Source organism: Adiantum capillus-veneris, chromosome 26, assembly GCF_014529385.1.
Source record: "Adiantum capillus-veneris isolate H3 chromosome 26, ASM1452938v2, whole genome shotgun sequence".
Lineage (NCBI taxonomy): Eukaryota > Viridiplantae > Streptophyta > Polypodiopsida > Polypodiales > Pteridaceae > Adiantum > Adiantum capillus-veneris.
The window spans coordinates 58,236,960-58,381,138 of record NC_140956.1 but is presented as its reverse complement, the minus strand read 5'-3'; the positions used below and the strand labels follow the sequence as shown (position 1 = coordinate 58,381,138).

Sequence of the window (144,179 nt, the reverse complement as noted above, 5' to 3'; positions counted from 1 at the left end):
AAAGTTTCTAAATAAAGATCTGGTGGGAACAACCAAATGAATTTTCCTGAACGAGGGTATGCAACAGTTTGCATGCTGCTTGTTGTCTGACAATGTCTGATAGACTGTCTTCCCTGATTTTGTAGTAGTTAAGTACTACCTCGGGAATGGAATTTCATGAAATGGCTTGGTGGGTGGGCGGATCCGGAGGGTCAGATGGCCGGATGTTGATTTAAAAATTTTATGTTAAACGCTAAGACTACGCGGGATAAAAATGGGTAACCGGGGACGAGCAGACTAGGTAGGATTGCAAGGTCCCTCTTCTTAGGAGAAAGTGATAACTGCCGTACCTGCTTGTCAAGAAAAAGGGGTTATCGCCATGAACCAAGGAGAACAAGAAAGCAAGAGCAGATCCTCAAGTTAAAGATCAAGAGAATCAAGACTAAGGACCACAATTCTGGGTGCGGAAAGCTGTCAAGGACAGATTGATTATGAGAACCGGATAGAATCAATGAATGAAGGGATGTACCCCCTTGGGTTGGCAATCAAGATAGGTCGGAGTTCTGTTTGAGTGTCGGTCCCAAGTGGGAGGGATACCTGCAGATAGATCTACGTCATTCCCTGGAACGGTCTGGAGGATTGAGGGAGCTGAGTAGGTTCGAGTCTGGGTACGGCCCTCACATTGGGTTGGCATTCGAGGTAGGCCGGAGTCCTGTCTGAGTGTCGGTCCCAAGTGGGAGGGATACGTGCAGATAGATCGACGTCATTCCCTGGAACGGTCTGGAGGACTGAGGGAGGTGAGTAGGGTCGAGTCTGGGTATGGTCCTCACATTTGCGAGGATTAGAGAGAGACCTCTTAAAGCCATAAATATTGTATTTGAACAATTTAGCTGCGTTTTATAATGTATATTGTATTCACGTGGCTTTTTGTTCATTTCTATTTATATGCGTCATTGCGTCATTGTATTTAATGGTCTTTACGTCCACTCCAGGTACGTATGCTCTAGGTATGTTCTCACAAGCAGGGACGACGAGCACTGCACTTTGAGTGGGATGGAGACTGAAGCTGCAATCGTGAAGTTGGTCTGCTCAATATAGATGCTGCTCGTCGCACCGCTAGATCTAGCTGATCGGGTGAAAGAGACACTAAGAAGCACTACTACTGCTTCTCAGCGTCTCTTTCACTTGATCAATTTGATTTAGTGGTGGGGCAAGCAACTTCTATGAGCAGACCTTCGCGATGCAGCTTCAGTCTCCATCACAGCCGGAGTGCAATGCTTTTACAAATTCACAAAAATTCAACGAAATCTCTCTACACAAGAATCCCTCCCCCTTTATGAGTCCCCTCTCTCTCTTTCTCTCTCTCTCTCTCTCTCTCTCTCTCTCTCTCTCTCTCTACTTGTCCATGTTTTCTTCTCCATTCATTCAATATTAAGTTTAAATGTTCGTGTGTTTAATGTAGGTATGGATGATGAGGAGTTTCTTTCTTCTTTGTCACCCCAGCAGAGATAGTGGTACGTGGAGCGTCATCGCTCTGGAGCACCATCACGTGTTCCTACTCCTGTAGCGTCTCCCTTTGTTTCGGAGCATTCAGCGTGCTTCGAAGCTTCAGTGTTGACGAGACGATCTTCACATTCATCTAGGCACCGGCGCTCTAGTGGTGGCGACGACGGTTGTTGTGGGGATGCCGCCGCCGATGCCTCGATACCGCCTCGTGTTCGACGAGGCTCTTTACCCTCCCCTTCTTTGCCCACCCCCACACCAGCCACGACATCGCCATCTACACGAGGTTTTGCACGGTTGATGGCCGTTCCTAGCGGCTACACACCAATAGCTACTCCTCTGCGAGTCACTCCAATCGACACTCCTCGCTTCAGGGCCCAGACTCCAGTGGAGACACCTGACGTCTGTACCCCCGTCGACACACCGCTAGAGACCCCTGCCGAGACACCCAGGTTTACGTGCCACCGGCGAGAGGGCTTGCCTTACTCCATCGACTTCAACGACAGCATCATCTTGGATGATGAAGGCAAGAAGGTGATCTCGCGCATGCGCGGTCTTTGCTCTCAGGTGTTTAGACACTACATACTAAACACCTGGAGTGAAGTACCAAGTGATTTAAAAGACAGAGTCATCTGCATGCTGCATGACGAGTTTCCCGTTTCAACACGGGATGACCGCCTCAATGAAGACCTGATGAAGGTTCGAATGCGTGAATACTGCAAGCACAAGCATTCCGAAGTGCAAAAAGCAATTAATCATGGGTGGAACATACCAAATTGGCTGGCCAAAGAAGATTGGAAGAATGCGAAGAAAGTAGCGCACGAGAATCCCGACAAGTGGAAGCAATAAAAGGAGGCAGCCAGAGCGCGAGTAGAGGCAGGGAGCTCGCACCACTTGGGGAGCGGCGGGTGGGCATCATTTGAGGCCGATTTTGTAAGTGTTTTTGCATTGCTCTTTAGGTTTGATAGTTTAGGGTTTAGGGGTTTTTAAATCCTAACATAATGGATTCTTTGTATGTTTTGACAGTGGTCGATGATGACAGGACGTGACCCCACACCGTACGAGCGCGAGTACGCAAACAGGAAGGGCTTAAACTCCCTGATGGACATTCTGAGTTCTCACGGCGGCATGGTTAGTATTAGGGTTTACTCTTTTCTATTTGTTGTATTGTTTTATAAATTATATGTGTATACTTAATACAGAAAGCGATCTTATTGTTTTTTTTTGCAGAATCCAACAGATATGCCGCTTGGACGCGATGAGACGTTTGATTAGACGACGTCAGTATAGCCGTAGCTTGATAGCATTAGTTTCCTTTTTCATTGCATATGTATCATGAGATGACGTTTATATGTCTTTTTGAAAACCATGTATATTTTTTCAATAATGACAATGGTGTTGTAATTATTACATTTGCAAAGTTTAACAATCAAGTGATTTTGCCTATGATGTGTACAATTGTCATTGATTTACTTTCATCAATTTACTTTTGTTAGTTTTGTATCTTTATTCTGCACACAATACTATGGATGATGGAGTTAATGGTTATATTGTCTTGTGGACTACTTTGGGTCTATATTTAAGCTTGCACTTTCTTACAAAGGTGAATCTGGGCTTATCTTGGATTCATTTAGGTTTACTCAATTATTGAAACATTCAATATGGTTGATGGGTGGCAAGGCATTCAATGCCCTGCCACCAAAAAAAAGTTCTCTCGGGTGTCGCTATGACCGTCGCTATATAAGACTCTGCAGTGTCGCTATAGGTAGCCTGTAAATGTCGCTATGATCGTTGCTATAGGTGTTACTATATAGCGACGCGTATAGCGACGTTCCCGTATCGACGCTGTTAGCGACGCCGGAGAGTATAAAAACTCAATGTATTTCCATCACTAAAACTGTGTCACAAGTGCACACAACCTCTTGTAGTGATCATCTTGACCTCCTCATCGTTGCTATCATGCCGTCGATATGAATGGGATGGCTGAGGTTGGTCCACAGTACTGCATTCAATGTTGTCGCCTTCTATGTTGGAATCCATGTCAAAGAACACGTCCAACATCTGCTCCATCTCTACTTCTTGAAATGCCGCTTCAAGTATTAGTTGGGAGGACTTAGTCGATGGCTGCTCGTTTGAAAATTGTCTTCTCTGGGATGAAGTTGGAGCAATATCTAATTGCGGACTTTGACCTTCAATCTCTAGACCATGAGATCGATAACGCAGGTCTTGTACTTGCTCTATCAAAAAGAGACCGTGATTATGTATGTGTTGGTCGCAGATTTTTCGTTTTTGAAAGATTTGATGCTTGCAATGCGCACAAGGACACACCATCCTATCGTCTATACTTTATCTATCAATGATGCAACAAATAATTAAAACACTCTAGTTGTTATAACTACATACTACTAAGTACATGACAAGCTTTAACAACCTCACATTCTCTAGCCAGGCTCGATCCCCGCACACCTCGGTCTAGAGGTGCACGGAGATTAGGACCACAGGGTAATAATCTCGTCTTTATTGGTCAGTGACTATATATTAAAGTTCTTGAAGTCTGTGTACACTTTTGAAGTCCGATTGCATTTTTTCAACTATTTTTTGCTAGCTCTAACAACCTCACATTCTCTAGCCAGGCCCGATCCCCGCACACCTCGGTCTACAGGTGCACGGAGATTAGGACCACAGGGTAATAATCTCGTCTTTATTGGTCAATGACTATATATTAAGGTTCTTAAAGTCTGTGCATGTGTACTTTTGAAGTCCGATTGTATTTTTTCTACTATTAATTTGACGTTAGCTCTAACTAACCTATAATCTAACCTAATTTAATGTAACCTAACTTAGCTATTAATTTAACTATTAATTTGACGTTAGCTCTAACTAACCTATAACCTAACCTATAACATAACTCTAATCTAATTTAATGTAACCTAACTTATAACCTAAACTTAACCTATAACCTAACCTAGTTTGCGTTTTTAGAAGTACATGAGTCATCTTCAAAGTTCGATTGCGTTTTTTCTACTATTAATTTGATGCTAGCTCTAACCTAACCTATAATCGTTATGCCTAACCTATAATCTAACCTAACGTAAAACCTATACCTAACCTAACTTAATGTAACGTAACTTATAACATCTACCTAACCTAACCGAAGTCCGTTTGCATTTTTAGAAGTACACGAGTCATCTTTGAAGTCCGATTGCGTTTTTTTAACTATTAATTTGACGCTAGCTCTAACCTAACCTATAATCGTTATGCCTAACCTATAATCTAACCTAACATAAAACCTATACTTAACTTAACTTAATGTAACCTAACTTGTAACATCTACCTAACCTATAACCTAACCTAACCTATAACATCTACCTAACCTAACTGAAGTCCATTTGCGTTTTTAGAAGTACACGAGTCATATTCGAAGTCCGTTTGTATTTTTTCGACTATATGCTTTCGATAGCTCTAACCTAACCTATAACCTAAACCTAACCTAATCTAACCTAACATAAAAACAACACAATGGTGAGGCGTTTAGCAAAATGACAAGCCATACAGCTTGTCCACAATGCATATGCGAATGTAGGAAATTGGCAAGCTCTATGGCTTGCCAATTTGGCAAACGACTCACCATTGTGTTGTTTTTAGAGTTGCGAAGCGATTTTATGGCCTAAAACCGCTTGCAAACATATAGACAACACAATGACGAGCCGTTGGCAATATGGCAAGCCATAGAGCTTTCCCACAATGCATATGCCTTGTGGGCAAGCTTTATGGCTTGCCGTATTGCCAAACGGATCGCCATTGTGTTGTTTTTAGGGGCACGAAGAAATTTTAGCTCTTGAAAATCGCTTGCAAACATATAGACAACACCATGGCGAGCCGTTTGGAAATATGGTAAGCCATAAAGCTTGCCCACAATGCATATGCTTTGTAAGCAAGATCTATGGCTTGCCGTATTGCCAAACGGCTCGCCATGGTGCTATTTTAGGACTTGAAAACCACTCGCAGACATATGAACAACACAATGGCGAGCCGTTGGCAATACGAAAAGCCATAGAGCTTGTCCACAAGACATATGTGTTGTAGGTAAGCTTTATGGCTTGCCGTATTGACAAACGGATAGCCATTGTGTTGTTTTTAAAATGCGCTGTGGGTAAGCTCTATGGCTTGCCGTATTGTCGAACGTAGCTTAACCTAACTTAACCTAATGTAGCTTTACCTAACCTAACCTAACGTAACTAAACCTAACATAGATTAACTTAACGTAACTTAACATATAAGATAACTTAACCTAACTTAACGTAGCTTGACCTAACCTAACCTAATATAACTTAACCTAACGTAGTTTAACTTAATTTAACCTAACGTATAAGATAACCTTACCTAACCTAATTTATAACCTAACATAACAACGTAGCTTAACTTAATGTAACCTAACCTAATCTAACTTAACTTATAACCTAAACTTGACCTAAAACATAAACCCCATCAACTACATAATTTGAAAAACGACATAATTCAATTAAAAATTTCTTCAAAACAAGATTTTTTCATAAACTTAAACAAAATTTTTTCATAATTTAAAATGAAATTTCACATAACAAATCCTAATTTTTTTTAAAGCATTCAAAGTTTAAAGCATGAAATTTTCTTTTCTTAATATACAAAGTAATTTAAATAAACTTAATATGTATTTAAAGGTTTGAGCATTCACATTCGTTCTATTTGAGCAATGAAAGTTGTTGTAAAAGTCTTAGAACCTGAAAAAACGCACACACAAGCACAAAGTTAAACCCTAAACCCTAAATCTACGAGTAAACATGAAAACAATCTTACCTTAGTGTTATGCGCTAACCCACAAGCAATATTAGCACCTCCGACGGCGTGTATCGCAGCAGATCTGTGAGAGATGGGGAAGAGGAGAGCTTGAGAAAACGCACAAGAACTAAGAGAAATGCGCAGAGAAAGCCCGCGGTTTCGATTTTTGCAAGTGCCGTCGGTACAACTATCGGTACAGCCATCGGAAGAGGCGTTGGTATGTGCATTCGCACTGTCGTCGGAATACATGCCAGAAGAGGCGTCGAAAATTTGAAAATCAATTTTTTTTAAAAACCTTAGCCCGCCAGTGACACCGGTAATGTGGCACCGGAATTCAAGTGACCTCTTGTAGTGTTTGATGCGTCGATGCCCTTGTTCAGCAATCCATACGTCCACCTTCTTCTAGAGTTCCACAAAAGTGGGCCTGACTCCGCCACTGGGTAGCGAGCTCTACATGGAAGGGTATGCATGCTCTCAACCAATCTAGCCAATTATGCTCTCTCTCTCTCTCCTCTCAGACTGAGCGTCCCCTCTATAAGTCACAACTCACTCACTCTCAACGGCCAAGTTTAGTGAATTTTGAGTGTCGTGTCTTGTTCACTCGCAAGGCCTCTCTCTGCCATGCACTCTCAATCTCAAAATCAAGTCCGATTCTCTCTCTCTCTCTCTCTCTCAAAAACTTTAGAAAGACATTTCCAAAACCCGCCCAAAAGACTCAAAAGTCACTCAACGTCCATCGAATTGATGGCTTCAATGATAGTGGCAATGCTCGTAGCATGCATCTTCTAAGAGTTCTATGATAGAAGTCAAAATTCATTAGTCTTCTTCCTCTCCTGGCTTATGCACTAATTAGACACCTCTCTACTTCCTAATAGCAAGAACATTGGTACACTGATTTTGGTTATGCATATCCTCCTTGAGTCTAAACCTCTATGGTGGATCCTAACTCTTCTTGCTATGAGGGATATCACATGGACAACTTGAGAGTGAATGGCGCATGAAACAGAGTACTGCATTTTGGCATAAAACTTGGGAAGTGTGTACCCACTATAAACGCAAGCATCCTGCACATCTCACACAAAAGCTTGTTCAATAATGTTCCTTACAAGAAACTGCTTGACAACCTTGTCCTTGGGCACACATTGCCCACAATTGGAGCACCTGATGGGGTTGGTGTGGCCTCTTCCGTGCTTGTTAAATCCACTGTTGCTGTGCTTACTGTCATGATTGATTATGCCACAACTACTTCTACTTCCTCTTCGTCGTGGAGATTTATTTATTTTATTTTTTCAAAAGGGAAAGTCGGCTACATTCAATCGTCGTTAGGACATCAAAACTCATCTCTGCAAGTCCTCATACAAAAATCCTTCACAACTAAATTGAGAAGCAAAAAAAAGCCTCATCATCGGCCTACGTTCATAGAAGGGAAGATCTGAGTGAGAAGGATGGCACCACCAACCTCTTTGATCTTCTTCTCCGAAAGCTTAGAGAAGAACTTGGCTTTAACGACCAGAGGAGTGGGGGGAAGCTAGCATCACCTTTACCTAGCACCTTGAAGTACCCAAACTGTGTGACATCCAGGAAGGGCCCTTTCCTTCCGGAGTAGACTTCGCAGAGTCGGGCAATCGCTAGAAGAGACAATCCACATTCACAATGGGACAATGGAACTTGTTCATTGTCTTGTGGAAGTAGCTCATTCCTACCTTCCCAGAGTACCCAAGGTGATATTTGTCGAAAAGAATGCGATGGTGATGCATACCTCCTACATTACCACGACCTTCGGGATGCTTTCTGTGCTTGCCAATTCTTCCGTGGCGTGCACTCACGTGACCTCTCTTCTTCATGTTCTTCGTCAACCTGGTCATCATGGTGGCCTCCCTACTCTCGAACCAGGAAGTCTCTCTCTCTCTCTCTCTCTCTCTCTCTCTCTCTCTCTCAAAGAGTTGAGTTGAGAGAGAGAGAGAGAGAGAGAGAGAGAGAGAGAATTGAGTTTTGAGAGCTCTCTCTTTCTCTCTCAAAGAGTTGAGTTGAGAGAGAGAGAGAGAGAGAGAGAGAGTTTGAGAGAGAGAGCTCTCTCTCTCTCTCTCTCTCTCTCAAAGAGTTGAGTTGAGAGAGAGAGAGAGTTTAGAGAGAGAGAGAGTTTGAGAGAGAGAGCTCTCTCAAACTCTCTCTCTCTCTCTCTCAACTCTCTCTCTTTCTTTGAGAGAGAGAGATCTCAAACTCTCTCTCTCTCTCTCTCTCAACTCTCCCTCTCTTTGAGAGAGAGAGATCTCAAACTCTCTCAAACTCTCTCTCTCTCTCTCTCTCTCTCTCTCTCTCTCTCTCAACTCTCTCTCTCTTTGAGAGAGAGAGATCTCAAACTCTCTCTCTCTCTCTCAACTCTCTCTCTCAACTCAACTCTTTGAGAGAGAGAGAGTTCTCTCTCTCAAACTCTCTCTCTCTCTCTCTCTCTCTCTCTCTCTCTCTCTCTCTCAACTCTCTCTCTCTCTCTCTCTCTCAAATCAACTCTTTGAGAGAGAGAGAGTTCTCTCTCTCAAACTCTCTCTCTCTCTCTCTCTCTCTCTCTCTCTCAACTCTCTCTCTCTCTCAACTCAACTCTTTGAGAGAGAGAGAGTTCTCTCTCTCTCTCTCTCTAAACTCAACTCTTTGAGAGAGAGAGAGAGAGAGAGAGAGAGAGAGAGAGAGAGAGAGCTCAAAACTCGACTCTCTCTCTCAACTCTCTCAACTCACCTCTTTGAGAGAGAGAGAGAGAGAGAGAGAGAGCTCTCAAAACTCAACTCTCTCAAAGCACATGCTCTTTGAGAGAGTTGAGTTTTGAGAGAGAGAGAGAGAGAGAGAGAGAGAGAGAGAGAGAGAGAGAGGGCAACACCGGTGCGCCACCTCCCCATATTCTTGCTGCCGTTGTCAAGGTACAAGCTTCTTCAGTTGTCATGTACCTTCCACAACAGTCATCGACCATCATATTATCCTTGCCTTCGACTCTTAATAGGACAGTGCCTCCAGCCTCTTGCAGCGCGCGCTCTTTGAGAGAGTTGAGTTTTGAGAGAGAGAGAGAGAGAGAGAGAGAGAGAGAGAGAGAGAGCGGGCAACGCCGGTGCACCACCTCCTCATATTCTTGCTGCCAATGTCAAGGTCACAAGCTTCTTCAGCTGTCGTGTACCTTCCACAATAGTTCATCGACTATTAATTATCCTTGCCTTCGACTCTTGATAGGTTAGTGCCTCCAGCCTCTTTCACAACTCGACAGGCAAGCCTCCGCAACAACTTGGGGCCGAGAGAGAGAGAGAGAGAGAGAGAGAGAGAGAGAGAGAGAGAGAGAGACCTTTGGCCTTTCCTTGATCTTCTCTCCTTGCAGTGTAAAGCCGATCAGTCTTCTTCTTGAGCCTACACCTAAGGCACGAGCAATATTATTGCGGGCCATGTCCACTTCTTCAGACTTCATGGGGGCTAGAGCTGCATCCACTAGCGGGGGTAATGGTGTCTTTCCACATCATGTGAAGCACAGGCTAGATGCGGAAGAAGGTGATGAGGAGAGGTGCATTATTAAAGGAAGCGGGACAGGTCGACGATGCAACAGCTTTCAAGAGAGGTCCCCGTTGTTTGAGAATTCGCTTCACTCCAACTACACTTATTGAATATGCTAAATTCTCCATGTTGACACGATCAAACCTCCATGGCACTTCCATGAGCTCCATTGCCAGCTCTATGCCTCCTTGGTTGTTGCCTTGGCTGCCCTCAACTTTCCGTCGTCACGCTCGTCGAATACCACAAAGCAACCTTGGCGTTTGCATCATTCACAAAACTGACTACCTCGTCCTTTTACTCTGCAGGCAGCTCGCACACTATTTCTATCAAATTGCCGCCATCTGTAAAGCAAACGCGTAGATGTTCAGGCAACACAGGATCAGTAGGTGATGATGAAGATCCCAACACACCATGTGCGGGCACGTTGCCCCACAATTGCTCGCAAAGAGGAGGTGTAACGTCCTCATGATCATCATCAAGGTCTTGATCTTCTCGATTCATCGGCTTCGACATAGACAAAAGGGGATAGTTTGTGCAGCTGGGCCGGAACCCACGATTCGCACATCAACTCAGAGTTGCAGAGTGTCTTGATCTTTCCAATGCTGCTTTCGGCACTCTTTGCTGCAGTAAGCGACCAGCATGCACTTCTTGCAGAACTTGCATGCAACGTTTGTGCATTGATTGCGGGCTAGCTCATGCCGCTAGTCGGCTATGGATATTGCTTTCACGGATGCTGGAGCCAAATAATTAGTGCCCCCATAGCTAGAGTTGGAGAAGAAGATGATAGAAAACGGGCGTCCATCCGGGACAGATCCCAGTTGTTCGCCGTTAGCACGATTGTACTGATTATGAAGCTTACGAGCGCTCGACATATTCTTAACAAGGATGTAAATTGGCACTTCTAATTTGCATTATTGGCTTCCCTAGTTTGTAAAGTAGAGTTTGTAATGGCTTGTACTTGCATCCCTAAATATTGTCCCTCTTTGGCTGGATTCAAGCGTGATTGCAATTGCTGATCCTCATCATTACGAATTATGGTTGATCCAGCCATGACAGCTGACATTACATAGGGTTATATGCCCATAGAGAGGATAAGAGCATGGTCGCATCTTCCTTCTTCACAGTTCAACCGGACCACCGGTTAAGGAGAAATCCAATGATTAGATAAAATAGCGGGTCAACTTCTGTGAAGGAGTGTTGCAAATAAGTGATAAAATCACGAGGCCTGCTTAAATAAAAGTGCATAACAAAGTAAGGCAACATGAGTCTTACAGAAGAAGGTAGGTCGTGTTCATATGTGCAGCTTCTAAGTACATGTATTGGTCAAATTATAAGACGTAGCATTTCAAACTGGAAGAGAAATAAACTAAGGACATGCAACCTTTGCAAACAAAAGAACATCTTGGAAAAGTAATGCCAAAAGTAGGGCAGGCCACCTTGTCCCATCATGCATTGGGGGTGCTTTATGAGGTACCTCAAACTGATTGAGGCCATTACAAAATGTGAATACACATCCATGTAGCGAGTTGTCATATACAATTTTAAAAAAAAGAGTCCTCAAGCATAAATTTGTTAACATCAAGAGAGCATTCAATAGCAAGAGAATTTATGACACCTCCATTGCTCTACAAGGCCATGAGATCGATGTACAAAAATTTTAGCATATGATGCCTACTAGTATTTTTTGGCAAAGTGAACAACAACTAAAATTGTAGCACATGGATCAAAACCCCATAGTACTACTATGATTGGGTTGCCATGAAGTGCTCACGTACCCTTGTTCATAGTGTAAATATCTTGGTGTATACTCTCATCATTACACTCTTAAGCTATTGCTGTATGAAAATCAAAGATTTTCAAAAGAAGAAATAAATTTATAATATTGGCATTCATTTAAATTTTTCAACAATATTCAATTCATTCTCTAGGATGCTTGAAACATATAATCTTGCTCTTCCATTTATTTTGGTTGAAAGACGCCAAAAATGAAGTAGCTACCCAAGGAGCCCTGATCTGAAGAAAGAACACATCAAAATTTTGAACATTTTCAACATCAATATTAGGTTCAAAATATGAAAGTTTCAATATTAGGTTCAAAGTTTGAAACAGCCTATTAATTACATACTAGAATAGCTTCGACATAGAACACAACATGTGATCAAAGCTAACACAACGAATCGGTCTTTTGCAGTGAAACACACATTATTTACAGGCAAGAGAGAGAGAGAGAGAGAGAGAGAGAGAGAGAGAGAGAGAGAGAGAGAGAGAGAGAGATAGATAGAGAGAGAGAGAGAGAGATCTAAGCATCTTTTCTCACTTATTAGCGCTTTTCCTACTGGACATACATGGTGGCTCTTGTTTTGGAAAATCTCTATCATCTGCAAAAAATGCAATGTCAATATGATGCAGCTAGCAAGATTTCCTTACCACCTTGTCTTGAGCAGACACAAGCTCAAAAGAGATTGAAATTTGGTGCAAACAAATTATGGCCTTCTAGACATCTGCTAGATTTTTCCAAACAATGATCCAAAATGGAAAGGAGTCGCATCTTCCATCTTTGTGAGCTAGGCTATTCAATTGATCTATATTTAAATTTCCAAAAAAACATATTTTCTCTAGCAATGGTGACATGTATGAGGATGACTACATTTGTATAATCATGATTGGGGAGCAATGGTGCTGACATTTAATGTTTGGGTTTAGAAAAAGCTCCCCCCCCCCCCCCCCCCCCCCCCCCCTCTCTCTCTCTCTCTCTCTCTCTATTTAGAAAAGAAGTATATATATATATATGTGAGAAACTCACTTGATAACTTTGCTCGGTTTTGAGCTTGCTCGGGTAAGTTCGCTCTATGTTTGGTAGAACTCCTATGGATGTGACCTTAAGTTGGAAATCTTTCAACGACATGATACTCAGATTGGAGGCCAACATGTAATGTGCAAAGTAATCCCTCGAACAAGGATCTGTTGTGAAGAGATGTTTAGATGCTGTGAATTGCTACAATTAGAGAAGAGGCAAAGGGGTTTTGTCCACTACATGCACTATCATGTAGACGTCGGTGTGTAGATTTCTCGTACCCACAAATATAGGCATTGACCAATAAAGAAGAGATTATAACCCGGTGGTTCTGATCTCCGTGCACCTCTAGACCGAGGTGTGCGGGAACAGACATGACTAGAGAATGTGAGGTAGTTTACAGTGTGAAAAAAGAGAGAGAGAGAGAGAGAGAGAGAGAGAGAGAGAGAGAGAGAGAGAGAGAGAGAGAGAGAGAGATAAAAGACGGAGGATGCCAATCGAAGATTAAATTTATGTCCAGGTTATAAGGTTTTTACATTCATTATGAGTAGTGACGAGGATGTGGAGCCATCCAACAGAAACACCTATCTCTCAACAAGGATCTTATGTCCTTGTAATCAATGCAAGCATGTTGTGTGCGATGGACAAGACGCGTTTCTTTGCAGCACCTTCGCGAATTTGGCGAGTTTTTTCATAATAATCAATATCTAATTCTCCTAAATGATTTTCTCATGTTAAACTGGTCATTTAATATGGGGAAGTGACATGGGAGAAAAAGCTAGAATATTGGTTAAGCTAGCAAACTGGCCACATTAGGGATCCAAAGGAGGGAAAATAGGGATCCAAAGGGGGGGCATCTGCAAAAGAGCAATGTGCAACAATGGGCTTAAAAGACCCTAAGGTTCAACCCATTAAGACTTCCAAAATGCTAAGGTTCCAAAATTCAAAGGTTGTGTCCAAAGGTCAAACAATAGGGGAATTGGATGCTTTGTGTGTGTCACAAAAAGTCTTCATAATCCCTACATAGGAGGGGGCGAGCCTTGCAAGTAGGGCATGAGAGAGAAACTCACACACACACTCACAAGCTTCATTTGTACACAAGGGGAAAGAGGGACACATGTCAGCTCCCTAGCCCAGATGCCCACAAGGTGTACTCAAATCCTATTGGATGGCCTTGGAGGTGGACCAATGAGAATTAGGCTAGAGTAAATCTAGTTTAATTAATTTAAAAACACTTAATAAAAGAACCAATAAGAATTAAGCTCTCTAGAAGACTATCGGACAGTCTCCCAAGAGGACGAATGAGCATTCAGCAGCCCAATGGCTTGCCTGATTCCTATTGGCCAGGAGACAAAGGGGTCCAATGAGAGTTTAGTTGCATTTATTAATTACCTAAAGCTCTCACAAAAGGGGAAAGGGGGACACATGTCAGAAGGCTATCACTTATGCTGCTTAATTTCCATTGGCTAAGCATGGGGAGGTTCAACAGGGCTGTAGCATGAGCAATTAGCAAGGGGGGTCGACCAAAAGAGAGAGGGAGGGCTGATTTTTGCAAGGCATTAACACACACACACACTCACACAATCTCATGTGTGAAGAAAATAAGACTCTCTCTCCTTCTCAAGCTTTAATGGAAAGCTTACCACCTACTCCAAACTGGTGAGTAGGGAGGCCTACATCAACAACTCTTGGCTTTGTGATGCAAACCAACCAAGAGCCAAGCTTCAATGCATGCTCATCTCCTCTACCATGCTAATTACTAAGCTAATATGAGTGATTATGTGAGGACATGTACATCTTTCTCGTAAGACTACTCCTTCTTCCTCTCAATCTACTCTCATACCCCACTAGCTCTCACCATCTTCAAAGGTGTGTGAGGTCTTGGGTTTGAGACCATGAGGGAATTGATGTTGTGTTTGATACGTATTTTGCCTAGTGCATGAAGTTTCCATCTTCATTGCACTAGCTAGTATTGAAGGAACACAAAGAATTGTATTGTAAAATGTCTCTCTTGATGGCAGAAACCATAATACAAAGCCTTTTGGAGGGGGGACCAGCTCCATGCAAATCTGGTCCTAACCGGTTGTCAATTGCTTAATTTCTCTCTCTTTTGAAGTATTGTTCATGCTATCTAGCTAGGTGTTATGCTTTTTGTTACTCACTCCACCCAAGCACTCTTGTTAATCTCATTAGGAATCTATTCTAATGAAATGCTCACTATGTTCATGCTATTTTCCGCTACACACAAGTTATTAGGCCATTAATGTTACATTGGTATCAGAGCACAAGTTTCTCTTTTCTTCCTCAAGAAGGGAGGTCCTCAAGCTAGCTATAAATGGTTGGTACTATTAATTGCATGTGAGTAAGTAGAATAGGGATTTTTCAGCCTTGAAGTGTGCCTGCCTTTGTGCAGTTAACGGGGCATCACCGTCGAGAGCTATGGTCTTAATAGTGGAGTCCTATGGGGCTTGCCTACGGCTTAGCCACTATTGAGCTATTAGAAGCTTGACAGGAGCCGGTGCTGTTTTGGTGTTGAACGACCCTCTCTTCTATTCCTTGCAAATAATGGTATTCGAGCCACAGGTACAATAGCTTGAGTGCTTTTTCTAAAGGGGTAAAGAGGAGTAGCAACTAGGGCTTGAAGTGCCGAAGTACACCTAAAAAGTTTACACCTAAAAGTTGTTAGAATGGCTGACTAATAGTAAAGAGAGTGAAATTAAGTTGATAACTTGATTTTGCTAATAACAAGCTACTAATGATGCCCCGATGCTTGTTAACTATCTTGTTTATAGGCTTCAACAAGCCATGGGCAATCCATTCCTCCAAAGTGAAGTGCAACGGCAGCTTCGTGCTCATGGGATTCTCCAAGCTCCCTACCATGACGAGAGAACACCTAGGAAGCCTCCTTGCGAGACTTCCAAAAGAGGTCTCTCTCTGATTCGGGAGGAAGAAGAGGATCCATATAAAGGGCTCAAAAATTTTATCCTTGATGACGCATCTCCTTCTCAAAGGAGAACTCAAGAGCCTCCACCAAAGGAACGAGAAAGAAGTGAGTCTTCCGCCACCTTGGCGGAGATGGCTCCACGAAGACGGCGGGCTAAACGCTCTCCATCACCTACAAAATGGAGAAGACCATCGCATACTTCTCCACACCATACTTCAAAGAGGGATGACAAAAAGCAAGAGAAGAAAAAGGCAAGAAAGAGGACACCCTCTTCTCCATCTTCTTCATCCTCTTCCTCTTATGAAAGTGATGGTGAAGACAATGAAGATCAAGGCAAGAAAAAGGTGAGAAAGAGGTCACCCTGTTCTCCATCTTCCTCAAATTCTTCATCTTCTGAAGAAAGTGATGGTGCAACCTTTGAACCATAAAAAAGAAGAGGCCATAGGAAATCCTATGCCGCATGGAAGAGGTCGTCCAAGCTCAAGAAGTTCAAATAGGGAGGGAAGAGCATCTCTTTCCTTACCTACGATGGCACCTTTGGTGCTACAGACAAAGTCTTGGCCTTTATCCAACAATTCGATGCGGCATTTGGAGATGAGGGCTTCACGAAGTCCTCTAAGCTACGCCATGTAGCTATGCACTTTCAAAAGTCTGCCAGACAATGGTGGTCTAGCCTACGAGCCAACGGCGAAGCTCCACGAACATGGAAAGCTTTAAGAGCTTCCATTATGAAGCAATTTTTGGCCACTGATGCCAAAGACAAAGTACTCACCGAATGGCGAAGCTTGAAGCTCTCTCTTACGAATCCATTCACAAATATGTAGACAATTTTTGGGATTTACAACTCAAAGCCATTGTCTTCAAGAAGTTGGATTTTGGAGAGAAAAAGCAACAATTTTGTGCAGGCTTAACTGAAGAATTGGTGGAGTATGTTAACTCCAAAAGGCCACGCACCATATCGGCGGTTATACACCATAATATGGTGGCCTCTCGAATCAATTTCCAAACCAGGGCTAAAAGAAATTCTAAGCCCACGGAAAACAAGGGTTCCAATGAGCCTAAGGGGAAGGACAATGTCCAAAAGTCTCCTAAGGGCAACTCCAACAAAGCTAGAGAGAAGGGAGTTTATAAAGGCAAAAATAAAGTCTCTCCTGAAGAGCTTGAGCGTTATCGCAAGGATCACCGTTGTTTCAAGTGCGGAGAGCAAGGGCATGCGTACCGCGCTTGTCCCCAAAAGAACACCCGCCATGAACCTCCTAGAGCTACCTTGGTCGAAATCCAAGAGGAGGAAATTCACCACAAAGGATCTCCTCTATGCCATGCTTGGGGAAAGGTAAGAGAACATGATGCTTTTATTCTCTTTGACCCTGGTTCTACTCACAATTTTATATCTATAGAGTTGGCCACCAAGCTAGGCATACAAGCCTACGAGATGAGATGTCCTACCCGCTGACGGTGCTTTCAAGGGGCAAGAAGCTTCAGTCACTCCCTTAATCGGGAAATTGAGGCTCCATGTCCAAAGCTATGTGGACAAAGAGGACTTCTTTATCTCTCCTCTCAAGCATGAGGATGTAATCCTAGGGGCACCATGGTTTGATCGCATGGCTGCCAATGTTAAATTCCCTGAAAGGAGAATCTCCTTTAAGTTCAGGGAAAAAGATATGTGTATAGATGCTAAGTGTTAGTGTCTGATGTGTCAGGGCATTCAGGGTATTCAGGATATTATATTTTGAATTGTAACTAAGACCTTTAACTTTTGAACCTTAGGGCTATGTGGACATTAGTACTTATATTTTTGGGTAGTTGTGAATGTGCCTTATGGTATCTATTGGCGTGAGGTAGTTTCAGGATAACTAACGAGGCAGTTCTCTTTCTCCTGATCTCGTACTGTTGTTTTTACTCTATAATTGGGTGATGATGATGAATATACTCTGATGGCAGTCTCTTTTCCTCTTCCTTATGGTGTTCTTTACTTATTTACTTTGCAGTATTGTGTGTGAATACTCAGTGTACTGTTCCTATTTCTTGAATAACTGCATGTTACTTGTATTGAATACATGTTAGGGCTGTGTGTCCCTAACATTTGGCGATCCTGCAGTGCGTGTCCTAATCGACATGGGAGCGAATTACAGTAATCTCAAAGCAAAACGATGAGTCGGTTATGATGCGAAGTTTCTTTCTCGTGCTCTAACCGCCACTTTCTCTCTAAAGCGGTTCTTGCAACTGGTTCAAATTCAGCCTGAAGCATATGGCCCTCAAGAATTCAAGAGGTTCTTGACATGTTAGTCGACCTCGACCACCTGCAGGAATTCTTGAATTGTGTAACCCCGCAGGAAGTGTCTGAGGAACATACATCAAAGTTATTGGAGGATTTCTTCCCAAATCTGCCAGGGGAAATCAAAATTACAATTGTTGACAAGTTGCAAGTGTTTATAGGGGTTCTTGACAGTTTCTGTGTAGTTTCTGTGTAGTTTCTGTGCAGGCAGTTTTTGTGCAGTTTGCAGTTTGCATTTTGCAGTTTGCAGTTCAACTGTTTACATATTGCAGATTATAGCATTCCAGTTTGCAGAATGCAGTTTCAATTTTTCAGCTTGCAGAATGCAGTTTCAGTCTTTCAGTTTACAGACTGCAGTTTCAGGTATTTCAGTTTGCAATGCAGTTTAAGCAGTTTCAGGGTTTAAAGAGGTACAAATGCTCTCTATTATTTTGATGGGTGATTAATGGCAAAGAAGAAGAAGAAGAAGTGTGCTATTTGTCAAAAAGATGGGCACTCTACAAAGCAATGTCCTTACATGTGCAAGCCATGTCAAAAGGAAGATGTATGTGTCAAATACTGTATGCATAAACTGTGCAAGAAGTTGTATCGAATTGTCAGATCTTTTCGAGATGCATCTTATCATGAGGAACTATGTGATGCACAAGAGGATTTGGATGATTTTTCTAACCTGCTTGACAAGGCGGAAGACTGGCATGAAGGTCGTGAAGGAAAAAGAAGAAATTCATGCTCTAGTATGCGCAGGATACAGGTGTTACAAGAAGCAATTGAAGGCTTGACAGAGAAGTATGAACATCAGTTTCAGGAGGAAGACGAAAGTGATGATGAGTGGGGAGTTACAACACCAATGTTTCCCTTGGTTGGGAAAAATCAGGTACAATCATGTTTAACTTCTCCAAATGCACTTGGTGTAAGTCCGAAATCAATGAAAGAAGCTCAAGCACAAGCCAACCTGAAGAAGTCAAGAAGGTGATGTTGGAAAGGGCAGAAGAAAAGGAGCATCCTGAGAGCCAAAGAAGCCAAAAGGAGCACTTAGTATCCCAAAACCACACTCCAAATAGATTCAAGGGTTTGCACAATGTTGAAGTACCAACAGTTTTTCAGGCACCTGCAGTTTCAAAAACTGAAGTTTCAAAGCCTGAATTTGAATTTTCAGCACATGAAGTTTTTCAACCTGATTTTGATGTTCTTGAATATGGGATCAAAGTTGTAGATACTCAGATTATTGAAGAGAAGATGTTGATTCAAGAAGGAGAGTTTGTTCAATGCAAGGGAGATATAGTCCAAAAGATGATGAAGGAAGAAGGAGGAAGCCAGGAGCAACTCATGAGCCAAAGGAGCCAAGAGGATTGCCAGCTATCCCCAAACCTCACATCGAAGAGACTCTCCTCTTTGGAGGAAGAGAAGGCGAGTTGCCCAAAAGAAGAATTACTGATTGAGAAGAAGGGAATACAAGTGGGAGTGAGCGAGAGAAGCCACAAATAACCCATACAAACCCATATACCAACATTTGACATCAATCTTGAAGATATTGAAATTCAGGGAGACATCAAATTTCAGTGTAATGCAGTGGAAGATCCGAAGACACATAAAGACATAATGTGTGCTACTGATGAGGATGATGTGATGAATCAGTTTTTCATGAATCTTGATGAGGAGTATTCGACAGGCCGGAAGGTGTTTGTGTTGATGGAGAAGAGTTTTTAGTGTTTTGAAGACCGAAAGCCAATTTCCAAGAGCGGATATGAATTATTCAGGTTGTGAAGACAAGGATCTTCGATTTCAGGTCCCTGAATTACAAGTTTTGATACCGAAGGTTCTCGATTTGCAGAGTTTCAGAATTCAGGCCCCTGATCCGCAAAAATTGATTTGCAAAGGAGTTCAGTACCTGAATTTACTGAATATCGAAGTCTTGCTATTTCTCAAGCGGAGATGATCAACAATCTCTCATTAGAGTTGGATAATGAGAGGCATTTAAGTATGGTTGCGGCAAATGAAGTGCTTTTCAAAATTAGTCAACTTCAAGAAGAGAAGGCATCATTGATGGTGGAGATTTCTCAGGTTCAAACTGAAGCCGACTTGCATATTTCTTACTGTTATGAAGTTCATGTTGCTCTTAAGAAAGTTGCTTTGGATAAGGATAATCAAATTGAGGATTTGAAGCTTCAACTTACTCAAATCAAGAATGTGGAGTCTTCTTCGAATCTTGATGTTACAAAAGGTTTTTTGAATGATGATGTTGTTATCAATGATCTCTATGATGTTGGTTCTTTTATAAATTCAGTCATGGATATTGGAAGTCCATTTTATATCAATGAAGTTCATTTTACTGATGATATTCTTGATGATTTATACCAAGTTTCTAATGTCAATGGTTTTGTCGATGCTGAGGAGATGGTTTTGACTAATGATTATGCAAGTATTTTGGAAGTTCCTGATGATGGTGAAGTTGGTTTTCCTGAAGATGGTTCTACATTTCTATGTGATGTTGTTGATGAAGGAGATGATGTTGATATTCTTATATCTCATTGGTTTTATGTCTTCATGCTTGATGACATAAGGGAAGTTTTTTAAGGAGCAGAAGTCAAAAGTTTTCAGTTTCAGGGAGATATCACTGATTGGACAATTCTGCAGCTACAAAGTGGATTTCTTACTATTTTCAAAGAGAAATGTGAACAAGCCATCTTGGTGGTGTTTTTTATGTGTAAAGGAGAGTTCAATCTGTTATTTTTAAGCCTTGAATCAAATCAGTTTGTTGAAGAAGTAGATCAGTTTGATGAAGAAGCAAACCAGTTTTGGTTTCTCCTGAATCATTATTTTCAGGGAAATCAATTGTTTTGGCATGCGGAGTCTAAATCAGGTCTTCAAGTGTTGCATCTACATGCAGAGATATTGGATGTGTTCAAGAGACAGTGTCTAATGGTTGCAAAGTTTACATCCTACCTTGAATATTTCTTCATTCTTCTTGAAGGGAAAGCTGAACATGAACCTGACCTTGAACGTAAACCTGCTATTGAATTTGGATATGTATTTGAATATGAAAATGGGCCTAAAGACCTGAAATCACTTGAAGAAGAGGAGATTTTTCTACTTTGTAGAAGGTATCTCAATTCAATAAATGTGGAGAAAATGAAGACTGAAGTGATGGAGTACATGAAGGGAGTTTGGGAGAAAATGAAAGTCATGGTGTATGATGTGGTGAGTAAACCATATCAGATGTTTGCAGTGGAGGAGATGAAGGAGGAAAACTTGTTTATGGAGAAGCAGAATGCTGAACTGAAGCAGCAGTATACTGACCTGAAAGAGCAGTCTGAGGACCTGAAGATGCAGTTGCAGCAACAAGGAAGCCAACAATCTGAGCAGGTGTTTGCTAATAAAAATTCTGAAGTGATTGCAGGAACTGGTGTGCCAGCAGGAGTTCAGGAGCATATTACTGAAGACACAAGGAAAGGTACAGCTGCTGCAGGACAAGCTAAAGATGTTGCAGAGGAGGACACAAAAGCTGCAGGAGGAATTCACAACTCAGATGATCCAGTGCAAATGATTGTGGATGAGAAACTCTGTTAGGAGACTGAAAGTACTAAGGAGGCAGTTACAGTTCAGGTGGATGCAGAGGTTGAAGAATTTGACAAGGAAACTCCAACTACAACAGCAGTTTCACAACAAACTGAATTCAAGGATCAGCTCGTGGATGAATTTTTATCAAGGGATATTGTGGGTTCTCACAATGTTTCAGAAACATTGCCCACCAGGTGTGCCAAGTGTTAGTGTCTGATCTGACAGGGCATTCAGGGTATTCAGGATATTATATTTTGAACTGTAACTAAGACCTTTAACTTTTGAACCTTAGGGCTATGTGGACATTAGTACTTATATTTTTGGGTAGTTGTGAATGTGCCTTATGGTATTTGATGGCGTGAGGCAGTTTCAGGATAACTAACGAGGCAGTTCTCTTTCTCATGATCTCGTACTGCTGTTTTTACTCTGTAATTGGGTGATGATGATGAATATACTCTGATGGCAGTCTCTTTTCCTCTTCCTTATGGTGTTCTTTACTTATTTACTTTGCAGTATTGTGTATAAATACTCAGTGTACTGTTCCTGTTTCTTGAATAACTGCATGTTACTTGCATTGAATACCTGTTAGGGCTATGTGTCCCTAACACTAAGGAAATGGGTAACACTATACCCATGGGTAACATTATACCCATTGTACATACACAAGCTTTCAACAAGTCAATAAAGAGCTCTATTTCCATGTACATGATTTTTGTTAAAGATTCTCAAAATGAACCTAATGTTTTAGAAAAAGAAAATATACACAATCAAAAGGAATTAGCGTTATCCAATTTTCTCAAGGGGTTTCAGGATGTCTTTATTGACGACATCCCTTGTGAGCTACCTCCTAAACGAGGTAATGATGACCATGCAATAGAACTTCTTCCAGGAAGTTCACCGCCTAACGAACCTCCTTATAGAGTTTCTCAAGCTCAACAAGAGGAGATTATGCGGCAAGTGCATGAGCTAGTCGAGAAGAGCATGGTTAGGCCTAGCTCGTCTCCATTTTGTTCTCCTATGCTACTAGTGCAAAAGAAAGACGGCACATATCGTATGTGTGTTGACTACAGAGCACTAAATAGGATCACTATCAAGAATAGGTTTCCCGTTCCATGGGTAGAAGACCTATTTGATAAGCTACAAGGGTCCACCTACTTCAGTAGGATTGACCTAAAAAGTGGCTATCATAAAATAAGGATAGTTAATCAAGACATTGTAAAGACCGCATTTCGTACTACATTTGGTCTTTACAAATACATTGTCATGCCTTTTGGCTTGACCAATGCACCAGCCACATTCAATCGCTTGATGGAGAAGCTATTCAGGCTTCACCAAACCTTTACTGGAGTGTTCTTTGATGATATCATCATCTACTCTAATTCATTAGACGAACACAAGCAACACCTCTAGGTAATATTTCAAGTTCTAAGAGAGAATAAACTTTATGTTAATCGGAAACAAAACTGAATTTTTCTTACAAGAGATTCAGTATTTAGGTCACATTATCTCTCAAGATGGCATCCAAATGGATCCATCAAAGTTAGAGGTAATAAAAGGATGGCCTAAACCAAGGAATCTTCATGAGCTAAGAAGATTTATAGGTATGTGTGCATACTATAGACGCTTCATAGAAAAGTTCTCACTAATAGCAGGACCCTTACATGACCTAACAAAGAAAAATGTTAGGTACACATGGTTTGCCAAGGAGAAAAATGCTTTCGAAAAGCTTAAAGAAAAGCGTATCTCTCAACATGTGGTTACACTCTCGGATCTCTCGAAGCCATTTGAGGTCCAATATGAATGCTTGTGGTGATTGCCTTGGAGCTCTTTTGCTTCAAGAAGGGCACGCCATAGGCTATGAAAGTCGAAGGCTTGACCTTGTTGAGCAAGATCTAGGCATATATAAAAAGGAACTCCTCGTAGTTCTACATGCCTTAGACTCATGGAAGCACTATTTATTGGGGACTCCTTTCATTCTACGAACGGATCACCAAAGTCATAACTACTTCATGACGCAGACCAAGCTCTTCGACAAACAAATGAGGTGGGCAAACTTTCTTTCGCAATTTCATTTTCATATTGCTCACATTACTGGAAATCATAATCAAGTAGCCGATGCACTCTCAAGACGGCTGAGAGTGAATGCGGTTTCCATAGAACCTCACAATGATCTATCTTCTATGATAGATGAGTATGCTATTGATCCCAATTTTAGAGATGTGATTTCAGCCCTTGCACTAGGGAAGAAAGAGGAACCATTTACTTTACAAGATGGTTATCTTCTCTATGGTGATAGACTATGCGTTACTAGCTCACAACGTGAGAAAGTAATGTATGAATCTCATGCTCCTCCTTATGCAGGGCATAGAGGGATCCAGTTTACTAAAAGGGGATTGAAACGTATTTTTATTGGCCTACCATGAAAGCAAACATACAAGAGTATGTTTCTAAATGTGTGGTATGCCAAAAGACGAAGTTTGATAGAGGGAAGAAACCTGAATTGCTTCAACCTTTGCCAATCCCTAATTCACCATGGGAGAGCATATCCATGGATTTTATCTTTGGATTGCCTAAGTCTATCCATGGGAATACGGGAATATGGACGATAGTAGACAGGTTTAGTAAACAAGCTCATTTTATACCTGTCAAAAAGACTATCAAAGCCCATCAAATGGCAACCCTCTTCATTTCACAAATCTTCAAGTACCATGGCTTGCCAATGTCCATAGTGTCGGATAGAGATCCTAGAATGACTAGTAATTTCTGGTAGGGTCTATTTGAGAATTTAGAAACAAGGCTAAACTTCTTTTTGGCCTATCACCCGCAAACGGATGGCCAAAGTGAAATAGCTAACCTAACAGTTCTCGATCTACTAAAAGCCTATGTAACGGAAGTAGATCAAAGATCCCAATGGGAGAAGTACTTACCCTTAGTGGAGTATGCCTACAATAACACTGTACATACTTCCAAGGGAAAAGCACCTTTTTGAGGTAATTGAGGGAAGATCAAAAAGTCCCTTGCTACTTAAGGTACATGGGAAGATCTTTGCTGTTGCAGATAAGTATAGCAGAGACCTACAAGAATCTTTCCAAAAGATTAAGGATGTTATCTCTATCTCACAGCAAAGGCAAAAGGATGCTACTGACAAGCACAAAAGAGCCCAAGCCTTTAATGAAAATGATTGGGTCTTACTCAAATTTCCCAGGTCTCGATTAAGGCACACGACGGGCAAGAATCCTACGGGACACCAAAAGTACTATGCTAAGTTAGCAAAAGGTACTATGGTCCCTTCCAGATTCTTAGGCCAATCAATGAGATGGCCTATCAACCCAAGCTGCCCAACCATTGGCTCATATACAATGCTTTCCATGTGAGCCTACCAAAGCCTGACAAAGGAGAGCCACCTCAAGAACCAACTATTGAAGACCCACTTGGAGATTGAGGACCAAGAAGAGGTGCTGCAGCCCGAGTCCGTCCGAGTCCATTCTCTAACATGAAGACAAGGTACTAAGAGGCGGTAAGACTATCCGACGATATCTTATTAAGTTTAAGAATTATCCTTTTGAAGATGCTAGATGGATGCAAGGCATACAATTAAAGGATAACCTAAACCTTGTCAATGCTTACAATGCTTCCCTAGAGTAAGCAAATGTACAAATGTTAAAAATGAACAAAGTTTTTGTCTTATAAGACTCTCTTTTTCTTTATTGTGCACAAAAATGAAGTAGTATGCATGCTTAGATCAAGTTTGCGGAGACGACGTCTCCCAAACTCCAAGTAGAGTTTGTCACTCTAGTATGGAAGATTGATAGGACTAATGTGCAGACATGCTTGCGGCAGCTTAGGCTCTCAAGCACCAAATGGACTAGTCATCCATTCTGGAACGATGTCGTAGGGTAACATAGGGATCCTCTACCCGCTAGGAAAAAGGACTAATGAATATTCTTTATCTTCTCTACCCCATAGTCGAGGACGACTATGATTTCAAGAGAGAGGTAATGTCATAATAATCAATATCTAATTCTCCTAAATGATTTTCTCATGTTAAACTGGTCATTTAATATGGGGAAGTGACATGGGAGAAAAAGCTAGAATATTGGTTAAGCTAGCAAACTGGCCACATTAGGGATCCAAAGGAGGGAAAATAGGGATCCAAAGGGGGGGCATCTGCAAAAGAGCAATGTGCAACAATGGGCTTAAAAGACCCTAAGGTTCAACCCATTAAGACTTCCAAAATGCTAAGGTTCCAAAATTCAAAGGTTGTGTCCAAAGGTCAAACAATAGGGGAATTGGATGCTTTGTGTGTGTCACAAAAAGTCTTCATAATCCCTACATAGGAGGGGGCGAGCCTTGCAAGTAGGGCATGAGAGAGAAACTCACACACACACTCACAAGCTTCATTTGTACACAAGGGGAAAGAGGGACACATGTCAGCTCCCTAGCCCAGATGCCCACAAGGTGTACTCAAATCCTATTGGATGGCCTTGGAGGTGGACCAATGAGAATTAGGCTAGAGTAAATCTAGTTTAATTAATTTAAAAACACTTAATAAAAGAACCAATAAGAATTAAGCTCTCTAGAAGACTATCGGACAGTCTCCCAAGAGGACGAATGAGCATTCAGCAGCCCAATGGCTTGCCTGATTCCTATTGGCCAGGAGACAAAGGGGTCCAATGAGAGTTTAGTTGCATTTATTAATTACCTAAAGCTCTCACAAAAGGGGAAAGGGGGACACATGTCAGAAGGCTATCACTTATGCTGCTTAATTTCCATTGGCTAAGCATGGGGAGGTTCAACAGGGCTGTAGCATGAGCAATTAGCAAGGGGGGTCGACCAAAAGAGAGAGGGAGGGCTGATTTTTGCAAGGCATTAACACACACACACACTCACACAATCTCATGTGTGAAGAAAATAAGACTCTCTCTCCTTCTCAAGCTTTAATGGAAAGCTTACCACCTACTCCAAACTGGTGAGTAGGGAGGCCTACATCAACAACTCTTGGCTTTGTGATGCAAACCAACCAAGAGCCAAGCTTCAATGCATGCTCATCTCCTCTACCATGCTAATTACTAAGCTAATATGAGTGATTATGTGAGGACATGTACATCTTTCTCGTAAGACTACTCCTTCTTCCTCTCAATCTACTCTCATACCCCACTAGCTCTCACCATCTTCAAAGGTGTGTGAGGTCTTGGGTTTGAGACCATGAGGGAATTGATGTTGTGTTTGATAAGTGTTTTTCTTAGTGCATGAAGTTTCCATCTTCATTGCACTAGCTAGTATTGAAGGAACACAAAGAATTGTATTGTAAAATGTCTCTCTTGATGGGAGAAACCATATTCCAAAGCCTTTTGGAGGGGGGACCGGCTCCATGCAAATCCGGTCCTCAACTGTTGTCAATTGCTTAATTTATCTCTCTTTTGAAGTATTATTCATGGTATCTAGCTAGGTGTTATGATTTTTGTTGCTCACTCCACCCAAGCACTCTTGTTAATCTCATTAGGAATCTATTCTAATGAGATGCTCACTATGTTCATGCTATTTTCCACTACACACAAGTTATTAGGCCGTTAAATGTTACAAGTTTGATCCATCTATTATAGATCGAGTTGTTGCCAATTATAACTCATCGGACTCTCACGCTAGCGAACATGCAGCAATCTTGCAACCCAATAGACGTGTTCGCAGGCGCTTTGGTCAAGCAACATACGTGAGGCCACAAGATGTAGCCTTTGACAGCTCGGAGGATGATGATGCAGACCACATTCCCAACGAGGAAATGTTTGAGCCCGAGATCGATGAAATGATCGAGACGATCATAGATTCAGAAAGGCTTATCTATGATGATATGAAAAGTGAAGAGGATACGCCATTGTATGATGGAGCACGTGTGTCTAGATTGAAGGCGCTCCTGATTCTTCTCAACATGCAGGCAAAGTTTGGATGGAGTGACACTAGTGTCATAGGGATTTTCAGGCGCTCTATTACAATGTGTTTACTTCAATAAAAAACTCTAGATGTATAATGATCTGATAGATTACTTACACAAGTGTACCGCATTTTTTTCGCTGTGTAGACTGCTCAAAGAGCACAAACTGCCAGTTGATAATGTGATGCCAGATTCTAGACAGGAAGCAAGAAAGATATTGCAAAACTTGGGGATGGACTACAATTTGATTCATGCTTGTCCTAATGACTTCATCCTTTTCAGTGGGGAATACATAGACATGGAGAAGTGTCCGAAATGTGATTCTGAGAGATATCGAGTAGATCTCCACGGAACAAAAATTCCACAAAAGTTTTAGTGACATTTTTCTCTGCTTCCTCACATCAAGCATATCTTCGAATGTAAGTCCATGGCCACCCTAGCATCATGGCACGAGGAGAATAGATCTTTGGATGGTGTGTTAGGGATTCCTGCAGATTGTGCAGCCTATAAACATATAGACGATACATGGCTGGATTTTGCTAGGGAAACTCAAAATTTATGCATAGGCCTGGCTATGGATGGCGTAAATCCGTTTGGTCAGAGATCAACATCTTACAGTGTATGGCCCGTTGTCATTGTCAACTACAACATTCCCCCGTGGTTGACTACCAAGAAGCGGCACCTATGGCTAAGCTTGATTGTGCCGGGTAGTATAAAGTGAAGAATATGGATGTGTATCTTCGTCCACTATTGGAAGAGCTACAACAATTTTGGATTGGCATCGAAGTGGTGGATATGAGCCGACACACAGGTCGATGGAATGCTTTGATCAGAGGCATTCTAATGTGGACCATGCATGACTATCCCGCACTAACAGAATGCATGGTTAACAAGTAGTCTGTAAATAGTGAACATCCAATTTTAGAAGTTATGTGCTTGGAAGCTCTCAAGTAAGTTATGTGGCTCTGACAGGTGATATTTTATCCTATACCATGTGCCAATCATAGCAGCATCAATGGAGGAGATCGAAGAAGATGCTCAGTCAGAAGCCGCCGAGGTGGTGCCAGACGAGCATCAAGCTGCTACTCTCTATGGGGTGCCTGCAGAGGATCTACAAAATGAAACGTCGGACATTTGCCTAAATGGAGAGCTCTATATAGACATAGGGAGTTATGTTGAGCTATGTGAGGATGAGAGAGAGACCTCTTAAAGCCATAAACATTGTATTTGAACAATTTTGCTCCATTCTATAATATATATTGTATTCACGTGGCTATTTGTCCATTCATGTCTATATACTATACTTGAGAAATTTAAATTGTGTTTAATTGTCATTGCTACCACTTCAGGTATGCTCCAGGTATGTTCTCACAAGAAGGGACACTCCTCGGTGCTGCCTTAATCAAAGAATCTAAACGTATGATGCCTAAATATGCAGATTTTCACCAGTACTTCTTAAACTAGTGAATTCACTATTTGTGGTTGTGCTACCTAAATCAATGAATCTGCACTAGTGTTGCCTAAATCGACCAACTTACACTAGGATGAATATTTTCACACTATGTAAATCAACGAATCTGTTGCATGTGACCAATGGAAAATGTATTGCATAAGCTAAACACATGTTCTATTATTTTAGATTCAAAATATAAGTGATTATCAAAATAAAACAACATACAACTTGAATATGCATTGCACCAAATGACCCTTACTTATCTTGATGACTTTATCTGCAGAGCTAAAATTGACCTCTAAAATGAGAAACATGAGTAGCAACTCATACTTTATTGGAAATTGTGAAAGTTAGGGTAGTATATATGAATGAAAATAGGCTATTGTATATGATTTGCGTGCAACAAAGAATGAGAGTTTGAAGGAAGTGAATTGAAATTATATGATCGGACGAAAATAATGGATAGAAATCTTGTAGTGTGGTAAGATTTATCATGAAATAATATAAAGATAGACGAAACTTACAATTTCTCTTTAGGTTGACTGATGGAAAACAATAGCCTACTAGAAAAAAGGCAGGTTACAAATGTTATTGAGCCAGATCATATTCAATTGTTAAAATTAATTTAGCAACAAAGATGGAAAGATATCAACATCACAATTTCTATAAACAATGGTCAAAATAGGTTAAAGATGTGTATATTAAAGATAAATTAGATGGGGGAGGGGTGTTGTTACCATATACATGTGGTAGTGATGTGTGTGAACACACTAGGACCGTTGGGGCATTTTTCCCCTCTTTAGGAGGTTTTTTCCCCCGTGCATTGTATATACACCCATCCCTCTAGGGCTATCTATCTTTCCATTGCACACTAAGTAACACACTCTCTATTGTGTGCCTTGAGCTTCCTTCATCTTCTCCAAGCTGTGTGCGTTTCTCTACAACCCTAATTCCAATAATTGGTATCAGAGCAGGTTACATCCTCCCCGGCTTAGTCGCCAGCTGCTCCAGCACACGCCTACTCACTTTCTCCGATTACAGTGAGGTTTGGCGAGCGTTCTGATTCGGGCTCATTTCGACCTCCGTTTCGTCATTTTGTGCAGAATTTTTGTCAGTGCCAATTTTTGCATAACAGGTGCCTTCTACGGTTTGTGCTATATAGCACGTGTTGTTCCCGCTCTGTTTCTCCTATTTTTAGGCAGTTTTCACATCAGTGCAGCATTTACCGTGGCTGACAACAACACAGACGTCTTCAAGATGTTTGCTGCTGAGGACAGGTTGGATGGGGATAATTACCCTATGTGGGCTTATACAATGCAACACGTTCTTGTGTCAAAGGGCGTCTGGAATATTGTGCAGGGCATTGATGTACATCCTAGTTCTGAGGATGTAGGCGATGCTGAGGATGTTGCAGGTCTTGCTGCAAGGATTGCTGCTATTAGAGTTGTTTTGCCTACGATAGAACAAGCTCGTTGGGATGTAAAGGATGCGTAGGCTCATGCATTGATTGTGTTGTCTGTGAAGCACACCATTGTTCCTCACATCCGTTCAGCAAAATCTGCAAAACGGCCTTGGGATATTTTGGCTGGTCTTTATGCAAGTCGCAATGAGGCAAAATTTCTTTGCTGCGTAAAGATCTGGAGTTGAAGATTATGCATGAGGAAGATGATATGGAAACTTTCCTTGCTAGTGTCAAGGATATCAATGATCAACTTATTTCTGCAGGTGAAGTCATTTCAGACAGTTCCCTTGTGCAGACTGTTCTTAATGCCTTACCAGATTCTTAGGAAACTTTTGCTAGTACTTGGAGACTTATGACCCAAGGAAATCTTGAAGTTGTCAAGTTTGATGCATTATGCACATTGCCCGTTGCAAGAGTCACTTTCTAGAAAAAACAGGACTAGGCAATGTGCAGTTGAACAGGTTTTTATTGCTTCTCAGAGAAAGGGTGGTAACAGCAATACAGCCACTTCATATGGTTCTGCTACTACGAGTGGAAAAAATTCTGCTCCTAATGCTTCTGTTGGCAGCAATTTGTCTGGAAATTCTAGTGATAAGGGCAAATAAAAAATGCGTTGCCATTATTTTAAAGCTAATGATCATGATCAAGTCGTGTCCTACGTTGAAGGCCAAAGAGGCTAAGAAGAAAGAGGGTGGTTCCATTGCAAATGCTGGTTCCACTACAAATGCAGCCATTGTTGAGTCTTCTATGAAAGGAGATTGTGTTGCTGATGTTGATGCAGAATGGGCTTTTAGTGCAGAGTGCACTTACAATCCTGCTATCCATGATGCATGCTTGTCAGTTGCTACAAAGCACATTACCTCACATCGTGAATTGTTCACCTCTCTCGAGTTTGTCCCTCATGGGAATTCAGTCACTTGTGCCAACGATGCCTCTTATCCGGTTCAGGGAGTTGGAAAGATTGTGCTTACTGCTGGAAATGGCAACTCCTTCACACTTGTTGATGCACTTTATGTACCTGGGATCAAGAAGAATCTCTTGTCAGGATCCGCACTTGCTAGACTTGGACTTGTATCAAATTTGTGGATGACAGATGTACAATTCATGATCTCAGTTTTGGTGATGAAATTGTTGCATCTGGCCTTTTGTGCCGTGGGATGGTTCAGTTCGGGCCACCTGCACAAACATGTTTGACAGGTGCTTCAAGAGGCGGCAAAGAAGCAACCATATCAGATGCAAAACTTTGGCATGCACCTTTTGGTTATCTGCATTTTGTCAGTTTGCTGCGTTTGCAGAAATCTGATATGGTTGCTTCTTTGCCGCCTCTTGAAGCACCTGTCAAACATGTTTGTGAAGGTTGTATTTTGGGTAAGATGCAGCATTCTAAGTTTCCAAAGGATGGTTCAGTTCGGGCCACCTACAGGTTGCAGCTTGTGCATAGTGATGTTTGTGGACCCATGCAAACTCCATCCTTGATCAATTACCTTTACTTCATGACTTTCATTGATGATTACTCCAGGCATGCATGGGTATTTCCGCTTAAAGCGAAGTCCAAAGTTTTTATGTGCTTCAAACAATTTCTGGCTATAGCTGAAAATGTCTCGAAATGTACTATGGGCACCCTCCGTTCCGATCGAGGGGGGTGTATATGTCTCATTGGCTATTTGTGGGATAAAACACCAATGTATAGTGCCTTATACACCTCAGCAAAATGGTGTTGCTGAAAGGAAAAACGGGTCACTTACGGAAATGGCGAGATGTATGGTCAAAAGTCAAGCTTTGCCGCATTCTTTTTGGCTTGAGGCCATCATGTGTGCCACTTATGTACTAAACAGGTGTCCTACAAAAGCTTTGTAGTCTATTACTCCATATGAAGCATGGCATGATAGAAAGCCTTCTATTGAGCACATGCGTGATTTTGGCTGTTTGGCATATGCTTTGGTGCCACAAACACATCGCAAAAAATTGTATGATAAGGCTGTCAAATGTATTTTTGTTGGTTATAGTGCTGAAAGCAAAGGTTACAGGTTGTATCATCCGCAAACAAAACGTATTCTGGTTTCATGGAATGTAGTGTTTGTGGAAAATTATGTTCAGCCCTTGCTGTCATGTACTAGAGACAATAATGTAAGCTCACATGACATTTATGACACTTTGTTGCCTCTTTTTGGTGGTGGAAATATGAATGGAAGATCCAATGAGGCAAATGTACAGCCTATGGGGGTTTCTGAAAATGTTATAGATCAACCTATTACTGATGCAGATGTACATGATGTACTTGATGAGGAAGGGCTAAAATGAGCAGGCTAGAGGTATGCCAAAATGGCTAGTGCACTCTTTGTGTGATAGTAAATTGGATGCACCTTTGTCTAGTCATACTCCTTCAGGCTCTCGCCATGCATCTTATCTATCAGATTGTTATGCTTTGGCTGTGTCTAGCTTACATGATGTTGAGGAACCTCGGTCTTTTGATGAAGCACATAATTCAAAAAATTGGATGGCTGCCATGCAATCATAATATGATGCACTTATAGAAAATAACACATGGACTTTATGTGATTTTCCTCCTAGCAAAAAGGCCATTGGTACGAAGTGGGTTTACAAGTTGAAACGCAAACTGGATGGTGAGATCGATCGCCATAAGGCTTGACTTGTTGCAAAGGGTTATGCACAACAAAAAGACATAGATTATGAAGAGACTTTTGCTCCCACTTGTCGTATGACTACTCTGCGTTTTCTATGTGCATTGGCAGCTCATTTTGGTTGGGATGTACATCAATCAGACATTGTTACTGCTTTCTTGAATGGTGACATATTTGAGGAAGTTTATGTAACGCAGCCTCGCGGTTTTGTCAAGAAAGGACAAGAGGACAAAGTGTGCAAATGTAACAAGGCTTTGTATGGGTTGAAGCAATCTCCTCGTGCTTGGTATGAGAAAGCTGACACTCTTTTGGTCAAACAAGGCTTTCGTAACAGTCCAACAGAAAGCACATTGTATGTAAAGCATGAGGGTGATGTACTTCTAATTGTGGTTCTTTATGTAGATGATTTGCTGATCACTGGACCAAATGAGAGACATATTGCTGAATTTAAGGCTGATTTGAATGCTACTTTAAAGATGAAATATTTGGGGTTGTTGCATCATTATTTGGGCATATAGTTTTGTGATGGTGGTATTGCCTTGTGTCAGAAAAGTTACATAGAGACATTGCTATGTAAGTTTGGACTTGAGGATTGCAAACCTATTGCCACTCCCATGGAAACAGGTTTGAAGTTGAGTCTACATGATGCTGGCGATCCTGCTGATGTCACTCTTTACCAAACTGCTGTTGGTTGCCTCATTTATGTATGCAGCACGAGGCCAGATATTCAGTTGGCTGTCTCACAGGTCAGTAGATTTATGCATAGCCCAGGGTCTAAGCATTGGCAGGCTGTCAAGATGATTTTTCGCTACCTTAGTGGCACTTTACATCTTGGCTTGTTTTATCCCAAGGGGGGATCATTGCCGCCAGATTTACATGCTTTTTCGGACTCAGATTGGGTTGGTTGTTTTGACACGCGAGTGTCCACAAGTGGTTTTTGTTATGCTTGGCAGTTCATGTATATCATGGTTGAGCAAGAAGCAACCTATTGTGGCCACTTTGAGTTGTGAGGTTGAGTACAGGGCAGTCTTCACAGCTACGGTTGAGTATAAAGTTTATTCTCTCTTAAAACTTGAAATATTACCTGGAGGTGTTGCTTGTGTTCGTCTAATGAATTAGAGTAGATGATAATATCATCAAAGAACACTCCAGTGAAGGTTCGATGAGGCCTGAACAGCTTCTCCATCAAACGGTTGAATGTGGCTGGTGCATTGGTCAAGCCAAAAGGCATGACAATGTATTCGTAAAGACCAAATGTGGTGCGAAATGCGGTCTTTATAATGTCTTGGTCAACTATTAGGCCTAACCATGCCCTTCTCAACTAACTCATGCACTTGCCACATAATCTCCTCTTGTTGAGCTTGAGAAACTCTATAAGGAGGTTTGTGCATGATGAGTTTCCCGTGTCAAGTCGGGATGAGCGCTTCAATGAAGACTTGATGAAGGTTCGAATGCGCGAGTACTACAAGCACAAGCGTTCTGAAGTACAAAAAGCAATAAAGCATGGGTGGAACAGACCAGATTGATTGGCCAAAGAAGATTGGAAAAATGTGAAGCGAGTAGCGTGCGAGAATCCTGACTATATAATCGTTATATATCCTGACAATATAATCTTGACTATTTACTCATGGGCGTCGCTATGAGCGTCGCTATAGGTAGTCTGCTACCGTCGCTATATGCGTCGCTATATAGCAATGATTATAGCAACGTATATAGCGATGGTAATAGCGACGTTCCCATAGCGATGTTATTAGTGACGGTCTTAGCGATGCCGGGGAGTATAAAAACCCAATGTATTTCCGTCGCTAAAAATGTCACAAGTGCATGCAACCTCTTGTAGTGAACCTGGTTCGTTCATTGCATACAGCCCAAGAGACTCACACGCTAATGTTTGCAACCACAAACAATGGCGACAAACCCTCCCAACCACTCACCATCAGGGTGCATGCAACCAATGCCATTCCAAGCTATGTAGAAGGTGCCACAAAACCACCCTCCCCATTATAGTCCTCAGGCAAAAAAGTCACCTTTTTCTCTCTCTTAGGAGGCTTGCAGTGGCAAGATTTTCTCTCTATGTCCATATCCGCACAACGGCTACTTTGTTGGTATGCATGCCTCTGCCCGCCCATGCCTCCGTTGGCTATGAACAACAGTGTTCGTTCATCCAAGCTGTATCTTCCTTCTCCTGCGGCCTGTGCAGTTGTTGGTGGTCCTGTACTTCCAATGTCTTTTAATTCACTTGGCACTTCACTCTAGGTGTTTAGTATCTAGTGTCTAAACACCTAAGAGCAAAGACCGTGCATGCGCGAGATCACCTTCTTCCCTTCATCATCCAAGATGATGCCGCCGCTGATGTCAACGGAGTACGATAAGCACTCTCGCCTGTGACACATGAACCTGGGTGTCTTGGTCGGGGTCTCTAGCGGCGTGTCGATGGGGGTACGAAGGTCAGGTGTCTCCACTGGAGTCTGGACCCTGAAGCGAGGAGTTTCAACTGGGTTGACTCCTGGAGGAGTAGATAGTGGTGTGTAGCCAAGAACGGCCGATAGCGGCGCAAAACCTAGCATAGATGGCGATGCCGTGGCAGGTGTGGGGGCGGGCAAAGAAGGGGAAGGTAAAGAGCCTCGTCGAACACGAGGCGGTGTCGAGGCATCAACGGCGGCATCCCCACAACAACCGCCGCCGCCACCACTAGAGCGTTGGTGCCTAGACGAGTGTGAAGATCGTCTCGTCAACATCGAAGCTTTGGAGCGCACTGAATGCTCCGAAACAGAGGGAGACACTAAAGGATTAGAACGACGTGATGGTGCTCTAGAGCGATGACAATCCTCGTACCACCTCCTCTGCTGGGGTGACAAAGAAGAAAGAAACTCATCATCATCCATACCTGCATTAAACACACGAACATTTAATCTTAATATTGAATGGAGACGTGCCTTCTGACACACATATCCCTTGAGTGTTTTCATAAAACGTTCTAAAATAACATCCATCTGGAATGTACTGTGCCAGCTATTTCCACCTCATCAACTATATGAACAAGAAGATGCACCTAAATGGTTAGTATGGTAGTAGGAAAGTGTTTCTCAAACATGCACACAACTCCGCAGCGTTTAGTTTGGCGAATGGTATGGAGTCTACATTGATCTCCTTTTGTGAGATCCATTGCACCAACTTTGCAAGTTTGTAGATTGTGTTACGGACGTCAGGAGACGAACATCCCTCAATGGTCACCGATAAAATAAACTGCAAAACACGTCTAACAATTATATTGAAGTCCACACACGAATTTGTTACACAATTCCCACTATGATATATTCCACTTCAAACATACTTGACACATTTTATGCCAGTCGTGTGACTTCAAACTGGTAAGCTTTCCTTCTTTAGTGAAACACGTTTGGAGCGAGTGCATTACGCTAGTGGGGGTCCGCACAAATCGAATGGTCTCTTTTACTTTGCGTTCTTGGGCTCCTGTCAACACCATGGCGCTTTAAGGAGTTTTATCGACCCATCGGATGCTGCCTGCGACCAATATTGCTCCATATGATCCACATTTCTAAGGTCAACCCTGGCTCCCAAAGTATCCTTCTTGTCGATCAAATGGTCCCACAGCAGATTACCCACATTCTTGAATATGTGCATTGGATTGAGCAAGTGATTGATCATGAGTCTGGGCCAATATGGTAACTCCTACCATAGATAGAGTCTCGTCATCCTTGGGGACAAACCGTCATCACACATCTCCTTGTGCTGTAACCATGCTTGTGCAGACATCCTCGGTGGCTCTCTTCCCAAAAAGCCATCGCGTAACACATGATTCTCTGGAAGATACGCTTGATGAGCTTCGTAGATTTGCTTCTTCAATGAGGACGCCCGATGTGCATTAAGTTTAGGTCCACATGTGACACATGCTCTATATCCGCTTGTTTGAAGCCTTGCATGTATACACATGACAATAGATAAGCTTGAGAAAAACCAAGATTTATAGTTTTTGAGTTTGAGTGTAAATCACCTTAGCATTCTGTTAGTCCGGGATAGTCATGCATGGTCCACATTAGAATGCCTCTGATCAAAGCGTTCCGTCGACCTGTGTGTCGGCTCATATCCACCACTTCTATGCCAATCCACAATTGTTGTAGCTCTTCCAATAGTGGATGAAGATACACATCCATATTCTTCACTTTATACCGCCTCGGCACAATCAAGCTTAGCCATAGGTGCCCCTTCTTTGTAGTCAACCACGGGGGAATGTTGTAGTTGACGATGACAGTGGGCCATACACTGTAAGATGTTGATCTGTGACCAAATGGATTTACGCCATCTATAGCCAGGCCTAGGCGCAAGTTTTGAGCTTCCCTTGCAAAATCCGGCCATGTTTCGTCTATATGTTTCTAGGCTGCGCAATCTGCAAGAATCCGTAGCACACCATCCAAAGATTTATTCTCCTCATGCCATGATGCTAGGGCAGCCATGGACTTACATTCGAAGAAATACTTGATGCGAGGAAGCAGAGGAAAATGTTGCAAGACCTTTTGTGGAATTTTTTTTACGTTGAGATCTACTCGATATCTCTTGGAATCACATTTCGGACACTTCTCCATGTCTATGGATTTCCCTCTGAAAAGAATGGAGTCGTTAGGACAAGCATGAATCAAATTGTAATCCATCCCCAAGTTTTGTAAGATCTTTCTTGATTCCTCTCTGGAATCTGGCATCACATTATCAGCTGGCAGTATGTGCTCTTTGAGCAATCTACACACCGAAAAAAATGCGGTACACTTGTGTAAGTAATCTATTAGATCATTATACATCTAGAGTTTTTTATTAAAGTAAACACATTGTAATAGATCACCTGAAAAGCGCTATGACGCTAGTGTCACTCCATTCAAACTTTGCTTGCATGTTGAGAAGAACCAGGAGCGCCTTCAATCTAGACACACGTGCTCCATCATACAATGGCGTATCGGCTTCACTTTTCATATCATCATAGATAAGCCTTTCTAAATCCATGATCGTCTCAATCATTTCATCGATCTCGGGCTCAAACATTGCCTCGTTGGGAATGTGGTCTGCATGATCATCCTCCGAGCTGTGAGAGGCTACATCTTGTGGCCTCATGTATGCCGCTTGACCAAAGCACCTGCGAACACGTCATTGGGTTGCAAGATTGTTGCCTGCTGGCCAGCGTCAAAGTCCGACGAGTTATGATTGGCAACAACTTGATCTATAATAGATGGATCAAACTTGCCAAATTCGTGAACGTGCTGCAAAGAAATGCGTCTTGTCCATCGTACAACATGCTTGCATTGATTACAAGTACATAAGATCCTTGTTGAGAGATAGGTGTTTCGGTTGGACGGCCCCACATCCTCGTCACTACTCATAATGAAGGTAAACACCTTATAACTTGGACATAAATTTAATCTTCTATTGGCATCCTCTGTCTTTTATCTCTCTCTCTCTCTCTCTCTCTCTCTCTCTCTCTCTCTCTCTCTCTCTCTCTCTCTCTCTCTCTCTCTCTCTCTGTTCACATTGTAAACTACCTCACATTCTCTAGTCATGTCCAATCCTCGCACACCTCGGTCTAGAGGTGCACGGAGATCAGAACCACCGGGTTATAATCTCGTCTTTATTGATCAATGCCTATATTTGTGGGTACGAGAAATCTACACACCCACGTCTACATGATAGTGCATATAGTGGACAAAACCTCTTTGCCTCTTCTCTAGCTGTAGCAATTCACAGCATCTTAATATCTCTTCACAACAGATCTTTGTTCGAGGGATTACTTAGCACATTACATGTTGGTCTCCAATCTGAGTATCATGCCGTTGAAAGCTTTCCAGCTTAAGGTTGCATCCGTAGAGAGGAAGAGAGGGATTACCATTCGCCTAACTCTAATTTTTTTACCATAATCTTGAAGGTAAACTTTAATATAAAAACTAAATCAAAAATCTAATCTTAAATCTAACCTAATTGAACATATGGTGATTTGCGGCTAATTGAATATGGTTAGGGTGTGAGTTAATAGGTGTCAGATTCTGGTGGGAATATACGTATTGTTGTGTAACTAGTGTTTGCTCTTTGGGCAAAGCCTTCACTGACATGGAGTAAAATCTAACCTAAATCTAATCTAACCTTAAATCGAACATAAATCTAGATCTAATATAGTCTTAAACTAAATCTAATCTAACCTTAAATCGAACATAAATCTAGATCTAATATAGTCTTAAACTCAAAATAAACCTAAATCTAATCTAAACCTAAATGTAATCTAACTTAAACCTAAATCTAATCCAGTTACTCTTAAATCTTGTCTTAATCTTAAATCTAAATATAATCTAATCTTAAACTCAACATAAACCTAAATCTAATCCAATTTTAAATCCTAAACCTAAATGTAATCTAACTTAAATCTAACCTAGCTAGCTATCTTGCCCTAATTTTAAATCTAACATAATCTTAATCTAACATAAATCTAAATCTAACCTAATCTTAAACTCAACATAAACATAAATCTAAATGTAATCTAACCTAATCTTAAATCTAATTTAAATCTTAACCAACAATCTTAAGTCTAACCTAATTTTAAATTTAGCATAAATTTTAATTATAAGTTAAATGTAATCTAACTTAATCTTAGATCTTAATCTAACCTAATTTTAATTAAATGTAATTTTAAATTTAACATAACACTAAGTCTTAATATAACATTTCATTTCAATTTTCTCTACTTTTTTTAATCTATCTCCCTTTCTCTCTCTCTCTCTCTCTCTCTCTCTCTCTCTCTCTCTCTCTTTGTTTTCTTCCCTTACCTCTCTCTTTGTGTGTGTGTGTGTGTGAGAGAGAGAGAGAGAGGGAGAGAGAGAGAAAGAGGGGAAGGGAACATGAGAGAGAGGAGAGGGAAGGAGCATACCTGGCTCTCCTTCCTCTCCTCGTGTGTGTGTGTGTGTGTGTGTGTGTGTGTGTGTGTGTGTGGAGAAGAAAGATAGATAGATAGATAGATAGATAGTTCTATTATCGTCCTGGAAGGTCAAATATGACCTATGGGACCAAATGAACATGTCACGTGGTGTGAGTGGAGTTCATAAGTGACTCTCGATGCTCAAAAATGGCTGAAATGAGCGTCGCAATAGAGAGTCCACATCGTGGTTGGGAGAGGAAGGTATGTAGGGAGAGCTCATGGCTGAAGAAAGAGAGAGAGGGAGAGGGAGAGCGCGGGTTACCTCTTTCGCTTGAGCGTCGAAAACTCAAATCTGAGATCTGAGTTTCTGGTGCTCTTGGTTTATTTTTTAACCCTATCGGCGTCACTATAGGCATCACTATGCAACAAAGAAAATAGCAACGCTCATAGCGACCCTTATAGCAAAACCGCGGATTTTCACTTTTGAACGTCGCACTGTTTGCGTCGCTAATGTGAAGTAACTCTTGTAGTGGTCCCTGTGCTAGCGAGAGTGCAAGGGTGTCTTCTATGACTACTTGGTGGAGCCTGCATTTTCCCATAGCATGCATCTTGCATGAGTGGTGCCACACCCAATTTCTCTACGCTTTTCGCATCATACACAAATCATGGCAAATGGGTTTAGTTGATTTGTATTTCTTCTTGGGTGATTAATTGAACTATATAAGTGTTTTAATTTACGAACCCCAAGCCGCGTTTTCATGATGATAAGACGTCAATCCTACCATGTTGTCGGGGGTTTAAGGGGTCGAAGATGAGCTGGGACAGCTGTGAGAAAAGTGAGGAGGGGAAGAAGCACCACACCTTGCAGTAGACCAATAGTTGCTTTGAAATAAGATTATGTATGAAAACAGAAGGATATGCTAACATGAACAAGAAAAGATGCACGTTGACCAAGCGACACCGTTATTAGCACCATAATGTAATAAAGGTGTATAATATGGAGTTTAAACTCCCTTACAACGGGTTAACCCGGTTGATTATAGATAAATAGAGAAATTAGCGGCCAAGGGAGATACATAAAGGAAGTGTAAGCCGATGCGGTCGATGTGATCTCGATGATGCCGCCGGTTCCACCTCCCAAAGACCTCCTCCTCTTTATCTTCTTTCCCTTAAAAAACTCTCTGGTCTCCTCTCTCCTTGATCTTGCTCTCCCCATGGAAAAAAAAACTCCCCGCTCAATAATCTTTCAACAACTTGAAAAATGGCTAAAATTTTTGTTTTATAGCCCATCAGCTCGTTTTTTAGTTTTTAGTAAGTTTTCTTTATTGCATGTCAAACTGCCCCTTTTATAGGGCAATGGACACTTGTCCTTGCATTGCATGTGGAACTGCCCCTTGGGGGGGCGGGGGGTTGACTTCTCCTCTCTCTCTCTCTCTCTCTCTCTCTCTCTCTTTTGTTTTATGCACCGCGGGGAGGGCCCCTTGCACTAGCGATATCGCTAGTGGGGCTCCTCCTTTCCCTTCAAAAAAGGTGGCGTGAGAACCCGCACAACCTCTACTGCCACATCATCATTTGTGTTGAAACACTGCCCATCGGGCACCACGTGCTGACTGCCATGCACCGCCTTCAATGGCCAAAACACCGCCTTGCGTCGCCCAGCTGTACGTGCACAGCGCCCTCAAGACGAGCGCCATAGCCACATGAGGAGGGATCTCACTCCCCCTCTCTTCCCTTGAGTACCTATTAGGGGGCTCACGCCCTAGCTTATGTACACCCTTTGCATAGCCCATATACCAACTGTGCTTTGCCACCTGCCATCTGCAATAAATAATTGTTAATCAAATTCCATTACGCCAATGTCTCCTTGACATTATTTTGCACATTGATCTATGAAAGTCTCCATAGTCTCTTTGAGTCCCCAGCCTTGGAAGTTTCCTCTACCACCCATATTCAGCCTTTGATTGTCCTACATCTGCTAATTGCAATGATTCTAGTTTCCATGACCACAACCACCTCCTTGACCTATACCACGTCCTCTACCTCTATCTTTGTTATTGTAGAGGACTTGTTCAGAAGTATCTGCGCCTTGAGAAGATGATTCTTAGCCAATATTCTTCTCTTTCATGATTAGCAAAGACTCAAGATCTGTAAAACTTGGAATATATTTTTCTCAAGTCTAAATAGAGGTCTTGAACTGCTTGTACACTAAACCTAAGTCATGCAACCATGCCTCCACCTTGTCAGCATCATCAACCGTGACACCAATGGATGCAAGATTTGTACCTGTATGTTGGACCTTTAACACATAGTCAATCATAGACATGCCCTTTGAAATAGTAGCACCATTAGAGATGCTTGAGACATCATAAAAAGATTTGCAGAGACCCGAACCTTTGTATTCTTTCTTACACACAAATGCACTCTATCTCAAAACGGAGGCAAAACGCCTAGAATTTGAAATCCGATTGCACCAAAAAAGTCCAAAGGGCAATATGGAATCTCGAGCCGCACAATTGTTCCTTTAAAATCTATTGATTTTCTTCAAAAGTGACTTTTAAAACCCCTTCTGATGATGTAAACTTGTACCTTTTTTGAAACTAAAAAACCCTCTCAATGAACTCACATGTTATAGTTAAATATTTTAAGGTGGACCCTCAGGAAACAATGAACTACAAGAGAGATACTCTTGCAAAGATTTCCAAGATAAAAGCAACCCCTACCAAGAATTCATCTTTCTTTTTGCAAGGCTTCATCCTAGACTATGGTCTTCTATTGAAAACATCTTTACCAAACCATTCTAGATTAACATTCTTTGGAACAATGGGTGTTTGAAAGCTTTTCAATGATGAGATTGACATAAAACCAAAGCTTCCTAGGTTAGTCTTTCATCATTGCTAACCTCCTTGCCTTCACCACCCTCACCACCTTCATCATTGCTACCCTCCACCCTCACATACAAGTATTGCATTTTCTTTCTCGATTTGTAGGTGCTTATTTTCTTGCCATGAATGCCTCCAAGGGGGGATTTACACCCTTCAATGTTAATATTCTATATGATTCCTAGGGATTTTTTCTCTTTGCCTTCTTAATTTCTTCATCGCATTTCTTGGGCCCAAAGGCTTGGGTTGCTCTAGGCATCATGCAGAAGATTACTCATTATATAATCATATTGATATCCTTTCACCACAAGCTCTCTCTTGATGGAAGAAACCTTTTTCTCAAGCTGGAGAAGATTACTCGTTATATAATCATATTGATATCCTTTTACCACAAGCTCTATCTTGATGGAAGAAACCTTTTTCTCAAGCTGGATATTTGATTAATGAAGAGCTCAATACGAGCAGTGGTCATTTTATTGTTAGGCAGACAATTTATAATCATTTTGAGCATTGAATGGAATCTATAATTAGTTACATGCAAGGGGGAAATGCTCACTCTTGCACATGGGGGAGATTTCACTAGGTGGACAACCATGAAAATATGTATGTGGAGAGGGGTTATTTAAATGCTTCTTGAATGCACGTAATGTAAAGAGTTTTTCAATGGTGGAGGCCCCGAGATTGTTGCTTAGTACTATGGACTAGAAATGGCTTGAAGCTAAAGCAAAGTGTAAATAGACATCATGCTCTCGATTGGGACAAGGACACAAGTAAATGAGGTTTTCTTTGAGGCATGGATTTCCAATGCACATGGTTCTGCGCACAATTGTTCTAAGGTTTACCTTTCCCCTAAGCTTTGGTATTTCAGAGTAAATGTTATTGAGGCCCAATACTCCCATGAGAACTTTTGATATCTCGAGATAAGTGAGAGAGTGCAATTGGGGTGATGAAGAAGAAGCATGACCCTAGATTAGTGGGTTTTAGGTAGTTTGAAGGACAAAGGTGATTGCAGAGCTAGTTTGCCAAAGTTGAAGGACGACTGATTGCAGGTGTGGTAGCTCATGCTTGGATTGCTGGCTCAATATTAAAAAAATTCATTACTTTATGAGATACTCTTATACCCCCACCCCCCATCTATAGCTCACTACCCTCACCCGCCACCTGCTTCGTCGATCTCGCGCTTGCAGTTACCTTTTGGCAAACCCTTGAACATACTTGGCACTACAAAATGGCAGTAAATGGACGGAGTAGAAGGTGCATGTACCACAATGAAGGCTGCATGCACATACCGCCTTTGATGGCCTACCATTTACAACCTAAGAGTGCTTTGTCCCCTCCTCCACCTCTTGCTTGTGCACCCCCTTTGTTTGGTTTTCTTTTTGGCTTGCTAAAGGCCTTGTGCACTATGGGTGAAGGTCGTTCAATTTTCTTTGCTTGACAAGAGTCCCCAAGGAGCTTAAAAGTTTGTGAATAAAAAAAAATCATGGTCTTTTAAATGCTATTTTCTAAAGTTGCATCAACCTTTTTGGTTAAAAAAGTGTATTCATAGGAGTTTGATTCAATAATACAAAATGTAAAGTATTGATAAAGAGTCATTTGATTTAAAGACTTCATGCATACTTATTTCACTAGTTTGTTTTATTGTTTTTTATGTTTATTAAATTTATTTTTTCTTATAAAAAACACCAAAATATTTTTTTGATTTAATTTTCTATTTTGTTGTTTTTATTTTACTTTCTTCTCATTTTATTTTGCTTCAAAATGTTGATGTGCAAGTGTGCACCTTTCACATTATTTAAGTGGGGCTTTTTGTAATATACAAACCATTTGTGATTATATATATATATATAATAGATAATACAATTTTATATTTAAAGACAATAAAAATTCCCTGTGATTGTAGGCACATATTTAAACTTACTCTCTCTCATCTCCCCTTAACTTACCAGGTCTTCATGCCTCTTCACCTTGTTTTGAAATCGTTGGCGCATAAGGTAAGGGGGCCAAAAGAGTGACACCCCCAATCCTAACAACACAAAGGCCTGATAATAACACAACCACACATGGATTTCACGCAAGGCATTGTGTTGCCATGGTCTACGTGGATGTTCTTTGGCCGAAGTGATTAAGGTTCAATCCCGTTCTTCTTCTGGTACCGTCACATTACATTACCTTTTTTGCTGCTTTTCAATTCAAGCATCGACACACGATCGCGAACTGTTATGAGACTTTGTAGGTTGCTTATTTTGCGAGGGCGAAGAGCACTACATTGGCGAACTCGCAAGCTTTGTTCATGATGAGAAAAGCGATGCCCTTGCAGTATGCTGCCATAACACTGGCCCTACTTCAGTTGTTCATTTACACTGCCATAACACTATCCACTTCTCCCTCGAGTACAAATTACATATTTTAGCAATTTTATGGTCACTGCTGTGCCACGTGGCCAATGAAGGTGCATAGAAGTCCATGGTCACTGCAGATTCTGTTTTTAGTTTTCTTGTTGCGTGCAGCAGTGCCAGGCCACCCTTCAAAATGACGGTTGTCGTCATTTCTAGCAGCTCAAGCTGTCTTCAGCAGGCCACCTTAGCGCAGGTGGCCTCTTCAATAGTGACATCTCTTTCACATTTCAAACGTCTGCAGGATCCACTACTACCTCGTCTTCGTTATCGTCTTCGTTACCGCCAGAGCCTAATCTCCAGCAATCCTAACCCTAGCTTCAACCAGGGTCTGCGAATGATGGGGTCGTGGCTAGAGAAACTCGGGCTTGGTGGACGGAGTAAAGCTGGTGGCATGGTGGATGCCCAAGCAGACACGGCAGGCTTGAGTATAGCACAAGGGCCAGACGATGATGTGCCCGTGCCTGGTCAGCAGTTTGCTCAATTTGGGGCTGGCTGTTTTTGGGGTGTCGAACTTATCTTTCAAAGAGTACCTGGTGTAACAAGGACAGAAGTTGGCTATACACAAGGTCATCTTCATAATCCCTCTTACAATGATGTCTGCGCTGGTGTCTCGGGCCATTCTGAAGTTGTTCGCGTTCAATTTGATCCAAAACAATGCTCCTATGATGATCTGCTTTCTTGCTTCTGGGCTCGCCATGACCCGACTACCCTAAACCGGCAGGTATCTATTTACATGGCTGAAGCGTCTGTTTTTTTCCTCTTCATTGCTTGTCCCCTTTGTTCAAAATCACTGTTTTTATCGCTAAGATGCTGAAGGATTTTTGTGTCAAAGATTTTGTTGTTATGTGCAGTTGTGAGACGATGCTTTTAGGGTAAGTGAGTTTGCCTTGTAGACACATCTCCATTTTAAGACATGCTGTTTTGTGGGGTAAAGTTCAATCCAACTTGTTTTTATTCTACTAGAGTTATGGCATCTCTCTGGATATGTCCAGTCGGTCCTGGTTTCTCGTAGGGATAGGTGACAACGAGCGAGGGCTGTTTTGCGGCTGTGCCTGGTCAGAGTGGTTTTCCCTTGTCGGGATTTTCTAGCCATGTTTAGCTTGCAGTTTTTGCTTGGTTCCATTGCCATATGGGTTTTTGCAGGCTCGGGATATTTTATCCCAGCCTTTCCTATTTTTTCTCCTTGAGCCCTATGGGCATCTGGTGTCCCTCAGTTTTCAGGTTGTGGGATGCCAAGGAGTGGGTCGGGCAGCCAGGAGGAGACCCTATATAGGGAGTAGGGGAGGGTACCTCTCTTATAGATAGCAAATGAGCCCAGAGGGGGTCCCCTCGGATGCAGATCAGGTTTTTGCTTGCAAGCAGTGCAAGACTTTTTCCTAGCCTTTTTCCTTAGCATTTCTGGCCCAGCGGTTTTGTTGTGGAGACCCTCTTACAGCGTAGTTCTCTCCTCAAGGCAGCCTTACATAGGCTTTGTGATCATGCAGTGGCAGAGTTTCTCGTTCGAGATCCAGATCATGCCAGGAGGAGATGCACCAGATCTATGCTCTCATAGCATGTTAGAGCTGGTACCCATGTGGAGACTGTCAGTGGTCTCATGTGTAGGAGTAGATGGCAGTAGCAGTTGTAGATGTGTGTATCTTGGTGTCACAAAGTGATGAGGTGGCATGGTCTAAAGGACAGAGACTGGACACTGAAGGGGCCAACCCTAGTGAAGGAAGTAGCAGAAGAAGTTGTGCAACTTACGACAATTTACCGAGTGGCCTAGGTCCTAAACCCATTTAAAAAGGTTGTTTCAACTTACTGTACCCCGGCCGACGGGCCTAAAACTTGAAAAATAATTCAGGACGTCCAAAATTGCGTGTGAATTGGTGACTTGGTAGGTTGTATTGACTTTCGCGATTTGCAGCCAAATCTCGTTGACATGCTGACGTGGCGCACCGTACGAATAGCCCAAGAGGGCGCTAGCTTTTGGTCTCTAGATGCTTTTAGACTATTGCTTTTCATGTACTGCTTTTGGCCAAGGGCCTATATAAGAATTGCGAGGGCAATCTTCCGGAGATTAGCTTGGAAGCACTGCAGAGAGAGCGGACCCTCTGCCATTGTACTTGTTGAAGCATAATAATCTAGAAATATTGAGAAGGGATGCTAGTCTTTGGGGCCAGTACTTCTGGGCTGAAACTCCGCCGTGCCGTGCCGTGTCGTCTCTCTTTCAGTTTTGTTCAGTTCTTTCAGTTCCTCTCGTGTGTTGCATTAGATTATTGGCTTGGAGTGTCCAAGTCTATTTCAATGGTTTCAAAGCTTAGATGATTCTTCTTCTATGAAGGATCCAATCCCTTTATTTGTAGCACACTTGAATTCAGTCGACAAATCCCGCAAGGAGGAAATTGTTGCACCTGACCACTTGTGTATAGGAGAAAACAACGGAGATTTGAATGGACATCGACCACCTTCCGACGACTCGGGAGAGGAGTATGATCCGTCTCCACCCACAAAATATGAAAGAATGAAGATGCAACGGCAATAGCAGATCGACACTTGTGTTTGGCAGGTGCTTTAGTACTCCAAGGATCCCTAGTACTTTTGCGGGCGGAACTCCGCTGTGCCGTGTGATCTCTTTTAGTTTGTTCTTTCAATTTCTCTCGTGTGTGTTGCATTAGATCATTGGCTTGGACATTCCAAGCCCTCACAATACGCGAAATTTTAGGCGAAACATCCACTTGATGAGATGTAGTCTTGGATGGCGTGCCACCATCTGTTCGCCTCTCAAGTTGACTATCCTGTCTACTTGGGTCGAAAATCTACCTTTCAGGCCGCTAGTACGCCAAATAAACGTGTTTGATTTGAGGGTGTTTCCAATTCATCCTTGTCCTCCTCTAACAGTTTGGAGAGTTCTTCCACCGACTCTAGCGATGAGGATAGAAAGAACAGGAAGAGTAGAAAGACTTAGAGACATAAGAAAGGCAAAGAAGATCAGATTTCTCAAAAGATCTTGGAAGCACTTTGACAGTTCCGATGAGGACTCCATCATCGAAGAGCTCGGATTGCAAAGAGGATGTAAGGTGCAGCGGAATGAATGTTTGAACTTTGCTCAAGATGAGTGCTCCGAACTGTGCTCAAGGTTCCTTTTTGTTCTTATGGAAGGGAGAGCCTTCCGTTCTTAATGAGAGAGTGCTATGATCACAACAAAGTGAATGGACACTGTGCGTGCAAGTGTATGAGATTGGGAGATAGAGAGAGAAGAGAAATACGACACCAGAGACGTTGTAAAACCCTCCTCCGAAGGCCCCACTCTCGTCGGCGAGAGTAGTCTACTATTGATTGCACAAACTGGTACAATGATGATGCATGTGACTGATGCAAGTCTAGGCTATGTCGGTGATGACGACGGGGATGGTGAAACCGACCTAAGGGCTGAAATCTGCAAGTATGTATCTGCTGTCCAAAAACGCTCAAGGCTGAAATCTGCTGCTATTCAAAACGCTGAATTCGGGGCTGATTTTATGCTGCTGGAAAATGCTGATTTGGGCTGATAAAAACGCTGATTTCCTGCTGCGTTTTGGTGCTGAAAACGCTGACTTTCTGCTGCGGGTTGGTGCTGAAAACTCCAAGGGACAGTGTGTAATCGGCTTGTTTAATCCAAAAAGGGCGGTAGACCTTAGACTTGAACTTTATTTGCTTTCACCTATTTAATTTGTTGCTCACTTTACCTGTACTTTCAAGACACAACAAAGGGGAAAGGGATACAGGCTGCTAGATTGCACCTGTATGAGAAGACCGACACCAGACTGGCCCCTAAATTAGGCGCCCCTTTCGGTATTTCTTTATTCTTTAATAGAGGGAAGAAAAGCTATGGTTCCCTACAAGCTGCCCCACACAATCTTGGCTGAATTTCAATTGTTCTTGCCTGATTTCGGCAGCATAACTGTACTAGGACCCTTCACAATCAGTATTCCCACGCATTGGATGACTTTCCCGACGCATACGGACACTTTGCAAAACCTGGCCAGAATCTGCAGCACGCTGAATTCTCTGTTTTCTGCCCTGAAAATGCACCAGATCACCTGTACAGCGGTCCCCTTTCGTCCCGGAACCTCCTGGGGGTATTAGGGTCCGTTTAGGGCCAAAACCCTAAACCTGCAAAAATACACAGCAGGCTGTAATTCACTGTTTCGGGCTCCGTTTCGCGTGCCGGTCGCATCCATAGCAAGTCCTCGAGCCCCCGCACCTGTAGGGCTACTTGCCCTTTGAATCGGACGAGATTTCGCACGTGAAACCTCTCCGAATCACCTGTACCTGCGGGGGATTAGCGGCTAGCTAATCCAGTACCTTTGAAAGAGGCTCTTGCCTCGGCAATCGCGCATGAACCCACACAACTGTACATGGTCAATGTGATGAGCCCACTAGAGGGGCATAACCATAAAGAATAGGGGAGAGAGAGAGCAGTGAGAGGTGTGCAGGTCATGACATCCTGCACCTCACTGTACATAGAGGGTAAGCCAACACTCCATTGAAGCTCTCCTACCTGTGACAGCACTCAAAAACGAGCTCACAGCTGAAAATCACGTTTTTGCCTTCTCTTTAAGTAGTAAACTGGCCTCAGAGTGCCAAGTGTCACTCATTTGTGCATTTTTCCACTTTAGACCCTCGGGTCTAAAAATATCTCACCTGCAGCCTCTGTTGACTTGGCCACAGAGTAACAAAACAATCCCCATGTCAAACTGCACGTAATGACGTGAAGACATTTTGCCGTCCAAAAATAGCAGTCCCTAAAATTTAGGAGTTTTTGCCGTTACATTTTTCTAGGTCATCTGACCCTCTTTGTACATTGCAGCCACACCTTTGCCGTCCAAAAATAGCAGTCCCTAAAATTTAGGAGTTTTTGCCATTACATTTTTCTAGGTCATCTGACCCTCTTTGTACACTGCAGCCACACCCAAAACTGAAATGTAGCCTTTGTAGCAAAGGATTCCGCTTTGGCGGGCCAATGACCCCACTTTGGCTAACCATAGTCCTTGTCCAACCTTAGTGCTCTTTAGCCCTCAGGCCTGGACTCTCTCTGAACAGTTCTACACTGGCTATGCAATGCAGGGCAGTTAGATTTCCAGAGGGGTGTTTCCAAAAGGTAAAACAAACGAAATTCCCCAAAGAAAGAGAAAATAAACAAAAATGGAATTGCCACTGGCTGGTGACACAGTGGCTGATGATGGGCTCTGGAAACGCTAGATGCAAGAGGCTATGGCGATCTTGTGTCTGTTGAAACACGCCAAGGGGAAGTGGCTGCTGCAAGCGATGGTGAGGAAAAATGCTAGGATGTCTGCATGAGGGAAATCGCCCAAGGTAGTTTGGGAGTCTTGCTGAGAGAGAGGGGGAACCTGTCGCCGAAGGCTCGTATTCTCCTTGCTCATATGCCAAATAGTGCTAAGCTTGGTTTGCTTATATATTATCTTACCTACTTTGCCGTACCTACTTTCCAACAAAAGTTACTTAAATTAATAAGTGAAAAATGTCAAAAATAGGTAAAATAGGCTAAATGCGCTGGAAAATTCCCCTGAAGGATTCTGATGGGAATGCTTATGATCATGCTGTGTGCAACCAGAGGATATGCATCTACACTAAGTGCCTGGGCTTGCACGGTCTGCGAACAGACTCACAAAAGTGCCAGAACACTTCTAAATCTAGACTAACTGGACTGACTGAACCCTTGTCGTGGTAGCTTGTCCACGGACACATAGGGTTGGATGTGTCACGTGACATCCCCTCCTTTTGAAAGTGAGGTACTGGTACTGAACTGTATGGCGTCGAGGGAGATCGCCAATAGCCTCCGGAATCCTGGAAGGGACTCTTCGCCGGCCCACTCTGATGTGTGGGTCGTGCGGTACTTGAACTTCATAAAGGTCTGCAACGCTCGCTTCTTTGGGCCGCGCCAAAAGCGAGAGTCTTCTGTGGCTCCTTCGATACTTCAACTTCGTCGAGTGTCATGCTTCTTTCTTCTTCAAGAATCTCCTTGGCTGAAAATTCCTGAAACCATTTCCAACACCAAAACATGAACATACCTAGTCCATGTAAAGTGACTAGAAAAAATCTTGTCTTTCTCAAAGACTGTGCATGCAATGTAGATGAACAAAGAGACGGAGTGCCAAACCGTTCATCACACACACGCAAACAATGAGATCGAATCTTTCTCTTCTGATCTAAAGGAATCAACTGTGGCAATTCACAACGGAAATGTCCATGCTTGGTGCTGAAACCTCATGTGCTCTTTCTACAAATGTGTCATGCCATGGAAGAGACCTGAAATGTGACGTCCTTGAATGCATACTTTTCACCTTTTCATGAACAATCCGCATACATTCGTGCTCATTCATGAGTGAAACGTGCTCAACGTACACTATGTCATGTCTAGGAAAAGGGATCACATAAAAACGCTGACTAAAATACAGGAAACGATCACGAATGAAACACTTGAACAATGCATGCGTATCAATCATGCAAACACGTAATACTTACTGTAAGGGTTCTTTGGACCTATGCTCGAGAGCCAAGATCGGTTCTTCATGAGGGGGTTCTTTGGACCTCGACTCGAGAGCCAAGATCGATTCTGCGTGATTGATCGAATCTGCAACGAGGTTAGCTTCGCTAGAAAAAGCATCCACTAACACATTATCCTTGTGAACAATCACATCATCTTCATGCAACTCATCATGCTTGTGAGAAATCACATCTTGATCATGCAAATCATCATGCTTATCATTGTCATTCAAATCATCATCATGCAAATCATGTGTGTCATGCTTTGGAGAAGAAGAGACTGAGAGAGTCTCCTTCTTTTGAATCCGTTCAATGTTCGCTTGCACATTAGCAATGAGAGAGGGAGAATGAACAACTTCCTTTCCACGAATGACAATGGAAGAGTCACTTTTGGCATTGAGAGTGAAAGTGTTAGCCTCCCAATCAATGAGAGGGTTAAGCTCACGAAACCATCGAATGCCCAAAATCATATCACATCCTGAGAGAGGAGAGACAAAAAGTTTTCTACGGAAAGCAGCTTGTTGAATTGTAAACAACACACCAAGACACTCTTGTGTGATGAGAGAGTCCATATCGGCAACAAAGCTAGAGACCTCGCGAGGAGATTTCTGACTAACCTCTAGGCGGGCTCTCTCAACAAGAGAGGGACTGATCACATCATGCATACTACCTGGATCAAACAATATGACAAAACGCTGCCCCGTCATATGACCATAACATTTAATGAGAGAATCATCAATGGGAGGGTCATGAGAAACTTGGGGCACACTCGTGTTATCATTAATTGCATTGATAGAGGAAGTGGGTTCTGTGGATTCTTTAGATTCATTTGATTCAAGCTTAGGACATGTTCTTTTTATGTGACCCTTAATGTGACAATGAAAACAACGACATTCCTTAGAATAAGTGCTTTGCTCTTCCCACGTGATGTATCCGCCTAAAATTCCTTGTGCTACCTGTTCATCTTGAGTGAGCTTAGGTTTAGCAATTGTGTTAGCCTTTCCCTTGGGTTCATTGGAATAATTTTTTTCTGAGAGACTGTTGGAAGATTGGTTAGAAGAGTTACCGTTCTTACCATTCTTACCGTTCTGAGGGTTCTGAGAAGTCTGAGAGGTACTTGTGGAAGTCTTGTTCTCCTTAGGCTTTCCCTTGTTGTGCTTCATCTCCTATGCGAGAGCAATCGCTACCGCCTTGTTGAGATCGATTGGGTTGAAGACTTCTACATCAAACTTGATATAGTCGTCTAACCCAAAGAGGAAAGCCGCTTTGCGCTCATCATCCGATTTGCGTAATTGAGTGCCGAGTTGCAAAACACGGTTAGAAAAAGACATGACTGGCATACCATGTTGCTTGAGATTGCACCAATCTTCCTTCAATCGTGCTAGGTACTAAGGAGGCATAAACCGCGCCTTGAGCTTGTCTTGGAAATCAGCCCAACTGAAGGACATGGGCGTGAATTCGTCGGCTTCCTCTAGGTGCGCGGCTAGCTGTGCATCTTGCCATGCGTGGTACCAATTGGTGGCATCACCGGCAAGGTACATGGCTGCCGTCAAAACTTTGCTATTTCCTGTCTTCTTAGTTGTCGCAAAATAACCATTAAATTGATGCAACCAGGAATGAATAACCGTAGCATCCATCTTACCATTATACTTACTGAAAGCCAACTTCTTTGTGATTGGGTTGTTGGAATCCGCATCGTGGCTTGTGCCACTTGAGGAACTCCCACGATCTTTGGCTGGTTTGGACTTCGAAGCAAGTACTTGTCGAACCAATTCTTGAGTGCGGAGTTCTCTTTGAGCCTCACGCTCGGCTTCCAAGGCTGCTCGTCTTGCTTCAGATCCCTCTTGTCTTTGTGCTTTCCTTTCTTTTCGTCTATCGTGCTCGCGTTCCCAGGCAATGCGAGTCGCTTCTTATTGTAAGCCAATTCTTTCGTTGCGTTCTTCGCGCTCGCGTTCCAAGGCAATGCGATTCGCTTCTTGTTGTATTGCCGTTCTTTCGTTTAGTTCTTCGCGCTCGCAGTCCTTGGCTTCCTTTCGTTCTTCGCGCTCGCGGTCCTTGGCTTCCTGTCGTTCTGCTTTTCTTTCTAGTTGTGCCATCATCTCCATCATCGACTTGACCATCACCTCCATAGAGTTTGGTACAACTCGTGGCGTAGATGGGGAAGGGGAGGGTTGGGAAAGATTCCTGGTGGGGAAAGTGTCACGAGGACGTGGCAAATGCTAACCTTAGTTGTTGGTTTCTTTCCAATGATTTTTGTTTAATTTTTGAGACCCTCTTTTTGAAGTTGCAAATGGTTGGACATTGTATGACCAATGTGAATGGTAGTTTCACCCGTAGACGGAAAGTTGGTCAGCACTGGAATTCGTATAGTAAGAGGATGTTTAGGCTCAGTTCAAGATCATGTAGGTCCCCCGGTCGCACTTAGCAAGTTGGTGGATACTAGGAAGTGAACTCAACAAAGGCCTAAAGTCAAGGTGGGATCACCAACAGAAAGTATCCGACAGTTGGGCCACATTGCACATTTGGATGCGGTCCCAATGAGGATAGATGGTCAAAAGACCAGTGGGAGCCCAACGGAAGCATCTCCTAAAATTTAGGAAATTTCTATTTTGGGCCACGAAATGTGTTCGCGTGATTACCTTAGGTATGACAAGGGGAACATTTTATTACTCTACTGCAAAGTCAACTGATGCACTAGTTGAGAGATTTTTAAGCAGGAAGCCCAATGCGGGAAATTGCATGCATGAGTGCCAAGTGGCACTTTTTGGTCAATTTACCAAGTTTGGGAGAACAAAACTCGTAACTGACTTTTTGGAGCAGTTTTGGAGGCTGATAACTGTGATTTTCAACCATTTCTCTCCATTTTTGAGCTTCCCATGACTTTACCTAGGACCAAGGAGCTCATTTTCAGCATTGGAAGGCATCAGATGCGTGTTTACATGGCTGTTTTGTTGCGTTTTCAGCGATACACAGGTTTTGGCAGCCATGGAACTCTTCCCCTTTTACATCGATTTGTTCACAGATGCATTAAGGGTCAAGGGTAGAAGAGGGGGCGCTCGATTTATGCTGGGGGATACTTCATTGAGAACCTGTCACAGGTTAAGAGCTATGGAGTGCTTTATTTCCCTCCCATGTACAGTGTGGTGCTAGGAGTGATGCCCTGTACGCTACACATTGCTCTCTCTCTCTCTCTCTCTCTCTCTCTCTCTCTCCCCCCTACGTGCAGTTATGTGATGCCCCACAAGAGGGCTCTTCATTTGACTGATGTACAGCTGTGTGGGTTCATGCTTTTGTGCTGAGGCAAGAGCCTCCTTGAGCAGGAATAGGGGTAGCTAGGTGCTACTCCAAAGCTGGCACCGGTGAGGGTCATAACCTCACCGTACAGGTGCAAATTCAGCGCTGTGTATGCACAGAAAATTGACTGTTTTTCAGCCATACGGACGCCAGAATCATTGGGAATAGTGTCCCACTGGCAAAGGACAATTAGGGGACTGTTTGGGGCTGAAAATAGGCCAAAAACCAGTAAATACAGCGTGCTGAATTTACTGTTTTTGGGCAGGAACCAGAGGGTTTATGCCAGTGGAAGTGAGTTCCAGCAGGGGAATTTGTTTCGCGACTGTTACGTTGCCGAAATTTCGCCAAACAGGTCGTATCTAGTGGGATACAGGTAAAGGATTCCCAGGACTCTACTTTGTAATTTACCCTCTCAAAGTATAAAGAAATACTGAAAGGGGCGCCAATTTTGGGGCCTACAGGTTGTTGGCGTCTGCTCGGGGCATTCTAGCTTCCGAGCCGTGTGTGTTTTCAAGCGTTAATTCCCGTGCAGGTTTCCTTTGCAAAGTGCTCTGTGTATGTGTCTAAAGTAAAGAATTTCGGGTGAAAGCCAACGCCTACCGCCCCACCACGGGCCGGTTTCATGGTTCCATCGCCGAGATATCAATCACTTTTTCCTCAAAGAGTGAGCCTCGGTTGTTTTGGGTAAAGACACAGAGCGTAGGAACGCGGGATTACACTATGGCCGACAAAGGAAAGGGCATTATGGAAGAGGGTTCCTCTTCACAGGACAGACAGGAAATTCTGCATGTTCGCCCTGCCAAAAAGTGGCCAAATTAGGGCTGATTTTCTACTGCGTTTTAGGGTTTGCAAGTATGAACCAAGATGAGATAGGGAGAGATCTCACGGTGGTAGATTGGCCACTAGATCTCCTGCGAGAGTGATGTGGGTCTGCCAGGTGACACGTTGCTTGCCGATTCTTTGAGGCGATTGCTTGGATTCTTTGACGCATTGGTAAATCATCTTGAAATTTGAGCTTACTTGGTCGTGGGTGGTACGTGAAACCGGCCCGTAGGGCGGTAGGCGTTGGCTTTCACCCGAAATTCTTTACTTTAAACACACACACAGAGCACTTTGCAAAGAGAACCTGCGACGGGAATTAACACTTAATCACACACACGGCTCGGAAGCTAGAATGCTCCGAGCAGACGCCGACAACCTGTAGGCCCCAAAATTGGCGCCCCTTTCGGTATTTCTTTATTCTTTAGGAGGGTAAATTACAAGGTAAGGTCCTGGGAATCCTTCACGTGTATCCACCTAGATACCATTTGATTTGGCCAAATTTCGGCAGCATAACAGCCCCAAAACTTGCGCGAAACCAATTCCCCTGTTGGAACTCGCTTGCACTGTCGTATACCCTCTGATTCCTGTCCAAAAACAGTAAATTCAGCACGCTGTATTTACTGGTTTTTGCCCTGTTTTCAGCCCCAAACAGTCCCCTAACTGTCCTTTGCTAGTGGGGCACGATTCCCAATGATCCTGGCGTCCGTACGGCTGAAAAACAGTGAATTTACAGCGCATACACAGCGCTGATTTTGCATCTGTACGGTGAGGTTATGACCCTCACCAGTGCCTGCTTTGGAGCAGCAGTTAGCTACCCCTGTTCCTGCTCAAGGAGGCTCTTGCCTCAGCGCAAAAGCATGAACCCACACAACTGTACATCAGTCAAATGAGTAGCCCTCTTGTGGGGCATCACATAACTGCACGTAGGGGAGAGAGAGAGAGCAGTGTGTAGTGTGCAGGGCATCACTCCTAGCACCACACTGTACATGAGAGGGAAAGAAAGCACTCCATAGCTCTTAACCTGTGACCGGTTGCAAATGAAGCCTCTCCCAGCATAAAAATCAGCGCCCATTTTTCTGCAAGAGGAAAGTTCACCAAAAAGTGACACTTGGCGCATTTTCAAGCATTTTCCCGTTTCGGGTTCGCCGCTTAAAAATATCCCAACTGACGCGTCAGTTGACTTCGCGGCAGAGTTATAAAGTGTTCCCCTAGTCATACCGGAGGTAATGACGCGAACACATTTCATGGCCCAAAATAGCAGTTCCCTAAATTTTAGGAGATGCTTCCGTTGGGCTCCCACTGGTCTTCTGACCATCTATCCTCATTGGGACCGCATCCAAAAATGCAATGTGGCCCAATTGTCGGATACTTTTTGTTGGTAGTCCCACCTTGACTTTACGCCTTAATTGAGTTCACTTCCTAGTATCCACCAACTTGCTAAGTGCGACGGGGGGACCTATATGATCTTGCTCTGAGCCTAGACATCCTCTTACCATACGAATTCCAGTGCTGACCAACTTCCCGTCTGTGGGTGAAACTACCGTTCACATTGGCCATACAATGTCCGACCATTTGCAACTTCAAAAAGAGGGTCTGAAACAAATAAAATAAACCCCATTGGAAAGAAACCAACAACCAAGGTTAACAGTTGCCACATCTCTATGACATGGTTAATAACTGCCACGTCCTCGTGACATACCTCCCTCTTGAAATCGCAAACGTCCTCGATTGCATACCATAAATACACGCCACTGATGATCTTGTGCTATTAACACTCTTTTATCATCGCATGTATCCGCAAGAAAGGTCGTAACATACATAGATACAAATGACTTAATGAGGCCTTCATACTTTTGCCATTTCCATCTATGGCACTGAATTCATATGTACATTTGATGTACTAGCTCTATCATTACCCCTCCTTTGCACACGCTGGGTTGGGGCATAAGTAGGCTGTAACCCAAAGGCTTCAAGGTAAAGCTGCAATACATTTGGTGACTCTGACAGTTCATGCTCTTCCATCCACTTTGCATCCATAGGCGGATAGTTCTTGAACTTCACCAAATAGCGTCTTGCAACTTGTCCTTTAACTTTTCTGTCCTTATGTGCCAAAACTTGCTCAGGTACCAGGATCTCATCAAGTTCCTCAACTTCTGGCTGATCCTCAACTGGCATATCTTCTGGCACATCACCCACGAAGGGTCTTAGAAGACTCACGTGAAACGCATTATGAATCTTCCACGCATCAGGCAATTTCAGCCTGTAAGCCACATCGCTGATCTTGTCAAGCACTTGAAAAGGCCCATAGTAACGCATGCTGAGCTTAGGAAATAGCCGTTCCTTGCCCTTCATCTTCTTTAACCTTGCCTTTTCGAACCTTAAGAGAACCCAATCACGAGGTGATAGTAGTAATTCACGACGGTGACGATCAGCAGCCTTTTTTTGTTTTGCCTGAGTCTTCTCCAAGGCAACTTTAATCTTCTTATACATCTCATCCATGTTCTCAACATATCGATCTGCCTCAAAGATCTTGTCCTTTGTGTGCAAAATGGGAGGAACCTTTTTGCCGCCTTCAACAATTTCAAAAGGTGCTTTGCCAGTAGACGAATGCACCGTATTATTGTACGCATACTCAAGCATAGGCAAATACTGTTCCCACTTGCCCTTATTATCTGACACATAGCATTTCAGCAGATCTAAGACAGTAGAATTGGCCTCTTCTGATTGTCCATCAGTTTGTGGATGAAACGAAGACGAGAACTTGAGCGTAGTACCCATGTTCTCAAACAATCCTCTCCAGAACAAACTGGTCATGCGAGGATCACGATCACTGATAATCGATTGTGGCATACCATGGTACTTAAACACATTGTACATGAACAAGCGTGCCATCTGATCAGATTTTATCTTTTTCCTGACAGGGATAAAATGGGCCTGCTTGCTGAACCTGCAGATAATGGTCCATATACCATCATTCCCTGTTGGCGTCCTTGGAAGATCAAAGATAAAGTCCATAGCAATGCTTTCCCATGGCTTATCCGGAATCGGCAGTGGTTGTAACAACCCTGGTGCCTTTTGCCTGTCAAACTTGACCTTTTGGCAAACTATGCATGCTCGCACAAAGGCATCCACATCTCTCCTCAAGGTAGGCCAATAGAAGAACGTCTCTACCGCTTTAACTGTTGCATCAATGCCACGATGCCCTGCATACGGTGGGACATGACTCTCTTCCATGACCTTATGTCGCAGTGGCCTAGTGACACAAAGTCTGCCATGCATCATCATAAAACCATCTCTGAGAAGGTAGTGCTCGTGATGTTGCCCCTCTTGTAACTGTTCAAAGATCCTTGCAAAATCTTCATCAGCAGTATACTGTTCCTTCATGTCATCTAACTCATGATGATAAGGAATTGACACAGCTGAAATTTGTGGCTTTCTTGATAACGCATCAGCCACAACATTCTTCTTGCCTTCCACATGCATAATCTGGAAGTGGAACATGGAAAGAATGTTTGCCCATCGCATATGCTTTTCGGATAACTTTGACTGTGTCAAGAAGTATCGAAAGGTCTGATCTGTTTGGACAACAAAATCAGCACCTAAGAGGTAGTGCTTCCAGCTAGAAAGCGCATGAATCACGGCCAAGAGCTCTTTCTCATAGACTTGCATAGTCCTCTGTAGCCCTTGCAAAATTCGGCTTTCATAGGCTACTACCCGTCCATCTTGCATTAGCACTGCTCCGATGCTACTGCCACACGCGTCACACTGGACCACAAATGACTTCCTGAGATCTGGCAAAACAATAACTGGATCTGAAGTCAACTTTTCCTTTAAGAGACTAAAAGCTGAAATCTCTTTTTGGGTCCATCTGAAAGTGACCTCTTTCTTTTGCAATGCGTGAAGAGGCGATGCTATCTCTGCAAAATTTCTGATAAACCTTCTATAGTAGGAACACAATCCCAAGAAGCTTCTGACATCGTGCACAGTCTTCAAGTCTGGCCATGTCTTGATAGCTTCGACCTTTGCGGGATCCATTCTTACACCATCCTTTGAGACTATGTGGCCCAGAAAGTGGATCTCTTCGAGGAAGAATTCACTTTTCTTAGGATTGACAAGTAACCTGTGACTGCGCAGCTCTTCGAACACAATGGTCAAGTGACGCCTATGCTCCTCTTCATTCTTCGAATACACAATCATGTCATCGAAGAATGTTCCAACAAACTGTTGATGCGAGCGGAAAATCCGGTCCATCATTTTGTTGAACGTGGCAGGAGCATTTGTTAACCCAAACGGCATCACTAGAAACTCATAAAGACCAAATGTCGTTCTAAACGCAGTCTTGTGCACATCCTCTGGGCTTATACGAATCTGATGGTACCCACTCTTCAGGTCTATCCTGCTGAAAATTGCAGCACCCTCTAAACGATCGAGAATATCATCAATGCGAGGAATAGGGAACCTATTCTTGATGGTATTCTTATTCAACGCACGGTAATCAATACACATGCGCCATGAGCCATCCTTCTTCTGCACTAGGAGCACTGGGGAGCAAAAGGGTGAAGAACTAGGCTGAATCAGCCCCTTCTCTAATAACTCCTCAACCTGGCCCATAATCTCTTTCTGCTGCGCCGCACTAACCCTGTAGGGAGGTCTATTTGGTGGGCTACACCCTGGCACCAAATCTATCCGATGGTCCTCAGGTCTCTCTGGCGGCAATTGCGACGGTAATGAATCAGAAAAACAGTCACTAAACTTTTGCAAAAATGCTGACCTTTCTTTATCTAACACAGATAAATTTGACTGATCACTATCTGAGACATCACGTGCAAAAATCAAGTACGCAGAAAGATGATTCTTTATTACAGAAGTGATAGCAGAAGCAGATACAATAGGGACTGACTCTCCTTTAAGCTTTACATCCAAGATGTGAGTTTTGCCCCTATGCTGTACAGTGATCTTTTTGTTGTAGGCATCCAAGACTCCATGCACTCGGAACATCCACGGGATCCCCAACAAGGCGTCACAACCTTCCAGCGGCATGATGTAAAACTCTTCAGTGTCCACATACGACTGAATATGCAGACGCAGTTTTCCAATGATGGGAGTAACACACTCTGAGTGGCCAGGACATGCCAACCCTGCCTCTGCTGTGTACCCCATCTCTTCAGCTTTGATGCCGAGCTTCATAGCTAACTCTGGTGAGATAAAGTTGGCTTTGGCACCTGGATCAAAGAAGATGAGTGCCGTCTGATCTCTAACTTTACCCCATGCCCTGCATAACTCACTGGCATCTGTGCTAGGCCTGTCACCCACCATGTCTGGCACTAAACCTGTCGTGGGTTTTGGCTTCTTGCCTTTCTGGTCTTCATTATCCTCTGAGTCAGCTGGCCTTTTCCTTTGTGGACAATTTATAGAAATATGACCAGGCTGCTCGCATATAAAGCATTTGTTCTCAGCCATTAGGACCTTCTTTTCCTCGAGCGACTTGCGCACAAAAGGCTTCCTTTTCTGTTTCTTTGCCTGCGCTCCAGAAGTCCCAGCTGAATCCTTGTCTTTGGTGGCCTGTTCTGACCCCTGTGACGCATCAGGAGCCGTTTTCACAAAGGGCTTCTTCGCTGAATTTTTCTTTTGCTGCCCTCCTTTATCACTGCTCGGAAATCCACTGTCCTCTCCTTTCAACAGGGCAAGACCAGTGTTCGCAACTTCCATAAGCTGAGTAAGGGTAGCCACTCTGTTCTTTGTACAGTAATCGCGAAGCCCTTTAGGCAGCCCACAACAATACTTCTCTATCTGCTCTGTCAGTGGCACAAATCTGTAGGAGGTCATTGAGAGTAATGCTTTACAAAACCTCCTATTATATTCCAGCAAGCTCTTGCACGAAGCTGCCGTAAGCTGGTGCCAATCTGTTAGGACATCGGCTTCAAATTCATTTGATAGCCAAGCAGATGCAAACATTTGCTTGAAGTAAACCCAAGTGGCGGGTGCCTGTCCTTGCATTAACAATGTCATCCACCATGTAAGCGCATTGTCCTTTAAGAAAGTGGCAGCTTTTCTGACCTTCGAGGCCTCTGTAAAATTCCCTCCCGCATAAGCTGTATCAAACTGCTGAAGGAAAGTGAGTGCCTTTGTCTTATCCTCGAAACCACTGAAGGTACTGAACTTTACTGCTGCACCACCTTCTTTGTAAGCCTTCGGCTTCTCTAGTGCCCCCAAGTTGTCATACGGGATGGTCTGCAACATGGGCACTGTACTAGGCATGATCGGCACGTGTTGGCCATTCACATTTTGCGTAAGAGGTGCAATATCTGGCTGCTGTCCAGAAAAACCAGCCATGCCAAAATGACCCTGTGGCACCCCAAACTGGCCCTGATTGCCGTGGAAACCTTGCTGCATGCCGATAGTACCATACATGGGGTTTGGCATGATGCCTTGCATACCCCCGAACACTGTTCCTGGCATGTACGGCTGACTTCCAGACGCATAACCAGCCATACTTTGGAACACTGATCCACCCCCGAAATACCCATGATGTACCATGGGTGGTGGAAAAACTGAGTGCATAGGTTGGTATCCAGCTCCCTGCCCATTCAAGACAACATGCTGGCTCTGAAAGGTGGCGGGCTGAACTGGCATAACCTGTGGAATAGGCGTTCTAGCCACCTGTTCAAGCACGGGAGGAACCTGCTTTGGAGCCCCCGACTCCGCAACATGCGAGTGTTCCCTTTCCTCCTTCGCCTCATGAAGTACCTAGGCTTGAGCTTCAACAAGCTCTGTACGCGGCGTAGGTTGCCTATTTTGCTGTTGCACTGGTGGCGCTTGGAAGAATTCCATAAACCTCGGATTCTGCACCAGCTGCGAAAAGACATTCACCGCGGCAACTAACTGAGTCTTAAACGCATCATCCTCAAGTTGCCCTGTCATAAAGCCCTGTACTACTGGAGGGACATTCACGTTGACAGGAGGTACAGACTGACGTGGCCGTGAGCTCTCGCCAATCTCAAAAACCATAGGAATCTCCTGCCTGTCCTTTGGAGAGGAACCCTCTTCCATAATTCCCTTCCCCTTGTCGGCCATAGTGTAATCCCCGTGTTCTTGCACTGTGTGTCTTTACCTTGAACAATCCAGGCTCACTCTTTGAGGAAAAAGTGATTGATATCCCGGCAATGGAACCATGAAACCGGCCCGTAGGGCGGTAGGCGTTGGCTTTCACCCGAAATTCTTTACTTTAAACACACACACAGAGCACTTTGCAAAGAGAACCTGCGACGGGAATTAACACTTAATCACACACACGGCTCGGAAGCTAGAATGCTCCGAGCAGACGCCGACAACCTGTAGGCCCCAAAATTGGCGCCCCTTTCGGTATTTCTTTATTCTTTAGGAGGGTAAATTACAAGGTAAGGTCCTGGGAATCCTTCACGTGTATCCACCTAGATACCATTTGATTTGGCCAAATTTCGGCAGCATAACAGCCCCAAAACTTGCGCGAAACCAATTCCCCTGCTGGAACTCGCTTGCACTGTCGTATACCCTCTGATTCCTGTCGAAAAACAGTAAATTCAGCACGCTGTATTTACTGGTTTTTGCCCTGTTTTCAGCCCCAAACAGTCCCCTAACTGTCCTTTGCCAGTGGGGCACGATTCCCAATGATCCTGGCGTCCGTACGGCTGAAAAACAGTGAATTTACAGCGCATACACAGCGCTGATTTTGCACCTGTACGGTGAGGTTATGACCCTCACCAGTGCCTGCTTTGGAGCAGCAGTTAGCTACCCCTGTTCCTGCTCAAGGAGGCTCTTGCCTCAGCACAAAAGCATGAACCCACACAACTGTACATCAGTCAAATGAGTAGCCCTCTTGTGGGGCATCACATAACTGCACGTAGGGGAGAGAGAGAGAGCAGTGTGTAGTGTGCAGGGCATCACTCCTAGCACCACACTGTACATGAGAGGGAAAGAAAGCACTCCATAGCTCTTAACCTGTGACCGGTTGCAAATGAAGCCTCTCCCAGCATAAAAATCAGCGCCCATTTTTCTGCAAGAGGAAAGTTCACCAAAAAGTGACACTTGGCGCATTTTCAAGCATTTTCCCGTTTCGGGTTCGCCGCTTAAAAATATCCCAACTGACGCGTCAGTTGACTTCGCGGCAGAGTTATAAAGTGTTCCCCTAGTCATACCGGAGGTAGTGACGCGAACACATTTCATGGCCCAAAATAGCAGTTCCCTAAATTTTAGGAGATGCTTCCGTTGGGCTCCCACTGGTCTTCTGACCATCTATCCTCATTGGGACCGCATCCAAAAATGCAATGTGGCCCAATTGTCGGATACTTTTTGTTGGTAGTCCCACCTTGACTTTACGCCTTAATTGAGTTCACTTCCTAGTATCCACCAATTTGCAAAGTGCTCTGTGTGTGTGTTTAAAGTAAAGAATTTCGGGTGAAAGCCAACGCCTACCGCCCTACGGGCCGGTTTCAGTACGTCACAGTATCGTGAAACTATGCTCGTTTGCAGAGGCAAGAGCCTTTTGCACACGTAAAAGTAAGGGACAGGTTGCAAGATGCTATGTGGTGAATTTCAAGAACTATCCACCTATGGATGCAAAGTGGATGGAAGAGCATGAACTGTGAGAGTCACCAAATGTATTGCAGCTTTACCTTGAGGCCTTTGGGTTACAGCCTATGTATGCCCCAACCCAACGTATGCAGAGGGGTAATGATAGAGCTAGCACATCAAATGTACTCATGGATTCAGTGCAACAACAGTGTACAGTTTGACAAAAGTATGAAGGTCTCGTTAAGTCATTTGTACATATGTTTTGACAGTCTTTCTTGCGGATACGTGCGATGATAAAAGGGTGCTTACCACACAAGATCATCTATGGCATGTATTTATGGTATGCAATCGAGGACGTTTGCGATTTCAAGAGGGGGGTATGTCACGAGGACGTGGCAAATGCTAACCTTAGTTGTTGGTTTCTTTCCAATGATTTTTGTTTAATTTTTGAGACCCTCTTTTTGAAGTTGCAAATGGTCGGACATTGTATGACCAATGTGAACGGTAGTTTCACCCGCAGATGAAAAGTTGGTCGGCACTGGAATTCGTATAGTAAGAGGATGTCTAGGCTCAGTTCAAGATCATGTAGGTCCCCCCGTCGCACTTAGCAAATTCGGGGATACTAGGAAGTGAACTCAACAAAGGCATAAAGTCAAGGTGAGATCACCAACAGAAAATATGCGACAGTTGGGCCACATTGCACTTTTGGATGCGGTCCCAATGAGGATAGATGGTCAAAAGACCAGTGGGAGCCCAACGGAAGCATCTCCTAAAATTTAGGAAATTTCTATTTTGGGCCACGAAATGTGTTCGCGTGATTATCTTCGGTATGACAAGGGGAACATTTTATTACTCTGCTGCAAAGTCAACTGATGCACCAGTTGAGGGATTTTTAAGCAGGAAGCCCAATGCGGGAAATTGCATGCATGAGTGCCAAGTGGCACTTTTTGGTCAATTTACCAAGTTTGGGAGAACAGAACTCGTAACTAACTTTTTGGAGCAGTTTTGGAGGTTGATAACTGTGATTTTCAGCCATTTCTCTCCATTTTTGAGCTTCCCATGACTTTACCTAGGACCAAGGAGCTCATTTTCAGCATTGGAAGGCATCAAATACGTGTTTACAGGGCTGTTTTGTTGCGTTTTTAGTGATACACAGTTTTTGGCAGCCATGGAACTCTTCCCCTTTTGCATCGATTTGTTCACAGATGCATTAAGGGTCAAGGGCAGAAGAGGGGGCGCTCGATTTATGCTGGGGGATGCTTCATTGAGAACCTGTCACAGGTTAAGAGCTATGGAGTGCTTTCTTTCCCTCCCATGTACAGTGTGGTGCTAGGAGTGATGCCCTGCACGCTACACACTGCTCTCTCTCTCTCTCTCTCCCCTACGTGCAGTTATGTGATGCCCCACAAGAGAGCTCTTCATTTGACTGATGTACAGTTGTGTGGGTCATGCTTTTGTGCTGAGGCAAGAGCCTCCTTGAGCAGGAACGAGGGTAGCTAGGTGCTGCTCCAAAGCAGGCACTGGTGAGGGTCATAACCTCACCGTACAGGTGCAAAATCAGCGCTGTGTATGCGCTGTAAATTCACTGTTTTTCAGCCGTACGGACGCCAGGATCATTGGGAATCGTGCCCCACTGGCAAAGGACAGTTAGGGGACTGTTTGGGGCTGAAAACAGGGAAAAAACCAGTAAATACAGCGTGCTGAATTTACTGTTTTTGGGCAGGAATCAGAGGGTTTATGCTAGTGGAAGTGTGTTCCACCAGGGGAATTGGTTTCGCGCAAGTTTTGGGACTGTTACGTTGCCGAAATTTGGCCAAACAAGTCGTATCTAGTGGGATACAGATAAAGGATTCCCAGGACTCTACTTTGTAATTTACCCTCTCAAAGTATAAAGAAATACTGAAAGGGGTGCCAATTTTGGGGCCTACAGGTTGTCGGCGTCTGCTCGGGGCATTCTAGCTTCCGAGCCGTGTGTGTTTTCAAGCGTTAATTCCCGGCACAGGTTTCCTTTGCAAAGTGCTTTGTGTGTGTGTCTAAAGTAAAGAATTTCGGGTGAAAGCCAACGCCTACCGCCCCGGCACGGGCCGGTTTCAGAAAGCTCTTCTTCACCACTCCCATGCTCATCACTTGTATGCGAAGTATCCATTCCGCTTCGGGTGAGGACCATGCACTATGATCTTTGGTTCTTAATTTCACGAGGAACTTGGGTTCTTGAGGGTCTTGAGGTTTTCTTTCGCTTGTAATCTTTGTTTGAGAAGGATCTTCTCTTCACCTGAGTTCTGCTCTTTTCCACGGGCGCACCCCTTGGCGGCCTTGCGCTCACACCAACGTTGATTTTTCCCACCTGACGTCGATTGGCCGGCCGCTAAGTGCACGGTCCGCTCTCAATGAGTGAAAAGAGGCACAAAGGGAGGCTGGACAAGCCCTTCTTTCCTGGGATTCCTGTCACTCTTCAAAAACACGATTACGAATCGACACGCCCAAGCGAACTTAGGTTCGTGCGACCACAACAAGCAAAAAAAAAATCTTGTGATTCTTGTGGTTCTTTCCTTAAGTGATACCAAACACTGCCAAAGCTCTGATACCAATGTAAGGTGCAGCGGAATGAATGTTTGAACTTTGCTCAAGATGAGTGCTCCGAATTGTGCTCAAGGTTCCTTTTTGTTCTTATGGAAGGGAGAGCCTTCCGTTCTTAATGAGAGAGTGCTATGATCACAACAAAGTGAATGGACACTGTGCGTGCAAGTGTATGAGACTGAGAGATAGAGAGAGAAGAGAAATACGACACCGGAGACGTTGTAAAACCCTCCTCCGAAGGCCCCACTCTCGTCGGCGAGAGTGGTCTACTATTGATTGCACAAACTGGTACAATGATGATGCATGTGACTGATGCAAATCTAGGCTATGTCGGTGATGACGACGGGGATGGCGAAACCGACCTAAGGGCTGAAATCTGCAAGTATGTATCTGCTGTCCAAAAACGCTCAAGGCTGAAATCTGCTGCGATTCAAAACGCTGAATTCGGGGCTGATTTTATTCTGCTGAAAAAACGCTGATTTGGGCTGATGAAAACGCTGATTTCCTGCTGCGTTTTGGTGCTGAAAATGCTGACTTTCTGCTGCGGGTTGGTGCTGAAAACGCCAAGGGACAGTGGGCGATGATGGGCTCTGGAAACGCTAGATGCAAGAGGCTATGGCGATCTTGTGTCTGCTGAAAAACGCCAAGGGGAAGTGGCTGTTGGCGATGGTGAGGAAAAATGCTAGGATGCCTGCATGAGGGAAATCGCCCAAGGTAGTTGGGGAGTCTTGCTGAGAGAGAGGGGGACCCTGTCGCCGAAGGCTTGTGTTCTCCTTGCTCATTTGCCAAATAGTGCTAAGCTTGGTTTGCTTATATATTATCTTACCCAATTTGCCCTACCTACTTTCCAACAAAAGGCACTTAAATTAATAAGTGAAAAATATCAAAAATAGGTAAAATAGGCTAAATGCCCTGGAAAATTTCCCTGAATGATTTTGATGGATTCTGATGGGAATGCTTATGATCATGCCGTGTGCAACCAGAGGATATGCATCTACACTAAGTGCCTGGGCATGCACGATCTGCGAACAGACTCACAAAAGTGCCTGAACACTTCTAAATCTAGACTAACTGGATTGACTGAACCCTTGTCGTGCTGTAGCTTGTCCACGGACACTTAGGGTTGGATGTGTCACGTGACAGAGGAAGTGTCACAAAGTGATGATTGGCATACCCAATTGAAAGAGAAAGTGGTGGAGTGGACAAGAGAAATTGAACTCACCAACTTAAAGAACTTCTGAGCACCCGTTGAGGGCCAAACCCTAAAACTCCCAAAGCTTGAAGTCTTGAGGCTGATTTCCGTAAAATGCATTGACATGGTGACATGGCAATTCGTATGGACGAGGACGTGGTAGGATTGTTCGGATTTTCTGCGTTTTGCACTGAGTTTGCTACGTGGTAGGCTGTATGGATTTTTCGCAACTTATGCTGGCTTTTTTTAACAGTTTCCACACTAGCTTTTGGTGATCAGATGCTTTTGGGGTTAAATTCTTTTGAGAGAAGTGCTTTTGGGGCTCTGCTTTTGGGTATCCCTTGAAAGGACCCCATGGCCTCCCTATGTAGAGCATCTGGATGTAGAGTCTAAGAGCAGAGGACCCTCAGGAGTGAACATAATAAAAAAAGAAATTGTGAGACACACATGGCTCCGTGTGCCACATGGACATGCTTCATTGACTTCTAGAGCTAGTTTTCTCCTTCCTAGACAAGAGTGTCTAGAATCCTAGGAGGATTAGTACCGACAATTTTGTGAGCCTGCTCACAGGACTGCATGTCTGGACGAGTCCCTTAGATTAGGTTTTCCAGATTTGGAACCCTCTTGCATAAATTGTTTGTACATGCGTTTTGACAAATGTTGTTATACTATGATAGGCATCTAGCATGACGTGCATGTAGTTTTGGGTTAGAGGAATCTAACGTGCCATTCCCCGTGTCAATCGGATTCCTGGGTGGGCAGATGTGTGTTTATGATTTATTTTGTTGGGTTTGGTGGACAACTTGCCCTACCCTACCTAAGCCTAAAGAAGTTAATAACTCAATTTTCAGTCCTATATAGGGAACCCTTTAGCCTGACACTTGATCTTAGACTTGCAGAGTGCTAGCAAAGGGAGCAAGGCAGCCTAGCGTTTTGCAGATTTCAGCGTTAGCAATTTTAGCCAGCTAGCGCCAGCATTTTGGGCAGCAAATTCCAGTGTTTTGCAGATCTAGCCTTAGCGCTAGCCAGAGCATTGCAAATCAGCCAGCTTTTCTGCTTTTAGCCCATTCTTGTCACGGAGATGTGCGGATCAGCAAGCGTTAGCCTTCATAGATGCTGTCCGGTATTTTGGCAGCCCATTGAGCCTCCCCTCCTCCACTCTCTCAATTCAGTTGTTATTATAAAGTGCTAAAAGTCTGTTCAATCTGTTCTTTTCTAGTAGCACGTGGTGCCCTTCTTGTGACAGTGGTATCAGAGCATCAGGCGTGTGCTTTTCTGAAAGCATACCGGTCCTACAAAAGAGCAGGTAGAGCAAACCAGAGACTACTGGAATTTTATTTGAAGTATCTTGGGTCCCAACCCCGGACTTATTAGCTACTCCCACCCTTATTTCATCGCGCATCGGGTGCGCTCCCGTCCTCATAGCTCATGTCTTACAGGGCATAAGCCAAAAAGATCACATGCAAGAGAGGAATCCAAGATTTGTTTTGAGTCACTGTTTTTCTTAAAAGCAGTGCCATGCAGATGTTGATGTTTATAGCTACCAAGCCGCACACTCCAAGGACTTGGCAAGCTTTCAAGAAATTTTTTGCCTAAAGTTATATGATTTATGACATCTTCCTTCGAAGTGCAACATCTGGCAGAGTGGGGTATCCTGCCATGGAAACCCTAGCACATTATAACATGAATTTCTTGACATCTCTCAGTAGGTGTCTCCTTTTGAGCTGATAATCTTGGAGGTCTGGTGTGATTGCTATGTCAAGTTTGGGACTACCATCGCCGCCAGAGGAACACTGTCTATCCAAGAGCTGATGGACCTTACTGTGGTTAGCTACTACCTTATGGAAGTAACCTAACCCTATTTTTTGGTGCAGGTTTCAAGATGGAAAGTCAGTCGACTTTTCTAGCTCGCTTGACGTTGAGATTACTTTTTAAGTTTGAATTTTGTTTGAGAATCCGTTTGAGAAAGTATTGTTTGGAATTTGTTTTAAATAGATACTATCTGTATTGAACTTGTCTTGGTGCCGATTTGAAATGTTTTGACTCTGGTTTTAATAGTGGTTTCAATGATTGGTGATTTTACTCCCGGGTGTAGTAGTGAGAAATGTTGTTTTGGTATTGTTTGAACCTCGGAACGACGCAGACGGGATGTCTGGGGAGCGTTCCATTGTATGCTAGAAAAATATTGTTGTTGTTACTCCGGACCCCGACCTGGATGGTTATGTGGGAGGAGTATTAAGAAGTCTGAGCAATGGTTACTCTCAGCACCTCCAAACGACGCAGGCTGCGGTCTGGGGGGCGTTGGTTGTAAAAGGCCTCTATATCTCCCGGCCCGGACCTTTTTAGGTTATGCGGGAGGAGTGATGAGGGAGTTGTTGAATATCTCCCTGCCGGACCTTGTTAGGTTATGGGGGGGGAGTGTTCATCGATGTATCTATGTCTTGTAACATGCATATGTGAGCGTTTGTGTTGCATTGTGATGTGCTGTAAGGTGCAGAGGAAGTGAATGTTGAACTTTGCTCAAGATAAGTGCTCCGAATGGTGCTCAAGGGTTCCTTTTACTTACGGAAGGGAGAGCCTTACGTTCCTTTAGTGAGAGAGTGCAAATGATCACAAATAAAGTGGATAAACACTGTGAATGAAGGTGCTGAGACTGAGAGATAGAGAAAGAAGAATACGACACCAAAAAAGTTGTCAAACCCTCCTCCAAAGGCCCCACGCTCTATGGCGCGAGCGGTCTACTATTGATTGCATATATCTCTACAATGCAATGGACTTGCCGACGATGTCGACGACGACAAGACGGGCTGAAAACTGAAAACACTATGGGCTGAAATCTGCAAATCTTGTATCTGCTGAATTCTGACTCTATGTTGGTGACGACGGTGATGACGATGCGCTTGAAACGCAGATGCTGAAATCTGCGAATAGCGGGCTGAAACTGCAAACGCTTGCTGATCTAACCGTGCGGCGAGGATCTGCTGCGGGAAGGTGAGATTTGCAAGGTTCGGGGGTTGCGGTACGGAGTCATATTGCTGAAATCTGAAAACACCGATGTAGAAAAGCTAAAATGTCGCCAGAAACTGCAAAACGCTAGGCTGAATTGCTGGTGCAAAAACGCTGAAATCTGAAAACGCTGATGCAGAAAAGCTAAAATCTCGCCGGAAACTGCAAAATGCTAGGTTGAATTGAGGATCTGTTGCAAAAACGCTGTTGAATCTACTATCGCAAGGTTGATCTGCAACTGCTGAAAATGCTAGGAATCTTTTGCTGTTGATGAAAAACGCTGGCTGGTCTTTGGTGGCTGAAAACGCTAGGTCCCCTCGCCGGTCGTGCTGAGAAGGTGCACTTTAGGGGGTGGCTGCTTTCCACGGGGACGTGGCAGCTGTTAACTATGTCACAAGGACGTGGCAACTGCTAACCTTAGTTGTTGGGGTGGGTCACCCGAGGAGGAGGTTCCTAGCTGGTTGCTACGAGTTCTCTCCGTCGTTCCCAGCATGTGGTGCATCAATTAGGTGGCCATGGTGATGCCTACGCGTGGCTCTTGCCCGATGGTACGCGGCCCTTGCCCGACCATGTAACATGGCTAATATTTGGAAGGGATAAGCGCCTCCCCCTGTGGGCCCTATGGTGTGTCGAAAAAAAAAAACTATGTCCCAAGGACGTGGCAACTGCTAACCTTAGTTGTTGGTTTCTTTCCATGATTTTTGTTTTATTTTGAGACCCTCTTTTTGAAGTAGCAAACGGTCGGACATTGTATGGCCAATGTGAACGGTAGTTTCACCCGCAGACGGGAAGTGGTCGGCATTGGAATTCGTATAGTAAGAGGATGTCTAGGCTCAAAGCAAGATCATGTAGGTCCCCCCCTCGCACTTAGCAAGTTGGTGGATACTAGGAAGTGAACTCAATAAAGGCATAAAGTCAAGGTGGGACTACCAACAGAAAGTATCCGATAGTTGGGACACATTGCATTTTTGGATGGGGTCCCAATGAGGATAGATGGTCAGATGACCGGTGGGAGCCCAACGGAATCATTTCCTACAATCTAGGGAACTGCTATTTTGGGCCGTGAAATGTGTTCGCGTCATTACCTCCGGTATGACTAGGGGAACATTTTACAACTTTGCCGCGAAGTCAACTGAGCAACCAGTCGGGAGATTTTCAGGCGGCAACCCCGAAACGGGAAAATGCATGTAATCGTGCCAAGTGGCGCATTTTAGTGAACTTTCCCAATGCAAAGAAGAGGTAGCGCTGAATTTATAGCTGAGAGGCTCATTTTTGAGTTTCCTGTCACAAGTTTAAGAGCTATGGAGTGCTTCCTTTCCCTCTTATGTACAGTGTGGTGCCAGGAGTGATGCCCTGCACGCTACACACTGCTCTCTCCCTTACGTGCAATTATGTGATGCCCCACAAGAGGGCTTTTCATTTGATTGATGTACAGTTGTGTGGGTTCATGCGCGATTGCCGAGGCAAGAGCCTCTTGCACAGGTACTAGATTAGCTAGTGGCTAATCCCCCGCAGGTATAGGTGAATTTGGAGAGGATTCACGTGAGAAATCTTGCCCGATTCAAAGGGCAAGTAGCCCGACAGGTGCAAGAGAGGACCTGCTACAAATACGACCGGCACGAGAAACGGAACCCAAAACAGAGAATTACAGCCTGCTGTGTATTTTTGCAGGTTTAGGGTTTCGGCCCTAAACGGTCCCTAATACCCCCATGAGGTTCGGGGACGCGAGGGGACCGCTGTAGAGGTGATCTTGCGCATTTTTGGGCCAGAACAGGTGTATTTTAGCCCGGATTATGTGGGACAGCTCCTAGGAAATCACAGGTTATATTCCCACTGTTAAAGAATAAAGAATTACCGAAAGGGGCGCCAATTTTGGGGCCTACAGGGTGTCAGCGTCTGCTCGGAGCATTCTAGCTTCCGAGCCATGTGTGTGCTTAAGTGTTAATTCCTATCGCAGGTTCCTTTTTGCAAAGTACTCTCTCTCTCTCTCTCTCTCTCTCTCTCTCTCTCTCTCTCTCTCTCTCTCTCTCTCTCTCTCTCTCTCTCTGTGCGGTGTGTGTGTCTAAAGTAAAGTAAAGAATTTCGGGTAAAAGCCAAAGCCTACCGGCCCATGGGCCGGTTTCAAGGTTCCATTGCCGGGATATCAATCACTTTTTCCTCAAGAAGTGAGCCTCGGTTGTTTTGGGTAAAGACACAGTGCAGGAACGCGGGATTACACTATGGCCGACAAAGGGAAGGGCACTAAGGAAGAGGGTTCCTCTTCAAAGGACAGACAGGAAATCCCTATGGTCTTTGAGATTGGCGAGAGTTCACGGCCACGTCAGACTGTACCTCCTGTTAATGTGAATGTCCCTCCAGTAGTACAGGGCTTTATGACTGGGCAACTTGAGGATGATACGTTCAGGACTCAGTTAGTTGCTGCGGTGAATGTCTTTTCGCAACTGGTGGAGAATCCAAGGTTTATGGAGTTCTTGCAAGCTCCACCAATGCAACAACAAAATAGGCAACCTACACCGCGTACGGAGCTTGTTGAGGCTCAAGCCCAAGTACTTAATGCGACTCAGTAGGATAGGGAACACTTGCATGTTGCGGAGTCGGGGGCTAAAACAGGTTTCTCCCGTGCTTGAACAGGTGGCTAGAACGCGTATTCCACAGGTTATGCGCCCGCCACCTTTCAGAGCCCGCATGCTGTCTTGAGTAGACAGGTAACTGGTTACTAAGCTATGCACCCAGTTTTTCCACCACCACGATACATCCTAGGTATTTCGGGGGTGGATCAATGCTCCAAAGTATGGCTGGTTATGCGCCTGGAAGTCAGCCGTACATGCCAGGAACAATGTTTGGGGGTATGCAAGGCATGATGCCAAACCCCATGTATGGTAGCATCGGCATGCACCAAGGTTTTCAGTGCAACCAGGGCCAGTTTGGGGTGCCACAGGGTCATTTTGGCATGGCTGGTTTTTCTGGACAGCAGCCAGATGTTGCACCTCTGACGTAAAATGTGAATGGACAAGATGTGCCGATCATGCCCACTACAGTGTCCATGTTGCAGACCATTCCTTATGACAATTTGGGGGCACTGGAAAAGCTGAAAGCTTACAAAGAAGGTGGTGCAGCTATGAAGTTTAGGACTTTCAGCGGCTTCGAGGATAAGACAAAGGCTCTCACTTTCCTCTAGCAGTTTGATACAGCTTATGCAGGAGGGAATTTCGCAGAGGCCTCTAAAGTAAGGAAAATTGCCACTTTCTTAAAGGACAATGCGCTTACATGGTGGACGACATTGTTAATGCAAGGATAGGCACCCCCCACTTGGGTGTACTTCTAGCAAATGTTTGCATCTGCTTGGCTGTCAAATGAATTTGAAGTCTACTTCATGACAGATTGGCACCAGCTTACTTCGGCTACATGCAAGAGCTTGCTGGAGTACAATAGGAGGTTTTGTAAAGCGTTACTCTCTGTGACCTCCTCCAGATTTGTGCCATTGACAGAGCAGATGGAGAAGTATTGTTGTGGGCTGCCTAAAGGGCTTCGCGATTACTGTACCAAGAATAGAGTGGCTACCCTCACTCAGCTAATGGAAGTTGCTAACACTGGTCTTGCCTTGTTGAAAGGAGAGGACGGTGGGTTTTTGAGCAACGAGAAAGGAGGGCAGCAAAAGAAACATTCAGCAAAGAAGCCCTTTGTGAAAATGGCTCCTGATGCGTCATAGGGGTCAGAAAAGGCCACAAAAGACGAGGATTCAGCCGGGACTTCTGGAGCGCAGGCAAAGAAACAGAAAAAGAAGCGTTTTGTGCGCAAGTCGCTCGAGGAAAAGGAGGTCCTAATGGCTGAAAATAAATGCTTTATTTGCAAGCAACCTGGTTACTTTGCTACCAATTGTCCACAAAGGAAAAGGCCAGCTGACTCAGATGATAAAGAAGACCAGAAAGGCAAGAAGCCTAAACCCACGGTAGATTTGATGCCAGACATGGTGGGTGATAGGCCCAGTACAGATGCTAGTGAGTTATGCAAGGCATGGGGTAAAGTTAGGGATCAGACGGCATTGATCTTCTTTGATCTAGGTGCCAAAGCCAACTTTATCTCACCAGAGTTAGCTATGAAGCTAGGCGTGAGAGCTGAAGAGATGGGTACACAGCAAAGGCAAGGTTGGCATGTCTTGGCCACTCAAAGTCTGTTAATCCTGTGGGGGAGCAGGAGAGAGAGCCCACTTGCTGTCCTATGCAATGAGAGTGAAGGAGAAGAGGAGAGAGGCGCTGTAGAAGCACACACAGAGAAGAACGTGAGAGAGAGAGAGAGAGCTCGTCAAAAAAATTGGGAGAAGTCACGCTATTTTCTTTTGGGCTTCACATTTGAGTATATGAGTAAGTGACTAGGGGGCCATTCACACTTGGGCCCCCTCACTTATAAGTCTTTTTAACTTATAAGTTAATAAGTACAAGGCACTTAGGCCTTTATTCCCTAACAACCTCCCACCTAAAGGCAATGTACCTTGGGAGATCAAAGAATCAACTAACTATGATACATCAGCTGATCATGCACTTACTCATCCAACACACATCATCTGTCGGCAATATGCAAACCGCTCCGCTGGAAGACTCTTGGTCAAAAGATCTGCAGGATTGTCATCTGTGTGCACCTTGACAAGTGTAATGCACTTGTCATCAAGCACACTCCTGATAAAATGATACTTCACCTCTATGTGCTTTCTCTTGGCATGAAAAACAGGATTCCTTGCAAGCATAATAGCACTCTGACTATCACAGTGTAGCTCAGGAACCGGTGACTTAATGCCAAGTTCTTCTACCAAACGCATGAGCCACAAAGCTTCTTTGCATGCCTCAGTGGCAGCCACATACTCAGCCTCAGTGGTAGACAAAGCAACACATTTTTGCAGTCTAGAAATCCAAGAAACTGCACCTCCTGTGAATGTAAACACATATCCAGAGGTAGACTTCCTGCAATCTGGATGTCCAGCAAAATCTGCATCTGTAAAGCCATGCACAAATGTCTCACTCTTCCCAAAACAAATGCACAAGTCTTTAGTGCCTTTCAAGTATCTCAAGATACACTTCACTGCTTCCCAATGCTTTTTGCCAGGATTGCTTATGTACTTGCTCACCACTCCCACCGCAAATGCAATGTCCGGACGTGTAGCAACCATAGCATACATCAAACTGCCAACGGCTGATGCATAAGGAATCTTGGCCATTTCAGCCCGCATATCATCTGTGTTTGGGCAGTCATGTGCAGTCAGTTTTACATATGGAGGCAGCGGAGTACCAAGTGCCTTTCCCCCATCCATATGAAAACGATGTAGCACCATATTAACATAATCTCGTTGAGATAGATACAGACGCCTGTTGGGTCTATCTCGAGAGATACGCATGCCCAAAATATGATTAGCATCACCAAGATCCTTCATGTCAAAGCGATTCTTTAAGCTTTGTTGTAATGCATCCAACTCCGTGACATTTTTTTCCCGCAATAAGCATGTCATCAACATACAAAATCAGCAATAGAAGAGATCCATCACTTGCCGTTTTGATATACAAACAGTGATCAGAATTACTTCTTTTGTATCCTTGAGACCTCATGAATGTATCAAACTTGTGATACCATGCACGGGGAGACTGTTTCAAACCATACAAGCTCTTCAAGAGTCTACATACTTTCTTCTCTTGCCCCTTTGACACAAAACCTTCTGGCTGCATCATATAGAGCATCTCAAGCAAATCGCCATGCAAAAACGCTGTTTTGACATCCATTTGCTTTAACTCCATATCTTCAGAAGCAACCAGGCCTAAAACAAGACGTAATGTGGCAAGCTTTACAACAGGAGAAAAAATCTCATCAAAATCCACACCATGCTTTTGCTTGTACCCTTTAGCAACCAAACGTGCTTTGTACTTAGAAGAAGCATGAGATGTGACCTTGGTCTTGTAAACCCATTTACATGGCAGAGCCTTATGCCCTTTAGGCAAATCAACCAAGTCCCATGTATGGTTTTTCTCCAAAGACTGCATTTCCGAAACCATTGCTTTGAACCATTTCTTACTGTCTTCCCGTTGCATAGCCTCTTTATAGCAAGACGGCTCACCACAATCAGTAAGCATGACATAGTCCAAAGACGGTTCATATCTATCGGGGGGCCTTGTCACCCGAGTAGATCTACGCACCCAATGATCCATAACAGGTGGATTTTCAGCCTGTAAACCATCAAAAACAGCAGGCTGTTCAGCCGGTTGCATCGCAGCAACGGGCGGTCTAGGAGCATCAACCTGTTCCCCTACCTGTGGTGCATCAATGGCAACTTGTTGGGGCTGATTTGCAGCAGCTAATGGCTGATTTTCAGCACCATTTTCAGCATGTAAAGGCTGCTGAACATTGGGCCTTCTTGGCTGTCCATATGTAACATCTTCACGAAAAACAACCCGGCGCACTTCCTCGACCTTTGTGGGCTGTTTGTGCATGCAATTCTCATTGAAGATGACATCATTGCTGCGTATGATTTTCCGTAATGTGGGATCCCATAATCTATACCCCATTTCACCATCCTCACCATATCCTAGGAAAATGCATTTATGAGACTTTGGTTCTAGTTTGGTGCGCAGTTCACTCCGGATGTGAACATAAGCCTCACAACCAAACACTCTTAAATGTGCATATGAGGGTGGCTTGCCAGACCACACCTCCTCAGGCACCTTTCCACCCAAAGCCTTGCTAGGTGAGCGATTAATCAAGTGAATAGCTGTTTGCACAGCTTCTGCCCAAAAACCATGAGGTAATGCAGCATGTGACAGCATACTCCGAACTTTCTCTTGGATCGTCCGGTTCAATCTCTCTGCAACTCCATTCTGAGAGGGATTAAAAGGAGCCGTGAGCTCTCTTTTAATACCTTTAGTAGCACAAAAGTCAATAAATGCTTTTGATACATACTCCCCCCCCATTGTCTGAGCGCAAAGACCTAAGCTTCTTGTCAGTTTGATTCTCAACAAACGCAAGAAACTTCTTGAAAGTATCCAAAACATCGCTTTTAGCACGTATTGGATACACCCACACCTTACGTGTAGCATCATCGATAAACGAGACAAAATATTTCTTTCCCCCTAAGGACAACTGTGGCATTTCACATACATCGGAATGCACTAAGTCTAACCTGTCAGACTTCAAAGAAAGAGACCTTTTGTGCGGTGTTTGACTGTGCTTACCATAAATACAGTGCTCACAGTGAGAAAAATCAGCATACCTCAAACACGGCAAATAACCACAACGAGACAGAGTTTCCATTCCTCTTTTACTCATGTGTCCCAACCGGCCATGCCACAAAGAAACACTTGGCTGCTCGGTTACGGCGACAACATGGTCACGCACACTAGATACATGCAAAGGATACAAAGTGTCCGATTTACAACCCTTGGCTACAATCCGGGCCCCTTTACAAATTTTCCACTTGCTATCACCAAAAGTGGTGTGATAGCCTGCATCATCTAGCTGCCCTGTACTAATCAAACTCTTCTTGAGTTGTGGCACATGGCGCACTTTGTGCAAAACAAAAGTCATACCATCAGCAAAGGAAAACTGGACACTGCCAATACCTGCAATGTCACATGCATAGTTATCTCCCAAATAAACAGTGCCCTGCACCTCACCTGAGTACTGTGTAAACCAATCCCTATGAGGTGTTACATGAAAGGAGGCACCTGAATCAAGAATCCAAGTATGCATGTCCACATCAGAACCCATAGCAAGGGTATGTGCATCCACAGAAGAGGCATTGAGTACATCAGTGCTGCTGTCACTGTCACAACTACTAGCAACATTGATTTCCTCAATCAACACAGTGCTCTTCTTGGCATTTCCCTTGTCCTTTGCATCAGTTTCAGCACCCTTGTTCTTCTCTTTCTTCCACTCATAGCATTCCCGTTTATAATGCCCTTTCTTTCCACAATGATGACACACAACATCTTTCCTACGAGATTTGCTGCGTGCCCTGTCCTTACTGTCAGATTTCTCCCTCTGTTGAGACCTGCCTCTCAAGTGCAATGCATTAGAAGACCCACCTGTGGTGTTCTTCCTGTTCATCTCTTCCATCAAGAGAGAACTCTCTACATCTGCATACTTAAGTGACGCACTTGAGTTACTAAGAGCTGTCCGGAATACATCCCAACTCTCGGGCAATGTGCATAGCAGAAAAGTAGCTTTGAACTCCTCATCAATCGTGAATTTCAGCTCTGTCAGTTGGCTGAAAATAGAATTGAATTCATTGAGGTGCACTGACATGTGCGTGCCCTCCTTCATGCGGAGATCCATAAGCTTCTTAAGCCAATACACTTTACTGGCAGCACTCTGCTGTGCATACAACTCGTCTAAACGCTTCCACATGCCCCATGCTGTCTGCTCATTCTCTACATTGAAGAGTAAATTGTCAGACACCGAAAGCATGATCGTGGAGCGAGCCAACTCGTCCACTTCTTCCCATTCTTCAACCTCCATATCAACCGGTTTCACACCCTGTAACTTAATAGGTTTCGCCTGTTTCTTCTGCAACATCACATTATAACATTGCTTCTTCCATATAGCAAAGTTATGGGCACCTTCAAGCTTGCGAATGTGCAACAAATTGCCACTTTCACTGCTAGAAGCCATTCTGAGTGATTGCAAACACTGAAACCCTGTTTTGCCGACCTAAACACGCCCAAATGTGCACAATCGGGCAAAAAACAGCTTGCTGTTACAGAAAAACAGCGAGCAAATTTCACGCGAAATCACCCCAAAATGGCGTACATTCACTGCCAAACCCTTACCAAAGGTTTCCACAAGGTGTATACATCATTTGCTTGCTGAAATTCCCTGTTTTAGGGCAAAAATCAGACCTGTAAACACCTGTTTTCCAGGTCGGTGTCAGAAATAGGCTGCTGTTCGTCAGTTTTTGAAACCCTAATTTTGGGGAAACTGTCACCGGAGGTCGATTCTACACGGTGAGAGGATCCCTTCGCGACAGAGTTGATCGAAAACGGTTGAATATCCTTCCCGCAGCGAGCAAGAACAGAATTCTGATCTGTGTTGCGAAGATGGCTCTCTTTGAAACCCTAAAGCTCTGATACCATGTGTGGGGGAGCAGGAGAGAGAGCCCACTTGCTGTCCTATGCAATGAGAGTGAAGGAGAAGAGGAGAGAGGCGCTGTAGAAGCACACGCAGAGAAGAACGTGAGAGAGAGAGAGAGAGCTCGTCAAAAAAATTGGGAGAAGTCACGCTATTTTCTTTTGGGCTTCACATTTGAGTATATGAGTAAGTGACTAGGGGGCCATTCACACTTGGGCCCCCTCACTTATAAGTCTTTTTAACTTATAAGTTAATAAGTACAAGGCACTTAGGCCTTTATTCCCTAACAAATCCCATTATTGGAAAGCTGCGTTTGCATATTCAGTCGTATGTGGACACAAAAGAGTTCTACATCATGCCACTGGAAGGATGTGACGCCTTGTTGGGGATCCCGTGGATGTTCCGACTGCATGGAGTCTTGGATGCCTACAACAAAAAGATCATTGTACAGCATAGGGGCAAAACTCACATCTTGGATGTAAGCTTAAAGGAGAGTCAGTCCCTATTGTATCTGCTTCTGCTATCACTTCTGTAATAAAGAATCATCTTTTTGTGTACTTGATTTTTGCACGTGATGTCTCAGATAGTGATCAGTCAAATTTATCTGTGTTAGATAAAGAAAGGTCAGCATTTTTGCAAAAGTTTAGTGACCGTTTTTCTGATTCATTACTGTCGCAATTACCGCAAGAGAGACCTGAGGACCATCGGATAGATTTGGTGCCAGGGCGTAGCCCACCAAATAGACCACTCTACAGGGTTAGTGTGGCGTAGTAGAAAGAGATTATGGGCCAGATTGAGGAGTCATTAGAGAAGGGGCTGATTCAGCCTAGTTCTTCACCCTTTTGCTCCCCAGTGCTCCTAGTGTAGAAGAAGGATGGCTCATGGCGCATGTGTATTGATTACCGTGTGTTAAATAAGAATACCATCAAGAATAGGTTTCCTATTCCTCGAATTGTTGATATTCTCGATCGTTTAGAGGGTGCTGCAATTTTCAGCAGAATAGACCTTAAGAGTGGGTACCATCAGATTCGTATTAGGCCAGAGGATGTGCACAAGACTGTGTTTAGAACGACATTTGGTCTTTATGAGTTTCTAGTGATGCCGTTTGGGCTAACAATGCTCCTGCCGCGTTCAACAGAATGATGGACCGCATTTTCCGCTCGCATCAACAGTTTGTTGGAACGTTCTTCGATGACATGATAGTAGTGTATTCGAAGAATGAAGAGGAGCATAGACGTCACTTGACCATTGTGTTCGAAGAGCTGCGCAGTCATAGGTTACTTGTCAATCCTTGTGTTCCTACTATAGAAGGTTTAGCAGGAATTTTGCAGAGATAGCATCACCTCTTCACGCATTGCAAAAGAAAGAGGTCACTTTCAGATGGACCCAAAAAGAGATTTCAGCTTTTAGTCTCTTAAAGGAAAAGTTGACTTCAGATCCAGTAATTGTTTTGCCAGATCTCAGGGAAGTCATTTGTGGTCAGTGTGACGCATGTGGCAGTAGCATCGGAGCAGTGCTAATGCAAGATGGATGGGTAGTAGCTTATGAAAGACAAATTTTGCAAGGGCCAGAGAGGACTATGCAAGTTTATGAGAAAGAGCTCTTGGCCGTCATTCATGCGCTTTCTAGCTGGAAGCACTACCTCTTAGGTACTGATTTTGTTGTCCAAACAGATCATCAGACCTTGCATATCCGATGGGCAAACATTCTTTCTATGTTCCACTTCCAGATTATGCATGTGGAAGGCAAGAAGAATGTTGTGGTTGAAGCGTTATCAAGGAAGCCACAAATTTCAGCTGTGTCAATTCCTTATCATCATGAGATAGATGACATGGAGGAACAATATGCTACTGATGAAGATTTTGCAAGGATCTTTGAACAATTGCAAGAGGGGCAACATCATGAGCACTACCTCCTCAGAGATGGTTTTATGATGATGCATGGGAGACTTTGTGTCACTAGGCCATTGCGACATAAGGTCATGGAGGAGAGTCATGTCCCACCGTATGCAGGACATTGTGGTATTGAAGCGACAGTTAAAACGGTAGAGACATTCTTCTATTAGCCTACCTTGAGGAGAAATGTGGATGCCTTTGTGCGAGCATGCGTGGTTTGCCAAAAGGTCAAGTTTGACAGGCAAAAGGCACCAGGGCTAGTACAACCACTGCCGATTCCGTGGGAAAGCATTGCTATGGACTTTATCTTTGATCTTCCCAGAACGCCAACACCATTATTTGCAGGTTCAGCAAGTAGGCCCATTTTATCCCTGTCAGGAAGAAGATAAAATCTGATTAGATGGCACGCTTGTTCATGTACAATGTGTTTAAGTACCATGGTATGCCACGATCGATTATCAATGATCGTGATCCTCGCATGACCGGTTTGTTCTGGAGAGGATTGTTTGAGAACATGGGCACTATGCTCAAGTTCTCGTCTTCGTTTCATCCACAAACTGATGGACAGTCAGAAGAGGCTAATTCTACTGTCTTAGATTTGCTAAAATGCTATGTGTTGGATAATAAGGGCAAGTGGGAACAGTATTTGCCTATGCTTGAGTATGCGTACAATAATACGGTGCATTCGTCAACTGGCAAAGCACCTTTCGATATTGTTGAAGGTGGCAAAAAAGTATGCGTACAATAATACGATGCATTCGTCAACTGGCAAAGCACCTTTCGATATTGTTGAAGGTGGCAAAAAAGTTCCTCCCATTTTGCATACAAAGGACAAGATTTTTGAGGCAGATCGATATTTTGAGAACATGGATGAAATGTACAAGAAAATTAAAGTTGCCTTGGAGAAGACTCAGGCAAAGCAGAAAAAGGCTGCCGATTGTCACCGTCGTGAATTGCTGTGATCACCTGGTGATTGGGTTCTGTTAAGGTTCGAAAAGGCAAGGTTAAAGAAGATGAAGGGCAAGGAAAGGTTGTTTCCTAAGCTTAGCATGCGTTACTATGGGCCTTTTCAAGTGCTTGACAAGATCAACGATCTGGCTTACAGGCTGAAATTGCCTGATACATGGAAGATTCATAATGTGTTTCACGTGAGTCTTCTAAGACCCTTCGTGGGTGATGTTCCAGAAGAGGATCAGCCAGAAGTTGAGGAACTTGATGAGATCCTAGTACCTGAGCAAGTTTTGGCACATAAGGACAGAAAAGTTAAAGGACAGATTGCAAGACGTTATTTGGTGAAGTTCAAGAACTATCCGTGTATGGATGCAAAGTGGATGGAAGAGCATGAATTGTCAGAGTCACCAAATGTATTGCAGCTTTACCTTGAAGCCTTTGGGTTACAACCTACCTATGCCCCAACCCAACGTGTGCAAAGGAGGGGTAATGATAGAGCTAGCACATCAAATGTACATATGAATTCAATGTAATAGATGGAAATGACAAAAGTATGAAGTTCTCATGAAGTCATTTGTATCTATGTGTTATGACCTTTCTTGCGGATATATGCGATGATAAAAGAGTGTTAATAGCACAAGATCATCAGTGGCGTGTATTTATGGCATGCAATCGAGGACATTTGCGATTTCAAGAGGGGGTATGTTACGTGGATGTGGCAGCTGCTAACTGTGTCACGAGGACGTGGCAACTGCTAACCTTAGTTGTTGGTTTCTTTCCAATGATTTTTTTATTATTTTGAGACCCTCTTTTTGAAGTAGCAAACGATTGGACATTGTATGGCCAATGTGAACGGTAGTTTCACCTGCAGACGGGAAGTGGTCAGCATTGGAATTCGTATAGTAAGAGGATGTCTAGGCTCAGAGCAAGATCATGTAGGTCCCCCCGTCGCACTTAGCAAGTTGTTGGATACTAGGAAGTGAACTCAATAAAGGCATAAAGTCAAGGTGGGACTACCAACAGAAAGTATCCGACAGTTGGGCCACATTGCATTTTTGGATGTGGTCCCAATGAGGATAGATGGTCAGATGACCGGTGGGAGCCCAACGGAATCATTTCCTAAAATTTAGGAAACAGCTATTTTGGGCCGTGAAATGTGTTCGCGTCATTACCTCCGGTATGACTGGACATTTAACAACTTTGCTGCGAAGTCAACTGAGCAACCAGTCGGGAGATTTTTAGGCGGCAACCCCGAAACGGGAAAATGCATGTAATCGTGCCAAGTGGCGCATTTTAGTGAACTTTCCCAATGCAAAGAAGAGGTAGCGCTGAATTTATAGCTGAGAGGCTCATTTTTGAGTTTCCTGTCATCACAGGTTAAGAGCTATGGAGTGCTTCCTTTCCCTCTATGTACAGTGTGGTGCCAGGAGTGATGCCCTGCACGCTACACACTGCTCTCTCTCCCCCTTACATGGAGTTATGTGATGCTCACAAGAGGGCTTTTCATTTGACTGATGTACAGTTGTGTGGGTTCATGTGCGATTGCTGAGGCAAGAGCCTCTTGCACAGGTACTGGATTAGCTAGTGGCTAATCCCCCGCAAGTACAGGTGAATTCGGAGAGGTTTCACGTGAGAAATCTTGCCCGATTCAAAGGGCAAGTAGCCCTACAGGTGCGGGAGCTCGAGGACTTGCTACAGATGCGACCGGGAGCCCAAAACAGGGAATTACAGCCTCCTGTGTGTTTTTGCAGGTTTAGGGTTTCGGCCCTAAAGGGTCCCTAATACCCCCATGAGGTTCAGGGATGCGAGGGGACCGCTGTAGAGGTGATCTGGTGCATTTTCGGGGCAGAAAACAGAGAATTCAGCGTGCTGCAGATTCTCGCCAGGTTTTGCAAAGTGTCCGTATGCGTCGGGAAAGTCATCTATTGCATGGGGATACTGACTATGAAGCGTCCTAGTACAGTTATGTTGTCGAAATCGGGCCAGAACAGGTGTATTTTAGCCTGGACGGGACAGCTCGTAGGAAATCACAGGTTATATTCCCGTTGTTAAAGAATAAAGAAATACCAAAAGGGGTGCCAATTTTGGGGCGTACAGGGTGTCGGCGTCTGCTCGGAGCATTCAAGCTTCCGAGCCGTGTGTGTGCTTAAGTGTTGATTCCCGTCGTAGGTTCCTTTTTGCGAAGTACTCTCTCTCTCTCTCTCTCTCTCTCTCTCTCTCTCTCTCTCTGTGTGTGTGTGTCTAAAGTAAAGTAAAGAATTTCGGGTGAAAGCCGAAACCTACCGTCTGACGGGCCGGTTTCAGCTGCTGCCTCTTCTGCCAGAAAGTGCTAGCGCTAGGTTTCTTATATATTATCCTGCCAGAATTGCCCTACCCAGTTTCCCAACAAAGTCACTTATTAATAATAAGTGAAAAATTGCTAAAATAGGGAAAATGGGGTTTTTGCACTGTAAAATGATGGTATTGATGATGATCATGCTGTGTGCAACCAGAGGATATGCATCTACTCTAAGTGTCTGGATATGCACGATCTGCGAACAGACTCGTAAAAGTGCCAGAACACTTCCTAAGCTAGGCTGACTGAACGCTTGTCATGGAGTAGCTTGTCCACATGCACATAGGGTTAGATGTGCACGTGACATTCTCTCCTTTTTAAAGTGAGGTACTGGTACCGATCTGCATGGCTTCCTTGTAGGCTGCCAACAATTCGAGATAATCTTTGAAAAACTCTTCATCGACCCACACTAACTCGTGGGTTCCTCGATCCTTGAACTTCAAAAAGTACTGTCTCACTTGCTTCTTTGAACCATGGCGAAACCGATGCAACAACACTTGCGCCGGCTACATGACTTCAGCTTCATCGATGATCTCCGTTTCTTCTTTCGAAATGTCCTTTGGAGGTGTTCCCTGAAACACTTTCAACCAAGAACCATGGAAAACGTTGTGCATTGACCATGAGTTAGGGAATTGCAATTTCATTGAAACCTCATTTATCTTTTTAATGATAGGAAATGGACCATACATTCGAAAAGACAACTTTGGACGTTTCTTTCCAACTTGCTTAAGACGTTGCTTCATGATTCTTAAATACACCCAATGCCCTTTCTTGATTGAAACATCCCGACGATGCTTATTAGCCTGCTGTGAGTAAGACTCCTGAGCCTTGCTTAGCCGAAGCTTCACACTCTCAGAAATTTCATGCAACGACTGACCTTTAAGCATTGGCATGAGGCATTTGACTGACCGAGCGACTCAAAAGTGACTGGAACGAACGGCCAAAAGATGCCTCATACGGAGTTCGACCAATGGCAGAGGAAAAAGAGTCATTCAAAATGGCCTGAACCAATGGGAGATAGAGCTCCCAATGAGACTGCTGATCATGCTCATATGACTTTAAAACATAAAAAGCCAACTGATTGTAAATCTCTGTCTTACCATCTAACTGTGGATGAAAAGCCGATGAAAAGTTCAACTTAGTGCCAAAATTGTCAAAGAGTGCGAGCCAAAGATTGGATGTGAACTTAACATCCCTATTTGAAACAATCGATTTTGACAAACCACAGAGGGGTACCAATGCTTAATGAACAACCGTGCTACATCTTGTGCGGTGACTGTGGCCTTACAAGGAATCAACATGCAAAACTTGCTGAAACGATCAACAATTGTTAGACATTGAGTGTTCCTTGAATGCAAACTAGGTGGAAGGTTAGTCACAAAATCCATTGAAATATCTTGAAAAGGTCCATCGGGAGTAGGCAGCGGAAGCAAGAGGCCTTGCTGCTTATCCCGAGGAGCTTTTACCTTTTGACAAATAGTGCACTGTGTGATATAACGAAACATAACTTTTCGCATTTTAAGCCAATAAAATAATCTTTCTATTTTTTCCAAAGTGGTGTTCATTTCCCTGTGCCTACCCTTGAGAGTGTCATGTGCATCATGCAATATGGTTGTCTTGAGAGAGGGCAATACACATAGACGTTGACGAAAATACAACAAACCATCACGAATGAGATAGTTGCTTGGTCCCAACCATTGCTTACCAAACTCGGAGTGCGCATACTGGTTCTTCATGCTGTCAAAAGATATACCCCCTGAAGAGAAACTGCGGATCATGACACAAGAGCTAGGATCTATCCTTTGCGACTTAACACATCTGCAACAGGGTTAGCTTTTCCAAGCACATACTCAATCAAACCTCCAAATTGCTCAAAAAATTCACCACCGTGCTTGGCGATCACTCCAATGTGCACTAGGCATAGGCTGGAGCCACGTGAGAGCTTGGTGATCTGTGCGAACTGTAAACCCTACCATTAAAAAAATGCTTCCAATGCTTAAGAGAGTGAATGACAGACAAAAGTTTTTTATCATAAACAAAATAGTTCTTTTCTGCACTATTGAGTTTCCGACTAAGGAAAGCTACTGGACGACCATGTTGCTGAAGCATAGTGCCTATGGCGACATTGCTGGCATTCGTCCATACCTCAAAGGGGTCATCCCAAGAGGCAAGGATAAGACACGGCGCTTCTGTCATCGCAACCTTGAGAGCTACGAAAGCCTCAATGGCTGCCTCAAGCAAATCCACGCGCTGACGGCGAGTCTTTACGCCTTTCAAGACATTTGTCATAGGTGCGGCAATACATGCAAAATTGTCTATGTGCGAACTATATGCTTGACATAAACCAAGAAAAGAACGCACATCATATGTAGTTTTGGGCAAATCCCAATTACATACCCGTTCCACCTTCGCGGGGTCTAGCTTGACGCCTTTTGCAGAAATGATATAACCCAGATAAGTAACTTTAGTGAGAAAAAACTCAGATTTCTTAGATGCAATGTACAACTGACACTCAACCAAATGGGTCAATACCCTTTCTATATTCTTTTCATGTTGTTCCCACGATGTAGAAAAAATGAGAATACCATCAAGAAAGATGAACACACATACACCAACCATATCGCGAAAACGGCCTACCATGAGACGGTCAAATATACCCACGACACCTGTCAATCCAAAAGGCATAACCACATACTTTCCTTACCCTCGTTCTGTGCGAAAAGCGGTCTTGAAGATGTCGCCTTTGAATATCTTTACCTGATGGTGAGGGCCGACGTTTGAAATCAACCCACCTCTCTCTATGGAAACCCCTTACTCTTCTAAATTTTTTTTCAAAAAAAATAAGAAAAAATCTCAAGCACACGGCGTGTGAACGACCACTTGAGAATCAAGATAAACAAAATCTCCAGTAAAAGCTTTCACCGAAGCAGAAAATCTTGCATGGTAAGGACCTTTGTCCTCAAGTACCAGCGGAACCACTGGTAATCATTTTTTCTCCCTCTTTTATTTTCTCCTCAAAGGACTCCACTTTCAAAATAATTGATAACTATATTAGTAAATAAAAGGGCACTCAATGGTTTGTACAACCATGGCCACCACCTTCTTACAAAAGCAAATAAAGGGGGCCTCGTTCTCATTATCACTTCTTTCCACCTTGTCCTCTTCCATCCATGGAGCCCTCCCTCTCCTTGTCTTCTCTCTCCCTCTCACTCTCTCTCGGTTGAAATTTTCACTTTTTTGTCCCTTTTCTCTCTCCCTCTCTCTCTCTCTCTCTCTCTCTCTCTCCCTTTGACCAACCAAAAAAAACTTTATCTCCCTCCACAAACACACATACACACAAAAAAAAAAAAAGCTGAAAACAGCCAATTTTCAGCACAAATAGAGTACATGCACACACACACACACACACTCTTTTCTCTCACTCTCATTTCTTTCCCAAGCTCTCCATAGCTGAAAATTGTTGTTTTTCAGAGACACACACACACACACACACACACACACATACTCACATACACAACTTACCATCAACACACACCCCACTCTCATAATCACCACCAAACACTCTCACAAATCAGCCCATAAGCCCAAAATAGTCAAGTTACATCCACCATCAATTTGCACACATGCACATGCTCTCATATATACGCGCTTCGCGCTAATGGCTCCAATGAAGTGACGACCATTGTGACAACCGCAAAGGCATTTGACTACGACCACTACAAACGACACGACGCAAGGGAGGCTTGTCCAAGCGAAGCATCAAGTTACGGAAGCGCCAATTAGGTGGGCCATGCCTACGTTCATCAATTACAAATGACAACATCAACCTTGTAATCATCTTTTACTCCACCTACGCCTTCATAATCACTCTTTTGTGTGTTAACACAAAATCATTGTATATTTTTACCCTAGATTTAAAATCTAGGGCATGAGAGAGAAACAAAGCCACAATAAATGAAGTCTTGGCCAAAGATAGAGCCACTACCGCTATAAGTGGCAGATTTATCTTCTCCAACGACAAACTATCTTCGGCAACCTCTTGTAAAAAACCCTCTCTCCTCTCTCAAATAAGCTAGCTACGACTAGCATACCTTGTAAAAACCCCATTTCTCTACTCTCCTTTCCCCTCCATCTCTCTCTTCCTCTACTATTTTCTCTCTGTGGACCTCTATCGCAAGCATCATTGCATCACATATGGCCGACCCACGGTCACATGGTGTGAGTCACGTCCTAATAAAATATAAGAAAATCCCACCCTTTTTTCCTATATAAGAAGGGGTCTCTATCACTAAAAGAACAACGCTCTCACCACAACACAAGCTCTACGTTATTAGAAGTTATGAGCATTTTGAGGCGTAGGCACCATGCCTCCACACTTCTAATATAGCTAGAAGTGTCAGTCCATGTAAACGAGCATTGAGAGACACCATCACACCATAATGGTAAGGAGGTTATGCACACACAAGCTCCTCATCAACACATATTCCACCTCCATCATCATCAACCGCTACGTCTTGGTGTAAATTGAAGTGGAGGATTCGGCATTCAGTAGGAGTGAAGGTTATCCTCACACCACTCCTTGACATCGTCTTCACCCATCGACGAGGCACCCATGGTCTCCTCCTTCCTCTCTTGTCCCTCTCTATCCATTATCTCTCCCCACAAATAATCTACTCTTTTCGTTATGTCATTCTTTCTATTGTGCTGGATTTGTGAGTATGTCACATAGTTGTTTATTTCTCTTTTGCGTTGCATGTATTGGTGTGTGGGTTCGCCACCTTAGGGTTGTTTTGTTCTTGATTTGCATGTATTGGTGTGTGGGTTCGCCACCTCTTGTGTGAATAGTAGTTCACGCACCTACATTCACAACTCTCACTATCTATCTTCATTCTTTCTCTACCACCTCATCCCACAATTCATAACATGTTCAGCTGCGTGACATGGTGTATGGTGTGTTGTATAGTATTGTCATTGCACCCTAGCCGCATTTCAAGTTAGGTGGTGTTCCTATTGTTTGTCTTTCATGGTGAGGCCGTCATGCGTTAGCTCTTGTGTTGAGGCCATCGGGTCTATCTTGCAAATCCGCCTCTCATTTGGTGCCCTCATTGAGGAGGGCTCTTGAAACCTTCAGTTTACAATACTGACATGTTTACTCCTCTTCATGGATGACTGGCTTCGATTTCTCCAACTGGACCACCGAAGAGGAGGAGCTTTAAGAAAGCTTGACGCAAGTCATCAAGACACTCTTGGCAGGGTGTTGTATTGTTAGCATAGAAGAGGTGGTAAGACGCTCTTTCCCTACTCAAACTATTTACATTCCCCGCAAGCGTAAAAGCAAGGCATAAGCCGCATCATGCTCACACTGTTGCCAAAAACCACACCTCTGACATGAGTGCAGCCCAAAGTGAAGAAGAAGCCATCATTTTCTCCCTCGACATCCGCACGGACGTTTTTACTTCGGTAGGCTTTCAAGTAGTACGAGGCTTCTCTACACCTATGTCCCCATCTTTGCCACCGATTCCACCTACGCCCACAACAAGCCTTCGCAACTTGAGGAAGCTACTACGAATGCATGGTCCCTCCCTCTCCCTTGTACCAAAAGATTGAAGTGTATTCCAACGCCGACAATCACCGCGTCTTCAAAACAAAAGGGTAAATCTTCCAAAGTCTTTTTATACCTCACTCTCATCTCATGAGCCAAGAACTAGAGACAGCAGCATGGACTCTACGTCATCTATTGAGTGAAGTGGCGGAGCTTGTCATCGACAAGGTCTTCGACACGGGGTTTGCTTGGCGAAAGACAAGACCCTCCACCTTCAAGGAGTGTTGCTTGTGGATCAAGGCTATGATGACGACTTTACAGCTTGCTATGTATCAATCCAACTTGGATTAATACAAGTGGTAAGACTCACCACCTACGTCATCACACCTGTGTATGCACTGGATGACACTCTATCTTGCAGGAAAGTGAAGTTGCTCAAAGAGAGAGAGTTCAAGTGTTTTCAAGAGATTGCTAGAGGGACAATCCTAGAGCTAGAATACGAAGACAACCTTGTTCTATGGTATTACAAATTTAACCTCAACTACCAAGAGCTCTACACCTCCGACTATAACCTTCCACCACAAAGGAGGGAGCCTTTCCGCATTATCATGTGATGGATCCAGCGCATCAATCTTTTGCAAGGGACCAGACTTATGTACCACAACGAATTCAATCAATCAAAGTAATCTTGGACCGCAAGATGTTTTATCAGCAGCTCATTACGACCATGTTTGGCAGAGAACGATGCAAGAGATAAACACCTCTTCTCTACCCTTCATCCTTCCTATGATTAACCATGAAGTATCTTTTGATGTAGTTATTTTCATTCTTGTATAGTATGTTTTCCATCTACCAAGTACTCATGTATTTAATCTTTAAAGAAAAAAAAAGATTTAGTCGAGTTAATTTTCTCTCTCACAATGGCAAGTGTAGCATTTCCAACCTTTACTGGTAAGGTGGGTGAGGATGCTGCAGTCTTTCTAGACAACTTGGAAATAGCATGTGTCATCTTTGGGAGAGATGATGATGCTTCGCGCTTGCGCATCTTCCCACTTCTAATGAAGGTGGAGGCAAGGTCATGGTACAATGCCTTGGCACAAGCAACCAAGGAATGGTGGGACTTATTAAGAGCAGCCTTTGTCAAGCGTTTTGGAGAGGGCACAACATCAGAGAAGCTATGGCAATTGATGACGGAGTCGAAGCAAGGTAGCATGCAACAGTACGCATCATACGAGTCAAAGTTTGTAGATCTACGGGGACGATGGGTTGCATCGCTAAGAGAGGATGAGGGGGCACCTGATTTCCTAAAGAAGGATCGGTTTGTGGCTGGGTTATGGCCAACTCTTAAAGAGAAGGTGAAGGGAAGGTTTCTTGCTACGTAGGAGCTAGCAGTTGAAGTGGCCCGCTTTAAAGACAAGAAGTTGCGCCTACAAGCCAGGAATGCCAATGAACAGGAAGCTGTTAACACCCGACCACCTCTAGCACCACCTACAAACAGCCGCCCAGAGGATTTAACCACAAGAACCAATTCAGGTTCAACAAGACCTGCTCAACTGAATCACCAACCAGCTTGAGAATCTCTCAGTCCATTTGGTGCAACAAGCACATGCACACAATCGCCACCAAGAGCAAGGGAGAGGACAACGAAGACAGAACCAAGAATACCATTGCTACAATTGTGGAGAAGATGGCTATGGTATGTATTACCGTTCACTCCCAAGGAGGCAGAATTTTAATAGAAGAGCAAGGCAAAACCAAGTTTCACCACCAAGAGCAAGACCACCACCACCCAGAGCACCACAACAAGCACCACCATTGCAAATTCTACAACCACTGGTTCAACCATATCCTCCACCACAACCTCCTCTCATTCCACCCTTACCTCCACAACCAACCAACAACCAGGCGGTGAGTGTTATCAGCCTTGAAGGTAAAAGAAAGTAGAAAGTGGAGGAGGATATCAAGGGAGTGGCAAAAGGTAAGACCAAGGTTAAAGGAGTAGATGCCATTAAGAGGTGGATTTGCAAGATAGACACGGTGGCCTCAACACAAGGGTTAACGCATGACGGCCTCACCATGAAAGGCAAACAATAGGGACACCACCTAGCTTGAAATGCGGCTAGAGTGCAATGACAATACTATACAACACACCATACACCATGTCACGCAGCTGAACATGTTATGAATTGTGGTATGAGGTGGTAGAGAAAGAAGTGAAGATAGGTAGTGAGAGTTGTGAATGTAGATGCGTGGACTACTATTTACACAAGAGGTGCGAACCTGCACACCAATACATGCAAATTAAGAACAAAACAACCCTAAGGTGGCGAACCCGCACACCTCTACTGTCACCAGCGTGTGACTACTATCTATCCTTTTTGTTGATTTCTTTCTTATTATTTATTTATTTTCACTTTTTAGAAATACCCCTTGGGAAATCTAATTGCCCTGCATTGCATAGCTAGTGTGGAACTGTTCAGAGGGAGTCCAGACCTGAGAGCAAGAGAGCACTAAGGTTGGACAAGGACTATGGTTAGCCAAAGTGGGGTCATTGACTAGCCAAAGTGGAATCCTTTTCTACAGAGGCTGCATTTCAGTTCTCGGTGTGGCTGCAGTGTACAAAGAGGGTCAGATGACCTAGAAAGATACAATGGCAGCATCTCCTAAAATTTAGGGAACTGCTATTTTGGGACCTGAAAATGTGTTCGCGTCATTACCTCCGGAATGACAAGGGGAACATTTTATTACTCTGCCGTGAAGTCAAGTGGGCAATCGGTCCGGAGATTTTTAGGCGGCAACCCCGAAACGGGAAATGGCCTGTAAACGTGCCAAGTGGCACATTTCTGTGCACTTTCCTCATGCATGAAGAAGTGGCGCTGAATTTAGAGAAGAGGCTCATTTTTCCAGCTTCTGTCACAAGTTGAGAGCTATGGAGTGCTTCCTTTCCCTCTTATGTACAGTGCGGTGCCAGGAGTGATGCCCTGCACGCTACGCACTGCCCTCTCTCTCCCCTATGGAAATATGTTATGCCCCTCTAGTGGGCTTTTCAATTGACCAATATACAGTCGTGTGGGTTCATGCTCGATTGCCGAGGCAAGAGCTTCTTGCACAGGTACTGGATTAGCTAGCGGCTAATCCCCCGCAGGTACAAGTGATTCGGAGAGGTTTCACGTGCGAAACCTCGTCCGATTCAAAGGGCAAGTAGCCCTACAAGTGCGGGAGCTTGAGGACTTGCTACGGATGCGACCAGCACGCAAAACGGAGCCCGAAACAGTGAATTACAGCCTGCTGTGTATTTTTGCAGGTTTAGGGTTTTGGCCCTAAACGGACCCTAATACCCCTAGGAGGTTCGGGGACGCGAGGGGACCGCTGTACAGGTGATCTGGCGCATTTTCGGGGCAGAAAACAGAGAATTCAGCGTGCTGCAGATTCTCGCTAGGTTTTGCAAAGTGTCCGTATGCGTCGGAAAAGTCATCCAATGTGTGGGAATACTGACTGTGAAGGGTCCTAGTACAGTTATGTTGCCGAAATCGGGCCAGAATAGTTGAAATTCAGCCAAGGTTGTGCGGGGCAGCTTGTAGGGAACCACAACGTTTATTCCCTCTTTTAAAGAATAAAGAAATACCGAAAAGGGCGCCTATTTAGGGACCGATCTGGTGTCGGTCTTCTCATACAGGTGCAATTTAGCAACCTGTATCCCTTTCCCCTTTGTTGTGTCTTGAAAGTACAGGTAAAGTCGGCGACAAATTAAATGGGTGAAAGAAAATAAAGTTTAAGTTCTACCGCCCTTTTTGGATTAAATAGGCCGGTTTCATGGTTCCATCGTCGGGATTAAATCACTTTTTCCCATAGAAGTGAGCCTTGGTTAGTTTGGGCTTGAAGACACAGGGGATCATAGACCAGACACAGGGAATTGCAATTATGGTTGACAAACCAGATGATGTGACTGAAGAGATTTCCTCCTCACAGGGTCAACAGACACACGAAGTGGGTGAGTCTTCAAGACCACCACAGACGGATGATGATATATTCAGGACCCAGTTAGCTATTGCTGTGGCTATTTTCACACAAGTAATGCAGAACCCGAGGTTTTTAGCCTTTCTGCAACCTCCTCTTCCGTCTCAGGAAGTTGGGTCACTGGATCATATTCAAAAGCCTGTTAAGGCTCGAGCACAGGTGATTCATACTGCACAGTCAATGGAAACACCTGTATACTTGACGGAGAACATGCAATCTCCACAACCTGTGCCTAAGGTGCAAGAACAGGTGGCTGAAATGCCAGTCTTTCAAGCTGTACCAGTTCAGCCAGCCACCTTTCAACAACCTATAGCTGGTTCTAATGGGTAGAGAAGCAACCTACAGACTATGCAACAAGTCTTCCCACCACCTTCAGTATTCCTTGGCTATTTTGGAGGTGGATCGGTATTCCAGAGCATGGTTGGTCATGCACCTGGAAATCAGTTTTACACGCCAGGAACAGTGTTCGGGGGTGCTCAAACGATGATGCCTAACCCCATGTATAGTGTCATGGTATGCAACCAGGGTTTCAAAGCGCTCAGGGCCAATTTGGGATGCCACATGCAAATTTTGGTATGGCTGGAATTACAAATCAACAGCCAAATATGGCATTTCCAAGTCAACTTAATAGCGGTCAAGGAACACAGATGAACCCTAACAGTGTTCCCATGTTTCAGTCACTTCCATATGACAACCTAACGCCGCTGGAGAGGCCAACTCCATACAAAGAAGGTGGCAAAGGTGTGACATTCATGACCTTTACAGGGTTTGATGACAGGAAGAAGGCTCTCTCATTCCTCCAGCAGTTTGACAAGGCCTATGCAGGGGGAAACTTTACAGAGGCTTCAAAGGTCCGCAAGGCATCCACTTTCTTGACAGGGAATGCGGGACAATGGCGGACAACTTTATTGCTTCAAGGGCAAGCTCCGTCCACATGGATTTACTTCAAGCAGATTTTTGCAGCAGCATGGTTATCTGATGACTTTGAAGCAGATGTCATGACAGAATGGCACCAGCTTAATGCTGCTACTTGCAAGAATCTGAATGACTACAATTGGAAGTTTTGGAAAGACCTACTTCCAGTAACTTCCTATAGGTTTGTGCCAATGACAGAACAGATTGAAAAATACTGTTGTGGCCTACCTAAAGGATTGAGAAAGTACTGCACGAAGACCAAAGTCACTACTTTGACACAGCTCATCGAGGTAGCAAACACTGGCAATGGTTTGCTTAAGGGAGAAGATTGTGAATTTAATACTAGCGTCAAGGAAGGATCAGCCAATAAAAATTCAGCGAAGAAGTACGTTCCCAATGAGGTTCCTAAAGCGACTCAGGAGTCAGCCAACGCCGGGAAAGGCAAAGCTACGACTGAATCAGAAAAGGGACCAACAAAGAAATGGAAAAGACATTTTCCTCACAAGTCGGAAGAGCAAAAGAAGGTCCTGAGGTCAGAAAACAAATGCTTTTATCTGTGAGCAGCCTGGCCACATTGCTTACAATTGTCAAAAGAAAAGGCCAGCTGATTCTGAAGACAAGAAGGACAGGAAAGGAAAGAGGCACATGGCTGGTCTAGTGCCAGATATGGTGGGCGACAAGCCAAATTCAGATGCAAGTGAGCTTTGTAGAGCATGGGGAAAGGTCAGGGATCAAATAGTGCTTATCTTCTTTGATCCAGGTGCCAAAGCCAACTTCATTTCCCTAGAATTGGCTTCAAAGTTGGGAATCAGACTTGAAGAGATGGGGTATACAGCAGAGGCAGGTTTGGCATGTCTAGGCCATACAGAGGCTGTGACACCTATCATCGGAAAGTTGCGCCTACATATCCAATCCTATGTAGATGCTGAAGAATTTTACATCATGCCACTGGACGGATGTGATGTGTTGCTAGGTATTCCTTGGTTGTTTCGTATACAGGGAATCATGGATGCCTACAACAAAAAGATCACTGTACAGAGCAGGGGAAGGACTCACATTCTGGATGTAAAGCTTAAAGGGGAGTCTATTCCCACTGTATTAGCTTCTGCTATTACTTCTGTAATGAAAAAGCATCTTTCTGCGTACTTGGTTTTTGCACGTGAAGTGTCGGATTGTGATGAATCAAATTTATCTGTGTTAGATAAAGAAAGGTCAATGTTTTTACAACAGTATAGTGACTGTTTTTCCGATTCATTACCGTCTCAATTACCGCCATAGAGACCCGAGGACCATGCGATAGATTTGGTGCCAAGTAGTAGCCCACCAAATAAGCCTCCGTACAGGGTTAGTGCGGCTCAACAGAAAGAGATAATGAGCCAAGTACAGGAGCTGTTAGAAAAGGGGCTGATTCAGCCCAGTGTTGTTGGTGCAGAAAAAAGATGGCTCATGGCGTATGTGCATCGATTACCGCGCACTGAACAAGAATACCATCAAGAATAGGTTCCCTATTCCTAGAATTGATGATATTCTGGACAAATTAGAAGCAGCAGCTATGTTTAGCGGGATAGATCTAAAGAGTGGGTACCATCAGATCTGCATTAGATCAGAGGATGTGCACAAGACTGCTTTTAGAACAACGTTTGGCCTTTACAAATTTCTAGTGATGCCCTTTGGTCTCACAAATGCTCCTACTACGTTCAATAGGATGATGGACAGAATTTTCCGTCCACACCAGCAGTTTGTTGGTACATTCTTTGATGACATGATAGTCTACTCAAAGAATGAAGAGGAACATAGGCATCACTTGGCCATTGTGTTCAAAGAGCTACGCAGCCATAGGTTGCTCATCAATGCAAAGAAAAGTGAATTTTTTCTGGAAGAGATTCACTTTCGGGGACACATTGTCTCAAAGGATGGTGTCAAAATGGATCCTGCAAAAGTTGAAGCGATCAAGTCATGGCCAGATTTGAAATTTGTGCATGATGTCCGAAGCTTTTTGGGACTATGCTCCTATTACAGAAGGTTTATCCGAAATTTCGCTGAGATTGCTTCACCTTTACATGCTCTTCAAAAGAAGGCAGTCACCTTTAGATGGACACAGAAAGAGATTTCAGCTTTTAATCTCTTAAAGGAAAAGATGACTTCAGATCCAGTCATTGTGTTGCCAGATCTTAGGAAGTCATTCGTGGTCTAGTGCGACGCTTGCGGTAGTAGCATTGGTGCAGTGCTAATGCAAGATGGCAGGGTAGTAGCCTATGAGAGTAGAATCTTGCAAGGGCCAGAAAAGACTATGCAAGTCTATGAAAAAGAACTGCAGGCCGTGATTCATGCGCTCTTAAGTTGGAAACACTACTTGCTAGGTGCAGATTTCGTTTTGTCCAAACGGATCATCAGACCTTGCGATACTTCTTGACACAGGCAAAGTTATCTGAGAAGCATATGCGATGGGCAAGTATCTTGTCCATGTTCCATTTTCAGATTGTGCATGTGGAAGGCAAGAAGAACGTTGTGGCTGATGCCTTGTCAAGGACGCCACAAATTTCAGCTGTGTCAATTCCTTATCACCATGAACTTGATGATATGAGGGAACAATATGCAAATGATGAAGATTTTGCAAGGGTCTTCGAGCAGCTAATGGATAGACAACGTCATGAAGACTATCTTCTCAAAGATGGGTTCATGATGATGCATGGCAGATTGTGTGTCACAAAGCCATTGCGACGCAAAGTTATGGAAGAGAGTCATGTCCCACCGTATGCAGGGCATCGTGGTATCGATGCTACAGTTAAAGCGGTTGAGACATTCTTCTACTGGCCTACATTGAGAAGAGATGTGGATACCTTTGTGCGAGAATGCCTAATATGCCAGAGGGTCAAGTTTGACAGGCAAAAGGCACCGGGGTTATTGCAACCACTACCTATTCCAGATAAACCATGGGAAATTATTGCTATGGATTTTATCTTTGATCTTCCGAGAACGCAGACAGGAAATGATGGTATTTGGACCATCATTTGTAGATTCAACAAGCAGGCTCATTTTATTCTTGTCAGGAAGGAGTCCTACCGTATGGTGAGCGAATATTTTCGAGCAAGGAGAAAATTGAGCGAGCAATGTGTGTGTGTGTGTGTGTGAGAGAGAGAGAGAGAGAGAGAGAGAGAGAGAGAGAGAGAGAGAGAGAGAGAGAGAGAGAGAGAGAGAGAGAGAGAGAGAGAGAGAGATGCGTCTAGTTGGATGAGTAGAAAAAGTGATCAGAAAACATAGAATATATTTGGGTGATTTCTATCATTATAATTGACCCAAAAGGAAAACATGCCTATTTGCGACGATAACGCTATATTTGGGTGATTTCTATCATTATAATTGACCCAAAAAAGTGCCCAAAATTGCAATTCTTTTATTTTGCAATGCATGAACTTTTGAGTTGATATGTCGCATTAAACTTTGATGGTTTTTTAAAAAGAATATAGCGATCAGTAACTATTTATATTGATGTTTTCCTAATCTTTGTTCTTTTTTGACAATGGAGATCCGTTTTTAGTGCTTAGCGCATGTAATTTGTCACAAATTACCTCCCAAAAAAAGACAATTTTGTCTAAAAATAATGAAGCAATTCATCTCCAAAACCTACATACCTAGCTCAAATTCTAGTTTAAGTATCTTGTATTGATAGACAATCAATCTTCTTATGAAAAGCTACAAATTTTTTAATCGTCGGACAAATTTACTCTCACAACTAGGGGTATTTTGGGAATTTTGGAAAATTTGAGAGGCATTTTGGGAATTTATCACAAAGTAGGGGGTACCCAGCTTGGGAAAATCAGAAAAATGATAGAATCACGCGAGATCCATTTTGAAGCTGAATGAGAGGTGTCGAAGTTTGCAGACAAATGTCTGAGCAAGGGGGGAGATGCGAGGCGAATTCGGCTGCTTATGCTCTAGCCACGTGCTGCAGCTGCTCTGCATTCTGTCGCGCAGGGAACTGGCAGCTAAGGGAGCGTAGGAGGTTCATGCTATTTTTTATATGCAGGGAATTGTGCTCAACATCGCAACACCTATTGCATGCTATGTTGGCTACGAGAACATTGTGAGGTCGTACCATAATTATGTCGCACGTTCGAATTCCGCATCCGCCTTTTACTCTCTTGAGAGAGATCTCAACTCATAACTGGAATCTGATGAGTATCCGATGAATATAATATCAGCGGATCCATTATGTACCATTGTGGCATTGGGAGTTTTTTTAATTTGAAAGGTAGTAGGTGGTTCAATTTTTTTATAAAAAATATGCATAATCTTTTACAGATTTCCTCTTTCTAGTCGTAGCGACTCTCTCTCTCTCTCTCTCTCTCTCTCTCTCCCTTTCTATTTCGGGAGGCGACTCGTTGCAGACATGTGTGGTGTGAATTCTCTCGTTCTCTCTTTGTCTCATGCGCAACACAGTTTTTGCAAACCGCATTTTTCCCTCTCTGTCGCATGCACAGAAGCGTGCGAAGCCCATTGTCTCTTTCCTTCCCTCAACACTGTCGTGGTAGTGAAGGCCATACTCTCTCTCTCAATTCTGTATGTGCGTGCATAGCGAAAGCACTCTCTATAGGCAAGTTGTCTTGGAAGCAGAGTGGGGAAGAAATTGTGCACCAAGAGGAGAGGAGGGGAAGGGAGGTAGGGGAGGAGGGAGAAAGCGGAGGAAGAAGGGAGGTTGACTCAGATCGAGCAGAGGAGGGGGGCGGGGCGAGGGGGGGGGTAAAACGCGGAATATACCTATCTATTGAATTTTGTAAAAGACGAGCAAATAATAGTAGCTATGTATTATAAATTTCCACAAACTAAAGGGGTATTTTGGTAATTATCCCAAAAATGAACTGCCTGTAGCGGCGTGGATGGCTACAGGTAGTTTCACATCACTGTTTTTTCTTGTCTTCTCTCTCTCAAAGCTCGTGCCCTAGTTTTCCCCTTCTCTCTCGCGTTTTCCACAGTCCCCCCCTGGGGGAGGGGCAGCCCTGTGGGGGGGGGGGGGGGGGGGGGAGGTTTAGCCAAGCTTCGCCCTGCTCCTCCTATCGATTCACAGCCGGTGAGTTAAGACTCGTTTTACTGGTTCGACCTGCTGCGACAACCAAGCCGACCCAGCAATTTTCAGTTTTCTCCTGCCCCTCTAGAAACGCTCTCCGAGTGCTCTGCCGACCACAAGAAGGAAGCCAAGCAAAACCTGGTTTCTTGCCGCCGAGTTCTGGTTTGCGACCTCACACACGACAATAAGTAGCTTGATTTTGTGAGCAATAGCCTTTGTTCCCACATTGATTGCAAACAACAGTAAGCAAATGGTTCTGGTTTGTCGACCTCACAAACAACACTAAGAAGGTTGATTCTGTGCAATATTGAGCAATATTAAGCAAGCAAATAGAGCCCCGGTTCGCGCATTGATTGCTTTGTTTTGCGACAGTGAGCGTTTTTGCTTTGGTTTGCGACAGTAAGTAAACTAATGTTCTCACCAAAGCCCCCTCCAGCGAGTGAAAAGATGGCGGCTAACATCCCAAAAACACCGGGGAGAGCACGGGCCAGCTTTGCCGCGGTCCGAGCAGCTCCGAGCAAAACCGATCGAATTGGACAATTGCAAGCTGCCCTCGACATGGTCATGGAAGAAAACCGCCACCTCAAAGCGCGCCTAATTAGCACGCTCGAGGCACGATTTGACTCCATGGCGGGCCTCACAACAGACAAGGTGAAGGAAGTCGAAGAAAAAGTCACTCAAGCTCACACGATCGCACTCGCCAAAGTGGAAACCTATGTGAAAACAGAACTGCAGAAACGTCAGCTTCAAGAAGAGAATGCCCTTAAGCTTCGCATTGGAGGGCTGCCCCAAGCATGGGATGAGTGCAAACAAGACTTCTGCAAACTAATCGACCTCCTCAACGAAACTCTTAAACCGGTCCATGTCGACTACGATGCGGTAGAATGTATCGTCAACAAATTCAACACCAAGCGCACACCTAGTGGACATGCCATTCTTGAGTTCAAAGACAAAGAGGAATGGCTTCGACTACTCCAGCAATCACGTCTCCTTAGAGACACCGGATTTTGGATAGCCGAAGAACTCACTCCTACACAAGTCAAGCACAAAGGTGAAGAGCTGAAGAAAGTGCGCGAAGCACGAGCCAAAGGCAAGTGGGCAGTTTACCGTGGAGGGAAGGCCATCATCCAGGAGTTTTGAACTCCTAAACCGGCCCCTGCCACACAAGACCCCCCTTAGGTTTTACTTTTTCTTTTGATGGACCCTCAGTCCCTAATTGATATGTATCGATTGCCCTCACTTAGGAAAAGTGGTTGTAATGTTTCTTTTTCGGTCCCATGGGTCATATCTGACCTCCGTGGACGATAATTCAATCTATCTATCTATCTATCTATCTATCTCTCAGCTCTCTCTCTCTCTCTCTTCCTTCTTCTTCTCCTCTCTCTCTCTCTCTCTCTCTCTGTCTCTCTCCCGTGCATAATGTGAGAGGTTAAAGCAGATGGAGCTGTGGCCATTATCAAGCGACGACGTGCACTTCAACACTTTCGGTTGACTCACCAGATTAGCTCTCGTTGTTTCTGCGAGCTCTGGATCAAGCCTATATTGTAGCGACGGATGCAGAGTGGAAGCCTCTGCGCTCAAATAACACAAAGAGACGTTTCCCCGTGTCTCCAGCCGTGAGTGGGTGAGGTTTAAAGAGAATCTCTCTCTCTCTTTCTCTCAGCTACTCATCCGGTTGCATGCTAATTGACCTCTCTCTCTCTCTCTCTCTCTCTCTCTCTCTCTCTCTCTCTCTGTGTGTGTGTGTGTGTGTGTTCTTTCCTCGTGATGAAGAAGCTGCAAAATCTAGCATAGCTGCACACAATGCAGGTTCAGGCGGAGCAGCTGCTGTCTTATAGGGCTCCGCTCCCATCAACTTTTTAGGTTTGGATGATGACAATGAGGACAACGAGAATGGCGAAGCTCGAGCTGGGGTGTTTCTTCCAAGTTATCGGATTCCTGAGGAAACTGCCAAACTCATTCATCACTTGCCTAGCCAATATTTTGCAAGATGTTTTACGGCTCTCTGTGTGCGTCGCGATGAGGAGGAAGCTAGCCCTTGGGCTTGGGGGAGGTGTAGCCTGCTTACAAGGCTGAGGAGGATGGTAAGGAGGAGCAAGAGGTGCATGCGAAGGCTGAGGAGGATGGTGCAACCTGCATGAGGAATCTGACATCTTTAAAGTATTAGCGGTATTTATTTAAAGAGAGAGCTAGTAGGTGAGCAAGAGCTTATGCAGCTTGCCTGCAGGCTTGCAACCTGCAGCGGGGATCCTCTCCTTGCTCATTCAGAAGATACTATAGTCGGTATATTTTCTCTCTCTCTCTCTCTCTCTCACACACACACACACACACACACACACACACACACACACACACACACAGAGAGAAGAAGAAGAAGAAGGAGAGAATTTTAACTTTGTAGGAAACTATCCCAAGAGACCTTAAAGATCTATCCGACGAGGAGAGTTGAACTCAAGACCTCTTATTCAAGAGGGAAATGGCATAACCAATCTACCACACTTAGGTGATAAAAAGATTATACCATTTTCCTCTTTATTAGCACACCCACACACACAAGAATTTTAACGTCATAGGAAACTATCCCAAGTTACCTTAAAGATCTATTCGATGAGGAGAGCTGAACTCAAGACCTGTTATTCAAGAGGGAAATAGCATAACGAATCTACCACACTTGTGTGATAGAGAGGTTATACCATTCTAGTGGTCCCCATTGTCAAACTGCATTCCACGTACTCTGTATCGATAGAATTAGGGCCAGGGCCTAAGTATGTGTCCATTTAGAGAGAGAGAGAGAGAGAGAGAGAGAGAGAGAGAGAGAGAGAGAGAGAGACGGGCGAATAGTGAGTGTCACCTCGCGTGAAGTCCATGGTTTCTCTCAAGTTGCAGAAGTGCCTGGTAGCCAGCATTTTCAAATGTGTAATGGCCCAATCCCAATGAGGTCAATGAGATTTCCTTGGCCAATTTACTTTCAGTATGGCAGAACATCACCAAGATCATCAAAGATGGTTTTGTAATTTGGAATCTAGCCAATATTTACTATAAGCCAAGGATGAATTGTGGTTCCATCCAAGGTCTTGTGGCTGAGATGCATGCGTGTTCTACGTTGACTTCTTTGTGGAGAGTATCCACACGTCAAACGCTAAAAAGGCACGCAAGAATACATTTTTAAATCAATTTGAATATCAAAGAGCCCAAGGAAAGGCTATTTGTTAGAGGAAGGGTGGAAGAAGGGAAGAGCTATTGGTGTTGAAGCTGTCCTAGTTATAGTCGCGTTTAGCAAGACCACAAAGTTATCCAAGAACTAAGCGATATTTTTTAGGACTTGAATTTTGTAGGGATTTTACATTCATACTCGCATGTGTCTATCATCAATGCAAATGACATTTGAGTCTTTGACTATGGGAGAGAGAGAGAGAGAGAGAGAGAGAGAGAGACATGGATATTAATCAATTGACACACCAAAAGAGTTATCTGGTTTTTGGACAGTTGACTCTTCAAAACCATTACTTGACTTTTGGTTTTTGGAAAGTTGACCATAGATGGCCTATGGGAGACCATGTATATTTCCGTCCATTGACATTTTGGAAGCACAAGTGATGTTTGGAGGCCGTAACATAGATGATGGAGAAGATGCATATGTGAAGTTAAAAATTGTAAAAATGTACTTTTGAATATGCTTTCTTACTTGATCATGAGTTGCATCAATTTCACAACATGGATATGTTCAAGGTGCTTTGCTAGATGTCGCTCGATTTTGTATTAGCTCGGAAACACTTGCTCGGAGTTTGAAGATAAAGCTAGATTAGATGACACGCTTGTTTATGAGCAATATTTTCAAGTATCATGGCATGCCACAGTCGATTGTTAGCGACTGTGATCCGCGCATGACAAGTTTGTTCTGGAGAGGCTTGTTTGAGAATATGGGCACAACGCTCAAATTCTCTTCGTCATTTCATCCTCAAATAGATGGGCAATCAGAAGAGGCAAATTCTACTGTCCTAGATCTGCTGAAGTGCTACGTGTCACAGCATAAAGGGAAGTGGGAGCAGTATTTGCCATTGGTGGAGTATGCATACAATAATACAGTGCATTCATCAACTGGCAAGGCACCTTTTGAGATAGTTGAAGGTGGCAAGAAAGTTCCTCCCATATTGCATACAAAGAACAAGATATTTGAAGCAGACAAGTATGTTCAGGACATGGATGAAATGTACAAGAAGGTCAAAGTGGCCTTAGAAAAGAGTCAGGCAAAGCAAAAGAAAGCAGCTGATCGTCACCGTCGTGAAGTGGTATTTTCACTTGGTGATTGGGTGCTTCTACGCTTTGAAAAGGCAAGGTTAAAGAAGATGAAGGGCAAGGAAAGACTGTTTCCAAAGCTCAGCATGTGTTACTATGGGCCTTTTCAAGTATGTGACATAATCAATGATGTTGCATATAGGCTGAAATTGCCTGAGAATTGGAAGATTCACAATGCGTTTCATGTGAGTCTTCTCAGACCCTATGGGTGATGTGCCAGAGGATATGCCAACTGAAGATCAGCTGTAAGTCGAGGAACTTGACGAGATCTTGGTCCCGGAACAGATTTTGGCACATAAAGAAAGAAAAGTGAAAGGCAAGGTTGCTAGGCGTTACTTGGTGAAGTTCAGAATTTATCCGCCAATGGATGCTAAGTGGATGGAAGAAGGTGAACTTGCAGAGTCACCAACTTGTGTTATCACTTTACCTTGAAGCCTTCGATTTGCAACCTACCTTGACTCCTTGAGTTTCAAAGCTACATGGATTGTCAGTGTGACAATGGCTTCTGAAACAAATGATGTACATGGTATTTAAAGTGAGCTCAAATCAAGTACATGTTACATGAATGTTAGAGCTGTACAGATTGTTAGTTTGGCAATTGCTCTTACGAAATGTCCAAAAGTGTGGTTAGTGCTATAGAAGTGAGTATTTCTTGTCAGCTTGTCAAGGATACAGTAATTGCTTCTATTAAAGAAGTACATGTGTAACTGCATTCTTAAACTGTCGGTTTGGGTATGCTCGACAGTGTTACTGGATCCAACGTGTACTAAAAAGACAGTGGCAAAATGTGAAGCTACCATTTTGTCATTGGAAAGTTATTGACTCAAAGCAATGGCAGAGTGCGAAGCTACCACTATATCATTGGGACAAAGTTCACACGCAAGCAATACATGTTTCAACGAGGTGTTGAATACAACAGGGTTGACAATGAGCATGTATGTGTCGTACATGTGTCGACAAGTGTGCGCACACCCGATTGTTGACTGTGAGCATGTACCACATAGGTACAAACGAGGACGTTTGAGATTTCAAGAGGGGGGTATGTCACCAGCGTGTGACTACTATCTATCCTTTTTGTTGATTTCTTTCTTATTATTTATTTATTTTCACTTTTTAGAAATACCCCTCGGGAAATCTAACTGCCCTGCATTGCATAGCTAGTGTTGAACTGTTCAGAGGGAGTCCAGACCTGAGGGCAAGAGAGCACTAAGGTTGGACAAGGACTATGGTTAGCCAAAGTGGGGTCATTGACTAGCCAAAGTGGAATCCTTTGCTACAGAGGCTACATTTCAGTTCTCGGTGTGGCTGCAGTGTACAAAGAGGGTCAGATGACCTAGATAGATACAATGGCAGCATCTCCTAAAATTTAGGGAACTGCTATTTTGGGACCTGAAAATGTGTTTGCGTCATTACCTCCGGAATGACAAGGGGAACATTTTATTACTCTGCCGTGAAATCAAGTGGGCAACCGGTCCGGAGATTTTTAGGCGGCAACCCCGAAACGGGAAATGGCCTGTAAACGTGCCAAGTGGCACATTTCTGTGCACTTTCCTCATGCATGAAGAAGTGGCGCTGAATTTAGAGAAGAGAGGCTCATTTTTCCAGCTTCTGTCACAAGTTGAGAGCTATGGAGTGCTTCCTTTCCCTCTTATGTACAGTGCGGTGCCAGGAGTGATGCCCTGCACGCTACGCACTGCCCTCTCTCTCCCCTATGGTAGTATGTTATGCCCCTCTAGTGGGCTTTTCAATTGACCAATGTACAGTTGTGTGGGTTCATGCGCGATTGCTGAGGCAAGAGCTTCTTGCACAGGTAGTGGATTAGCTAGCGGCTAATCCCCCGCAGGTACAAGTGATTCGGAGAGGTTTCACGTGCGAAACCTCGTCCGATTCAAAGGGCAAGTAGCCCTATAGGTGCAAGAGCTCGAGGACTTGCTACGGATGCGACCAGCACGCAAAACGGAGCCCGAAACAGTGAATTACAGCCTGCTGTGTATTTTTGCAGGTTTAGGGTTTTGGCCCTAAACGGACCCTAATATCCCCAGGAGGTTCGGGGACGCGAGGGGACCGCTGTACAGGTGATCTGGCGCATTTTCGGGGCAGAAAACAGAGAATTCAGTGTGCTGCAGATTCTCGCCAGGTTTTGCAAAGTGTCCGTATGCGTCGGAAAAGTCATCCAATGGGTGGGAATACTGACTGTGAAGGGTCCTAGTACAGTTATGTTGCCGAAATCGGGCCAGAACAGTTGAAATTCAGCCAAGGTTGTGCGGGGCAGCTTGTAGGGAACCACAACGTTTATTCCCTCTTTTAAAGAATAAAGAAATACCGAAAGGGGCGCCTATTTAGGGGCCAATCTGGTGTCGGTCTTCTCATACAGGTGCAATCTAGCAACCTGTATCCCTTTCCCCTTTGTTGCGTCTTGAAAGTACAGGTAAAGTGGGCGACAAATTAAATGGGTGAAAGCAAATAAAGTTTAAGTTCTACCGCCCTTTTTGGATTAAATAGGCCGGTTTCATGGTTCCATGCCGGGATTAAATCACTTTTTCCCATAGAAGTGAGCCTTGGTCAGTTTGGGCTTGAAGACACAAGGGATCATAGACCAGACACAGGGAATTACAATTATGGCACAGGTCTGTAATGTCGAGGGAGATCCGTCCGTTGTGCGAGAACCTATATCTGAGTCCACGTCGAAATGTTGAATGATGAGGAGCAAAGGTGAGAAGAAGGTCTGAATAACCGCGCCGGATGGAACGCCAAATGACCGTGAAGTAGGGTGTAAGTGACGGGAGAGGCAAGGGAAACCCGAAGGGATGCTGAATGGGCAAAGTAGAGGTGCTGTCCAAAACCTATAAGCGCAGCAAAAGGGAGCTCGAAACACCACGAGAACGCAGGGGTTTGAGCAAAAATGCCAGGTGATGGAATCATCGGGTGCCGAGAGTGTAAGGTGAGGGCTGTAAATACACCAAAACAGGCTGAAAATCAGCAAGGGATAAGTCGGAGAATCACTGGCAAAGTCACGGTATTGATCAACTTCCAAGCGGGAAGACCAAGGGGCAAGGAGCGGGGCTCCGGCTGTCCAAGATCAGCAAGGAGAGGCTGAAATGAAAAACGCTGGTCAAGTTGCCGCTATCCTGCCCAAAAAACGCTGAAGTTTGCTGATTGCCCTTCTGCAACAGAAAACGCAAGGGCAAAAGCTGGCTGAAAAGCGCTGAGGCAAGTGAGGTAACGCAGAGCCAAAAGGGGCTGCCCTCCTGCAAAAAGGCTAGGCCAAAGTGCTGGCTGAAAAACGCAAATACAGAGGATAGGTAGAAGGTGGCGATCAGGTAGGGGGAGGGAGGGCGCTAGCAAAGGTTGCAGAAGAAGATGCCGTCCACCAAAAAACGCTAGCTGCAAGCAAAAACGCAAGTAAAAAAAAAAACGTTGATGGAGATGAAGCAGTTCTTCGCGATGAAAATCTCCACAAAGTCCTCCCTGGTGTAGGTGATGGCAAATCCAAGCCTAGAAGCTCTGATACCATGTCAGAGTGTGCAGCGGAAGGTGAGAGAGAGAGAGAGAGAGACAATGGCACGAGAGAGAGAGAAGAGACATGAGAGGAGACAGATGGTGGAAAGCTTGGCAGCCCAGTAACTCCAGATGGCAAACTCTACATGATGATGAGACAAGACAATGAGGGTGCCCCCCTTCCTATATATAGGAGAATAGGGGCTGGTCAAGCAATAATCCTCAATATATCCCAATGACCTAAAAATATGACCCTCCACTATAAATAGTGAATAGGTGACCAAAACAGGTCTAAAGTGGGAAATGTGCTGAACAACCCTAAGTGTGCCTGAGATCTGTGTCCAGCAAGTGTACGGGTGGCCAACCCACAACCAAGGGCCCGTGCACGTGAGTGGTGAGGAGCCTATAGACAGTGTGCGAAGCATCTGGAGATGAATGAAAATCTGACAAGAATGGCATTTCATGCCTGCTGCTGTTCCTTGTCCCCTATTCCGATTTGCCGTTCCTGGTAACTATGGTTAGTGGGAATGTGGTAGTATTTAGTCAATCTTATGCAGGATGGAGCCGATAGTTATTTTTTCTTGTGGATGACTACCATGTGTCTATACCTTGCACTTTCCTTCAAAGATGAGTCTAGGCTTGACTTGGAGTCATCTAGGAATATTCATTCAACAAGGTTTTCACATGTTCACCATAATTATCTCTTTTCAATGGAAAAGATAGAGAACATGTACTCTTATCATTGTAGAATGAAATTGTTTTTCCTTGTGTGACCATTGGCACACAACTATGGACTCATGGAATCTTTTGGCTTCAGCTGTGGGGGAGCAGGAGAGAGAGCCCACTTGCTGTCCTATGCAATGAGAGTGAAGGAGAAGAGAAGAGAGGCGCTGAAGAAGCTCACGCAGAGAAAACGTGAGAGAGAGAGAGAGCTCGTTGAATTTTTGGGAAAAGCCACGCTATGTTTTATTTGGGCTTCACCTTTGAGTATATGAGTAAGTGACTAGGGGGCCATTCACACTTGGGCCCCCTCACTTATAAGTCTTTTTAACTTATAAGTTAATAAGTACAAGGCACTTAGGCCTTTATTCCCTAACAACCTCCCACCTAAAGGCAATGTACCTTGGGAGATCAAAGAATCAACTAACTATGATACATCAGCTGATCATGCACTTACTCATCCAACACCCATCAACTGACGGCAATATGCAAACCGCTCTGCTGGAAGACTCTTGGTCAAAAGATCTGCAGGATTGTCATCTGTGTGCACCTTGACAAGTGTAATGCACTTGTCATCAAGCACACTCCTGATAAAATGATACTTCACCTCTATGTGCTTTGTCTTGGCATGAAAAACAGGATTCCTTGCAAGCATAATAGCACTCTGACTATCACAGTGTAGCACAGGAACCGGTGACTTAATGCCAAGCTCTTCTACCAAACGCATGAGCCACAAAGATTCTTTGCATGCCTCAGTGGCAGCCACATACTCAGCCTCAGTGGTAGACAAAGCAACACATTTTTGCAGTCTAGAAATCCAAGAAACTGCACCTCCTGTGAATGTAAGCACATATCCAGAGGTAGACTTCCTGCAATCTGGATGTCCAGCAAAATCTGCATCTGTAAAGCCATGCACAGATGTCTCACTCTTCCCAAAACAAATGCACAAGTCTTTAGTGCCTTTCAAGTATCTCAAGATACACTTCACTGCTTCCCAATGCTTTTTGCCAGGATTGCTCATGTACCTGCTTACCACTCCCACCGCAAATGCAATGTCCGGACGTGTAGCAACCATAGCATACATCAAACTGCCAACGGCTGATGCATAAGGAATCTTGGCCATTTCAGCCCGCATATCATCTGTGTTTGGGCAGTCATGTGCAGTCAGTTTTACATATGGAGGCAGCGGAGTACCAAGTGCCTTTCCCCCATCCATATGAAAACGATGTAGCACCTTATTAACATAATCTCGTTGAGATAGATACAGACGCCTGTTGGGTCTATCTCGAGAGATACGCATGCCCAAAATATGATTAGCATCACCAAGATCCTTCATGTCAAAGCGATTCTTTAAGCTTTGCTGTAATGCATCCAACTCTGTGACATTTTTACCCGCAATAAGCATGTCATCAACATACAAAATCAGCAATAGAAGAGATCCATCACTTGCCGTTTTGATATACAAACAGTGATCAGAATTACTTCTTTTGTATCCTTGAGACCTCATGAATGTATCAAACTTGTGATACCATGCACGGGGAGACTGTTTCAAACCATACAAGCTCTTCAAGAGTCTACATACTTTCTTCTCTTGCCCCTTTGACACAAAACCTTCTGGTTGCATCATATAGATCATCTCAAGCAAATCGCCATGCAAAAACGCTGTTTTGACATCCATTTGCTTTAACTCCATATCTTCAGAAGCAACCAGGCCTAAAACAAGACGTAATGTGGCAAGCTTTACAACAGGAGAAAAAATCTCATCAAAATCAACACCATGCTTTTGCTTGTACCCTTTAGCAACCAAACGTGCTTTGTACTTAGAAGAAGCATCAGATGTGACCTTGGTCTTGTAAACCCATTTACATGGCAGAGCCTTATGCCCTTTAGGCAAATCAACCAAGTCCCATGTATGGTTTTTCTCCAAAGATTGCATTTCCGAAACCATTGCTTTGAACCATTTCTTACTGTCTTCCCGTTGCATAGCCTCTTTATAGCAAGACAGCTCACCACAATCAGTAAGCATGACATAGTCCAAAGACGGTTCATATCTATCGGGGGGCCTTGTCACCCGAGTAGATCTACGCACCCAATGATCCATAACAGGTGGATTTTCAGCCTGTAAACCATCAAAAACAGCAGGCTGTTCAGCCGGTTGCATCGCAACAACGGGCGGTCTAGGAGCATCAGCCTGTTCCTCTACCTGTGGTGCATCAATGGCAACTTGTTGGGGCTGATTTTCAGCAGCTAATGGCTGATTTTCAGCACCATTTTCAGCATGTAATGGCTGCTGAACATTGGGCCTTCTTGGCTGTCCATATATAACATCTTCATGAAAAACAACCGGCGCACTTCCTCGACCTTTGTGGGCTGTTTGTGCATGCAATCCTCATTGAAGATGACATCATTGCTACGTATGATTTTCCGTAATGCGGGATCCCATAATCTATACCCCATTTCACCATCCTCACCATATCCTAGGAAAATGCATTTATGAGACTTTGGTTCTAGTTTGGTGCGCAGTTCACTCCGGATGTGAACATAGGCCTCACAACCAAACACTCTTAAATGTGCATATGAGGGTGGCTTGCCAGACCACACCTCCTCAGGCACCTTTCCACCCAAAGCCTTGCTAGGTGAGCGATTAATCAAGTGAATAGCTGTTTGTACAGCTTCTGCCCAAAAACCATGAGGTAATGCAGCATGTGACAGCATACTCCGAACTTTCTCTTGGATAGTCCGGTTCAACCTCTCTGCAACTCCATTCTGAGAGGGATTAAAAGGAGCCGTGAGCTCTCTTTTAATACCTTTAGTAGCACAAAAGTCAATAAATGCTTTTGATACATACTCCCCCCCCATTGTCTGAGCGCAAAGACCTAAGCTTCTTGTCAGTTTGATTCTCAACAAACGCAAGAAACTTCTTGAAAGTATCCAAAACATCGCTTTTAGCACGTATTGGATACACCCACACCTTACGTGTAGCATCATCGATAAACGAGACAAAATATTTCTTTCCCCCTAAGGACAACTGTGGCATTTCACATACATCGGAATGCACTAAGTCTAACCTGTCAGACTTCAAAGAAAGAGACCTTTTGTGCGGTGTTTGACTGTGCTTACCATAAATACAGTGCTCACAGTGAGAAAAATCAGCATACCTCAAACACGGCAAATAACCACAACGAGACAGAGTTTCCATTCCTCTTTTACTCATGTGTCCCAACCGGCCATGCCACAAAGAAACACTTGGTTGCTCGGTTACGGCGACAACATGGTCACGCACACTAGATACATGCAAAGGATACAAAGTGTCCGATTTACAACCCTTGGCTACAATCCGGGTCCCTTTACAAATTTTCCACTTGCTATTACCAAAAGTGGTGTGATAGCCTGCATCATCTAGCTGCCCTGTACTAATCAAACTCTTCTTGAGTTGTGGCACATGGCGCACTTTGTGCAAAACAAAAGTCATACCATCAGCAAAGGAAAACTGGACACTGCCAATACCTGCAATGTCACATGCATAGTTATCTCCCAAATAAACAGTGCCTTGCACCTCACCTGAGTACTGTGTAAACCAATCCCTATGAGGTGTTACATGAAAGGAGGCACCTGAATCAAGAATCCAAGTATGCATGTCCACATCAGAACCCATAGCAAGGGTATGTGCATCCACAGAAGAGGCATTGAGTACATCAGTGCTGCTGTCACTGTCACAACTACTAGCAACATTGATTTCCTCAATCAACACAGTGCTCTTCTTGGCATTTCCCTTGTCCTTTGCATCAGTTTCAGCACCCTTGTTCTTCTCTTTCTTCCACTCATAGCATTCCCGTTTATAATGCCCTTTCTTTCCACAATGATGACACACAACATCTTTCCTACGAGATTTGCTGCGTGCCCTGTCCTTACTGTCAGATTTCTCCCTCTGTTGAGACCTGCCTCTCAAGTGCAATGCATTAGAAGACCCACCTGTGGTGTTCTTCCTGTTCATCTCTTCCATCAAGAGAGAACTCTCTACATCTGCATACTTAAGTGACGCACTTGAGTTACTAAGAGCTGTCCGGAATACATCCCAACTCTCGGGCAATGTGCATAGCAGAAAAGTAGCTTTGAACTCCTCATCAATCGTGAATTTTAGCTCTGTCAGTTGGCTGAAAATAGAATTGAATTCATTGAGGTGCACTGACATGTGCGTGCCCTCCTTCATGCGGAGATCCATAAGCTTCTTAAGCCAATACACTTTACTGGCAGCACTCTGCTGTGCATACAACTCGTCTAAACGCTTCCACATGCCCCATGCTGTCTGCTCATTCTCTACATTGAAGAGTAAATTGTCAGACACCGAAAGCATGATCGTGGAGCGAGCCAACTCGTCCACTTCTTCCCATTCTTCAACCTCCATATCAACCGGTTTCACACCCTGTAACTTAATAGGTTTCGCCTGTTTCTTCTGCAACATCACATTATAACATTGCTTCTTCCATATAGCAAAGTTATGGGCACCTTCAAGCTTGCGAATGTGCAACAAATTGCCACTTTCACTGCTAGAAGCCATTCTGAGTGATTGCAACCACTGAAACCCTGTTTTGCCGACCTAAACACGCCCAAATGTGCGCAATCGGGCAAAAAACAGCTTGCTGTTACAGAAAAACAGCGAGCAAATTTCACGCGAAATCACCCCAAAACAGCGTACATTCACTGCCAAACCCTTACCAAAGGTTTCCACAAGGTGTATACATCATTTGCTTGCTGAAATTCCCTGTTTTAGGGCAAAAATCAGACCTGTAAACACCTGTTTTGCTGAATTTTCAGAACCTCGTCGGTGGAAACACCTGTAAGATTGATCTGTGAGACTTGCCCTAATGAAATTGCATCAAATTGACCCCGAAATTGGTCAATTTCAGCAGAAATAGGCTGCTGTTCGCCAGTTTTTGAAACCCTAATTTTGGGGAAACTGTCACCGGAGGTCGATTCTACACGGTGAGAGGATCCCTTCGCGACAGAGTTGATCGAAAACGGTTGAATATCCTTCCCGCAGCGAGCAAGAACAGAATTCTGATCTGTGTTGCGAAGATGGCTCTCTTTGAAACCCTAAAGCTCTGATACCATGTGTGGGGGAGCAGGAGAGAGAGCCCACTTGCTGTCCTATGCAATGAGAGTGAAGGAGAAGAGAAGAGAGGCGCTGAAGAAGCTCACGCAGAGAAAACGTGAGAGAGAGAGAGAGCTCGTTGAATTTTTGGGAAAAGCCACGCTATGTTTTATTTGGGCTTCACCTTTGAGTATATGAGTAAGTGACTAGGGGGCCATTCACACTTGGGCCCCCTCACTTATAAGTCTTTTTAACTTATAAGTTAATAAGTACAAGGCACTTAGGCCTTTATTCCCTAACATCAGCAACTTTGTACAAAAGCAGTTTGGTTGGTTTTATGAAGAAGGCTTTAACGAGGAACTACGTTCAAGCTATGCATGATTAAGGCGACGATCCGTTACTTTGTGTTTGGGCAAGAAGTTAAAGAGAAATTCCAAAGGTTGTATCTTAAATTGGTTGTCTTTTGGTTCGTTTGGGGTCTGTATGCTGTACAGTTGAAACTCATCTTATTTTATAGGCTAGTTTGGGAATCAAGAAGCTGCTTTTGTGTCTTAAGTTGGGCTTTTCGGAAAGCTGCTTCTGTGTCTTATGTTGGGCTTTTCAGAAAGTTCTGGAGTATAGGAGCCAAGTCTCGTCTCCTTGATGTGATCAGATGAATATCTTTCAAAGCTAGCTTCGGTTGCCCATCTTTTTGGTTATATGGGAAGATTGTAGAAACTACTTTTTTCCTCAACTGAATATCTTATTTCTTCTATAGGTATGTGTGTTTCTCTTGATTGTGTGTTTTGTACAAGGAAGTGTGTTAGCCTTCGTAATGGTTTGTTAGTTTAGACCTATGAAGATATATAAACCTGTGTGTTTTGTGCGTCAGAGCCCTGGTAATAGTTCGTAAGCTCAGACCTTTCTGATCTTATGAAGGTACAGAATTCTTCGTTTGGGGGAGGTTTAGTTTCAGTACTCAAGGAACAACTTGTGATGGATTTATTCCAATATCCAGTTTTTGCCCCTGGATGAGGGCCATCTACTTCAGTTTTAGGGGTCTTTTAAGTTTTGTTGAGTAGACATTTATTGTGGAATGAAGAGTTCTGTTTACCCAATCATGTGTGCTGAAGATAATCTGACGTCTGTGACTGTCTTTACCTTTTATTGATTGTGCGATTGTTGTTCTTCCGGATGGAAAATTCCCTTTAATTGCAATTCGCCTATAAAAAAATGGTGCAGAGGTATGGCCATATCATTATGTACTGTATATTATGGGCAATGGCTTGTCAATGGGAATTTCCAAGCTTTTATTTTACCTACTTTCACAAATAGTTCTTTAAAGAGCTGTACTGAAGTTAGCTGGTTGTTTTTGGGGTAGGGAAATGATGTGGGCACTCAGTACAGATCCGGCATATATTATTACACCCCAGATCAAGAAAAGGCGGCTATTGAGTCCATGGAGAAACATCAACAGAAGTTGAACAGAAAGATCGTCACAGAAATCTTACCTGCCAAAAAGTTTTACAGGGCTGAAGAATACCACCAGCAATATTTGGCGAAAGGGGGGCGCTTCGGCTTTAAACAGTCAACTGAGAAAGGCTGCAACGACCCCATCCGTTGCTATGGCTGAGTATCTTTCGGTAATCTTCAACCATAGGTGGTGATTTACGGCTTGCTTTGACCAAACAGGAGCATGGGTTCCCCCAGTGTTGTACACAATAATACACGATTTGTAAAGCGAGATTTTGTAATTCTAGTACTCATCATTTGCCATCTTGATTTTGAATCAAGCTGTTTGTGGTTTTGCTTGTAGTTATGATCATGCCAAAACAGTATAGGTTTCCAACTTTTTGGTAACTTTGATTGTTCTTTCTTTGTTTTTACAGTATTGGACTGTGTTCTTTGCTTAATAGTATCTATGATCATGACTCTGTATATGCGCACAATGTTGTACATGGGTAATGATACTTGTGCAATTAGCCAGATTAGGCAGTTGTCTATGAATTTAATCAAGCATTTGAGATGTTTATTCTTCACTTTAACGTAGGTGGTTCCTTCTACCAATATGTTTGCACAAGCAAAAGCATAAACTGGTAGGAATGGTGGGCTTTCAATATTGTGGGCTTTTTCCAAACGATGTTTGCACAATCAAGCATAAACTCATAGGCATGTTGACTGGTGTTTTAGCAAAGCGACTTGCTTTGTGTTTGCATGCAGTGTTTCTATCATGAAGGTAGTTACCTTATTGTGAATGTTTACACTTGTATCTGTCTTCCAGGCCTTGCATCACAGATTCTTATTTTTTGTATTTTATTTTGGGGTGAAGTCTATACATGGGTAGGAAGGGAGGATATTAGATTGTTTTCAGCAAACTTTTAAACTGCATTGGCAGTGAACTTGAGTGGAGTTCAGTTCATATGTACTCCCAGCGTGTGTCTTCTTATAAAATTCATTTTTGATTTGGGTTGCTGTTGAGTTTGGTCTCTGTAGAGCTACAGATTGATGGTGCGATTCCCCCTCATTGCTGAGAGGTGATATGGGGTATAGTTGATCTCCCTGTCTGTGATCGCTGATTGTGCCTCTTTGATGCTTCTCACACTCGCTTTGGATGCTTGTTATTTGCAGTGTATTCTGATTCAGTCACAGAGGGTACTCATGCAAGGCTGGAGTTTATTTCCATTCCTCCCTAGGACTCATGCTCTGTGGCCGAGTGGGACCCTATTCGGGTGGTGGGCTCATCTGGGCAACATCGCATGGTGGATCTGATGCTCTCTTCCGATGTGGTCCACTCTTGGGGTTTATGGATGTGGGAGAGAAGACCTCTAGGCTCTCTCATGGTTATCATGGACTTGGGGAAATGGCATTGGCCCTCGGTTGCAGATCAACATCAGAAAGTTCTTGTTTTGAGTATTCTGCTAGCTTTGGGCACCATATCCTTTTGAGGCAGCAAAGTTGGATTGTCGGCCTACTCGATTGGAGACCTGGTTGGACGCTCGTCTATCTCATGCCTTATGTTCAGATTTTGGACCTTCCTATGGGATTTGCGGGCCAGTCACCGTACACTATAGTTCGTGTGGCTGACAACGCATCCTGGTTTGCTGGTGGGTTGGCAGGATTGGCCATGATCCGATTTGTTTGCACCTCACATGTAGATGGGACTAGTACAGAGTGTTTGGCTTTGCCCTCACGCTCTTATGGTCTGGCATGTAGTTTGTGCTGTGCTCTATCGTGTGGGTGTTTGCATGGGCTGTCTCTTGGGGTGGGGTTTGCAGTTCCCAGGTTCTCACTTTGCTTTTGAGGGGGAAGGGGAGGATCCAGTTTTCTTGTTGACAGATTTTGATTATTGATGGGGCACTCCAGACGTTGCCAACTACTATAGATGCTTTTGAGCCACACCCTTTTTGAGCCATTCCGGACGTTGTCAACTACTACACATGCTTTTGATCACTGATGGGGCACTCCGGACGTTGCCAACTACTATACATGCTTTTGAGCCACACCCTTTCTAGATCACTTTTGCCACTGCAGTTACCTTGTTGATGATTAGGAAGGCCAGATGCTTGCATGTCACAGATGGTCAGCCTTCCACCTCAGCAGATATACGGAGCAAGAAGCTAGAATGTCCGTACTAAATAAATTGTTCCAGGCTGTGCCATTGAGGTTTGGTTTGTACCCACACTGTTTCTATCCTCATGAGCTGCAAATACCTCATTGATGGTACGGATTTTGGGTTTTCTTATGTTAAGTGATTGGAAGGTGTTGTCTTTGAGATATTAAGAGCCCTTCCCTATAGACCTGTTAACAGGCTGTGGCAGAGAAGGGCCCTCTATTTCCTTGGCTTGCAGGACCCGGTTGTGTTGCATATTTTTGATGGGTAGACTGTCAACAGCCGGTTTAAAAGGCGTTTCGATATTGTGTGGAGTAGTTCAATCACTCCCAGTGAAAAAAACTGTTTCGTTCTTCATGGCCGATAACCGCTGAATCAAATTGTTGCTATGGTGCACATATGGCTTTTGTTTGAGGGCCCTTGATGGGTGACTTTGGAGGGCATATGGGGGGGCTCTCTTAACACAATCCACATGAATTGAGGCATAGAAACATGGGATGGGGAATAGGTTGGGGTGGCAAAAGCTAGGAATGTGGTTGGTGCAAGGAATGACAATAAATATCCATTTTTTTTTCAAATAGTTTGAACTACACGTCACATAGAGGTAACAATATTTGAGCATTGAATCACACCAATATAGTCAAAGAACAAGGCACATTATAGAAAAGACGCCATATAATATCAATAGTGGGATGATGGAGACAACTAGATAAAGAGCATCGTCATTCCTTCGTGATGATGGCCACACATAATGTTTCTTACAGTCACATGGCCGGATCACCCGGCATTATTCTCTGGAGCCCTGGTTCATTCTACATATGTTTTGATCTTGTATGGCTTTTTGACCTGATCATACTCTTGGACACATAGTACATAGTATTACAGCCTTGTCTTTCCTCAAAGGAAAAAAGAGAATCATGTTTTTATTTGGGAAACACTTGATGCATTGTTAGAGACGTTTGTTTGCTTGTGCATGTAGCCACCTTGAGCAAGAAGACTTGGTGTGTTACTACTTGTGCCATAGTGAAGTGGTATGGCATAGTCTTCTTCTAGGTGGGGTCTTTGGTTTCCTACTATCTTTTTCGACATCATATACAACGTTTTTGGATTCCTTATGGCTTCTTCACCGGTCTAAATTGTATTTCTGTTGGGTTGTCCTTCTAGGTTGCTAGTGTGGCTATTTGATTAGTTGTTATTACTCATGGTGATATCAACACTTTTTAATTCCTTTAAGAGAGGTTTTATCCCCCTGCCTATTAATTGACTTTATAGTTGTTAGAGTTTGTATACGTAGAGAGCACCACATGCCAATTGAAAGAAAAGGACTCGAATATACTTTTAACACATCCAACTCAAAGAGACGAGAAGACAGATGTCCAAAAACTCCTACTTGTAATCTTCCATGGTTTACTGGCTCGCATTTTCAAGTTACCCTCCATTTTGAAAGAAGTTGCACTTCAAATAAGGAGGCCGAGTAGCTTTGAGCAAAATTATTCTTGAAAGCTTACCAAGTCCTTGGAGTGTGATGCTTTGTGGATAAAGAACTCCACCAATGCATAGCATTCTCTTTAAGAAAAGCGACTGCTCCAGATATTTTTGGATTATTTGTGTAATTCACGAGTGTATAGATATTGTCGAATTGTTGAAGAAATTGTAATGCTTTCTTTTCGTCTTTCATTCTTGAAAAAGTTATTTTTTTTTGTTGATCCACCATCTTTCAAGTCCTTAGGTTGAGAAACTGCAGGTACTGGTGGATAATAGGGTTATGTATATGGACTCCAATTGTAAAACACAAGAAGTGGTGGAGTTGGCGGTAAAGGTGGTGCATAATCAGGTGGAGCAACCGTGTGCTGGAAAACTATCCCAATTGGTTTGCAAATTGTCAAGAAGAAGCTCTTGCACTGTACGGTGCTGGAGGATAGAAAACCTGAGGCATCAATGTTGTTAACATGTAATTCAAGATCTATTGAAAGTTCTACAGAATAGGAAAATTCTGTGGAGGATGTTTCAAGAGGTGTTGCAAAGTTCATTGATACGAAATTGCAAGTACTCTTTAAAATCCGGAGACGCCATCTTGTCTATTTAGGGAGCACTAATCTGCTTGTTAGCATAGCAAATGATTGAAGCTAGAGGGCACCACATGCCAGCTGAAAGAAGAGAATTGGAATAGACTTGAACAGTCTCACAACTTGAAAGTGTGTGTGTGTGTGAGAGAGAGAGAGTCAACATTGTAGACACAAAGTGGTGGAGTTCACTCCTACATGCATTGGCCCTAAAACCTTGGCGCCCTTTTTGATATTTCTTTTATATGACCTTCAAAGAGTACAACCGCTTGGAGGAGCACTCTCTCCAATCTACAAATTCTTATTTATGTAAATGAATAATTATTCTACAAGAATGTTTATGTAAATAGGTAGTTATTCCACAATAAATTTGATACTAAATATTTTACTTTTAATGAGTAGGATATATTCAAATAAAATATTCATTATTTACATACATGTAATAAAATACTTAGCTTTTATCAAGGTAGGAAAAACTTACATACACCTTTTTTTTGCAGCCTACATAGAGTTCTAAATGATGTCCATTCTTGGCAGTGCTAAGTGAAACCTGAATACGAAGAAATATGCTCGATAGAATTTTTGTAGATGCTCATCCTCTGGGTGATGTAATAATAGGTAATCTCTCCTTCTTTGAGTTGTCTTCATTCCTCCATTTCTCCATAATGTTGTGTTGGAAGATCTGGTGGCACAACTTGCGCCACCAGATTTGGTGGCATAACACATGCATGCAGATAAGCACATCTTTCTCGTCCTCATCACAAATATATCACGTGGTTGGATTTAAGAATACCCCTCTAGTCAATGTCTAATATACTAGCAAAAATTTTGTGTGGGTAGGATCAATCTTTGACATGATGAAAAGATTTCAAAAGTTACCATAGGTAGGACCAATATTCAATCTTAAATCCATGGTTGGATTTAAGAATACCCCTCTAGTCAATGTCTAATATAGTAGCAATTTTTTGTGTGGGCATGATCAATCTTTGATATGATAAAAAGATTCCGAAAGTGTATTGAAACATAGATAGGCCTTTGATTGCATCTGTTAGCTTGGCACTTTAACATTTTTTCATTTTGTGTTCTAGGAAAAAATCTCTTCTTCAAAGGGATAATAATGTTTGGATACTAGTGGCTAGTAGCATATGAGAATAGGGGCTAGAAGGATCCTTATTCTAGAACGAGTCCTTAAGCAACTCTCAATCCTAATGCTTAGTTGGTAGGCTTTCCTTATGGATTGAGAGTTGAGAACCTTGCAATTTCCTCACGTATTGAGAGCCGAGGACCTAAAATTTCTTGGAATTAGCTTTCATTTATTTATTTTTATATCATGTTTAGGTTTTTAATGTGTGTTTCCACTAGTGTCAAAAAAATTAAAAGATACTCCTTTTTTTTCCCCTAATTCAAAGATTCTCTCAACAACAACAAAAATGATGCGCTAGTCTATAGCAGTTGCAACGAGCAATGACGAAGCACACAGATTTGCAATAGTATTAACTGGGAAGGATGGATACAACATTGCGTGACTCTGTGTGTGTGTGTGTAAGAGTAAGAGAGAGAGAGAGAGAGAGAGAGAGAGAGAGAGAGAGAGAGAGCAATTTAAAGAGAAGAAAATGCTAAAAGAAAAATAAAAGAGAAGAGAAACACCTCTTTATATGGACACAAAAAGTCTTTTGAATTTCCACCTTTATCCGTCTTTTGACTTTCCACCTTCATCTGTCTTTTCATTTCCTAAACTCACTCTTCACTTATGCACTTAATATGTTTTGAAAGAATTTTTAATTTTCTGAGATTGGGGAGACCTAATGTCACAAAGTACAAATAAAATAGGCCATGGTGGGTGTTGATAGTCCTTGCTTTGCTTTTGTTGTTTTGTTCAATGGTATTTGCCTTGATGGCTTCGTCTTTCACACGAACTTAAAGTTTCTATGTGTTCCTTGTTTGAATGCCTTTATTCTCCCCTTTTTGTGATGAATATTTTTTTATAGCTTTAAGCACCATGACAACCTAACACAATTATGAGTGTGGGGTGCTCTTACCATATTAAATGGTAGTGTTCGAAATCCTTTGAAGGGTGCATCTTCTTTATGTGCTCATATGTAGGGAGACGTGCCATGCAAAACATTGTGTTAAAGGTGTATGAGAGGACATGACTTCTCATTGCACATAATAGCTTTGAAGTATTTTAATTTTTAGAGTCCCTTGATGACTTAAGTGAGACTTGTTGTGGATGATTACCCAAGGTATGCATGCGTATATTTGCTTAAGGTAAAGTTCGAAGTGTCTATGTACTTCAAACAAATGTTTTTTTAAGGTGGCTAAAAATTTGTATCGAGATATATTTTGGGCACCCTCCATTCATAGTGATATATGGTGGCTGAAAATTTGTATCTAGATATGTAGTCGGCACCCTCCATTCATATCAAGAGAGGGAATATATGTCTAAAGAAATTAATGCATTCTTATAGTCATGGGATAGAATACCAATGTACATACACCTCAGTCAAGCAATGTTGCTAAGAGAAAAAGTAGGCCAATTTTCAACATTCTATGTATGCCGATCAAAAGCTAAGCTTTGCCACATGTATTTTGGCTACTAGAAATCATGTATTCTTGCATATGTACTCCATAGTTCTTCCAATAGATTTTTATTGGCTACCATATGAGGCTTGGCATGGCAACAAGCCTTCTATCGCTCACTGAGTATCTTTAGTTATTTCGCCTATGCTTGGTTGCCTAAGCAACAACAACATACAAAATTGGGTGATAAGATTGTGAATTGTACTTTTGTTGGTTACAATTTAGAGAGCAAAAACTACGAGTTGTCCACAATCAGAGCATATATCGACTAGTAGTTTGTTTTTGGTAAGGATGTTGTTCAACCATTGAATTGTTATACACTAGAGAGCTCCCAAGATGAGTGTGAGATGACGTTGTCTCTTTTTACTATCAATGGTCAATTACAAGTAACGTATTATGACACACAAAATCACTCTACACATGTTTCTAATGATCTCACAAATCAATTAGGATGTATATGTACGTAATTTACTTGATGGGGAAAGGGCAAAAAATGAGCACGCTAGAAAGTAGCCAAAGTGGAAACTTTTATGTGGAAAAAATCTAGATGCACCTGTTTCTAGTCATATTTTTTTGGATTCTCAACATGTCTATTAATGTATTACATTGCTTTGCTTTCTCTTTTTTGAGTATGTATGATGAGGAGGTACATGTTTCATTTGATGAGGCACCTAATTTTGAAAATTGGCTTGCCGTCATGCAGATACGACATGTTTCTATTATAAAGAATGAAACTTGGTCTTTGTTGTGTGTGTATGTGTGTGTGTGTGTGTGTGTGTGTGTGTGTGTGTGTGTGAGAGAGAGAGAGAGAGAGAGAGAGAGAGAGAGAGAGAGAGAGAGAGAGAGAGAGAGAGCCCTAAGCTCACATACCAATGTGAGAGACTGGGGACTAGCACATGCAATTCTCCACCCAACCATTCATAATATAGGCCCTTGGCTTGCTAAATATAGCCCCCCTCTACTACATGTTGATCATGGCCCTTGGCCTTGGCCCATCTTACCCAACGCGTGATAGTTCTATCCGGGTAGGTTTATAAAGGTGTTTATAGATTATAATTGGTTTTATAGTTCTGGATTGGAGCATTTAACAAAGCTAAAGCTATGTTTTCAAAGACTTAATAAAAAAGGTGGCCAATTGAATCCAAAGAAGCGTAAGTTGTCACTACCCTGAGTTCATTAAGCTAGGTCATGTGATCGCACAAAATGGTGTAGAAGCCGATCTTGAGAAGATGAAGACTCTTATGTTTATGGAACCTCCGCAAAGTGCTAAAGTTTTGGCTTTATTTGTGCACAAATTAAAGAATTTATCAAGGTTTTTTTGGATGCTTTTGCAATTTGTGTATCCTCTTTAGAAGATGGACCAGCAAGTTCATGACTTTCACTGGACTAAAGATGCACATGAAGCTTTTGACAGGGTGAAAGAAATTCTTTGCCAGCTTCCTATGGTTTCTCTAATGGGTAATATTGCTATTGGAGTTGTGTTATTGCAAAAACTGGGTAAGTGCTACAAATTGATTTAGTTCGATAGCACAGTGATAAGTCCAAGAGAGATGGCATATATTGAGGCTAAGCGATGGGTGATGACTCTGGTATTTGCATGCTAGAAGTTTAAAGTGTACCTAATTGTTCACAAATTTGATGTATCCACTTACAACAATTTATTGCATGAAGTGGCACTACATTTTAAGCCAGGGACCCATATCATGAGGTGGTATTTGTTCTTTGTCTATTTACTAGAGTGATTGCTAGCTTCTTGTTCTTCTTTGTCTGCACACTAGAATGATGTCGCCCTTATCACCATTTCTCATTCCACGTAGGGGTTTGGTACCCCCTTTAGAAAAAGGGCAAGGAAGGTAGGATCTTGAACATGTTTGGGTTGCATTCTCAACAACTGCCATGGATTTTCATATGCCATTGAGAGCTTGAGTGGAGGGGAATGATTGATTGTAGAGACTGCAAGTAAAGGAGTCCTTGCAAAGGGGTACCAAGACTTACTTTTGAGGATGAGGATTTGAAACATCACAGGCTCTTTGAGGATTTGAAGCATCATAACTTTGATAGATAGGTGCCGCAAGAAAGAAAATAGGAAATCAAAGTTTACAATTTTGTTGTCCCATGAAGCTTCACTCTCAAGTTTGCACAAATTTGGCAACTTCAACAAAGAAAGTATTTGAAAACATACAAGTGCAAAGTGCAACCAAGGACTTTGGCAAGAGATCTTAGCAAAGCGACGTCGATAACAAATTGGGACAAAGACATGGTCCTCTGTGAGGAAATTTCCTTGCACAGGAAGCACGATTTCTCCCATGCATAGCATAAAATAGAGCACATTGACTGAGTATGATCCCAAGGTTTGAGATTTCATGTTTTCATGGGATTTTTAGCTTTATGTATGCTTTCATATTGCAGGAGCTTATTAAGGGGTTTCCACAAGTTCATTTCTGAAGCAAAGTCGAGGCTTGTTGCTAAATTATGGCGAAGGGTGGGAGATTCATCTCCCATCCAATTCATGAATTGACGTGACCAAGGGAGAACGATGCTCGGCATTGCCGAATATTTGTTACAGTTCAAGCAGCCAATCGGAGTCTCTCTCTCCATTTTTGAGGTTTGGTTTGAATTTTCACTAGGGAAAGGCTCCTAGGCATGTCTTTTTAAGTAAGATGAGGTTGAAAATGACCATGATTAGTATTCACTGCAAGCATCCTGTACGCAAGTTAAATTTGTACTTTACAATTTTGAACTTATTAAATCTTGTAGAAAGTTCTCCAAATCCATCTTGGCAAGCAAAAGTTGCTTTGGTCAAGACATTGTTTGACAATCATAGGAAATTTGATGGGTAAGTTTCTTGTGATGTCCCCTTTTAATATTGGGTAATCTATGGTACTTTTTTGATCCTCAAAAACACTCTCTATGAAAACTCAACAAGGTTGATTTTATTTTGGCTTGACATCCATTTGTTAGCACGAGCATTCACTCGCTATGAGCATAGGCTCCACCCTATTTGATCTTTTTTCTATATTTATGTGAAACAAGGCTTCAATTAAAGGCAATTTGCATAAAAGTTTCCAAAGTTTGGAATATGCCAGTAGAATACAAGCTTAAGGGAAAATTTTGCAACATGTATGAATGATATTTCACTAGGTTTCAATATAAACCAGAGCAAGCGGACATGCATGGTACATACAACAACTCTCACTTTTTTACATTACATGGATTTGTTAGTATACATGGCTATGAGCAAAATTCATTAACATAGATCGCTATGAGTTAGAATCACGCACAAACAATAGAGGCTGCCTGAACTCACTCTCAATCAAGAATTTATTTTTATGTTTCAAAGACAATTGGCCACTAATAAGGGGCAACAAGGTTAGACAGTTTCAAGTTCTTCTTGTTTTCTTTGGTGGTGTTTTAAGCTTTCATTTAGAAAATATTTCCCTACTATGCAAAGCAAAATGCTTTGACAGACTTAATGAGAAGCAAGGCTTCTATTTCATGCCAAAGTACTACCCTTTGACTTAGAATCAAGGGTAACGACACATAGGTTCAACAAATTGGCAATATACAGATATAAGCTCATATTTTACATTTGGCAACATTGAACTATGATGTATCCATGCCATTATAAATTGTGCAAGCTAGGCCCATATAGCATTGGCTCACAATGTTGAGACCGTCGTTGAATCCAAGGGATTATTACTCTATTTTTTTGATATGTACGCATGGCATGCCAATACGGTGGGCTTTATTCTAGTTAATCATCATTAAATTATGCTTCCACTATAACACTAGCTACTCAATAATAAAGGACATCCTTATCCACCTCATAATCACGGTGGATTCTATCAACTATGATGTCCACACTCCACATGTATGAGACTCACACGATTTTTAAGACAAGGTAAGACCTTATTTGTTTCAATGATTTTCCTCAAAACTTCTTCTGTTAATGTTGTTGCACGTGTTATCCAATTGAGGCTGATATATTTTCTTGTGATCATTGTATACAACGAGCACTTTTAGCTCTATGTACAAGGTGCAACCAATACAAATAATGGTTTCTGTAGGTAGCGATTAGGAATGGCCTTGCTATCAAGAAACTAATTCATCGTACCACATGAATAGACTAAGAGAGCCTCAAATTAGGTACTCTCTTGTTTGCACACCAAAGAAAATCTAGTATGACTAACTTATTTGAGGTGTTGGGAATCTTTCTCTTCTTTTCTTGAGAAGATATGATTATTTCAAGATCTAGTTTTGAAAAAGATTCAAACTTGAGAAGACCTGCTACTTAGTTGTAGCACTAACTATGTGTCAAGGAGTGGTATTTTTAGGGGTATGCCTAGCTAATACAAAATCACTCCATAGGTGTTGAAGGTCATGGTTCAACCTCTTCACAATTGTACTTCAAAGGAAATAAGTTGATAAAAATGCAAGTTCGGATCAATTTTTGCTAAATGCATGCACATTAGCCCTAGTGTTTAGCAAAGGCAGATTTGGACCCACATGCAACTTCATTAAATTGATAGTTTATGAAGCATTTTGCACTTTTATGTGCATTTATTTCTATGAGATTACTTGTGGGTCTACCAATCACTGTCCGAGGTGGGTGCTTGTAGATAAGGTGATTAAACTTTGTACAATATATCATGTTCTCTATTCAATCTCTAAGGTTAACGAAGTTGGTTGTTCATAACATTGTTGATTACTCAGTAATGTTGCGAATAATTGTGATCCAAGTTTACTAGTCATTTTTGAAATACTCTATATAAATGGTTGAGGACAAACAACTCAATATCTTTATTTCCACTAATCCAAAGACGAATAGGCAATTTAAAAGTATTAATCTATTGCTAAAGGATATGCTGAGGACATACGTTAGCACGAAGCAATCTAACGGGAAAGTTTATTTCTCTAGGTGGAGTTTGGTTACAAAAATGATAGGGATGTGATGAATGGTTTAAGTCTATTCATGCTTGTGTATGGTTTTCAATCAGTCACCAATTATGGTGGGATTTTTTTAGTTAAGATAAATGATAACAAAATTAAGGAATTAATCTTTGCTGATGAGTTATGTTAGGATGTCACTTTCATGGAAAGTTGAGAAGAGATATTCTTGCATGTTTCAATATCTACTAAAAGTCTGAAACTTGGTCATTCATTTAGACCCCTCTTAGTTGTGGTAACTCCTTTAGGCCAGTTACACAAAACACTTGCAAAGGGACAACAATGTGGAAAATCAAGATGTTTTTCTTGAATTCATTGAACCTCCCACTAAAACGTGTATTGATCCCATGGATAGTTGGATCCGTGAGGGATGCCTTTGCGGAAAACATTAGTGTTCTTACAAAGATATCACCACTTTTTTTTATGAGGATGAAAACACTTCTCCAAGTGGGGAGTAATGTTAGGCCTAAGGTAAGATGGGCCAGCGCCAAGGGCCAAGACACACATGTGGTACAAGGGGCCTATATGTAGTAGGCCAAGGGCCTATATTAGGCATGGTTGGGTGGAGAATTGCATGTGCTAGTCCCTAGTCTCTCACACAAACACCCAATTCATCCACTCTTAGAAAATTGCGTATACATTGACTAAACCGAAGGGCATTCTGTGATAGACAAAGCATCCCCATGGAGAAATAAAAGTATTCTTTAATAGACCCTTGTTGAAGCAAAGAACTCAATCACGCCAATTCGGACGGGCCTACAAAACGTCTCCCTCTTAATCATTTATTTTTTGCCTAAGCCGATGTTGTAATTCCTGAACCCAAAAAAGTCAAGTTATTTCCAAATAGTTTTTTACTTGATGAAGTGACTAGATACCCTAGTCCACCACATTTTTAAGTAATTTATCCCTTTCTAGCCAATACCCAATTTTTAACCTTGGTTATACAAGCCAAAAATTGTATTTATTGGAAGATCTGTTAATTTGGAGCTCACGTAGTAAAGAGTACACCTACACTTGCACACTCACTACTCTTTGTATGGGTAAACATTTCTAATGAAACTTCATGTGTTGCTTCCTCATACTCTAGCATTGTGTACATGCTCAATGTGCTATGTTTGAGTGTGTGTGTGTGAAACATAATGAGCGGTTTTAGCTCTAGGTTGCCTAGTGTGTTAACTTGCTCATTTTGAGTTATTGGTAGTGTTTTAAGTGAAACTAAGCATGGATAGAGGTAAGTAGGACTTAGGAGGAGCCAAACGACCCCTCATTCATCATTTTTTAAGAAGGTAAGAGGTGGCAACAATTGCGGTTTCTCAGCTATCCGAATGTGACTTTAGTAGGTTTTGTTGTTGGGAACCTATTTCCTATAGCCTAGAGACCCCCAATCTGAAGTTTCATGGAATTTGGAGTTCATTTGACACCTCTACAACCATTTGAGTGTTAGCTAGACCACACATGAGACTTATGCATTTTCACTTTTAGTTGCTTCTCAGCTTGAGAGTGGCACTTTTCTCCTTAGTGCGTTGCAATCGTGGCATTGCATTCAACATTTCCATGCACTAGTCAGGTCAGCTACATCCTCAGATTGAAATATTTTATGTTGGTTTGAGTTCTCACTAGGCTACATTGTGTGATCATAGCGATCCGCCAACATTGGTGCCATTGCCAGGGATGTAGGACTTACACTAGCAAAGGAGGCCATGGCGAGGTTCTTCTTAACCCAGTGCTCGAGTGTTACAGTTTTTGTGTTTTGTTTATATCTTACTTAGGGAGAGTCAATCAGGCTTGCTGATTTCTCAGGTAGACTGAGGAGCCGTGCGTTCTCCTTTGGCATGCCTTTAGCTTAGGAAACTCTAGTGGTTGGTTTTGTGCTTTGGCATAGATTCCATGCTTGAGTGTTAGGGTTAGGTTTGTTGATTGCAGTAACTTGGTGTTTGGTGGCTATGGACATCCTTCTATCGCATCATTTTCTTCTTATGTTCATACTTGTTTTCACTTCAATTTTGTACATCATTTTCTTTCATTTGGTTTTTGGAGCAGAAATGAGTAGAAAATTAGTCTTGGTGCTGCATGAGAGTGCATGGTGACCTTATCACATCTTTTGAATACCATAAAGTGACAAATAATGCAAAGCATGTGAAACTTAAGATTTAGAGTGTCGATTTGAGGAATTCTTGTTTGTACACTTGCATATGCATTAGAAAAGAAGATCTAGAAATTTTGGTTGCTTTTGGATTTGTATTTTTTGATTTAGGTAAACTTGCACGTTTTTTGACAAAGTAAAGAAGAAAACTTTAGTTGCGTGCAAAAGAAGTGTCCAATTAAGTATTGCAGGGTGTCATTGGAAAGCCCAAGAGACAGGGATTCACCAGGAAAAATCCAGTCATCAGGTTTTGATAGCTGGCAGCGATCACAGTTGCTTCCATTTGTCCCACTTTCAAGGTTTGACCCTACCCATAGGTTTTCTAGGTTGTCTACAATGTGTATTCACCTACACCTATCAAAAAAGACCCAAAATTTGAGTGAAAACCCCAAGTTAGGATTTTTTTACAGCATTTTTGGCTTGTCTACATGTCAAAGCTTATCCAAACAGGGTGTGCATAGGCTTGAAAGACTCTACAAAGGCTAAGCTATCAGTTAAAGTTGCGAAAATTCCAAAATTCTCCAATTGGCAATGACCGCGGTCATTGCCATCTGACCCATTATCACAGACATAGCATATCATCAAGACCCTCATAATTTGTATAGCAAGAATCCACCTTCTCCAAGCCCAGAAGGTCTATAGATTGCCAGATCAAGCAAAATTGTCCATAAGTGGCCAAAATTGAAGGTTTTTGTGTCACTAGGCTGACCAAATCTCATCAATTTAGGTCCATCATAGGGGAAAAAGACTCCACAAAGAGAACCCTAGCTACAGGAAGCATCAAATCTTCAAAAGTCAACAAATGGCAGTGATCGCGATCACTGCCATACAAGTATCAATCAGGCAAAAGTGGTGCCCAATGATTCCTTTGGATAGGTGAAAGCCCTTAAAACTCCTCAAAAACTGAAATTCTAGACTGAATTTTGGTAGCAAGGTGAAGTAGAGGTCAAAAAGTGGTCATTTTAAGTGATACATGGTATCATTGGGAAGTCCTAGAGATAAGGAACCTATAGGAATTGACTGGACAAAAAATAGATGCTAGTGGCAACTACTATAGTTGCTACCGCCTGACACATTTTCATCTCTAGACCATACCAAGAGGATCCTCAAGCCCTGTACTTGCCAAATCCACTTTCCACACAGGTCAAAAAGGTCGAAAAATTGGGTAGAACCAGCCAACATTGGCTAAGTGACCTAGACTTGGAGAAACAAAGTGTCGTTTGACAGATCAAACTTCAAAATCTCAGGTCACCCATAGGTGAAAAAGACTCTACAAGGGATAGGGAAACTGTAGGAAGTGTCAGATCTAAAAAATCCTTCAAGTGCCAGCGACTACAATTGGTGCTAGTGAGCGCAATTGGTTCTAGTGACCGCATTCGCCACCACCTGCCCTAGACATTGATTGTAGTAGTCCTAGGCCTTAGAGCATATTGAGAGGGTTCTTTTGACCCCTTAATCAAGAAAAATAGACACCAAAATCATAGTCAAGCACTCCGTGAAATTTAGAGATTATCCGCACAGTTTTTTGACCTAGTTTTTGCAATTTTTGTACATTTTGTCAAATTTTTGTGTAGTTGTGACAACCCGCACTCAAACGGCTGAGAGATATCCCAAGAATTCAAAGCAAGGTGATGAACACGAAAGACTACTAACCAACCTACCAGGTAAGAGGTTGGGTTTGCAAACCAAATCTTTTGCTGAATTCATGTATTTAAGGTCAGGAAGCTATCTACAAAGAGATCCTAGAGCACGAGGTGACCAAGTGAGCTTAGTGTCCACAGAAGAGAGCATTGATCAAGTAGGTTAGATCCCCTTGAGATCCCCTTGCACCAATCTTAGAAGAGGATAGTGAGACCAACACCTCTTTTGACCATTTGCTCTACATTATGGCTGACTAGCATACAGGAAACCATCAAACCATCATGGCTGAAGGAGGTAGCACCTCCATAAGCATGTATCAAGAATCTAGGTACACCACAAATCTTCTAGAGGGATCAAACACACATGGATCCCTTATTTACTGACGCTAGTGAATGCAAGTGTGTTTGCATTGAGGAAAAGCCTCCAAGAGGGCTTGAGACAATCCAGGTGTACATTGACAGAGATAGGTTCCTAGATGATGAGGCAATCCATTACCTCATTTTTAGAGATCTAAAAAACTACAACAAATATGGGGACAATATTCCAAAAGGGAAGATGATTTTGGAGATGGCATACATGCTGCCTCAAGTAGATCTTCCTAATGCCATTAGGGTGTTTGAGAAGAAGGCAGTGAAAGTTTCAAAAAACCAAGGAGACATATGAATCTATGAGTATATGAATGATAGGGTCACATCATATTTCAGATGCCTAACATCCTATGCATTAGAGCTAAGCATGGAAAAAGTTCTATACTTAAATGTTTATGACTCAAACAAAGGGAGTCTCATAATGTATGTTGACAAGTATGGATGCAAATATGAGCCAATCCCTAGGGATGTAGAAAAATTGATAATATGGAAGTGTTGATGCATGATTTTGAAGAGAGGCAAGGGCCCATACAAACCCCTAGCAAGTCCATAAATCCTTTCTCAGAAGACTATGAAACCACATTGCATACCACTGGGACAGCCACTACCCATTAGGAACGAAATAGAATTATTTTTGGGCCTTTTAGCTCTAGTGAGAGAATGCTCCTTAGCCAATAGAAAGAAGGCTAACGTTACATAGAAAAAGCCTTTTTTGTCATTTTTAAAATGTCCATGAAAACCATTTTGGTGAAATTTTCACTGTCATCAGAAAAGTAAGGCGCTTGTTGATAGTGACATCTTGCACAAGCGTCGAGCGGCTTTTTATGACCCCCTGTTGCTATCCTATAAAATGAGATACTTTTACATGTGTATCTCGCACAAGCATCAATCACCTTTTTATACGCTACTTGCAATTCAAATTCAAACGGATTGTTCTTGATAGCGATTGATAGGTACTATTTAAGGCTATGAAGGGCTCATAACCAAGAGAATAGAGGCACATGAGGATTAGTGGCTTGGTTTTGACCTCATGAGGCTCTAGTCTTAGAAAGGCTATATCTTGAGCTAGAGACGTTAGATTTTAGCATTTTAAAGTGTTATCTTAGATTTTGGACGTTTTAGATGCATCCATGGTATTCTTTTTGTATTTTGAAAACATTTCTTATGTGTTTTCTCTCATTGCACCTCACATCACCCATTACGATTCACGGACATGGAGTTTTGTGCACACTTAAGTTGGGCTCTTGAAAATCATTTTGGACGAGCATGCATTTAAGTGATCGAGCAAACTTTTACGTATATACTATGAGAAATAGTATTCCAAAAAACTACTTTTGTATTCTCTAGGATTACCTCTTGCTACGCTGAGTTGGTGTTTCTTATAGGTCCCAAAATTGAGTCCAAAGTTTCTCGTAATGAAACCCTCAAAACCCACAAGACACACCACTATCATTTCAAGCACGGCTCAAATAATATGCAACACTAGAGAAACAAACAAATAGAGGTGGTTATCAAGCTATGCCAGGGCTAGGAGCACCACCAATACCACCACTCCATCAGTAGTACTAAGATGACAGTAGAACAAGAACGTCAAATTTGACCAAGACAGAAGCACAACATCGAGAATGAGAATGAGAAGAAAGGGTCCAAGGAGAGGAATAACCACCTGTAAGACCGACCAGGAATTATAGATTAGGAGCACCCCTATGGGAGGAACACTTACCATACCCTAAGCCGGAAAGAGCTCATAGAGGAGGACTGGGAGACCCTATGCTTAGATTGGTAGATCACCGTAGGATCAAACCATCTTAGGTCTAGAAGTGGGTAAACAAGAAGTATTCCAAAAATAGAGACTTGAGGGATCACGTGACAACATTTGTGCGTGTCATTAGAGCTGAAGAAGTCTTACACTTTTCAACACAATTTGCAAGATCTTGACTAACCGTTGAAGAGGATTCCGCCACCTGGTTTGATTCCATAGAACGTAGAGATTTTGGGTCAATAGAGGAGGTGTTTGAGAAGTTTATTAAGGAATTATCTCAAAGAGGGATAACTCACAACACTGTCTTGCAAATCCACAAATTCAAGCAGAAAGAAGGGGAGTGTGTACAAAAATAAGCCTTACAACTGAAGAGATATGTGAAGTTTTTCCTAATAGATGAATTGCCAATCCTAGTCAAGGTTAATGCTCATTTTTATCCAAGGATTGAGAAACACAAATCTCCAAAAAGACCTACACATGAAAAAGAGCCCTACATTGAATGAGTTGATGAAGGAAGCTCTCTACTTGATAGGTAATTGTGTTATCTACAAGGAAGGAGAATACAAGGATTTAGATGATGATTCCTCATCATAGCATAGTGGATCCAAATTAGCCAAGTCAATACAAAAATCCAAATCTTTGCTAAATCAAGAACAACTCATTGATGAAGAGGTGCTCAAGAGGATTAATCCATTTTCCAAGCCACAGGTTAAGAAACCGAAGTGGTGTGCAATAGAACAAAAATAGACAAATCACACAATTGAGGAGTGCTATTACAATAAGGGGTACATAAAGGAACACCAGTATGTCCCACGAGTCCAAGTAGCACAAGCACAAGCCCCTCCAATGCCAAGATACACAATGGGAATTCTTCCAGAACTAGTGGGAGTTGAAAGACCAGAACCAGTATGAGGACAACAACTCCACTGCCAGAACGAGACTTGCAAGAGTCAAATATGCACCAGCTATAGAAGAACCTGAGGAGCAAGCACTAGTACCAATCCCAACATATTATAAGGAGCCTAATGGATATATCACCAAAACGGCATACTATCCACCTTGAAGAACCTAAAGTGCTAGAACCATGGAGCATAATTGGATTGATTGAACCACCAAATGCTTCACATGCTCTAGGTGAAGGTAGATACAACTTGGACGAATGCACAATGCTATTCATAGAAAATGGGAATATATTAGCAGGATCAATATATCAGTAGCTCTAGGAGAACCTCAACAACCCAAGGGACCTTATTATAAGTGTGGCAATGACCACCTGATGAGAGACTGTCCTCATGATGAGATCATAAGGGTGAATGCATACTGCACTGAGTGTGGGATCACTCATTTGATCCTTGAATGCCCAAAGAATCTTAACAAAGGAGCAAAAGTAGCATTGAATATACTCGAGGTAGTACCATCTAGCAGTGGGTTAGAAAACAAAAATGTGATACCAATCCAGGTCATCACAAGATCCCAAGCTCAAAAGACAACAAACAAACCCATCATAGAAGAACCAAAAACCGATGCACCTAGCATTGACCAAAAAAGTCAATTAATTCGTGGAAAGCTAGGAAAGCTAGGAAGGAATGCGAACGAACTTCCTTAGCCAAAGAATTAAAAAAAACAAGATAAAAACTGAGAAAATTGGAAGGAAAAACAAACGAGGAAAAGAAAACCCCCGAGGTAATTACTAGAGCTAGGCATAGTTGAGGAACCCAAGAGTGCTAGTTCAAGAGAATCCATATTGGTAGAAAAGGTCAACGAGCCATTAGATACCCTCCTTAAAGCTTATGACACACGGCTCAAAAACAATTAGAGTTAAGAACAAAGTTGGATGACATATCCATATGCGGAGCTAGATAAACAAAGGCTTAAAATGTGCAAAAAAAAAATTCAAACAACCCAAGCTTTACTAGAACCTCCAGTTAGAAAACCTAAGGATGTAATAATTGTTCCACCAACACCAATGATTCCGTCAAACCAAGAGCAAATAGAGCCAGATTCTAGTCACAAGCACCGAACAGAACTCAAAGACCTAGTGTCAGAATCAAAGATAGTGTTGAATACCATGGATAACTCTTTCGAGGGATTCCACCAAGGTATACCAAAAGAGTGTATAGAAATAGATGGTCTTAATGAACTATGGAAACAAGTCAGAGAGGCCAATGAAGCTAGTGAGCTAAGCAAATGCGTAAATTAGACCAATGATGAAAGAGGAGTGTTTCTTTCACCAATAGAGAAATTTGAGGCTGGATCTCAAATAAATCTAGAAGTTCAGTTGTACTGAGGAGACCAAGGGTCTGTTCAATCTATAGACAGTCAACCACATTTGCGAAGAACACTACCATCCCATATGGGAGAACATGAGGCCAAATCCAATGTGAAGTGGACGTGCAAGAGCGTGTGTGTGTGTGTGCAGCAATGGAGAAGAGAGAAGAAGAGATGAGACACAGGTTTGGGTGGACTCCAAACACAATAATGTTAGGGTTATGAGTCCTTATTCTTTTATGTAGAAAGATTGGGTAGTGCTAGTTCCCGGTTAGTCTCTGCCCGCCCAACACTTAGACACAGCACATTGGGCTTTACCACCCCAACAACCTCCCGCTTAAAGGACAATGTGCCTTCAAGCTGGGGTGACAATGTATATATACATACAATACAGGTAGACAAAGACCATGATCATCTACCCAATGCCCATGAGTGCCCGACCATGTGTAAAACCCTCTAAAGGTAAGCCCTTTGTTAGAAGATTAATAGGATTCTCAGTGGTGTGAATCTTGGCAAGCTACAATCGCTTGTCCTCAAGCACCTCACAAATGAAGTGATGCTTCACATCCACATGCTTTGTCTTTGCATGAAACACTGGATTCTTTGCCAATCATTTAGCACGTTGGCTATCACAATGTAACACATGCATCTCAACATTGATTCCCAAGTCTCCCACGAGCCGACCAAGCCATATAGCTTCCTTGCAAGCTTCTGAAGCTGCAACATAATCAGCCTCTGTAGTAGACAAGGGAACACAATCTTGCAAACGAGATTTCCATGAAACTGCACCTCCAGTGAATTCAAAAACATAGCAGGCTAAAGTGGACCTTCTCTTGTTCAAGTCTCTTGCATAATTTGCATCCGTGTAACCCATTACACATGCTTCCTTTCTTCCAAAGAAAATGCACATGTCTTTTGTACCATTAAAATATTGCATAACCCCTTTCATTGCCTCCCAATGTTTCTTGCTTGGATTTGACATACAACTCCCACTGCAAAAGAAATCATTAGGAAAATTTTGAGCTCATTTTTGGGCCTTGTAAGAATTGTTGATGTGGCATAGCTTTCAAAAAGTGAGGATCGGTAAAATTTTTGTAAATAAGATCCAAACTTGTCGGAGGTTGGATATTTAGAATCTACTCTTCAAATGCTATCTATTGATATATAGCATGCATGTATCGGACATTGCCTTCATATAGATCTAGAAAAAGGTGATTTTAGATTACCGTAACGGTAACAAAAATTGGTTGATTGAAAAAAAATGGCATAACTTTCATAGAAGTCATCCAAAATTTTCGGACCTTATCTCTTTAGAATCCATTTTTTTAAAGCTTTCTAATGATTTGTCATATCATGGGATTCTGAGAAATATTTAGAGGGGTCTACCGGGTTGCTTTCTTTTGTACAACTTTGATGATGTGGCACTCTTAAAAGGCCCAAAAATGAGTTCAAAACTTTCCTAATGATCAGGACATGTAGCAATCATAGTATACATCAAAATCCCAACTGCAGAGGTGAATAAGGCACTTGTGCCATTTCAGCCTTTTCCTCTTCAGACTTAGGGCAATCATTTTTAGGAAGTTTCACATATGGAGGCAATGGAGTACTCAATGCCTTCCCCTTCTCCATATTGAAATGCTTGAGCACTTTAGCAATGTACTCAGATTGAGACAAATAGACCAATTTTATTGCATCTGTCTCGCTTAATGTGCATGCCAAGGATATGGCTTGCTTCACCCATGTCTTTCATTCCAAAGTTTGCATGTAACTCTGCCTTCAAGGCTGAAATCTCATCCTTGTATTTCCTGGCAATTAACATATCATCCACATAAAGGACCAAAATTAGCAAACTACCATCTTTAGCTCGCTTAGTGTAGAGGCAATGGTCCATATCACTATGTTTGTAGCCTTGAGAGAGCATGACCGAGTAGAATTTACGATACCACTCCCTTGACGATTGTTTTAGACCATAAAGTGTCTTTTCTAACTGACACACCAAGTCTTCATTGTCCTTCTCAACAAAACGTTCTGGCTGTTGTATATAAACTTCTTCTTGAATATTACCATGCAAGAACACCATCTTGACATCCATCTGGTCAAGTTCCATGTCGTCTTTAGCAACCAACACAAGTACACACCAAAATAGTCATCTTGACAACCGGAGAAAAGATGTCATCAAAGTCAATACCATGCTACTACTTAAATTCTTTAGCAACAAGTCATGCCTTGTACTTGGGTTTATTATCATGAGGTGTAATTTTTTGATTGTACACCCATTTGCATGGTAATGCCTTTTTACCTTTAGACAACCTAACCAACTTCCAAGTTTGATTCTTATGCAACAAGTCCATTTTTTATTGCATATATTTCTCCCACTTTGCCTTGTCATCCATTGACATGGCTTCCTTATAGCAATAAGGGAGTAAATCTATTAGGAGGCCTTGAAACTCTTGTAGACCTTCTAATAACTACTTGAGCCAGTTGTCCCTCATCAATTTTGTACTTGTTGTCTGATATTAGGCACTTCAGCGCTATTGTAGACAATTCCATCTTCTTGGAAGATTACTCTCCTGACCTCCACTGTATGCAGAGGCTTCTTATGCATCTTTTCTTCATTGAAGGTCATTGCTGCGAACTATCTTTTTAGCTTCATGATCCCATAACCGAAATCCCATCTCACCAGGATTGCCATAGCCAAGAAATATGCATTTCTTTGACTTAGGAGCCAACTTGCTTCAAAACTCCTTTGGAACATGACAATACGCTTCAGAACCAAAGACTCTAAGATGCTTGTAAGAAGGTGGCTTCCCAGATCAAAGCTCTTTAGACACCTTCTCATCTAAAGTCTTGTTAGGAGATCTATTAATAAGATGGATATCGGTTGCTAACGCTTTTGCCCAAAATCCATTAGGCAACTGCATTAGACAACATGCTACGTAACTTCTCTTGTATGGTACGATTCATCCTCTCAGCAACACCATTTTGTGTAGGGTTATATGGAGCAATCAGCTCTCTTTGATGCCTTTGGAATCACAAAAATTCTAAAAGGCTTTAGTGACATACTCACTACCATTGTCTGACCTTAAGCACTTGACTTTCTTGCCAGACTGATTCTCCACTAATGCCACAAAATTTTGAAATTCTGAAAGAACTTAGTTCTTCTTCCTGAGAGGATATACCCACACTTTCCTTGAGAAGTCATCAATGAATGTAACAAAGTACAATGAACCTCCCATGGATACGTTAGGCATAGGTCCACACACATCACTATGCACTAACTCTAATTGCTCACTTTTCTGAGTGCTTCCCCTTTTGTGTGGTGACTATGTCTGTTTACCATAAAGACAATGCTCACAAATTGAAAACTCTGAGAAATTGAAGCCAGGAACCTAACCAAAACAAGACAAGATTTTCATTCCCTTTTGAGACATATGTCCTAACTAGCGATGCCGCAAAGAAACACTTGGCTGCTCGGTTAGACAAATTATATGGTTTTTAACATTGGATACATGTAGCATGTACAAAGTCCCAAACTTTGAACCATGTGCTACCACTAATCTTCCACGAACTATCACCAAATGTGCAGTAATATCTTGTGTAACTGTCCTGTAGTAATCAAGATTTTGGTAAGCTTCAACACATGTCTCACATTCTTGAGCATGAATGAAGAACCATTCTAAAATTTGAGCTGCACATTTCCGACACCAACTATGTCGCAAGAAAATCATTTCCAAGACGAACACGACCTTTACGGGATGCATCATATGTACCAAACCACTCTCTGTGAGGAGTCACATGAAACGATGCACCTGAGTCAATAACCCAATCCTGTAAAGCATAGTCATCGGTGGCAACCAAAAATGCTAAATCCATGGCAGATGTGAGATAAATGTCTCCATCAAAATCTTCAACAAAAACATTGTTGATCTCTTCAATCTTTATACTGATTTCCTTAGTCTTGCCTTCTTCTTGCTTCTTGCCTTTACCTTTCTCTTGTTTCCACTTTCGACAGTCTTTCTTCATATGACCCTTTTTGTGACAATTATAGCACTCAATGTATTTTTGGCCATGTGATTTGCTACGAGATTTTCCTCTCTGATTCTGCTTGCCCTTTTCTTGTGATCGACCACGAACAACGAGATCATTGCTACTACCACGAGAAATATCAAGATTCTTCCTCCTAACCTCTTCAGTAAGCAAACTGCCCTCAACATCAGCACATGTTAAACCATCAAGAGGTGCCGAGTTACTTATGGCTGTGCAAAAAGTATCCTAACTTTCTGGCAACGTAACTAGCAAGAACATTACTATGATCGAATTTTTGAAATTGACTCCCTGCGCAGAAGGCTGACTAAAAATTGTGTTTAACTCATTGAGATGGTTGCACATGGGTGTGCCCTCATCCATCTTCAAATCAACTAACTTTTTCAGCCAATAAACCTGTGATGCTGCACTTTGCTTCTCATACAGGTCACATAACTTCTTCCACAACTCATAGCTAGTCTTTTCCATGTTCACATTGAAGTACACATTATTTGACAAAGTCAGCATGATGGTGGACTTGCAAGCTCATCCAACTCCTCCCAATCATACTTATCCATCCTCAGGCTTTATCCCCTTCATCTTTATCAGCCGGATCTGCTTCTTCTGTACTAAGACATTGTAAATTTGTTCCTTCCAAAATGGGAAGTTAGTGCCATCTAACTTCTCAATGTTGAGCAAAGAGTCCTCCGATGATGAAGCCATTACTCGACAAGGAACAAAAGTGATAGATCTGCTCCACTAAAGAAGATGATAGAAAACCTAAAAAATTTCAGCAGAGTCTCCCCTACAAAACTGACTTTTGAACCCAAAACAGATGTGTAAAATGACTGAAACGCTTGTCAAAGTGGCTAAACTGGCAAGATAGAATCTCAAAGAACTATCACTGTCTCCAACTCTAGAAGAGTGTCTGTGATCAACTGAACACTGTCAAACACATACGCATAAGATGACAACAATGCCAACAATGGTAGGTCAGCAGATGCACACCAATATTGCACTAACCGCATAAACTAACCGTATAAACATACATCCTATGTTGATGCCGGAACGGGGATGTCAAGGGTTCGCTCCAAATCATGTATCATCGAAAGGATCTCCATATAGCTCAATAAAACCTTACCTGACCCTCAACAATAGGCTTTGCATATTTCCATCACAATACATAAACCGCATAAGATCTTACATCAACCACAGAAACCCTTTTCTGTAACCACTATAGCGGTTTGTCTGATTTAACAGACCCTCAAGATCTTACATCAAATATGCATGTGATAGAGATTGCAAAAAGAGTCTACAACGAAAACTTGTACGCAAAAGAATCGACGAAGGTAGACCACCCTGCTGTGTGAGCTAAATATCTCTTAAACCGTGCAAAATTTACAGAAAGTTTCTTTGTGCAAAGTTGTAGACCACGCAAAAACGGTTGGGCCAAGCGGAAATAGACATGAAATAAGTTTTTTTTACAGTTCAAAATAGATATGTAAAAATTTGCAGCTTGTACTTCATGACCTACAGGCAGTTTGAGTGACGTATCTCAAAATTGGTGTAGATGTAGAGAAAACTTTCTTTTGCAAAGTTGAAAAGGACAAAAAACCGGTCAAGAGTGGGTGAAATCGGCTTGAATGAAGACATTTTGGTAGGCAAAAATAGATATGCAAAAATGTGCTGTTGTTTTTGCTGCTTCTCCGTCTATCTCCCTGCTGAGCTCCAATGGTGCTCTATGCTCTGATACCAGTTGAAGTGCACGTGCGAGAGTGTGTGTGTGTAGCAATGGAGGAGAGAGAAGAAGAGATGAGACACAGGTTTGGGTGGACTCCAAACACAATAGTGTTAGGGTTATGAGTCCTTATTCTTATATGTAGAAAGAATGGTCTGTTAGTTCCCGGTTAGTCTCCGACCGCCCAACACTTAGGCACAACACATTGGGCTTTACCACCCCGACACAATGTAGTTGTAGTCCCATTAGAGAGACTCTCTTCCAAGAAAGTCATCGACTCTAAAGGTCTGATATACATTTTTTCAACACCAGTGACATGCACAATAACGTTAGCCCCTTCAATACAAATTCAAGAGGAAATCCAAGAACTCAAAAAGCCTCACCTTACTACCAGGCGAGTACCGTTAAACAAAGTCAGGGAATACTCTGAAGGAGAAGATGGCAACCCAACTCTTCTTGTGGAATTTCAAGGTGTCACCACAATGGAAATTCTTGACAGTGGAGCTGGGGTAGTCATTTCCACAAAAGAAACATGGAAAAAATGAAAAAACTTTGCTTAAAGAGCAACAAGGATGAAACTACAGCTTGTAGATGGGTATATGGAGAAACCCCTAGGGCTTCTAGAGAAAGTAATCGTCACCTCTTGCAGAATTGAATACGAGCATACATTTGCTATTGTCAGTTTTGGCAAGAAGAAAAACTATGACATCATACTTGGAAGACCATTCATGAGACAATTAAGAATGGTCCAAGATTGGGGGTATGATCATATATACCTAAGAAACATAGAAACAACAACTAGGATAAACCTAAAACACCATAGTTATAAGGATGTGACAAGGACTCTTGTTGGAGGATTTGATTTAACTACACTAGCCATATCTGAACTTCTAGCATGGTTGGGTCAGTCCAAACAACTATGGATGTGCGGAGCTTCAAAATTGTGAAAGCTTAAAGTGTGAAGAGTTTATCCTAGAAAGGGTTTTAGAAGACAAAGACTACATCCCAGAACCCTTTCTAGAGGAAGATCTAGAGCCTTTATGATGGGAACACATTTTGGCAAATTTGGATGTGTGCGTAGTGACCGATAGTCCCACAACAAAGTTCTATGACAAGGATGACTATGGCGTGATCCTATACTACATTGTCAATGTAGTTGAGGAAGAGGGTAAGAGTTGAACCTTGAACAAACCCAAAATGACGAAACATGATGAGGAAGGAGAGAAATAATTACTTTATGACTCTACAAAGCATTTCAATTATGATGATGATGTAGATGACAAATGCTTTGACAACCCTAGCAACCAAGAAGAGACCATAATGGATATCAGATTTAATGACTTTTCAAATCAAAAACCTAGGCGGCAACAATATTACACGAAGAAAAGAGCCTTGAACGTGGCCAAAGAAAATTCAATGCCAAAAGTAAAAGGTAAAACACGATTCTCAATGCTTGTAAGGGCATAAGATTGTGTAAAAGACAAAATCTCAGGTTAGTTCACAAAAACACAGGACACTAAAATAAAAGAGGGTATTAGGAGCTTGAGGAAGAAAGCTCAAAAGATTGAAAAAAAAGAAATACAAGAAACCAAAAAAACCAAAAATGGATGAGTTCAGGGAATCAAAATGGACCAAGGTCGAGCGTTAAAAAAAATACCAAGAACTCAAGAGAACGTTAAAGGAGGTATGGAAAACAGTGATAGAAAGTGAGGAAAGGAAGAGCATTGAGAAAGAGAATATGGATGTCCCTTCCCACTACTGAAAATTCACTATGTTGGACAAGAAAATAGTGATGAGTCAATCAAAAAGGGAGAAGAAAGGAAATGAATCTTGTGATGGCCCAAAAAATGCAAAACGAATAGACCTAGCAAAACCTAGAGAGGTTGCTAGACTGATCTACATAGCAATAGATTTGAGCACAAAATAAGAGGAGCTGCTCATCCAACTCATCAAGGAGTATATAGATGTTTTTGCATAGTCATATAAAGACCTCAAGGGGGTGGATCCATCGATATGTCAACACACGATTCCCTTGAAGCATCGACTAACCCATGTCTGATTGCTGTTCACATGGAACCTTTCTCCACTTCGGTCTTCAAAGTTCTCATTTGAATACTTGCTACTACCACCAAGATCTGCACTGGGGGCGTTTCACTCGGGCTCACGCCCGGAGCTACACCATGACCCCCACGCCCTCCTACTCATCGAGGCCTCGCACTCGCCTTCATGGTCGGGTATAGGTCATGCTCTTCATCGCCATCCATTTTTGTTCTTATACCTATAATGAAACATTTTCCAAACAGATTAAGGAGGAGATTGACAAGCTTAAGGAGACAAAATTCATTTATGAGATTGAACATACTGACTGGGTGTCACCCATTGTGGTTGTCCCCCCCAAAAAAGGGAAATTATGTCTATGTGCGAATCTCAAAAAAGTAAATGTTGCAACAATAAGGGATAACTATCAATTATCTCTTACCAATCATGGAACATGTGCTTGAACGAGTGGTTGGCAAACAAGACTACTCATTTTTAGATGGATTCTCAGGATACGACCAATTTGATATCGCGGTAGAAGACCAATACAAATGGC

At 42.9% G+C, this 144,179-nt stretch overlaps 1 protein-coding gene and 1 pseudogene across 1 annotated transcript; one reads left to right on the top strand and one right to left on the bottom strand.

Moving 5' to 3' along the window:
* Positions 1 to 7,702: 7,702 nt before the first annotated feature.
* On the bottom strand, positions 7,703 to 8,168 carry LOC147423515 (large ribosomal subunit protein uL15x pseudogene; annotated as a pseudogene).
* A 36,951-nt stretch (positions 8,169 to 45,119) lies between these two features.
* Positions 45,120 to 116,303, top strand: LOC147423514 (peptide methionine sulfoxide reductase A3-like). Its single transcript, XM_086501345.1, has 2 exons — positions 45,120 to 45,788; positions 115,825 to 116,303. The coding sequence occupies exons 1-2, from the start codon at positions 45,135 to 45,137 to the stop codon at positions 116,074 to 116,076; spliced, it is 906 nt and encodes a 301-aa protein (XP_086357471.1). The 5' UTR covers positions 45,120 to 45,134; the 3' UTR covers positions 116,077 to 116,303.
* Positions 116,304 to 144,179: the final 27,876 nt, after the last annotated feature.

Excerpts from the sequence above, each read along its gene's own strand:
- LOC147423514 (XM_086501345.1), top strand. The coding sequence starts at position 45,135 with ATGGTCACTGCAGATTCTGTTTTTAGTTTTCTTGTTGCGTGCAGCAGT. Across the intron at positions 45,789-115,824 it reads CGACTACCCTAAACCGGCAG|GGAAATGATGTGGGCACTCA; the intron begins GTATCTATTTAC and ends TTTTTGGGGTAG.